The sequence below is a fragment of the Myotis nattereri genome (genome assembly GCF_964212035.1).
Source record: "Myotis nattereri genome assembly, chromosome: 2".
NCBI lineage: Eukaryota > Metazoa > Chordata > Mammalia > Chiroptera > Vespertilionidae > Myotis > Myotis nattereri.
In genome coordinates, this window is record NC_138076.1 from 137,960,382 (window position 1) to 138,104,560 (window position 144,179).

The 144,179-nt window shown below is 38.9% G+C and overlaps 2 protein-coding genes and 1 pseudogene across 4 annotated transcripts; 2 read left to right on the forward strand and 1 right to left on the reverse strand.

Moving 5' to 3' along the window:
- Positions 1-1,071: 1,071 nt before the first annotated feature.
- Positions 1,072-104,374, reverse strand: METTL25 (methyltransferase like 25; the record flags this gene model as incomplete). 2 transcript variants are annotated; one of them, XM_081084172.1, is made up of 13 exons in its annotated part: positions 104,020-104,295; positions 84,445-84,609; positions 83,836-83,942; positions 75,951-76,550; positions 71,075-71,222; positions 52,187-52,281; positions 47,502-47,531; positions 42,154-42,227; positions 19,323-19,416; positions 8,267-8,341; positions 7,624-7,695; positions 5,932-6,040; positions 1,072-2,242 (listed from the first exon to the last, which is right to left on the reverse strand). In XM_081084172.1, exons 1-12 carry the CDS (start codon positions 104,273-104,275, stop codon positions 5,948-5,950), a joined length of 1,809 nt encoding a protein of 602 aa, XP_080940298.1. In that variant the 5' UTR covers positions 104,276-104,295. The 2 variants fall into 2 exon arrangements, with proteins under 2 accessions (XP_080940298.1, XP_080940299.1); XM_081084173.1 differs by lacking the exons at positions 1,072-2,242; positions 5,932-6,040; positions 7,624-7,695 and having other exon boundaries at positions 7,979-8,341; positions 104,020-104,374.
- Positions 72,514-73,096, forward strand: LOC308513668 (leucine repeat adapter protein 25-like; annotated as a pseudogene). The gene has a single exon. The product of its transcript is annotated as a leucine repeat adapter protein 25-like (transcript).
- CCDC59 (coiled-coil domain containing 59) lies at positions 104,044-113,520 on the forward strand. Its single transcript, XM_081084174.1, has 4 exons — positions 104,044-104,616; positions 105,802-106,117; positions 110,176-110,275; positions 113,041-113,520. Exons 1-4 carry the CDS (start codon positions 104,463-104,465, stop codon positions 113,200-113,202), a joined length of 732 nt encoding a protein of 243 aa, XP_080940300.1. The 5' UTR covers positions 104,044-104,462; the 3' UTR covers positions 113,203-113,520.
- The last annotated feature ends 30,659 nt before the right edge of the window (positions 113,521-144,179 follow it).

Sequence of the window (144,179 nt, forward strand, 5' to 3'; positions counted from 1 at the left end):
GTAAGGCCCAGTGGTGCAGCCTCCCTGGTCACCTGAGCTGGGTGCTCCAGGTGCACCCCATGTGGGCTGTGTGCACTATTCTGTTGTAGTTGAGTCTTGATTGCTGTTGGCATGTCACTGGGAAAAATTGATCCCTAGGCGAATCAGTTGTAAGGACCATCCGTTAATACAGTAGAGTAGCTGTGCAGGGGCTGACCCCATGGAATAGGACTTGATTCAGTGGGGTTTTGGTGCCCCTTGAGTTTGTCCCTTGAGTGTGTCACTCATGGAGGTGGTAAGATTGTAATCTGGTGTGGTCTGAAGCTGTCCACTGAGTGCAATGCCTCTGAGGCCTTCTGGGAGGCACAAGGTCAGCTATTACCTGTGCCATGCCTGGGGCCACCCAGAATGAGCTACTGAGCAACCTTCAGAAGGCTACTATTTGTGCTGGGCTTGGAGATTCCCAGGAGAGGCCAACCTGCAAACTGAGGCTGGCTGCCACTAGTGCCAGGTAGGGGTTTCACAGATGCCAGATGCTGCTTTTTTTGAGGGATTTTAGGAAAAGTCTGCAACATGAGACAAGAGAGCCATTTATATGGAAAAGCCACTGGACGTGGCATGGGTGGGCACACAGTTGGGTGGGGTAGGGTCTCAAGGAATCAATAGGGCGGTGCAAATAATGTGAACCAGATTGACGCAGACTCCCTGTGTTGGGGGGAGGGGGCTCAGCAAGGAAATAATGACCTCTGCCAGCACTCCTGTCTTGAGATAAAGATACCACTCAAGCCCTCATCCTGAAGCCAGACAATTCAGTTCCTCCTCATCTGTACCTGGTGCCTTTGGAGCTGCTGCCACAGCACTGGAGCTCAGAGCAACTTCATCTGAGTAAATCCATGTGCTGGTCCTTCAAGAGGAATGTCTGGGACTCTAGGAGTCCATCATCTCACTCAGACACAATTTATGCTGATTCTTACAGCCTGGAGTTATGATGACTTCTCTTCCTGGCACTGGAGCCCTGGGGTGGGGGTTCCGATGTAGGGCCAGGACCAATCAGTCACTCCTTAGGGCGGGACCGCTGCAATTTTTTTTTTTAGTCTCACAAGAGGATATGTTTTTATTGATTTCAGAGAGAGAAGAAGGGGGAGAGAAAGAGAAACATTGATGTGAGAGTGAAACATCAATTGGTTGCCTCCCAATGCCTCCTGACTGGGAATTTAACTTGCAACTTTTTTTTTTTTTTTTTTTTTGGTGTAGGGGATGATGCTCCAACCAAGCTACCTGGTAGGGGCTATCCCTCCCAATTTTTAACTGCCACTTGTGGGTGTGGGACCAGCTGTTCTGCATCTCCTCCCCTACTATCAGTCTGGATGTGGCTTCTTCTTAATACCCTTATTTATAGGACTTATGTTCAGCTAGATTTCAGGTGTCCTGAATGATGGTTGTTTTGTAATCTAATTGTAATTCTGATGTTGTTGTAGGAGGTTCTGAGTACCATGCTTATCTATGACAGGGACTTGTTTTTCAGCTTCACTAAATGCCAGGTCATTTTTTTTTTCTAGTGTGCCAGACACTGTATTTGCAAAATTGTTTGTAGAAATAATGTGAGGCCAAGAATGAGGGAAGATTAATGTTTACTTCTGCCAATTTGCTAATCTATACAATGGGACAATGGAAATAATATACCTACTTCATGAGTTATTCTGGGTATTAAATGAGTTAACACAAGTAAAGTGCTTAGGATAGTACCTAAGCAAAAATCAATGCTTTATAGTATATAAAGATAGAAATGTATCACATACTATTCTAAAGGACATTTTGGTGAGTGATTTAAGGTAGAACTGATACATTCATTAAGAAATACTCACCACGAACATTTTAAGCTGTAGGCATGGTGTTGGGTGCTGGGTTTAGAAATGTGCCTGATAATTGTTGGGAGATGCAATCCACCATGGTTACAAATTCCTTCTGTGGAGTACACAGACATATTTCAGGAGCCTCATCTGTGTTTCTTGATAATTCCTATCAATTGTAGACCTCCTGGATATTAATTAAGTCAGGATCATCAATAGTAAAGATCAGAAGCTTGTCCAACTACACATATTTTTACAGTATGTCTCTGGATTATATACATTTATAAAGAATTAATGGTAACGGTGTTTTTAAATGACTTTACAACAATGAAGTAAAGTTGAGATTTAAACAAAATATTTAGATGTGTTTTGAAAAAAAAAAACTTTAAAGAACGTAGAAGAGCAGCAGAAACCTAGGGGAAAAACAAAACAAAACAAAAAATAATCAATTTAGCTCATAGCCATATAGGAAAGGATTGAACTTCATACCTCATGACAAAGACTCTAGAATAACTATGTATGTTGAAAGGGGGTAATAATAATAAATATGGATAATAATAATTATGTATAGTGGCTAAACCCACAAATCAAAGAATGCATGTAGAGTGGAAAAGCCTTTTGTACAAGTCTCTGCATTTATACTTATAGATGTGGAGTACATGCTAAGTTAGAAATTACCCTAGGAATAAACATCAATCTTAACAGATTATTTCAGCAAGTAATATTATATGTAAGTCAATGCTTTTCACCCAACAATCAAGTCCACAGTGTTTGATTTAGAACATATTTTTTTCCTACAGTGTCAATGTTATAAATATGGTTAATTTTCCATTTCTATCTCTCTAGGGCATTTAACATATACAGCTATTGCTTTTATATTATGCACAGTGTCTGAAATTAAGTGCTTTTACATTGAGAACTGTAAGTACCTGCATCAATAGAAGAGAGCAATGGGTCTAAGAACTGAGACCACATGTGTCAACATGATTCATTTGTTTGTTACAGGAAATCTTTGCCCAAAAAAGATAAAGCTGTAAACTACTAAATAACTTCATTATTTGTTTCAGGAAATTCCCATATATTCATTTATCTCAGACAAACAATCTGCTCACCTTGGCAAAGAGTTCACTTACTAAGCAACAGTTTGCTTATCAAGACTTGCTTCAGACTCTCGCCTTGCTATAGATACTAATCATAAAACTATTGTGTCATGAACTTTTCCAAATCCCAGTCTGTTCTCCACCTAAACCACTTGAGCCCAGACTCCCAAGTTCTATGAATACCCTCCTCAGACTTGCCCCTTCAGAAACTGTCAAAATTGTCACGGCAGCCCTAGCTGGTTTAGCACAGTGGATAGAGTGTCAGCCTGGGGACTGAAGGGTCCCAGGTTCGATTCTGGTCAAGGGCACATGCCTGGGTTGTGTCCCCAGTAGAGGACGTGCAGGAGGCAGCTGATCAGTGATTCTCTCTCATCACTGATGTTTCAATCTCTCTTTCCCTCTCCCTTCCTCTCTGAGTTTAATAAAAATATATTTAAAAAAAAGATTGTCAGGACAGTGTCCTCTATTATTGCAGAAAGTTCTAATAAACTATAGTTGTGCATTATTAACCAGTTATCTAACAATATTTTAAGGGAGTTTAATAACATATTTTTAATTCTTTTAATCCTCATAACACCCTTTTTAATATAGGTTCTATTATTATGTGCCTTTTAGAGATGAGAAAACTGAGGTACACTGAATAAAGTGACTGACCCAAGTCCACAAAACAATTTAATTCACATGAATCTAAACCATGGTACTAATATCACTGCACCGTTCTTCCCCTAAGTCAGCGGTTCTCAACCTGTGGGTCGCCAACTTGTGGGTCGCGACCCCTTTGGGGGTCGAACGACCCTTTCATAGGGGTCGCCTAAGACCATCGGAAAACACATATATAATTACATATTGTTTTTGTGATTAATCACTATGCTTTAATTATGTTCAATTTGTAACAATGAAAATAAAGCCTGCATATCAGATATTTACATTATGATTCATAACAGTAGCAAAATTACAGTTATGAAATAGCAACGAAAATAATTTTATGGTTGTGGGTCACCATAACATGAGGAACTGTATTAAAGGGTCACGGCATTAGGAAGGTTGAGAACCACTGCCCTAAGTCAATCAATTTGAAGGATCCCTGAAGAATTCTGTTCTCTGACTCCCCCCTAAACCTTTAACTACTGTAATTAGTAATATTATTGTCTTTCTTCCTCATGGCACTGGGGTCTCTTTGAGGACAGGGGCATACCATAATCTCTGATATATGGTAGGCATTCATAAAATAAATTTTATATGAAACTCCACTTTACAACAGAGGTTCTGAGATATTGGCTCACCCAGAAAGGAACTGTCAGAACTGATGCTCCCACCAATGCACCACATTCTCTAGCTCAACTGAAAATGAGTTCGCAAAGAGCAGTTTTAATGAGATGAAAATCTACACACATTACAATCCCACCAAAGTATTATATTCCTTTGCTTTTTGCTATGTTATTATCTCAGTGTGATCATATAGGCCATCTCATGTTGATTAGATGCCTGAATCATACATGTGCCTCTGATTAATAAAAATTAAAAAACATTAATTAAAAATTGCAAAAATATTTTAAATATATATTTTATTGATTTTTTACAGAGAGGAAGGGAGAGAGATAGTTAGAAACATCGATGGGAGAGAAAAATCGATCAGCCGCCTCCTGCACATCTCCTACTGGGGATGTGCCCGCAACCCAGGTACATGCCTTTGACCGGAATCGAACCTGGGACCTTTCAGTCTGCAGGCCGACGCTCTATCCACTGAGCCAAACCGGTTTCAGCAAAAATATTTTAAAATATAGGGAAGCTCTATGTAGTTCCACTGATATTGAAATTCAAAGCAAAACATTCTTCTCATCTGTGGATAGACTCCAACATTTAAGAAAGCAGTTATTTCTCTGGTTAGGAGGATTTTATACAGCCTCTAGCTAAGCGACAAGGAAGACTTTCTCTAGCTGTTCACCTCTTCCGAGTGTTTAGAAACCTCCAGTTTTCTGATAATAAAAAAAAAAACATGTACCACACTGGGCATAGTGCTGGCCTGCTCTCTCACTCTTGCTTTACTAAGTGGCTTTTTACAGAGCACAAAGTGATTTCATTAAGTGCCAACCCATCCCTTTATTTTAAGATAAACAACCTTAAGAATCCTTAAAAATAAATATCTCACTGTCAGATGCATATCCCTTTAAGGGCATAGAATATTCCATCATGTAACTTAGATTAAAATACAAATATATATATAATTTATATCAGGCACTTTCTATGTCCGGCCTGGTTTCTGGGCATTTCTTTCCTTTAAATGTGGATTTTTACCTTTTGATAACATGAAAAATCTTTCCAAAAGGTAAAGGAAAAAGGCAAATAATCTTCAGTACAACTAATTTTACTATACCTACACCTATACCTTTCCTCTTTTTAAAGATAAATTAAAGGCAAAATGTGATATACAGTAAATATCAAGGGTCTCAAATATTGAACAGAAAACAAGGCTCAGCCAGGTCACGTAACTTGGTTGGAGTGTCATCCCATACACCAAAATGCTTGTGGGTTTGATCCCAGGCCATGGCACACACCTAGATTGCGGGTTTGATCCCTAGTCAGGGTGAGTATGGGAGGCAACCAATTGATGTTTTTCTCTCACATCGGTGTTTCTCTCTCTCTCTCTCTCTCTCTCTCTCTCTCTCTCTCTCTCTCTCTCTCTCTCAATTCAATGAAAATGTCCTTGGGTGAGGATTAAAAAACAACAAAAAAGAAAATAAAGCTCAAAATACAATGTCCTATTGATATGCTAAATCAGGAATGTAGATCAATTCTTTTATAATATTTTCATGTGTTATTTTTATTAAATGTATGCTTTGACAATGAGAAAATGAATTATGGTGTTCTGTTGTTAGCTATTATTTTATTGTTAATTTCAAATACAAGGAAGGCAATATCTTAAAAAATATTTACATGACATGACATAAATGTTTAGAAAAGAAAAATTAGGAATAGGTTCCACAAACAGATACATCTAATACCTTGCTTCTATTGACATCATTGCTGCTGCTTCAGAGCAATAACAGCATAACATCTGGGAGATTTCACAGGATCAAACAACTTCACAAGTGCTGACCATGCAGTATCTTCCTGCAAATTGATAAGTGATTTAGAAATAAAACCATTTATTGAAGGTAAAAACGAGAGATCGGTTAGGCTATATAATGTAATATTAAAAACTATGTAAAAACAAACCATATAAAATAAAACGATTCTTTGTTCAATAAAGTTAACATTCACAATTTTACTTTCAGGAATTTACACTGAGAAAACAATTAAAGATGTACATAGAGAGTGAACTACAAGGTTACTCTTTGCTGTGATTGTGAAAAACTGAAACTTGCCAATAACAATTGGGTATTACTTAAATTATTATATGATGAAACATTATTCAGCTTCTGTAGTAAATTTAATGAGATGGAACATTTTTAAATTAAATAAATGAAACAAATTAGATATAAATAGAATTTATAATTTGATTTCAATTTTAAATAAAGTATAAACTATGTGCACATATATTCCAATATATATATATATATATATATATATATATATATATTAGAGAGAAGCACTAAAAAACAAACCAAAAATTTAATAGTTAGTGCTTAAAGGTTGCATTATTGTTACTTTTAATTTTCTTTTTTATATTGTTCATTTTAAATTTCCAAATAAATATGCATTAATTTTATAAGGTATTATTAAAAATATTAACAAATTAATATTTATATGATTTCTATTATCTCATTACCAGTCTATTAATCTTTGTGCATACCATTTTTATTGCCTATTATACTTAAGTCAATAAAAATTGTTTTGAAAAGGGAAATGATGAGTAAAGTAGGACTGATTCAAAGGTTTTAGTACTTTTTGAATTAGTAGCTTAGGAAAACACATCATTTTCTAAATACTCAAAAACTGCCTTTCTCCATATAAATACAAATTAGAACAAAAGCAAACATTTATTAAAATCCATTTGTCCTAAGTAGCCTGTTGAAAAGAAGAAAGCAAACCTCCCCATATGATAAAACAGAATTGTTAAAATAAAGGGTTTATATAGTGGAAACACAGCCTGAGTCCACAAATGGGTTTAATTTAAACAGTTCACAAAACTTTATTTTGATCAAAGCTGAGTAAAATCTGCAAAAAACATTTTCCCTAAGATAGCCAAAAGGACAATATTTTTAGTTATTCAACATAGATAAATAAGATTGGAAAAAACACCACAAAAAAACAGACACAGTCTTCATTGATCAGAAAGAAGTTTCTGACTGCAGAGTACATATGCCCCAAAATTCAAAAGGGAAATAAAAGGCAAATTCTTACAAAATGTAACATATATATGATATCTTATATGTCTGGTCTTTATTACTGTTAGCTGTACAATATGGCATATATGATAATTTGTGCTCACTGCCTACTGTATAGTAATTACCATACAATTAAAAGAATGTAAGCTTTATTATGGTAGCATTGCTGAAAACATCTGTTATGCACATGTTTATGTTTTAAAAAGATGGAGTGAATATTTAAACTTTGAAAATATGATGAGAAAGATTATCTTATGTTTTAATCTTAAGTTTTATGTGAAAGAAATTTATCCTACATATAAGTGGATCCAAATTACTGGATTTAATAAATATATTTATTATGCATTTAAAAATAACACAACTTACCTGCTCTTTCAGGTAGCAAAGTCGATCCAGAAGAATCAATGTCTCTATACAAGGAGCCAGAACAACTTTCAACTAAAAGAAAGAATAAGTTGGATGGTGTTACTTAAAAGGAAAAAAAAAAAATGATAGCCACTAACTTAATATTATGTTTAAAAAAAATGTATCTATAGAAGTTTGTATATGGCCAAATCTTCAATACCCATTGTACATGTACAGAAAATGAATACTGCAGAGATCAAAAGTTTTCTTTATTAATAGAAAAAGAATGTCCTTTAAGTAACTTCGAGGTAGAATCCAAAAGCCATCATACATATGTGATGGAAAGCTTTTAAATGGGCACTAAGAATGAAATTCACTAAAAGGAATGCTTGTGAAATAACAGAATTGAGAGCAATATGTGTTCAAAGAACTCGGAAACTTCTTTCTGTACATTTATAATACACTTTAAGAGAAATCTACCATGTGTTCTCTTTATTACATTACTGACACCTAATATAGTTCTCAAATAGGAAGTGATCCCAAACGGTTTTTCTATAATAAGAGAAAAACAACATAGATTTGTTGGCCCCATAATAAAATTTAATAGGATCCTATTCAAGTCTAGCAACAAACCCAATTTAATACATTTAATTCGGAGATTTACCATATTAAAAGCTTCCAGCTCATTCATTCTAGGCTTATACTTCTCATAGTAGTCCATTATCATTTTTTCTGGCAGCTTCAAGAAAAAACAACAACAATACATTTAACAATAATTAACATTTTTTTCTTATCAAACACACCCAAAAGTAAAAAAACAACAAATGTAAAGGTGTCTGAAGAGCTCTGAGGATATTCATGAAGCAAGTCAATATAAATCTAAATTCTTTTTACTTAACTCTGCTGTATCAATATAGGTTATTTAGCATATCACAAATAAAATTACCAATAACATCCTATTAATATTGTTTAATTTCAACCATTAGTGATGAAATATTTACTCTGACTTGTTTTTATGCTAGGGGCACATAGTAGGAGCTCAATAAATATTTTTTGAATAAAATTAATCTTTAAAACACTGTCTAAAACTACACATTCTAGAGAAAATAATGCAAAATAATAGAAACACAAAAATGACATAAATTCATATTTGTTATTTCCTCTAACATCAACTAAATTAATCTATGAAAAAGCATTATTTTTTGATTTTTCTTTCTCTGAAACATATGATACCCATAGTTCAGTGAACCCTTGTGGTTAGCAGGTCACTTTCTAGATCACCCACATGTTTCAGTTTTCACCAGGTGAGCTTTATGCTTACTGAGTCAACTATATTTGTTTCTACACTTATGCTAGTTATATTATTGTAATAAAATAATATAAATATTATGTAATCAATGAAATATGAATGCAAAAAGTTGTTTCTATGAGTTGATTGCCTCTGTGAAAGGCATGGTAAAAGAGACTCACCAGAGGAAACTGTTGTTGTCAAAACAAATGAAAGAATGGACAAAAAGAGTAAACAAATCTGTACTCATTTCTTTGCAAATGTACAAATAAATTTGTATTTTTGCAAAGCCTCTATTCCTTTTCTTATTGTACTAGATTTCTTTTGAATTTAAAAAATACAAAAGTATAACAGTGAAAAAAGTGAGGCTTTGTCTCATCCAACTTTTAGTGTAGCTTTCCAATAAAGATCCTTTTAAAACTTTGCCCATTTTGACTCAAATGCATACCCCTGAACCAAGTTTCTGCACTAGAGTATATTGGATTGGATCCGGGCCTGCACTTCAAGCCAGAAAAAATTCTCATCTCCCAAAATTGTGTGTGTAAGTTAGTCTCAGTGTTTACTTTGCTCTGGCCATCTGAGATCAGCAGTTATGAGACAACACACAATCTTTGTTTGCTCCTGCCTCACCAGCACACTGCTTCCTACAAAAATGGTGTTTCAGTGAGATTCTTGGGTTCTCCAATATTCTGTTTCTCAATTATGCCAGACTGGAAGCACCACCTAAACCAGGAATTGTTGATTTTGCTGCTCAGGACATGCTACTTCAGAGAACTGTATTATGTTGGTTTCGTTGTTGATCTGTAACCCTAGGCATGTTCTCTTGGAACCCTTATGCATCCCTCTTTACCTTCATTGCACTTCACAAAACCCAGGGTTTGAGATTTAACATGCTGTCTGATTTTGTCAAAGAAATTTGTGTTTCTGTTTCTCTATCTGTTGTTTTTGTGGATTCTGAAGAAAAAAAGTGAGAATCTCAGCTTACTCTCTAAAATATGGAAGTCTGTTGCTTCACTTAATGTGAAACAAAGCTGGACGTTATAGATTATACATTATAAATATGTTTGATGCAAAATTTTCAGGTAAAATTTCAAATAGTGAAACTATATGCAAACCTGTTTCACAAAGCAAAACAAATGGTTTTGTTCTTACACTAAATGTTTGGTGAGTAAAAGTATATTAATATGTCTTGAAGTAAAATATTCAATGTATAAGGTATGATTTCATGCTTTAATCAACTTTGTCAATCAAATGCTCAACTACCAGACTGATCAGATCACAGAGATTGTATGAAAATTTAAAAATAAAGATGCGCTATCTCATTTAATCCTAATATCAATCTGTAATATATCTACACTAATAAAAGAGAAACATGCAAATTGGTGTCACTCCGCTATGCCCACCAGCCAATCAGATGAATATGCAAATTAACCCAACAAAGATGGCGGTTACGCAGGCGCAGAGTGAAGAATGAAGGCTCCAGCCAGAGTGAAGACTGAAGACTGAAAACCAATGAAGACTGAAGAGGCTTGGCTTCTCCGCTGCAGCCTCAGGGGAGAAGCCAAGCCTCGCTGCGGCTGGGCCAAAGGCCTGGGTCCCGGGTGCTGGGGAAAAACTGGTGCTGGCAGCCAGGGGAAGGAAGGCCTATTGTGCGAATCTTCGCGTAACAGGCTTCTGATATATATATATATATATATATTCATGGTCTCATTTTATTTTATTTTTAATTTTAAAATATATTTGTATTGATTTCAGAAAGGAAGGGATAGGAGAGACAGAAACATCAATGATGAGAGAGAATCACTGATTAGCTGACTTCTGCACACCCCCACTGGTGTCTGAGCCCACAACTTAGGAATCGAACCATGACCTCCTGTTCATAGGTTGACACTCAACAACAGAGCCACAAAAGCCAGGCCATGGTCTAATTTTAAAGATAACATTACTGAGTGTTAAAGTCACTGAGAGCCTAGGTAGGCACAACATCCTAGAGATAAAGGAAGGTATCACAATTGAGGTACTGCTTGGTGTAGATTGTACTTAGGTAGACATATGTGGAAACTTAATTGAATGGTACTGGGAGTATTGGTCATGAAATCCATTGCTCTCTGCTGCCCATCCCCTAGACTCCAGAAAAAGGGAGTAATATAATTAAGCTTCCTAATAGGGCACTAACTCAGTGGGCTATAGTTTGGGTTCAGAGAAATATCTAGTCCTCAAGAAAAACTAGGGTGATGGAGTAAATGGGCAGTGATATTTAGGTGTTATAGATTTTCCCTCCACAGTTCTTATAATTTTTGGACAGTTATTATATCTTAAAGATAGTCTATGTGTTAAAAAGTATATGGTATTATTCAACACATTTCAAACGCTTGACCAATTTCATCCTGTCTGGATAAGTTTCAAGAGTCAAAGTTCTGGATATAAGCATTTCTTTTTCTTCAATGAGATTCAGGATTCCTTAAATTCTTCTGCTTTTATTTCATATCTAAATTGTTCAGTCTAGTTTAGATGTGCATTTATTTTGTCTGCTGGTAAGCACAAATTCCCTCTTTCTTCTTCCTCAAAGGCTTATTTGTCTGATGACCACTAGTTCTGGAAAACTATTAAACATTCTTCTTTTGCTCGATGTCTGTTAACAAGTTATATAAAAATGACAAAAAGGAACATGGGGTCTAGAGTTAGACAGTTTGAATTGGAATTCCTCCATCCCAAATTTCCTAGATTTTGGCCTTAGGAAATCCATTTAACCTATGTTTCAATTTCCTCACCTATAAAATGAGGGTAACTACTCCTTTCATAAGATCATCCTTAGTCTTCAGTGAACTAACATAAATCAAGCTTTATAGCACAATATCTGACACAAAGCAAAGGCTCAAAAAACTAGTTTTTCTCATATTGTTCTTTGTAAAATAAACTCTTTTTAAACTTGATATTTATAGAAATATCGAAGATAACAGTTTTTATATATCTACTTGCCCCTATTAAACATTACAATATGGTTATCTGTTATAATAAATGAACCAATATTGGTACATTATTATTAGCTAAAATCCATATTTTATTCAGATTTCCTTAATTTTTATTTAATGTCCTTTTTCTGTTCCAGGACCCCATCCAGGACACCACATTGCATTTAGTCCTACTGAATGTGAGAATTTTTCAGACTTGTCTTGATTTTGATGTCCTGGGCAGTTTTGAGTACTTGTCAGCCATTTTGCAGAATGTTCCTTTACTGGGATTTGTCAGATGTTTTGCTCATAATTAGGCTAGGGTTATGGGTTTTTGAGAGAAAGACCAAAGAAGTTCAATGTTCCTACATTATATCAAAGGCACATACTATCAATATGACCTATCACTGTTGCTGTTGACCTTGATTACCTGGCTGAGATAATGTTTGTCACATTTCTCCACTGTAAAGTTCCTCTTTACTCCCCTTTCTATACTGTATGCTTGGGAAAAAAATCACTGTGTGTAGCCCATACTTAAGGAATTATTTTCCATGGGAGACTTGTTTTTTCTCCATGTATTTATCAAAATTGTCTTTTTTATAGTTTTACATAAGGGGGGTCCAGATAAGCAAAGGTGGACCACATTTCAACTTAACATGAAATGGGTGAACAGATGAGATATACAGTTATTCACAGAACCCCCCATTTCCTATGTGATCAGAAGATGAATTAGCAAGTGACCTAGTTGTCAACATTAGATGGAGGGATTGAAGATGCTGATATACCCTTGGGAAGGTCATAATTAGCTCAAGAACTAAGGTAGGTGAATGTGGGTTTAAGGTCTATTAGCTGTCCAGTCTAGGGAGTGGCAAAGAGGCTGAAGTGGGCCTGACAGTCTTAGGTTGGTAGACAGAGGAAGTTATCCATGTGATCACTCAAAAAATTAGTGTCAGTGAGAATGTTCTGGAGCACACACACACAGAGGTGATGCTTATTTTTATTTTAAATTTATTTATTGGTTTTTAGAGAGAGAGTAAGGGAGGGAGGGAAGGACTGGGATAGAGACAGAGAGGTAGATGAGAGAGAGAGAAATATCGATTGATTCTTATATGTACCCTGGCAGTGATTGAACCCACAACTTTGTTGAATAGGGATGACACTCTGACCAACTGAGCTACTCAGCCAGGGTGGTTACTCTTATTTTAGAAATGATGTAATTATGTGTATAACTAATCTCCCTAAGCTTGAAGTTATGGACAATAAGATGCAGGTTTTCTTAAAAAGAAAGGAAAATGTAATGCATAAAGTACTCTCATATTTTCTAATGTATACCTGTTGAATTACTAGCTGATGAAAATAAAATTTGAATAGCACAATCTACATATAAAATTCAGCCAAATTAGTCAACTAGACCTTCTTTTTCTGTTTCAAAGTACCTCCCACAGATGATTTATTAATTATAAAAGTGAATAAGCTTGGTCAACATGAGGCAGGGTAAGGAGACTAAAAGTGATGTACAAAGTTTGTTAAAGGTGAGAAGCGTAATCATGAATAAATAACCCATTGGTAAGCAAAAATCTGTAGAGAAAAATGATCTAGGACAAAGAGTGAAATAGTTGGTAGTTCAGGAGTGAATCACTATAATGGTGAAGGATTAGAAAACATGAATTATTGCTAAAAAAAAATAGTAACAGTAATTCAGTCACTATGTTTTCAATCCTGCTCCCACTAACAAACTACATCCCAATGAGGCGAGGCTGTATCTTTCTGGGTTCTTATGAAGATGAGAGACTAGTTTTTTGTTTTTGTTTTTTTGTAAGTATACATATTCCTGGAATAACCACTCATCAATTATTGAAACAAAGCCGAGTAAATCTTTATTCCTTGCAATCAAATAACTGCCTTTCTTCTTAAGATCTTTATAAAAGCAAATTATTTAATAATTCTGATAATGCATCCCTACAGGGATGAACTACTGTAAGTAGTGATTTGAATTGATATAGAGATGGGGCTTGAATATATGATATAGAGATACATTGGGAGGGAACATGTCAATGTCATGAAAGACAAAAAAAGAGTTGAGGAACTGTTCCAGACTAAATGCGACCAGAGACATGACCAGCAAATGCAATGCCACATCTGGGATTGATGCTTTTAAGTACATGCTGTAAAAGACAGAGTCAGATGATGTCATTTTGTTCCATTAATGGTGATGCTAACTTTGATCACTTGGGATAGCATGTTGACCAGGCTTATTCACTTTTGTAATGAATAAATCATCTGTGAGAGGTACTTTGAGACTGTAAATATCCTATTCCTCCCAAATCTTTTACCCAATGGTTGTAACATCCATGAATGATTTTCCTGTGAGTCAATTATTACCTTGGTGGTTGCAAAAACCACCAGGAACTTATTTATAGGAATAATGCACATGTTTTTCTCATATTAGCAAAGATGACAGGTTTTCCATAAATTTAATCTGTATCAGGAATCCACTGTTTCCTTAGGGTTAGAGGGTTTCATTCGATCTAGATCATTACAGAATACATTACCACAAGAAATGAATTCTGTTGGCCAACTGTGGAACGACTCCTGCCCTCCCACCTGTATTTAAACTACTATGATTAGTCCTGATCAACCGCTGATTTAACTTCCAAAGATCAGTTTAGTTGGCCTCCACATGTGCCCTATCTTTAACCTTATCTCTCACCACTGCCTCCCTTACTTGCTTTATGCTCCAGCAATGCTGAGTCCAGAAGCATGTTTTTCACTTCTCTGTGGTTTTGCAGAGTCCTTCCACTCCCCCCACACCTGAAATTAATCTCTTACTCCCAACCTTCCCACCTTGTTTGCTAAGCCAACTCTTATGCATCCTTCAAGACCAAGCTAAGGCACCAAAGCCGTTTGTAAAATCTTCACAGGTAAAGTAAGTCACTCCTTTCCCCTATGCCTCCACTGTACTTTATTACAAGTTCGTGCTACAATTATTCATTTTCTTCTCTCAGGGGTTAGGTCTTAATTATCTTTGTAGTTCCAGTTTTCACTCTTCTTGGCATATGAGAGATTCTTCAAAATAAATGTTTGTTGATGAATAATTAAATGATTTAGGTCTGAAAAGTTTTGCTTTTGTTGACCTGCTTTGGAAAAATATCTGAAGATATTTATTTTTAATATATTTTATTGATTTTTTTTTTTTTTTTTTTTTTTTTTTTTTACAGAGAGGAAGGAAGAGGGATAGAGAGTTAGAAACATTGATTAGAGGGAAACATCGATCAGCTGCATCTTGCACTCCCCCTACTGGGGATGTGCCCACAACCAAGGTACATGCCCTGGACCGAAATCGAACCTGGGACCCTTCAGTCCGCAGGCCGATGCTCTATCCACTGAGGCAAACCGGTTAGGGCTGAAGATATTTTTTTGAATTATCCTCTATCTACTTCCACTAAAGTTCTAGCTTGGTGGGTTTCAACTTTGTCCATTCAACAGCATAACCCCCTTCCATCAATTCAATACTTGAAATTACTTCTTCATTTATTTGAGTATTTGTTACATGTGTATCTCTCTCTCTCTCTCACACACACACACATACACATATACACACACACACACACACACACACAAGCTCTAGAACAAAAGCACCTTTTATTCCCCTCTTCTTATGGACAATACTGTAGTTCATTTTTTTCTTTTTCTTTTTTAGCAAACAATACCTGTTCTGATGCTTTTAAAGTCGCGCATGTGTATGTGTGTGTGTGTGTGTGTGTGTGTGTGTGTGTGTGTGTGCGCGTGCGCATGGGGAAGGAGACAAAGACAGGAAAGTAATACAGAAGAAGATAAAGTGTTATGGATCATGAGGAAAACATAAATCCTTAAAGATGATTTTGGAGGCTTTCTGAAATTTGATGAGATAAAGTTTGGAACAGAAGATAGAGAGTAACTTTTTTTTTTTTTTTTAGGTCTAGATAAAGCCTGTCACTAGGATTTTAAACATTTTTAAAGTTCTATTAAAATGTTTTAAAATGATAATTGAACTTTACAAGAATTTTACTGTAACATTTCATTCTAAGAAATCCACCTAATAAACAGTATACCTGCTGATATAAGGAGTTGGTTTTCTGCCACAGTTTGTTTTCAGTGGCATAGAGTTGGGCTTACCTTTACTGTAAAATCTAAACTCTTTTCTTAAATAGACTTATATATATTATGTGGGGCTGAAACAATATCATCCTTAGGGCTATAAATAAAGATCCAGGAGGGTATCATTTTGAATAAGAAGTCTTCAAAATCACTGCTTCTTCCCCCCTTCGCCTCTCCAAGTTTCTTGGGGTAACATGGCATTTTTTTTTTAAAACATGGAGTTTATAATGGAGCTGTTAGGTGACTGCAAATGGAATTACCCAGATGACAAATGCTCAAACATGGATCTCAACCGAGCTGATTTTGCCCCTTAGGGGCATTTTTGGCAATGTCTGGAGGCTTTTTTTTTAAATTAATTTTTTTTTGGATTATTAGCACTAGGGTGCTACTGCTGACATCTAGTGGGTAAACATCCTACAATGCACAGGGCACCCCCCACAACAAAGGATTATCCAAATGTCAGTACTCCTGAGATTCAGAAATCCTGCTCTAAGAGAAAATATCCAAAGCTGTCTTTCACAACTGACTACAGAACTTAATCTTTTAAGCTATCGAGAGCCACTTTTGTACCCAGCACAGGCAGCTTGGTCTCTGGAATGATGATTTGTCTGTGAATGTTCTCTGTGTACTTCCACTTTTAACATGATTTCTTGAGACTAAAAATGTATTCAGACCATGTTAGGAGGTTTTCTAGGAACTTCGTTTGCTTACATAGTTTTAAATATGAAGAAATGTACTGTACCTTAAAAGTTCAGAAATACCACACTTTCAATTACACAGTTTGTTAACAAATGATTATAAATGTAGTCAAAGATCTTTTAAATATTTTGGCATATTTACTCTTTTAAAGTTAAGTGGTTTTGATACTTTTTAGTAGTCAGAATCCTAGGTGAAAATTAATTTTTTTTAGAAAATTAATTTTATTTAAAAAATAAAACTATACATATACATATGTGTCTTCTTTATTGTGCTTGTGGTAAAAACTTTCATTTTAACACTGATACTTCATGATGTGGAAGAAAAAAATAGGATTTTGTATTCGATTGGAAATATAAGTCTAGTTTTAATTACTTATTCTATTCCCATCCATGCTTGCCTGATGAACACAAGTTTCTTAATTCCTGTTGCTTAAAATTAAAACAGGCCAAAAAAACCCAAAACCCCCCAAATACCCAAAACAAACAAATCCCAAATTACATAAACTCAGCTATTTGCTTCCTCTCATCATCACATCCTTTTAAACATCTTATATTGTTCTGTACTTTCCTGTTCCTTTTCTTTTTCTAACCAATTTTATTCAACATATTTGTTTTCAATGAGTTTCAATAGTATAATGAGAAAATTAGTGAGGCACTATTTTTGTCCTTCTTAACTAATAAAGTTAATCATTTAAGACTAATTTTTACATGGTGACACTCATCTACATTAGTCTCTTTCACTTTTGTTTCCAATTTCACTTCTTAGTATGGTGATGGGTAATGTTGAAGTTTCCATGTTGAATCTGTGTTTAAGTTCCAGCTCTACCACTTGCTAGCTCTTTGACCCTAGGAAACCAATTTGCCTTTTTCTGAGCCTTTCTTTCTAGATCATTGCATTGGGAAATATAATAGTATTGATCATAATGGATGGAACTGGAGAGCATTATGCTAAGTGAAATAAGCCAGTCAGAGAAAGATAAATACCACATGATCTCACTCATTTGTGGAATATAGTGAACAACATAGGCTGATGAAAAGGGATAGATCCAGAGACAGAGAAGCAGAGATAAGACTGTCAAACCTCAAAGGGAAAGTAGGGGAGGGTGGGAGTAAGGGGGAGAGATCAACCAAAGGACTTGTATGCGTGTATATAAGCCCAACCAATGGACACAGACAACAGGGGGGCGAGGGCATGAGTGGGGGGGTGTTTATGGAGGGAATGAGGTCACATATGTAATACCTTAATCAATAAAGAAATTAAAGATTGAAAAAAAAGAATAAATGAGTTAAAGTTGAAATGTCCTTAACATAACTATCACATAGTAAGTACTTAGTAAACATGAACTATTATTAATATTCTTATCAGTAACAAAATAAGCATATTAAGGAACATTTACCAGGATTATTTTTAAAGATAAATCTGGGAAGAGAAAGCCATCTGAAAGGATAAGTAACATTCTTTCTGGATTTTTACTGTTTGGTTTTTGGCAAAGGATAATATATTTTTAGTTTAAATAAAAACTTAGCTCTTTATTTGTGAAAATAATGTGTAGGTTTGTGATCTTGATTTTAAATGCAAGACATGAAATTGAGACAGCAATAAAGATATGCACTAATTTATACTAATTGGAAGGAGGATCGATCTGCTTAAAAATATTTTACAAAACCTAGAAATAAAATAACTATGATAAAAGTGTCTATTCTTGTTAATTTATTCAAGACTAGAAGGATCTTCATTTTGGTGACTTAATAAAAATACTTACAGGAGTCATATTAATGGTGCCATGATAAGTAGTAAATATACAAAGATCAGAATAAAAACTAGTGCTCTTTAGTTAGCATTTACTATGAGCAAACATTGTGTTCACTCGGTCTTTTATGTACTTACCTCATTTAATCTTTCTTAAATCCTATGAGTTAGAAATACTTTTTTTAAATAGCAATTTTACAGGGGGAGGAAACTGTTTTGTACCAGTCTGCTTGCTTTAAGCAATAAAGCAACTGGAGAGTAAATGGATAATTGTTATAATAACTAAAAATAACCTTTTGCTTTGAAATAACCATATCTGCATAAATTTTCTCTTTCAAGAGACATAGTTCATTCCTTTAACCATATTTTATTCTTTATTTCAACTTATAATCAATCAAAATACCAGAGTGATCCTAAGCTAAACTTAATATAAGTTTAAATATAAACTTAATATTTTAGATAAATCATTTAAATCATGTTGAGAATTTTTTTCTCAGTGTTAGAATATTTATTAGTAGTAGTCAATTGGCTTAACTCTTTGTCTTCAACAATATGTTCTCAATTATTGGCTTAAAGGCTTTTTGAATTTAAGATTTTTAGTTGTAATTAGCTATATAATCAGCTATATATCAAATATAAGCAGTTCAAAATTAAAGCCATTGTCTCTTGTTTTACTTACAATTCCCATTTTGATTTGAGGATTGGCATGTTTTTCCTTGAATAAACCTAAAAGGTAAACTGAAATAAAGGTAATGGAGGTTTGGTTCCAATATAATTTAGAATGTTTTCACTAAATAAGAGAAAAATAGAAGGCAAATGATTTTATATTATCTCAATTCATTACCCCATAGAAATTCTCCTGTTTTTATGAAAACAATGGGTAATCATACACTGACCTTGGACTCATCTAATCCAAGCTTCTTTAGAGACTTTCTGACATAATCCAGAAAGGAAGAGGATTTGGAATAAATTTTACCGACATATTGATCACTGCAAAACAAAATTGAATCACAAAATATTTAAAAATATCTTCTGTGTAAATGGCACAAGATCCAGATGTGATAAAAATGCAATAATATTATTGTGAACATTTTAAACTTACATATTACACAGTATTTGATATTCCCTTTTGAGAATTCTTTCAACATACACCAGTGAAAGACAACATTATGAAGACAATACTATGAGAAAGATATAAATTTATAGTATTAAAAAGTCTCAATTTTAAAGGGAACTATAGGCCTTTCAAAAATTTCCACTGTGCTATAAAACACATTTTAATTTTATGGGCTCAACATTACAGTGCACCATCTGCTAACAGTGGTGATAATTCAATCGCTATGCAAGGAAATCTTCTTCAGTGCCAGCCATTGATCAAGCACCAAAACACTGAGTTGGGTCTGACTTGATCTCACTTATACCCTGCTGATTTTCATTAAGGTTTAAACAAAATATCATGAGATGGTTTAAAATTTAATAAATTTAATGCTAGCCTATTATATCTCACAAATTTGGTTGCAGTTTAGGAATAACGTAAAAATCAAGGGAATAAAAAATTCACCACATCCATATATCAACAACAATGAATAAAAGCTCATTTACATTTGACAGTATAAATATTAATCCCTATGATCAATTAAACATGAGGTTCTATCAATTCTTCTATTGAAATACACCTTAAATATATTACTTCAGCTCTGGTTCTAGACAGCCACCTCAATTCCACTTATTATTACTCAGTTCCTGGTCATTATAGTTACTTCCACAGTAAGACTGGAGCCTGTCCTCTTCATTCCTGCCTATATTGCTATACTATTTTTTTAGAAGACCATTTTTATTTACTTCCGTGATCAAAAGACTACTTTGAAATAATAGTCATTTAAATAGGTATATGTTTCAGAAAGAAGAAATTATATATTTTATAAGCTTTCATTAATTCTCAAATCCTACACATACTTACATTTTTTTTGGTGTATAACAGATATCATATAATAGATATGTATATCTTATGTATCACAGAATATTGAGTTGATTAACTGTGTGGCTAGAAAAAGATGTCATTTAATATAACATCTTAGAAAGACTTTTAAGATGTTTTACAGAACCAACAACATCTAGTTAGACTAAAATAGGACAATACATTACTACTGTAAGTAGATCTATTTATTAATCAAGTAGACAAAAGTATAGGCAAGCTTAACTATACAAATAAGAAAATATAATTTAAAATATACAAAGAACCTCTGATCAAATATATAAGAAAAAGTGCAATGTAAACAAAACAAATAACAGCGAATATTTATTTCATGTTTAGTATGTGTCAGGGTCTCTTTGCTGTATTTACTAATTTAATCCTTAAAACGACCCCGTGTGGTAGGTCAAAGTATTATCCCCATTTTAGAGATGGTGAAACTAAAGCACAGAGAAGTTAAGTAAACTATCCAAAGTTTGAATCCAGTTAATATAATTGTTTTCTGTCAGAAAATTTCTAAGGTCCCCTGGATGGCATCTTTTTCTGCCTCCTGTTTTGTATTTTCCACTTCTCTTTACTCACTGAGTCTTTACACTTATCATATGAATATGCTCAAGTTTCTGTCTGAAAAAAGCAAGCAAACAAACAAAACACTCCAAAACACAAGCTCTCTCTAATTTCATACCATAAAACTATCTAATATACATGGTGGATATCACATGACCAAAGGATAGAGAGTTGAGTCCTATACAAATTCAATAATATAATTAAAAACATTGTAAAAATTTTTATATATGTATCTCATACTGCATACAGGCAATCAATATACACTTGAACACTTTACATATTTCAGTCACTGCTCTGGGTTATATATTGAAAACCATGTAAGGAATTTTCAAAGGTAAATTTTACAATACATGATTCCTCTCTATGTTGCCACTGTATATTATGAATTTTCTATAAGAATTCTCTTACTCATTAGAGTCCCTTGATTACTAGGCCCAGAAAGCATGGGCCCCATGCCAAACAAAGGGAGCTTCTTGCTGTGATAAGACTGTTGGACTACGTCCAAGTACTGCTTACTATTCTCCTGAGAAAGAGCAATGGTACTATTTTGATTCTCCAGTGATGTCCAATAGTTACCTTTTTAATATGCATAACTCTTCTCTACTGTGAGTGAACTCCTTGATGACAGAATCCATGGATTATTTGAGAGATTATCTGCAAGGCCTGAGAGTGCCTAAGAGCATAGAGGGTGGTGCTTAACACAAAGTAGATTACCCAACGAATATGACAATGGCAGCAGGGTTAACAGAAAGATTCAGACTACAATCCAAAGTTTTGCCTTATCGACAGTAAGGACTCAAGAATACTCTCTGAATCAAGAATACTCTCTGAAATGGTGTTATAGCCCAGCTGGGTTGCTCAGTGGTTGAGTGTCGACCTATAAACCAGGAGGTCACAGTTCGATTACCAGTCAGGACACATGCCTGGGTTGTGAGCTTGATACCCAGTGTGGGGCAGGCAGGAGGCAGCCAGTTAATGGTTCTCTCTCATCATTGATGTTTCCATCTCTCTCCCACTCCCGTCCCCTCTGAAATCAATTTAAAAAAGAAAAAAAAAATGGTGTTGAAAAAAAAAATACACTAGGAGTGAAAAGATCTTAATTCCACCTTCTGTAAACAAGTCACTTCTCAGATCCTCAATTTCCTCACTGTGAAAACAGGTGGAATGGACGCAACATCTCCTTCATAGGATGATGGGAAGATGTAAATGAGATAACGCATGTGTAAGATAATTGTAAATGCAAAGTGGTACATGTTAAGTGCAGTAGTATTTATTTTGGTAATATCACTTTGTTGGCATTTTATTTTTTAAACTAGAGGCCCAGTGCACGAAATTCTGTGGGGTTCCCTCAGCCCAGCCTGCCCCTCTCACAGTCCAGGAGCCCTCAGTGGATATCCTACTGACTGCCAGTCTGGCAGCAGAGGTTCGGAGCAAGCGTCCTGTGTGTGTGTATGTGTGTCTGCTGGGGGCCTGCCCCCAGCCGCATTGGAGGCTCAGAGCAGGCGCTGTGTGTGTGTGTGTGTGTGTGTGTGTGTGTGTGTGTGTCTGCTGGGGGCCTGACCCCAGCCACACCTAGGAGGCGTGGAGCAGGTGCCCCTCTGTTTTGATCTCAGGCTCCTGGCCTCCAGTGCATGTTTTTCTCTCCCTTGAACTATGGCCAGGGTGGGGTGCTGCCTGCAGGCTGCACTTTCCTGTTCATGGATCACCGGATCACTTCAGAGACTGGGGGCAGGCCCTGCTGGGTGCTGCCTGTGGGGAACTTTCCTGCTCTGGGATCGCCATCGTGATCCCAGCAGAAGGCCCACCTTGGGGCCGCTTGCCCTCCACACTTGCCTGCTCTGGGATTGCCATGGCAATCCCAGCAGCAGGTCCACCTGGGGGCGGGCCACCCTACCTGGCCACTTTTCGCAGTGACCTGAGCACCTTCCAGCTGTTGGCCTACAGCAGCTACAAATATGTCGGGATGATCCTCAGTGTGCTCATGGGGCTGCTCTTTGGCAGCGATGGCTACTACGTGGCGCTGGCCTGGACGCAGGCCCACCTGGTGGCCGCCCGCCCTCTGCACTTGCCTGTTCTGGGATCACCATGGCATCCCAGAAGCAGGCCCACCTGGGGGCCGCCCTCTGCACTTGTCTGCTCTGGGATCACCATGGCATCCCAGCAGCAGGCCCACCTGGGGGCCGCCCTCTGCACTTGCCTGCTCTGGGATCGCTATGGCATCCCAGGAGCAGGCCCACCTGGGCACCTGCCACCCTCCCCTCTGCACTTGCCTGCTCTGGGATCGCGATGGGGTCCCAGCTGGCAGCAGGGCTTAGGCGGCACACGGGGGTCCCGGCTGGGGCGGGGCTTAGGCGCATGGGGCTTAGGCGGCACTTGGGGGTCCCAGCTGGGGCGGGGCTTAGGTGACAAGATCGCGCCGCCGAAGCCCAGAGCCCAGGGCCTCATCCGGCCCAGAGGGCGTGTGGCGCTGGCCAGCCCTGCCTGCAGTATGCAAATTAATTTGCATATGGCGCTGATTAGCCAATGGGAAGTGTAGCAAAGGTACGGTCAATTACCCTTTTTGTCTTTTTTAGATAGGATAAGTATTCTGACTTGTTAAAAGTTTTAGTTTTTGATTGTGGAGGATTCCAGTCAAGATGGCGAGATGCTCATCTCCTTCCAGGATCACATCAAAATGACAACTAAATTATCGAGAAATCTACCTGGAGAACCACCTGAAGACTAGCTGAACAGAACTCCTATAACTAAGGATATAAGTTTTGGTTTTACTTATTGTTTGTATAAGAGATTTCCCTTATTGCTAGTACAGATATGCAGTGACACTGTAAGGAATGTAACTGGTTAACTGTAGTGATTGATATACAACAGTGGGTCTTCACATGGCTGTGAGAGATCTGCAAAGACTTTCAAGAAGTATAGAGTTGGAAATAATTTTAAAGGAGTCAATTTCCAGATCCTCCACCTTCTTACATCTACACTCCTAAAACTGTTTGGGTGGGTACCTGTGTTCTAGACTCTGTTTCATACGTCCCCTTTCACAAAGAGCCCTTTGCCTGCATTAGCCTGACAAAGGAAAGGCATACCTGTCACCCATATTGCTCTCCTGCATTGTTATGAGGTAGGGCTCAGAAGATCCTCTGAAGCATCCATCTCAACAGGAGACTCAGTCCATTAAAATTTTACCCCTCATGATAGATAATTTAAAATAAAAACTTATAATTTATGTTGTCTACACGTATAAGTATTTACATAATAATAATTCAATTAAAATAATTTTTAAAAAACACTCAGAGCCCTGGCCGGTTTTCTCAGTGATTAGAACATCGGCCCAAGGATGGAAGGGTTGTGGGTTTGATTCCTGGTCAGGGGTAGGTATCTGGGTTGCAGGTTCCCCAGCCTCACGGGGGCAATCAATATGTCTTTCTCATGCCAATGTCTGTTTCTCTCTCTCTCTCTCTTTCTCACTCTCTCTCCCCTCCCCCCCTTCCACCTACTCCCTCCCTTTCACTTTCTCTAGAAATTAATGGAAATAAATGTCCTCATGTGAGGATTGAAAACAAACAAACACATACTCAGAGACTTACTGGTATAGAAAATTTTGTTGTCAACTGAACATGATATAAAAAAGTAAAAGGAGAGCAAAGACCCGTCACCAAAGGGAAAGGAAGTTACACCATGTTCCTGTTGTGGATTTAAAGAATGAATGGACCACACCTAACAGAAAAGATTAAATTATAGAAAGTATTCATATTTCAGAAGAATCTTTCATAGAATTTATTGGTTGGCTGTCAACAATATATGTGATAATAAAGAAAATACAAGAATTTAACTTTGTTATTGTCATTTCATTTGGAGTTGACAGAAATATTATTACATAAATCACAAATGAGATCTTAAAAGAAGTTAGAATAATATTTTCAAGATATTTCTGTGTTTCTTAGGGTGTTCCCCATAAAACACTTAGTGCTACAAATATTAATTGTGCACAGAGTTTTGGGAGAAGAAATATAGTATTAATAAATGTTGGTTTCAATAAAGTTTAATAGATTTCATAATAATAGCAATCACTATGTTCTAGGAATACTTTTAAATACTTTAAGGATATTAACTTATTTTTCACAACATCCCTTTGAGGTAAGTATTGATATTGTTCCCAATTTAAAGATGGTAAAACAGATAAAAATATGTTAAGTAATGTCCCCACAGTCACATGCTATAACCTAGTGAGGCCTGGGATTTAAAACCAGGCAGTAGAACTTGTATGTACGTTCTTTACTGTTAAACTATGCTGTCTCTCACCAAATTATTCAGTGTCTTTAAAATATAAATGGGCACTGGTAATTTTAAGGAAGGTAATAGTACATTAAAACATTTACTTGATTAAGAAATTCTTTTCTCTCAAACTATTTTTATAGAATCACTGATTTCAGGACAATAATCTAGAGAACACTATTACAGAATAATCAAAGTCTGATTTATCCTCTTTCAAAAGCATTTCTAAAACTAGAAAGCACATGAAAGATAACAAGTTCCATCCCTGCTTTTCAGAGATGAGGAACCTGCAGCCAAGAGACGCTGAGCCTTACCAAACTACCCTGCACGGCGTGGCAGAACTGGGACCAGAAAGGAAATTTGCTCTGGATACTGCCATCTCGTTCTCTTCACATCTGCCTTGGGCTTTGAATATTTATTTATATATTTTACTAGAGCAGTGGTTCTCAACCTGTGGGTCGCGACCCCTTTGGCGGTCAAATGACCCTTTCACAGGGGTCGCGTAAGACCATCCTGCATATCAGATATTTACATTATGATTCATAACAGTAGCAACATTACAGTTATGAAGTAGCAACAAAAATAATTTTATGGTTGGGTTACAACATGAGGAACTGTATTTAAAGGGCCAGAACGTTGAGAACCACTGTACTAGAGGCTCAGTGCACAAAAATTTCTGCATTCGGGGGGGCGGGGGGGTCCCTCAGCCCAGCCTGTGCCCTCTCACAGTCTGGGGCCCCTCGGGGGATGTCCACCTGCTGGCTTAGGCCCGCTCCCCGGGGGATGGGGCCTAAGCTGGCAGTCAGACATCCCTCTGGCAGCCCGGGAGCCCTCAGGGGATGTCCACTTGCCAGCAGTGAGCAGGCCTAAGCTGCAGTCGGACATCCTTAGTGCTGCTGAGGAGGCGGGAGAGGCTCCTGTCACCGCCGCTGTGGTGGCAGCCATCAGCCTGGCTAGTGGCTGAGCAGAGCTCCCCCTGTGGGAGCGCACTGACCACCAGGGGGTGGCCCCTTCACTGAGCATCTGCCCCCTGGTGGTCTGTGTGTATCATAGTGACCAGTCATTCCCAGTCGTTCTGCTATTAGGGTCAATTTACATATTACCCTTTTATTATATAGGATAGAGGCCTGGTGCATGAATGGGAGCCGGCCGGTTTGCCCTGAAGGGTGTCCTGGATCAGGGTGGGGGTCCCGCTGGGGTGCCTGGCCAGCCTGGGTGAGGGGCTAATGGCTGATTGCAGGCTGGCCATGCCTCCCGGCAACCCAAGCTCCCAGCCTCTCCTTTTTTTCCCTTTTTTTTTGGATTTATTTATCTTCTATAATTGAAACTTTGTAGCCTTGAGTGGAGCCCAGGTCTGGCTGGAAGCCTGGGTTGCTCATGGCAACCCAGGCTCCCAGCCCCTCCTTGAGTGGAGGCCATTGCCAACTGGAAGCAGGTATCTGGGATTTATTTATCTTCTATAATTAAAACTTTGTAGCCTTGAGTATAGCCCAGGGCCAGCCAAGGCAGGAGGAAAGCTTGGTTTCCTCCATCGCCGGGAGCAACCCAAGCCTCCTGCTCACTCCAGCTCTGTGGCTGCTGCCATCTTAGTTAGGTTAATTTGCATACTCGCTCCTGATTGGCTGGTGGGTGTGCTTGTGGGCGTGGCTTGAACGCAGCAGAGGGACGGTTAATTTGCATGTTTCTCCTTTATAAACGAGAGGCCCGGTGCACAAAAATTTGTGCACTGGCGGCGGGGGGTATCCCTCAGCCCCACTTGTGCCCTCTCAGAGTCTGGGACCCCTCGGGAGATAACGACCTGCTGGTTTAGGCCCGCTCCTGGGTGGAAGAGGGCAGGCCCAATCCCTAGGTGCCTGCCCCGCAGCCCCTGGTTGGGCTCAGAGCAGGGCCGATTGGGGAGTTGGGGCACCGCCCCCTGTCATGCACAGAGCAGGGCGGATCAGGAGGTTGCGATGCCACCCTCAGTCACGCTCAGGGTAGGGCCAATTGGGGGGTTGGGGCGCCTCCCCGTCACACTCAAGGCAGGGTCGATGGTGAGGTTGCGGCGCCACCCCCTGTCACGCACAGAGCAGGGCAGATCAGGGGGTTATGGCGTCACCCCTGTCACATACAGAGCCGGCCGATCAGGTGGTTGGGGTGCTGCCCCCTGTCACACACCGAGCAGGGCTGATCAAGGGGTTGGGGATTCCTCCCTGTCACACACAGAGCAGGGCAGATCAGGGGGTTGGGGAGATCCCCCCTGCCATGCACAGAACAGGGCAGATCAGGAAGTTGCGATGCCACCCTAAGTCACGCTCAGGGTAGGGCCTATTGGGGGGTTTGGGCGCCACCCTCTGTCACAGTCAAGGCAGGGCCGATGGGGAGGTTGCGGCTCCACCCTGTCACACACAGAGCAGGGCCCATGGGGGGGGAGGGGGTTGGGGCGCCGCACCCTGTCACACACAGAGCAGGGTCAATCAGGGGGTTAGGGAGCTCCCCCCTATCAGGCACAGAGCAGGGCCGATCAGGGGGTTGTGGCCCTGCCCCCTGTCACACACAGAACCGCAGGGCGATCAGGAGGTTTCGGCGCTGCCCCCTGTCACACTGCTCCAGGGTCCTGGAGGCCTTGAGGCTCCGCTGATCCAAGTGCTGGGAGGCCTCGCGGCTCCGCTTGACACCGGGGCAGTGAGGCCTCGCTGCTCAGCTGATCCCGGGTTCGGGAGGCCTCGTGGCTCCACTGATCCCAGGCTTGGAGGCCTCAAGGCTCTGCTGATCCCGGTGCTGGGAGGCCTTGCTGCTCCACTGATCCTGGTGCTGGGAGGCATATTATACTTTTACTATATAGGATAGAGGCCTGGTGCACGGGTAGGGGCCGGCTGGTTTGCCCTGAAGGGTGTCTTGGATCAGGGTGGGGGTCCCACTTAGGTGCCTGGACAGCCTGGATGACGGGATGATGGCTGTTTGCAGCTGGTCACAGTCCCTTCAGGGTGGGGGTCCCCACTGGGGTGCCTGGCCAGTCTGGGTGAGGGGCTGAGGGCTGTTTTCAGGCTGGCGGGTGACTGAAGCTCCCAACCTCTCCTTTTTTCCTTTTTTCTTTTTTATTCCGGGATTTATTTACCTTTTATCGCTGTCACTGGAGCTGAGAGCCGTCTTTAGCTCTAAGGCTCGGCTCAAGCTCTGAGACCTCGGCTGCTGAAAGCAGGTTTCTGGGCATTGTTTACTTTCTGTATTTGAAACTTTGTTGCGACTCCAGCTCTGAGATCCCGGCTGACTGAAAGCAGGTTTCTGGGGTTTTGTTTAGCTTCTATATTCGAAACAATGTTTCTTAGAGAGCAGCTGAGAGGCCCAGCACCGGCAGGCGGAGAACCTGGCTTCCTCCGTTACTGGAGCAAGCAAGCCTCTCTGTTCACGTCAGCTGCCTGGCTGCCAGCTGCCATCTTGGTTGGCAGTTAATTTGCATATCTCGCTGATTAGCCAATGGGAAGGGTAGCGAAGTTATGGCTAATTACCATGTTTCTCTTTTATTAGATAGGATAGGGGCCCGGTGCACGAAATTTGGGGGGGGGGGAGAAGTAGTCCCTCAGCCCAGCCTGCCCCCTTCTCACATACTGGGAGTCCTCAGGGGATGTCCTCCTGATGGCTTAGGCCCACTCACTGCTTCCCTTGGGGAGTGGGCCTAAGCTGCAGACTGGCTACCCTTTGTGGGAGGCGACTGGGCTGATCAAGGGAAGGCACCAGCCCCATCACCCCGCTGCTACAGCCACTGCCAGTCACCAAAGCCACCAAGGTGTTTTCATCAACACAGACTCCAGTCCATTCACCATGAAAAAATGACAACTTTCTTTAGGCATTTTCAAGATGTGTCTTTCATAAGATATGACATTTCTTTATTATTTTCTTTTATCCTCACCTGAGGATATGTTTCCATTGATTTTTAGAGAATGTGGAAGAGAAAGGGAAAGACAGAGAGATACATCAAAGTGAGAGGAACACTTTGATTGGACATGTCATATGCAAAGACTCAAGGTAGAAGTGCTTCTGGCATTTTTAAGGAATAGTGAGAAAATAAATATAGACATAAATACAGGAAAAACAATAGAAATGAAATTGGGGAGATGAGAAGCCATACCATGTAAGATTTTGTAGACTACAGTGAAAATATTAGCTTGACTTCCAAGTGAATAAGAAACCATGAGAATATTATGAGCAAAATTTAACTTTTAACAGGTTCATCATGGCTATTGTGGAGAGAATGGACTATAGGGAACAAACTAGAAGTAAGAAGACCAATTAGGAAGTTATTGACTTTGAGTGATGGGCACACAGTGCAATATACATATCTTGAAACATAGAAATCCACACCTGAAACCTATATGATCCTATAAACCAATAAATTTAATAAAAATGAAATAACAATAATCTAGATGAGAAACGATGGTGGCTTGAACCAGGTTGGTGGCCTTGAGGATGGTGAAAAGTGGTAGAATTTTAGATATATTCTGAGGGAGAGACTACAAAATGCTGAAGGACTTGATCTAGCAGTGTGAGAAAGAGTAGTCAAAGACTCCTCCAGGATTTTTGGCCTGAGCAACTGGAAGAATAAGATTGTAATTTACTAGACTAGAGACTTAGGATTTATCAGCATATATGGTATTTAAAGCCATGAGACATGATGAGATCACCTAGGTAGTAGATATATATAGAAAAAAAGCGCTCCAACAATTAGAAGTTTGAAAGAAGAAGAATCAGCAAAATAAACTGAAAAAAGAGAGAAAAAAAAGATGAGTATTTTGTGAGGGACTTGCCCTGGTATGAGAGAAGAAGGGCTGCAATAAAGAGTAGTAAATTGTGTGAAATCCTGACAACAGGCCAAATAAGATAAGGATTGGGAACAGACAATGCGATTCAGCAACACAGAAGTAAAATCTAATTCGAATACAAGAGAAAATGGGAGATTGGGCGCGTCATAACCAATGGACACAAGACACTGGGGGGAAGGGGGTTGGGCATGTGCCAGGGGGTAGGGGAGGCCGGGGGAAGGTGAATGGGGGTGGGGGAAAGGAGACATATGTACTACTATCTGCAATACTTTAAACAATAAAATTAAATTTAAAAAAATAAAAATAAATAATAAATAAATAAATAAATAAAAGAGAAAATGGTGTGGGGGGGAACTGGCAGTACTTTGAAGGAATTTTCTGGTAAAAGGGAACTGTTAGGTCGGAGAGAGCCCAGAATCGGATACATGCAGACATGTGACGAGATAATGGACTCCCCCTGGCATGTCTAACAGATCAGCATGCCAGACACAGATACTGGCTTCTCCCTGAATCAACACTGATCCCCACACAGATACTGACTCCTTCCTGAACACCTTGCTGACCCCCTGCAGCTGAAACTTCCTCAACTGAATACCTCAGCTCATGTCCCCGCCCCTCACCCAACCGCAGTATAAAAAAAGCGCCCCCCTCCCTGTTGGCGTGAATCCACGTGCCCTGTCTTTGGGGATACGTGGGTCTCCCGGGGACGCAGAAATAAACCTTTTCCTTTCCTTTCTTTTCTGATTCACTGGACTCTCTATTTCCTGCGCCACCTCCTGAGCCACCTAACCTAACAGGAACAACAGATATAGAATAGTGGTCGGATGGGGTAATGGCATCCAAAGAGCATTTTCAGAATGTGTGCTCTTAACCAGTAGGATATATCATTTCATTTAATAAGACTGAATACCAGGAGAGCTCACTAGGTGGTAAAAGAATAGATACAAATAAGTAATTGTCCTATTAAATTCAATAAGAGCCATGAATCATAGATTAAATACTATGAAAGAAGAGAAGAGGGCGAGAAAGAGAAAAGAAATATATCAGAGGTGTTTCCTAAACTGGGTTATAAAGAATGCCTAGTGCAGTGGTTCTCAACCTGTGGGTCACAACCCCGTTGGGGGTCGAACGACCCTTTCACAGGGATCGCCTAAGACCATCGGAAAAACACATATATAATTACATATTGTTTTTGTGATCAATCACTATGCTTTAATTATGCTCAATTTGTAACAATGAAAATACATCCTGCATATCAGATATTTACATTACGATTCATAACAGTAGCAAAATTACAGTTATGAAGAGCAACGAAAATAATTTTACGGTTGGGGGTCACCACAACTTGAGGAACTGTATTAAAGGGTCGCGGCATTAGGAAGGTTGAGAACCACTGGCCTAGTGTTTTACCCCCCAGAGATCATGGGAGGAAAGAGTGGCAGAAATGGGGAGAAGGATATTCCTGGTAGACAAAGGTGCTCCAAGGAAGCATACAAGGTGCAAAATTAACTGCATGGGCAATGAGGCATAATCTAGGCCAGTGTGCATGGATGGGTGCTTGAGGTGCAGAGGAGGAAGAATGCGGTGATGAATTAGGTTGGAAAGGACATTATTAGTGACAGATTAGAAATGACCTTGATGGGATAATAAGGATAGTTTAGTTTTTAAGTATAAAATAAAAGGAATTCTCAAACATCTGAAGGTAGAAAAGTGACATGACTAATTCTGAAAGACAAATGATAGGACTGGGAGAACAGATTAAAAGGGGCCCTCTGTCAGATTAAAGCACGGCCAGCATGCTAAAAAGGAATTACTATTCTTTCTTTTAATAAAAGTGAATGCACTAGATCTGATTAAAATTCTACTCCAGTGAATCCTACACCACCCACATTCTTTTCTAAAAATACAACTGTAAGAACATGGTTCACTTGTGCAACTTTCCAAAGAGGCGACATTAGTGCAGAACATTTTAGGAAGAGGTGAAGCTGATGTATACTAAATAACTGGAAACAAGCATGTGTAGGGCAGAAAGTACTAAAATTCATTTGCTCCAGCATCACAAAATCTTGATGGAACTATTTATTTTGTGTTTTTTATATGCTGGTAGATATTAAAAGACTTAAAATATCAAAATTTTGCTGAAAATGGAAATCATTTAAGGGAGCTCCAAAAATCTTTATAGACTACTATATCCTTCAATTTAAAGAATACAGACTTGCTAATTCCAATGTGAACACATATTATGGATTAAATTATTAGCTTTAATTTTGTGAGCCAGTTTTCATTATCTGGTTTTTCACTTTCTTATTTGAATATAGCAAAATAAAAATTAAACTAAGTTATTCATAAGTAAAGGCATCAAAATTATATATTCTTATATAACTATTTACAGTATTCATTATGAAAGAGAATAATAAAGTGAGTAAAGTATACATATTTTCCCTGTCCTCTTTCCAAGAGTTTTAAGTGACTTTTACCCCATGAAATTCCTTCTTTGGCATTTTAACCCACTTAGAAAGTTTCCAGATAAGAGCTATTTATATAAAAAAGAATTCTCTATAAATGACTGATTTTTAACATAAATATTAGATGCTAAATGACAATTACAATTAATAGAATAAAAATGCCTTTATATTTAAGTCCACAAAAAAAGTTTACTTCTAATCTTAGGCTACATAAACAATTACACTTAAAGAAACTTTTAGAAAAATAATTCAGGTATTCTAAAACAGTTTATCACCAGAGGACAATTTATTTGGTTAATAAAGAAAACAAAACAAAATGAAAAATAAGTTAAATAAGTGATCATATTTTCTTAGTACTCTTGCTGGCTAGAGATTCCAATCAAGTTAACCTTGATTTACAATGCTAATACAAGGAGCCATGTAACTCAACTCATATTTTAACACCCTTCCCCCGCAAATTTAAATTAAAAAAACATGGTATACTGAAAACACTTACAGACTAGGAATTCAGTTCTAACTCTGGTTCTTTCAGTCTGTATGAGACTTTGGGCAAGCCTTTGACCTCTTTTACCTTAATTTTTCTTAATACTCTCATGAGGTGACTATAATAACTACTCAGAGTATAATATATAGCTCAATAATGTATATTGTAGCCGATGAGAGATTGCTACTAAACACAAATAAGTATTTATAAGATATATATAAAATATAAAGACTGTCTATAAAATGAACCCTATAGTCAACATCAAACTTGAGAAATAGAATATTAACAGTGTATTAAAACCCCTCATCTTCCCCATCCTATTTCTCTGTTTACTCATTTCCCCATAGGAAATTAAGCACTGAAACTTGCTTGTGTTTACCATTATCATGTGTTTTTTTCTTGACTATTTTTGCCATATATTTATACTCCTAGATATACAATTGTGCTTGTTACTGAGTTATATAAATGGAACCATCCTGCAGGAATTTTTCTGTGACTTATATTCACAACATTGATCCACGGTGATACATGTAGTTGTAATTCATACATTTTTACTGTGGCATAGGATTCCTTATAATTTATCCATTCTCCTATTAATGAACTCTTTGTTCCTAGATTTCTGTTCTTATAAACATTGCTGCTATTGACTATTCTTGTATACATTTCTAAGAGCACATGTTTAAGAGTTTCTCTAGGATATATACGTAGGTGTGGAACTGCTGAGATAGTTATATATACACTAGAGGACCGGTGCATGAAATTCATGCATGGGTAGGGTCCCTGAGCCTGGCCAGTGATCAGGGCCAATTGGGGCCTTCCTTCCCCTGGCTGCCAGCTGCTGGCTGGGGCCTTCCTTCATTCCACGCCACCCTCTGGTGGTCAGCGCACATCATAACGAGCTGTTGAACTTCCGGTTGGTCGAACTCCCGAGGGAACAATTTGCATATTAGCCTTTTATTATATAGGATTGTCAACTTTACTAGATAATGTTAACTTGTTTTCCAAGGATTGATTTTTTTCTCCAACCAGCAATGTGGACAGTTCTAGTTGTTGTACATGCTTGCTGACATTTGATATTATAAAACTTGAAATATTTGCTAATGTAATGGTTATAAAAATAATATCCCATTGCTGTATCATTTGATGTTCCTCTGATTACTAATCAAGATTGAGCATCTTATCTTATGTTCATTGGCCATTTGAGAGTCCTCTATGTGAAGTAACTAATCAAGTCTTTAGACTATCTTTCTTTTACAAAGGTTATTTTTTTCTCTCACAGATTTTCAGGAATTCTTTACCTATTTTGGATATTAATCTTTTGTCAGTTATAGAACTTATAATTAGTTTCTGCCTCTGGTTCCTTTTCTTTTCACTCTTTTTATGGTATCTTCTAAAAACAGAAATTCTTATTTTTAATGTGGTTGAATTTTTAATCTTTTAAGATTTGCTGGTGTATATTTAAAGAAATCATTCCCCTATTTCAAGGTTACAAAGATATTCTTCAATATTCTAAAAGTACTATAGTATTGCCTTTCATAGTTAAGTTTTTAATCTACTATGAATTGATTTTTCAAATATATTTTTATTGACTTCAGAGAGGAAGGGAGAGGGAGAGATAGAAATATCAATAATGAGAGAGAATCATTGATCAACTGCCTCCTGCATACCCGCTGCTGAAGACTGAGCCTGAAACCTGGGCATGTTCCCTGACTGGGAATCAAACTGTGACCTCCTGGTTCACAGGTTAATGTTCAACCACTGAGCACACCGGCTGGGCTGAATTTGTTTCTGTGTTTGTTATAAAGTAGTAATAAAATTTACTTATTTTGTATGTGGTGGGGAGAATAGTACTCTACCCAAAGATATCCATATTCTAATCCTCAGAACCTAGGCATATATTATGTTACATGAAGAGGAGGAATTAAGGTTGCAGATGAAGTTTTTTCCAGTCTGTTGACCTTAAGATAAACAGAGCACCCTGGATTATCCAGATGACCGCAACATAATCTCAAGAATACTTTAAAGTGGAAAAGGGAGGAAGAAGAGCAGGTTAGAGTCAGATTTGAAGAGGCTACATTGCTACCTTTGATGATGAAGGAGCCAAGAGCCAAAATATCAAGTGGGGCAAAAGTAGGTTTACAGTTGTTCCTATGGAAAATGCTACAATACTTAATAAATAATAGTATGAGAATAAAGTCTGGTGTTTCATGTATTCACAACTGTAAATCTATTTGCCCGCCCTTGTATGTAGGCTGCTTTTAGAAGCTGTCAAAGGCAAGTAAATGGGTTATCCGTTAGAGCAGTGGTTCTCAACCTGTGGGTCACGACCCCTTTGGTGGTCGAACGACCCTTTCACAGGGGTCGCCTAAGACCATCCTGCATATCAGATATTTACATTACGATTCATAACAGTAGCAACATTACAGTTATGAAGTAGCAACGAAAATAATTTTATGGTTGGGTCACAACGTGAGGAACTGTATTTAAAGGGCCAGAAGGTTGAGAACCACTGTGTTAGAGCCTCCAGAAAAAATACAGTCCTGCTGACACCTGATTTTAGCCCAGTGAAACTGATTTTAGACCGCTAATCTCCAGAATGCTAGAAAAATCGATGTGAGAGAGAAGCATCAATCAGTTGCCTCCTGTGCACACTTGACTAGGGATCAAACCAGCAATCTACACTAATAATAGAGAAACGTGCAAATTAACCATCACTCTGCCACTCCGCTACAACCACCAGCCAATCAGGAGTATGCAAGATGGCGGCGGCCGAGCAGGAGGCTTGAGTTGCCCCCGGTGATGGAGGAAGCCAAGCTTCCTGCCTGCCCTGGCCGGCCCTGGGCTCTGCTCAAGGCTACAAAGTTTCAATTATAGAAGATAAATAAATCCCAGATACCTGTTTCCAGCCCACCCTGGCCTCCACTCAAGGAGGTGCTGAAAAAAAAAGAAAAAGAAAAAAAGGAGAGGCTGGAGCTTGGGTTGCCGGGTGGCGTGGCCAGCCTGAAAACAGCCATCAGCCCCTCACCCAGGCTGGCCAGGCACCCCAGCAGGACCCCCTTACCCTGAAGGGGCTGTGGGCAGCCTGAAAATGGCCCTCAGCCCCTCACCAAGGCTGGCCAGGCACCCCAGTAGGGACCCCCACGCTGAAGGGGGTGTTGCCAGCCTAAAAACAGCCATCAGTCCCTCACCCAGGCTGGCCACACCCCCATGGGGTGAGGGTCCACACTGGGGGGCTTCACCAGCCTGCAAACAGCCATCAGCCCCTCACCCAGGCTGGACAGGCACCCCAGTGGGGACCCCCACCCTGAAGGGGGTGTGGCCAGCCTGAAAACAGCTCTCAGTCCCTCACCCAGGCTGGTCACACCTCAAGGGAACCCCTATCCTGATCCGGGACACCTTTCAGGGCAAACCAGTCAGCCCCACCCGTGCACCAGGCCTCTATCTATACTAATAAAAGGGTAATATGCTAATTAGACTGGGAGACCTTCCAGGAGACCTTCCAGACGTTCTTCTGGACAAAGCCATGGTGGCAGGGCCGAGGAAGAGGTGGTTAGAAGTCAAGAGGGGAGGGCAGTTGTGGTGATCAGGCCAGATGGGACGGCAATTGTGGGTGATCAGGCTGATTGGGGGCAGGGCCAGTTGGGGGTGAGCAGGCCATCAGTGTGGGTCAGCTGGAGGTGATCAGGACAGCGGGGGGAGGGAGGAAATTTAGAGTGAGCAGGCCAGCAGGGGGGCAGTTGGGGGTGAGCAGGCCAGTGTGGAGGGAAGGTGGGGGCGAGCAGGCCAGCATGGGGGGCAGTTGGGGGCAAGCACACTGGCACGGTGGGCAGTTGGGGTGATCAGGCTGGCGGGGGGGCATTTGGGGGCAAGCAGGCTGGTGGCAGGGGGCAGTTGGGGGTGAGCAGGCCGGCAGGCAGAGTGGTTAGGGGCAATCAGGCAGGCAGGCAGGCAGGTGAGTGGTTAGGAGCCAGCAGTCCTGGATTATGAGAGGGATGTCCGACTGCAGGTTTAGGCCCAATCCCTGTAAACTGGCAGTAGGACATCCTTCGAGGGGTCCCAGATTGGAGAGGGTGCAAGCCGGGCTGAGGGACACCCTCCCACCCCCCCCACCCCCCGCACGAATTTTGTGCACCGGGCCACTAGTGTAGGTATGTGTCTTGACTAGGAATCGAACCTGCAACGTTTTGGTGCATGGGACAGCGCTCCAACCAACTGAGCCACCCAGCCAGGACAGTTTTTAATCCATTTTGAATTTATTCTTGTATACATCAAACTAAAAAGTTTTTGCACAGCAAAGGAAACCATCAACAAAACAAAACACAGCCTACCAATTGGGAGAAAATATTTGCCAATGATAGCTCTGATAAGAGTTTAATATCCAAAATTTATAAATAACTCATGTAACTTAACACTAAAAAAATAAGCAATTCAATTTAAAAATGGGCAGAGGACCTAAACAGACATTTCTTCAATGATAATATTCAAATGGCCAATAGACATATGAAAATATGTTCAGTATCACTAGTCACCAGAGAAATGTAAACTAAAATCACAATGAGATATCACCTCATACCAATCAGAATGGCTATAATCAATAAATCAACAAACAAGTGTTGGCAAGGATGTGGAGTAAAAGGAACCCTTGTGCACTATTGGTGGGAATGCAGACTGGTGCAGCCACTAAACAGTATGTAGGGTCCTTAAAATTTAAAAATAGAACTACCTATCACTCAGCAATTCCTTCTGGTTATTTATCCCAATAAATTCAAAACACTAATTTGAAAATATATATGTATCCCTCTGTTCATTACAGTGTTATTTACAATAGCCAAAATATGCAAGCAACCTAAGTGCCCATCAATAGACAAATGGATAATGAAGATGTGGTACATATATACAATGGTCTATTACTTGGTCATACAAACAATGAAATCTTACCATTTGCAACAACATGGATAGATCTAGAAGGTATTACACTAAGTGAAAAAAATCATACAGAGTAAGTCAAATGCCATATGATTTCACTTATATGTGGAATCTAAAAGAACAAAACAAGCAAGCAAACAAATAAAAACAGAAACAGACTCATAGATACAGAGAACAAGCTGATATTTCCAGATGGGAAAGGGACTTTGGGGGCTGGGTGAAAATGGTTAAGGAATTAAAAAGTACAAATTGATATTTACAAAATAGTCATGGGTATATAGTCAATAATACTGTAATAACTATGTATAGTTCCAGGTGGGTACTAGAGTTATTGGGGGGATCACTTTGTAAATTACATAATTATCCACTATGTTGTACACTTGAAATAAATGTAAAATAATATTGAATGTGAACTGGGATTGAAAAATAAAAAAAGAACTAAAATAAAATACTTTAATCACGGTTTAATTCCAAGTGGGGCTCTAGTCCATTTTAGGGCTATTTATGTCTAGTTCACCCTTACTCATACAGTGTGAACCTCCAGAGACCTAACTTAAATATGAGTGCTTTACCCGGCCTACATGGTCTTCACCCAAGGTAGGCCATGAACTCTTAACTTTTCTCTCACTGGACTGTTATTCTACTGAAAGCTGTAATGACCTTCTCTGCCCACTCTGTTGACTGGCAAACAGCTGCTTATTCAAGAATTCACAGATGCTTCTGGGAAAATGCAGCCCTAAAAGCTGAGCTCATTTCTCTTGGTTACCATCTTTTCCTAGATATTTGCCCTTAATTTAAACTTCCTTGATCAGTCTCTAATGTTCTCAAATCAATTCAAAACAAATTTAAATACACTAACACATGTACACACACACCATACACACAGGGGCATGCATGCATATATCCAGTGTTTTTAGTTTTTCTCACAAGGAGGTTTGGCCCTAATTATCTAGCCGACTGTTATTAGAAGTAGGTTTCTATAATTTTCTTTGCTTTTTGGACATGACATCCTAGAATATGAAGTACTGTTGTGTGGACACTATATCCTATGTATCCAGAACCTAATTGGCTGCCTGTCACACAATAAACAATTACTAGGCTAAAAAAAAATAACATGTGAAAGTCTCGACAAGTAATTAGAAGGTGTGATTTCATGGTGAGAAAAGAACAGAATCAGTTCGGCTGGCGTGGCTCAGTGGTTGAGCTTCAACCTATGAACTAGGAGGTCACGGTTTGAGTCCTGGTCAAGGTACATGCCTGGGTTGCAGGCTCGATCCCCAGTAGGGGGGATGCAGGAGGCAGCCAATCAATGGTTCTCATCATTGCTGTTTCTCTCTCTCTCTCTCTCTCTCTCTCTCTCTCTCTCTCTCTCTCTCTCTCTCCCTTCCTCTCTGATATCAATAAGAATATATATATATGTGTGTGTGTGTGTGTGTATATATATATATATATATATATATATATATATATATATATTTAAAAGAATAGAATCAGATATCATTTTAAGATTTCTAAATGTGGATAATGGTCATACTGTTCTCAGAAATGAAAAAAATCAAGACAGTGGAAAAGCTCGGCTGGTGTGGCTCAGTGGTTGAACACTGACCTAGAAACCAGGAGATCAGGGATGGATTCTGGGTCAGGGCACATGCCCGGGTTGGGGGCTCGATCCCCAGTGTGGGGCATGCAGGAGGCAGTCAATCAATGATTCTCTCTCATCATTGATGTCTCTCTCTCTCCCTTCCTCTCTGAAATCAATAAAAACATTAAAAAAAAAAGACAGTGGAAAAGAGGAATAGAATTGGTTGAAAGTTGACTTTGGTTTTTGGACATGGCTGACTCTGATGTATTCATGAGGTACTTAAGAGAAGCTGTTCAAATAAAATTGAGGAATGTAGATTTGAAGTTCTTGAAAGAGATGGAGCTGGATACAAGATTTGTTGTGAGGGTAATTACTGAGAGGAAATATAAAGAGATAAGAGATGGAAGCTTTGTACAAAACATTAGAGAATACCTAGATACACTTAGGGGATGATAAAGGAGAAATACCCTTAAAGAAAATAGATAAATGTTTAGAGTGGGCAAAGAAACTTAGAGGAATGCAGCTTAATGGAAGATAATGAGAAAGAGAGTTTGGAGAAAAGCAATTATCATGGCCAAATGTGGGTGAAATCAATGAAGCTCTGGGATGAAAGTCGTCCTAACAAATGCCACCCATCTTCTGAGTAGTAAAGGAAGGCAGGAATGTGGAAGGTTGAAGAGATTTAAATTTTTAAGTAAGAATAAAGGTTTAGAAAAGAATGTAGATGATTTTAACTGGTCATTTTTTTTAAAATATATTTTATAGATTTTCTACAGAGAGGAAGGGAGAGAGACAGAGAGCTAGAAACACTGATGAGAGAGAAACATTGATCAGCTGCCTCCTGCACACTCCCCACTGGAGATGTGCCCGCAACCAAGGTACATGCCCTTGACCGGAATCGAACCTGGGACCCTTCAGTCCGCAGGCCGACGCTCTATCCACTGAGCCAAACTGGTTACGGCATTAACTGGTCATTAATAAACAAATTAGTGAATAGATTTGAGGCCTTAAAAGAAGGCAGATAATCAATATTTGAGTGGACATGATTTGCAAAACTTTGTGACATTTTTCAACAAGGTTTGCATCATGGGGTGGGGTCAAGAGACAGAGCTAGTTCTCAGGAAAACAAGAAATTCGCTTATAGACGTTTTAAAGACTGGTAAATCCTATAAAATAAAGCCCTAATATGCAAATCAACCAAATGACAGAATGATGGGTCACTAAGATGCACACTGACCACCAGAGGGCAGGCACTCAATGCAGGAGATGCCCCCTGGTGGTCAGTGTGCTCCCACAGGGGGAGCGCCACTCAGTCAGAAGCTGGGTTCATAGCTGGTGAGAGTGCAGCTGCGGTGACGGGAGCCTCTCCCACCTCTGCTGAAGGCAGACAGTAAGGAATGAGGGGTCCTGGACTGCAAGAGTCCCAGACTGTGAGAGGGATTTCTGAGTGCCTTAAGGCGGCAGGTGGACATCCCTTGAGGGGTCCTGGACTGTGAGAGGGCACAGGTCGGGCTGAGGGACAGCCCCCACTAGTGCACGAATCTCGTGCACTGGGCCTCTAGTAGATGGAAAAGAGAATGGAGATTAGGATACAGATTTGGGAGTTATCTACATAGAAAAGACAGTTGAAACCAACAGTATATGCAGATATTTGTGTCATAAATTCTTTCAGTAAAAAATGATTTCCTCTTACAGAGAAATAACAGCTAATCTAAAGTAGCTTCTATCTTCATTAATATGTGTAGATTAGTTTTTGAGAAACTGAAAGTTTCCTTATTGTAATTTGAAGAATAATCCTATTAAAATTAGTTGGCTATAAAAATCCTAAAATTATAATTAAAAATAAGACATTCATAAAACTTGCTAGGATTACAAATGTATTCTTGAGTACAGCAGTTATTGCATGAATATTGTGGAAAAATTCTCCGACCCCTTGCTTTTGCATAAGCAAGGCATTATTTGGGGAAATCAGAAACAGTAACAAAAGCATACGTAGGGCTACTGTTCTACCAGTAGAGACACGAATGGCCAAAATGTTTATAATCAACATCTGTTCTAATTGGTTAAGTGGTTAATACAGTATTATTTGTGTAACATTTTATTTTTTTAAAATATATTTTATTGACTTTTTACAGAGAGGAAGGGAGAGGGATAGAGTTAGAAAATCAATGAGAGAGAAACATCAATCAGCTGCCTCCTGCACACCCCCTACTGGGGATGTGCCCGCAACCAAGGTACATGCCCTTGACCGGAATCAAGCCTGGGACCCTTCAGTCCACAGGCCAATGCTTCATCCACTGAGCCAAACCGGTTACGGCAGTTGTGTAACATTTTAAATATAACTCCTGCTCCAATGATATTATATTTACCAAATTATTTATATATAACATTTCAATACTACTAAAATTCTAAAGTACATTTTGCATATATTACTTTATCGTTATAACAATCTTTCACAACAAATAGGAATCATTTGAGCCTTCACCTTAATGATTAACCCAGATACAGTTATTGCATACTTCTTTGTTACTTACTGAAATTATGCTCAAATTAAAAGCTTTTCCTACCAATAAAGTGACCCTGAATAAATTTACCTGCAAACTAAAAGCCACTTCACATACAATACAGCAGTTATTCTTATTAAAATAAAATTATCATACCATTTGGTGATGCCATAACAATCTTTAATAATATCCTGAAGGACAGCACGATAGAAGAGTGATTCAGTAGGCAGCTGAAAAAAATGTAGACATATATAAAAACAAGAAACAAATAACAGAAATCAAATCAATACATGAGAGTTGGGACCATAAGTGAATGTTAAAAACCTGATGTGAAACCTAAGATACAATTTTTTATAATTTTTCCATTCTAAGTTAAAATGTTACCAAAGAAAAATGAGCTAACATTCCAAATGGAGTGCTTATCCTATCTAATAATAGACAAACATGGTAATTAACCATAACTTTGCTACCCTTCCCATTGGCTAATCAGGGAGATATGCAAATTAACTGCCAACAAAGATGGTGGCTAATTTGCATAGGTAGGTGCAATGATGGGAGGCGAAAGGGGAAGGATGGAAGAACGGTGATCGGAAGCCCAGGTGGCAGGAAAGAGCCGGGTGGCAGGGTAAAGGCACTTTGCTCTGCCCCCCACCCTGGATCCAAGAACCCGGGTAAAGGCCCGCCCCCCAGCTGGTGATCAGAGAAGCTGGGCGGGGCAGAGAAGAGGCCACCAGTGTCTGCCTCTTCCCTGCCCCCAACCCGGCAGTGATCGGTGACCCCTCGAGGCAGGGAGGGACCCAGAACACAGAAGCCGTCCTGTCTGGCCGTGGGGGACCCGATCGCATCCCCAGCAGCGAGGCAGGGAGGGACCCAGAACACAGGGAAGGTGTCCTGCCTGGCTGCCAGGGACCTGATCACATCCCCAGCAGCGAGGCAGGGAGAGACCCAGAACACGTGGAAGGTGTCTTGCCTGGCTGTGGGGGACCAATCATGTCCCTGGCGATGAGGCAGGGGAGGACCCAGAACACACGGAAGCCAGGTCTTTTTTTTTTTTTTTTTTTTTTTTTTTTAGATTGTGTAATTATTTATTACAAATAAACAGTGGTTTCACATCTGTCAAAAACGGGTCCTCTTTTTACATGTGTGTGCAGGTTTTGATGTACAAGAAAGGGTCATGTGCTTAGTTTGTCTATGCAAAGCTCACAGGTACATCACTAAATACTTTAAAGGCCTAAGCCTTTAGTTGGACATCTCCCGAGGGCTCCCTGGCTGCCAGAAGGATGTCTGACTGCAAGGTTAGGCCTGATCCCCTGGGGAGTGGGCCTAAGTCAACAGGTGGACATCCCCCAAGGGGGTCCTGGACTGTGACTGGGCCAGGCCAGGCTGAGGAGACCCCCCCCCCCCCAGTGCACAAATTTTTGTGCACCGAGCCTCTAGTCAGTTAAATATGTAGAAATAAACTTTCATAATAAGCCACATCTGTGTAAGACAGAATATACATGAAAGAGAATGTGGCTTTGTCCTAATGGTGGCGGACTAGAGATGATATTATCTAGGATCAACATCCAGAAAGAGATGGTACTACCCTAAGTAAGGTCACATTAAAAATATATCTGAGGCCTGAATGATCATAGCATTGGCTACTAGTAGGCTGGAAAAAAAGAACTTTGGAATCAACATAGTATCAGAGATTGAAGTCTTGACAAGGCTTCATTTCCTGGGGAGAAAGAGGTAGGAGGTGTCCATGAAGGTACAAAGGTTTCCCCAAAGGTAAAAAGGAATGGATGAAGACAAGGGCCCCAATGAAGCATGATAGTTTCACAGAAGCAGAAGGTAAAAACAATATTATATAGTTGACCCTTGAAAACATTATGGTTAGGGGCAATGACCTCCACACAGTCAAAAATCTGTGTATAACTTTTAAGTTTCCCAAAACTTAAGCTATCCCTCAGTAATATGATGGGGACTGGTTCCAGGACCCCTTGCAAATACCAGAATCTGTCGATGCTTAAGTCCCTTAAATAAAATGGCAGAGATCAATGCATACGGTTGGCCCTCCACATCCATGGACTCTCAACCATGGCTAGAAAACAGTATAGGAATTTATTGGAAAAAAAAATTCACATACAAGTGGATCCATAGAGTTCAAACCCATATTGTTCAAGTGTCAACACAGAGAAAGAGTACACAGAGAAAAGAGTATTTTACAGTAGCAATGCAATAGGTACTTTTAATCCAAGAAACTACAAAATTCATTAAACTCCATTCACATCCCCAAAGATCTGTTGATATTGAGTAGAGAAAAATCAAACTCAAAATAATATCAGCTTCCATGCAGTTATTATTAGAAAAAAAGAAAAAGAAGCAAGAATGGAGGGAAGTCAACAAGATTAACTGCTTTTGAGAACTCAAATAAGATAAAATCTAAAAACTGTCCAATGACTTGATACAGTTTTAAAGATAAGAGTTCAGTGAAATGTATATATTCACTGAGTTATCCTTTTGTAACTCCTATTTTTCATCAAAGACCAAACATTGTTATTTTCATCTGTTTCAACTGGAATGTTTGGATTCAGATGGAGTTTAGCACAAAATAAATTTCGCCTGTGTGCTCAGGAAGAAAACCTACTTGCTGTCCCTCTCCCCTATCTAATGTCAAGTTCCTACACAGGGGGCCTCAGATGCTGAGACTCAAAACACCACAAATTGAGAGTTGAAGGTCCACCATTATATCTTGGGTCTTCGCCTGATGGTACTACCTTCTTAAGTCACTGAAGAATGTCTTGTAGGATCCTAATAGAGCACTTTGAATGAACATATGTATTTTTTCTGGATGGTGAGAGTAGTGTGGAGGGTGATTATAGTAAGAATGGCATTGGGAATACCAGCCCCTGTCTCAATTCTTGCAATAACTCACTAAAAGCAGACATACACACATACTTGAGTGCCCACACAAAAATTTATAACCTTTAAAAGGCACATTTCTTATATAATTTTTTTCCCCAAATGCAACTCCTTGAGACTTCCACTTTCCTTTCCTGAAACATTTCATATTTCAAACATTCATACTTCAAAACATTTTATTCAAAATTTCCAATCTTTGGATATATTTTTAATTTTGAGTAATTTATTTCGGCAGTACCCAAAATTTCTACTTTATCATCTGTGCCTCACTTCTCCTCCCCCTAAATATCCTTCAGTTCTCTCACAAAAATGCTGAAATCACTTTTCATCTATTGACACCTACTCTTATATTGTTCTATTAAAATTCAAGGCATTTTGGGAAATATATATTACACAAAGTGAAATATTAGTATTACAAGTGGCTTACAAAGTTCTTAATTTGATTAGGTGTAAGAGATGGGGACTTTAATTTTATGTGACTTTTATATAAAACTCCTAAAATAGTTAAAGCTCTCCTTTGCCATGCTTTTGAAAATTACATAAAATTATATCAAGATAACTGAGAAATAAGTGTATATTTACATTGTTATTAAAAATCAATTGTAGAAAAACTATAAGTAAGACCAAGAAATGCATTTTAACAAGAGAACATAAAGAAATGGGGCACATAGAAAAATACAAACAGGATGGAATAAATCATCATTCCCAAGTTACTCTGAGTAAATAAGAACTTTACAGCTGTTTCCTAAGAGGAAGGGAAGAGAGTAATGAAGTGCCTTCAAATGTGCATTCCTGGAATAACTAAGACTATCTATCCTGGTAAATACAGAAGGGGGTAGGTGGGAAGGGAGTCAACATTGTCAACATTTAAGCAGCCTAGGCCTGACTATTCCAGGAATAAACTCGATGTGGCTCAGATTTTACTTTCTTTCCTTCACAAGTGATAAATCAACTTTACACTTTAATGCATGTTAAAATGGGAGGGAGCAGAAAGAGTGCACCATTAGAGTGTGTGTGTGTGTGTGTGTGTGTGTGTAGGACATGCATTTTACAGGTCTTGTGGAAAAGGTATTAAACTGGAAGTTGGGACTTTGCAATTAACTAAGGGAGCTGGAATACATTATTAAAGTTCTGCTGGATATCATGTTATGTAAGTTTGGTATAATACCCAACTCATAAGATTGATTGTAAACATGAGCAAGTATTTGGGAAATTGAAAAACATCATACAAATGCTTTGGGACATTATTATGATAAAGGCACTTTCGTCTTCCAGGCTCCTAGGAAACCACTAAGTTGATATGCAGTAGAGGAGTTAAGGGCTTTGGCTTCAAAGTCAGAGATTCAAATCTCAGGGTTCACTACTTAACAGTTTCTTCAAATGTATCACAGGATAATAATAGTACCTATCTCATAATACTATGCATATAGTATGCTTCAGTTGATGAAGAAAACTTTGAATAATGCTTTGTAACCTTTGTGTTAGATTTAAATATTATTTTCATAACCATAATTATTAATTATCCATAAGAGCAACAGCAGTTGACATTTATTGAGCATTTACCATGTGCTATACATTGTTTTAACATTTTTCATTCATTTAATTCTCACAACTCTATGAAGAATTTATTATTTCTATTCCCATTATTACTGTTATTATTCCTATTTTACACATAAAAAATTAAGCTACAGAGAAATTATGACATGTGTCCAAGGTCACTAAATAAGTAACTATTGAAGAGAAAATACAAACTAGTAGTTGAAGATTAAAGCACAAGACCAAACAATATGCTCTAATGCCTTCAAAAATTCAGTTTTTACAATTTTTAGATGGTGACATTTAAAACAAAGTTTTTAGTATTGTGCCTGGTCTAGGGTAAACACTTAGTAAATGATACTTGTTATTATTTTAAGCTTACTATTTAAAAAATTTAAATTGACATATGATTCTTGAAGAGAAGCAAAGAGAGGTTTCTAAAATTTAAATCCAATAAGAAAAATTTTGTGAAAAGTTTAAAAAGAACTCTTAAAAATAATTTTTAAAAGTTCCTAGCATGTTTCATGAATTTAAGGTGGAGGATTAGGAAGTTATATGGATATTTTGGTGATACATTTAACTTCTATTTTTGTGTGTAAACCTATTTGGCTATTGCAATTAATGAATAATCAAGACAATAAAGAAAAAAGTTAAAAACAACCAATTGTAATATGTATTTTGGATTACAGTCAGAAAATAAATTTAATACTATACCTTGGTTTTCTTGCTTAAACTGAGCCTATTAAAAGCCTGATAGTCAGTGATAGCATTCTTTAGAAATATTTAAAGACTGGTTAGTACATTATGAAGAAATAAGACAGTACAAGAGTACAATGTGGAAATCTTCCTAAAAGTTCAATTTACTTTTTCTGAAAGTTCACTTACCTTTTAATGTAAACTTATAAAAAGAAGTATAAATATAAATTTGAGGAGGTGACAAAAAAGAGGTGATATTTATGAAAATCCATCAGGTTTAAAGTTCATCAGCAGGTAAAGTATGAGGAGCACTTGAGAGAAAACTATCGTGTTCATCAGCTGAATCATATAAACACCAGATAACTTACCCCTTGGCCAACTGCAACCCGCTCCAGTGCCTTTAAGGAGAAAAAAAAAATAAGACTAAGACGGCTGATATATTTAGTCTTATCATATAAGACTTATAAACATACTGTATAAAGGCTTGTAAAAGTGACATTTAAAAAGATTAATTAAGTGATAACATGTATGTTTATACACTTAAAAGTGTTAACATCATTAAGGAATGTTAACTAGTTTACTTATATAATTTAGGGCTGATTTATAATATACGTGTGTCACATACACAAACACACACCCCTACTGTATATAATCCTTGAATTTTAGAAGGCATTAGAAAACAGGAAAGAAATGAAATGACATATTCTTGGCTCACTTTTAGGGTAGCTAAAACAATTGGATAAATCCAGAGCTATTCTTATGCATATACATAGACATTTATATACTACTTTTAAGCTGTTTTCTTCCAATTTTTGTAAACATAGAATACATCTCTCATTTTAAAAATGAACAGTTTATAAGTAAATGTTTAGTTTAGAAAAGTACATATATTTTTGGTCTGAAAATTCAACTCAAATTCATACATGATCAAGTGCCAAGTAGAAGAGAAAGTTAATACATATTTTTATAATTTTATATGTAGCTGATTTTAAATTTGTATCTTCTTAAGATCCAAAATATTTTTACAAAAATCTCCTAATATTTCTAAAAAATACTCTTATAACCCTATATATAAAAGATATATATGAAAGATTTATTAGAATTTAAATGTGGAATAGAGCCTACTGAAACTTTCATTTTTTAGAGACATACATTTCTACACTCACATAGTTTTATAAATAATTTAGATTAAAATATTTTAACTGACATTTTAATTAGAAAATATTTCAAACATAAAGAAAAGTATCAAAAACAAAATGGATCTGCATATACTTTCTATTCAAATTTAAAATACCCATATTTGCTTCAGGTTTCTGTTTTGGTAAATAATACTTTTTAGATATAGCTGAATTATCATCCTACCTAATAATAGAGAAACATGGTAATTAACCATAACTTCGCTACCCTTCCCATTGACTAATCAGGGAGATATGCAAATTAACTGCCAACCAAGATGGCGGCCAGCAGCCACGCAGCTGAAGTGAACATGAGGCTTGTTTGCTCCAGTGATGGAGGAAGCCAAGGTTCCCCGTCTGCTGCAGCCCAGCTCTGAGCTCCGGATGCAACAATGTTGCAATTATAGAAGCTAAACAAACCCAGAAACCTGCTTTCAGCCGCCAGCAGGCTCAGAGCTTAGAGCGCCAGTGATGGCAACAGAGTTTCAATTTTAGAAGCTAAAAAAAACCCAGATACCGGCTTTCAGCCAGCCACAGCCTCAGAGCTGGAGCCAGCTCTCAGCTCCAGTGACAGCTATAGAAGGTAAATAAATCCCAGAATAAAATAAAAGAAAAAAAGGAGAGGTTGGGAGCTTCAGTCACCCGCCAGCCTGAAAACGGCCCTCAGCCCCTCACTCAGGCTGGCCAGGCACCCCAGTGGAGACGCCCACCCTGAAGGGGGTGTGACCAGCTGCAAACAGCCATCATCCCCTCATCCAGGCTGGCCAGGCACACAAGCGGGACCCCACCCTGATCCAGGACACCCTTCAGGGCAAACCAGCAGGCCCCCTCCCGTGCACCAGGCCTCCACCCTATATAGTAAAAGGGTAATATGCAAACTGACCCTAACAGCAGAAAGACTGGGAATGACTGGTCACTATGACACACACTGACCACCAGGGGGCAGACGCTCAATGCAGGAGCTGCCCTCTGGTGGTCAGGGTGCTCTTACATGGGAGGAGCTCTGCTCAGCCACAAGCTAGGCTGATGGCTGCCAGTACAGCGGTGGTGGTGGGAGCCTCTCCTGCCTCCTCAGCAGCACTAAGGATGTCCAACTGCAGTTTAGGCCTGCTCCCCACTGGCAAGTGGACATCCCCCGAGGGCTGCCGGCTGCCAGAGGGATGTCTGATTGCCATCTTAGGTCCAATCCCCTGGGGAGCGGACCTAAGCCAGTAGGTGGTCAGCCCCTGAGGGGTCCCAGACTGCAAGAGGGCACAGGCCGGGCTAAGGGCCCTCCCTTCCCCGCGAGTGCACAAATTTTTGTGCACCGGGCCTCTAGTATAATTATAAAACTGGAGAATAATTTACAAAATATCTTGTTAAGTGCAATTTTCGCAGATGCACAAGGTCACTGACGAGGTAAAGTAACATAGCTAGTTAGCAGCTGAGCAGGGACATAAAACTTGCTCTGTGAACTCTAATTTACTTCTCATACTTCATACCACGTAGATTCAGTGGGAAGAAGAGTTCATTGTATGAAAATTTGTTTTACAGAAATTATTTTAGAAAATATGTAATTTTCCCATTGACTTGAAGGGTACCTTCACTGAATATCTAGTGCCAGAGTTTTATGAATACAGGAGATAATTATATAATTTTTCTATTAAAGAGAAATAGACCCAAAACAGGTTTATTATTGAAGAAAACAATGAGTTTTCATTTATAGTACTTATACCAATTTCAAATTAGATTTTTGTTATGGCTTTTGCTAAAAGGCTGAACTGAATACAAAATAGTTTTTAACAATAAGTTATTTGATGTCAATAAAATATCACATAACACAAGGCTACTTTCAGTATGTGTTGCTGATGAGTTTATTTTAGAAATACAAATTATAAACTTTGATTACATAATAAAAGATAATCACATAGGTAATAAGAAGTGTCTTACAAATATTAATATTTCCCTTGGCCAAGAAATAAAGATAATGGAGACAATATAGCAAGTATTCACTTCATACAAAAAATATTTTGCAGTTTTGTTAGGCTTAAAGTATGTTTACAAGATTGCACTAATCTAATTAAAAGTTTATTTCTGGTTAGTGCCCTTAACAATGTATCTGAAGGCATCACCAGAAAGGTATTTAAAAAACAACTACAACATAAAAAAAGCCCCTTAAAAAAAAAAAAAAAAAAAAAAAAAGCTTTGACTATTTGTGGAACCGATCAGTTTTAGAGCAAAAGGCAATAAAACAAGATGCACCACAATAAATATTCCTTATGCTTTCCAGGATGACTCTAGCATCAAAAAAAGAAGTCCAGGTGGGCAGGAACTGGAATGAAATTTAGAGAGAGGCCTCCCACGGTCTACAAATTCTATATTTTGGAATTTACTTTTCAAAAACACTTCTTTTTAGTTTTTTGAATGTTTATGCTTATAGTGTACATTCCTGTTTTGTGGATACATTCTTTTCTCTTTCTTTGGGATGTTAGTAACTATTTTCTTTTGGATAGTGTCCATTACCTCCAAGTTGCTTTTTTTTTCTATTTGTTTATTGGATCTTGATTCTTTCATAGATTTTTAGCCATCTACTGACAATTCAAATGGGGATATCACAGACCTGAGTTAGAAGCACTGTGCTTATGAGGGAGGACTATTAATTGTGGGCCTCACCATAAAGATGAGATCGGTCCTGTTTCACTGAGAAATACCCGATGCCAATATCTTTAGGCCTTTTCTGTTAGAATAGTCAGACTCCCTATATTGAAAGACTATTTCATTTCTTACCTGATGGCATGAGGTAGAATCCTGCCTGCCAGCATTCTTGGAACCAAGTCATTCTAAGAATGACCTGCCATTCTAACAATACCTTGAACATGTATCATTTACAGATATAGAGGACAAGATAAGGTTGCAAAAAAGAATATTAAGAGGACATATAAAAATAAATTATTATTTGAGCATAAGTAGATTTCTAAAATAATTCTATGATACATGATTTAGAACATTGGTACACATTTTTTTATATTGAAATGTTATTAGCATAGATATAATGGTCTTATAATATTAATTTATCTTGGTGTTGAACATTAAACACATTATTTAATCAACCATATTTTAAATTTCTGATGACAAAAATAACGCACTGTTTGACCTGCAGCTGTTCCTTTGTAAACCATTATAGCACCAAAACCAGAGAAGACCATGGGATAAAGTGTTCTAGGTCTAAGGACATTAGACAAATCAAGCACAATAAAGGTTTTATTTAACTAGATAGTTATTTCATATTCCAGGTAGCTTAATAATATTTTTCCTATTCTATGAAAATTAGGAGACCAAATTATCTTCTATAAACACAAACACACCACAGAGGTGTGGATAGAGCACTGAACTAATTCTCTGTTTAAGACCTGGTTGCCCTGGCTGATGTGGCTCAATTGGTTGGGTGTTGTCTGTGCATTGAAAGGTTGTTTGTTCAATTCCCAGTAAAGGCACAAGCCCAGGTTGCAGGCTCGATCTTCAGTAGGTGTATGCAGGAGGTAGCCAATCAATGTTGCTCTCATCTCCAAGTTTCTCTCTCTCCCTCTCACCTTCCTCTCTCTCTAAAAATCAATAAAAAATCTTACACACAAAAAAAGACTTGGTAGCTGGTACATTTTATATAACAACTGAAGTAATTATATTTAAAAATTAAGTAGATTATAGTATAACTATAAACTGTTACCATACTGCATGCAGAGTGATAATGTTGGGAGAGAAAGTGCTTTTTCCCATACTTTGAAATGCATCAATGATGATGCTCTGCAAAATGTGGCATTTAATGCATGGTATTAGCCAAAAACAATACATTCTGCAACATCTGGATAAAGTTCTTAGTCCAGAAAAAAATGCAATCATACCAAACATGCTGACATTCTGGCATTGCGACCACACGACCATCTCTCTTCCTTTAAATAGTGGCACATTGGAAATCCCCACTTTTCTTGGGTACATTCTGCAGATGGGGGAAAATATGGATTATTTCAATAAAATTCTTCCTCTTTCAGTTAAAGTAAATAATCTATTGAGAAAGCAAATCAATCACTGAGAGAGTCAAACAGTAGTTCAACATGAAAGTGGTAATGTTTAACAGTTCATTCCAGATTCTTAATTGAAAGCATATTAATGTAATGAAAATGGTATTTTCTCAACAACAGCTGTTGGTGTTTAAGCGCCAACAATTTAAAACCAACCAAAATTATTTCTGTAAGATTTAGCAAAAGCAGTTTAAAATAGAAATACTTTTCATGTTCAGTGTATAGTAGATGATTAATGAGATACTGGACATTTATTGCTGACCTGACTTTCTAGAAAAATGATCTATCAAATATGACATTTGGCAGTTTATTACAGAACAATATTTATTCACTCCTAACAATGTTGAAGTATCATTTTTTTCAGCCACTGTTCACTTTTCAAAAAAAAAGAACAGCTGTAAAGGCTTTTCTTTTTTCATCATATTAAGAGGCTGAAATATTTTCAACTGTGATTCAATCTGGCTCAATTGCATTTATGGTTCAAGTAACAATAACAAAAATCAACATTCATTGCTTGTCCAACTGATGTAGTTACATATTCAACTTGCTGATGCTTAAAAACCTTATGTAGAACTATTACAAAGTTTTTGAAAAAGAAAACCAATTTCTATTTTAAATTAAAGCCTGAAAAATAAGAGCTTAAATTTTATCAAAACTGTAACAAAAGAAAATTGTGATAAGTGAAATTATTCTATTAGATTATGAAGTAAAACCGAACTAAAAACCTGAAAACAAGAAAACTCTAAAAGAAAATATGGAGGTAAATTCCATTAAATAAACTTTTGTGCTATGTAGGATCAGATGATTTTAGATTAAAATAGAGAAAGTTTAAATTTCATAGCGATCATAAGCCTGTGAAAATGTTTTCTTTCAGGTAATAAGATTTATAATAGACCCTACTAATAATCAGATGGAAGATATGGACCTCCCGGGAATGGAAATAATAATGCTACTATTTACATAGCATTTAATATTTTTTAGCACTATTATAAGTGTTTTAAATGTATTAACTGGTCCCCACAGCAATTCTATGAAGTAGGTATACTCTTATTCTCATGTTTCAGATAGGGAAACTGAGCACAGAAAGGTTAAGTGAATTGCTTGCCTAAACTGCAAATCTAGCACATGGCACAGCTTGAATTTAATTCCAGGAAGTCTGATTTCAGAGGCCATGCTCTTAACCTCCAAGATATATAAACAGCTTCACTTACAGTTACATAGGACTCATGGAGCCCTTGAAACTTATCCAGGTCCCAGGGACCCTGGACCACTTCCTCTGTTTCCAAGATGACTTGAAACAGAGGCTTGAGAAGGCTTTATGATTTAACTCAGACAATTATTTCTAAATGAAAGGGCTACTATAAGTAGTTTAATTTTCTTCTTACAAATAGACAGAAACACCTAGATCTTACTGTAAAGGGTAAAGCGTTACAAAGATGGAGTTCTTCCTCCTCTCCATCCATTCTCTCTTTGTCCCTTGTATTAAGATAGCACTCAATTTTTAGCTGTTCAGATTAGAGACTGCAATTCCCAGACTCAAGTACAGCCATTAGGATAGCTACAAGACTAAGTTTTGCAGAACTGAATGTGGGCAGAAATGATGTGTGCAAATTCTAGGTCAGATGCTCAAAGGGAGGGGCAAGCCACCTAGGACCATGTAAACAAGAGCAGCACAGGATGGCGCGACAAAATAAAAGGATTCTGGGTTCTTGGAAGACTTTCCGTTACAGACCTCCGCTCCAATCACCTACTTCTGGATTGAAAAGTAAATTTTCCCTCTGTCACTGTTACTTTGAGTCTGAACAGCTTCACATCTAAATCTTTATCTTAATGCAATGCTTTCCAAACTTTTTATAGCTCAGCACTCTCGGAATATGGCAAAATTTGTATGTCAAACTGGAATAATCAGAATATGATGATTGTGTTGAAGCAAAACCCAGGGGATGCAGGAAGCCGTGTCTCAGGAACACTCACAAAGTATCCACAGTTGGATAGTTCTGTCCTAATTATGCAGAAGTCTTCTTTGAGGGTGTGATATTTGAGCAGAGACTTAACTGAGGAAGCATACCATGAGATTAAGGGAAGATCTAATGAATGAAAAAAACCAAAAAACCCAAAGAAACAAACTAGGTTTTAAAAGAATTAGTTAATACCAAAAAACATAAAACTAGCTTATCGTATAATTTAAAATGATAATACTAGCAATTTCCTAACTTGTAATATCTCAATCAAGTGCCTAAAAAATGAACTTGTTACACTGGGAAAGAGGAGACTAAAGTCAACTTATTGCACAAAAGTGAAGAGAATCCCACTTAAAAAATATACAGTGAATTTGTAATGAAAGATATAATTAGTGTACATCACTGCTCTGCAATTCACCTTATACTGCTAGGAAAAAAGCATGTCTACTTGTCTGAAAAAGGTAGAACAATCCTACCTCAGTAATAATCTAAAGAAAACTTTGAAAAAGATTACTACTTAATATTAGATTGCAAGTACAACAGTATTTCTGGAAAATTCATTCCATTGAAAGGGGTATATTGTTTCTAGGAAAAAGAATAGAATATAAGAAACTCACACCCAAGTTACTCCCAAATTCTTGATCCACAGAAACTGTGAGAAATAATAAAAATTATGTGGCTTTAAGCCATTTAATTTTGGGCTGATTTCTCAAATAGCATTAGATGATACACAGTGTAGAAGTAGCATTAAGGAAGCTAATTATCTCACACAAGGTATGTGAAACAGAAAAATCCACTGCTTGAGGTGTATGGGAAGTGTGTTTCTTTAGGAAAAAATTAGGTTTTTTTATTAGAAAGAGAATAAAGAAAATTTCAGAGAAGAGGTTACAGAACATATGCAATTTTGATAATGACAGACTGAATTCTGAAATTTGAAATTTTGAAATTTGAGGAAAGGTGGAAGACAAGTCACAACAGATGATATAGATACATTTGATTAGAGGTACCCCTCTGGATACTGACTCATGGACTTTGTCAATTGGTTCCTATACCATCTAGCTGTTGACTGTGTTTGGCCAATGGTAAGTCTAGGCAGAAGATTGGAGACAGAAAAGACTAAGGTCAGAATATTCATGAATATTCTGAATGAAGGTCACCTCTAAAGGCAGCCATTCTTAAATCATACTCCTTTAAGGTTTCAGTTACTTCTTTCTCCCCTTACACAGGCATGGTAAGCCCCCAATTTCTACACCATTTCCCTTCCTCTTCACCTGTATCTTTGTAAATAATCCATTTGTAAACAAAATTCAAATTATTCTAATTGATGTGTACCATCTGCTTGTTTAACTCCCTGATTCCCATTTCTCTTAGAGTAAAAGACTTGTAGTGTCCTACACAGCTCTATACAACCCTCCACTCAAAGCTCTGACCTCTCTCATCTCCTCTCCTCTCCTACTGTTCCCTAATCTCCTACTGTTCTTGTTATTCCTCAAACACACCAGATTGTCTTCTTGTATGGAATGATTTTCCCCCAGCTATCTACTTTGTAACTCACTTACCTTTTTCAACTCTTTGCTGAAATCTCACCATTTAATGAGGCTACCTCTGTCTCCCTATTTAATTTATTTACTTAAGTTATTTATTGTTTATTGTGTCTACCCTCCTCCCAACCCACACAATTGCCCTGGTCTCCATTAGAATATAATGTAAGCTCTCTGTACACAGGAATTTTTGTTTCTTTTGTTCACTGGTGCTATCTCAAATTCAATATATATTTTTGAATGAATGAACTACTATTGTAGAAAAAAGTAAGATACATGCTAAAATAGGTGATAATGAATATAGATGTTTATAAAACAAGTAACTTAACCTCAAGAATTACTTGTCATAGCAAACTAGCAAAACTTATATCCAATATTCTCATGGAAGTATCACAATTAATTTTTTAACTTTGCCTCCCCACTACCCAAGCTTTTCTTCATTAGCATTGCTATGTTATGTTTTTAGCCTACCCATTAGCACTGCTTCATAGCAGCTTTGATCAATGTGTGTTTTTATTATTTTAACTGGCTACCGTACTTACCAGCTTTGTGTCATCTTGGGAAAGTTACTCTCTTTATAACTCAGTTTCCCTATCTGCAGAGAGGAAAACTACTGCAACAGTTTTGATATTAAATAAAAATGTAGGTAAGGGTTTAAAACAGTGCTAAGTACATAATAACTGCTTGAATAATGTTATAATGACTGTGATTCTAAAAAATTAATATTTACTTCTACTTCTGCACTATGAAGTTATTTTTCTACGAGTTTTACATTACCTGGTACTTAGTAGGATAAAAGAAACTGTTTATTTAATGAATAGATTATGACTAAACTAATACAATCTGTTCTGGCTTTCCACTCTTTAGAATGCCATCTCTGAAGGGAACAAAATAATCAATCTTGTCCATCATTTTATTTGACCAGTCCATAAATTTCATAGTATTAAAATTCTCTGTTAAAACTTGCTTCTCTTTTGGTTTTGATAACAGGTTCTTCTTTTCAAAGGCCCTTTCTTCTGCCCACTCTTCAAACATAGTGTGTACTCAATATTACATTATGGCAAGTTTTCTGTTTCCACTCTTTAAATTCTTTTCTTGAGCAATTAACATCTACTCCTTTAAATTTAATCTCTCCATATCTCCAGTATCTTCTTTCTGAATTTCTAAATAAAAATTTTAAACTGTTTGCTTAACATTTCTAAAATTAAATATATGCAAAACCAAACTAATTTCCTGAGCCCACAAATCTGATCTTTCCCCAATAACATGCCATTATATAATTAACCAAGCTAAAACCTTGCCATTATCTTTACCCCTCATTGCCCCTCCCCCCACCCATTTCCCCACCATCTGTCACCAAGTCAGTTGGTTTACCTTTGAAAAGTCCTGGCAGTTATTGACTTCTATGATTCTTATCTAATGCATCCTTGCTTTGACATTCACAGCTGCTTCCTAACTAGTCTCCCTGTCTCTGATCTAGCTCCATGCTAAAAAATGTAGATGAATTTATGCAACTCTTTTGCATTAAACAAATACATAAAAGATATTTTTATGGAACAAAGTATACTTTGTCTCTTACTGAATAATATTCAAAGGTCTCAGCATACCATTCAGAGCTCTCACAATCTGGCCCTAATTTGTTTTTCTTTCATGCTATATTTTATTTTTAAAGAAAATTTATTGTTGTTATTTATTTTTCATATTTTCATAACTTCACCTTCACTCCCACCTTGCTCTCTGCCATATATCCATATGGACTTGCCTTTCTCAGAACATACAACATAGTTTCTGCCTCTATGCCTTTCTCCACAACGTTTTCTCAAAACCTCTTTCACTATCTCATCCATCTTTCTAAATGAAGACCAAATGTCACCTTTTTAAGAAAGCTTTCCTTTATGAAAAATTACTCCCTCTTCTAGTTTTAATAGCACTTGGTTTAGATGCTCATCATTCATTACTTCTTTCATTCATTTTTCTCAATAGTTAATGTTCCTAGCTGATTAAGATCCATAAGGGCATGAATATATCACTCTCAAACATATATGAAAGTTCTATGTAATTCCTTCTGAATTCCTCACTATATCATAAGCTCCCTAAGGAGCTAGAGTGTGTCTCATTTTTCTCACACTTCTAGTATTATATCACTAGATATAACTTCTGTATTATATCATCAATACATTGGTACTTCACTTATCCTTTGGTTAAAAATATAGCTATGTAATCTCAAGGGAATATGTAAAGTATCTTATACACACACAAAAAAAACCCTAAACACTCAGTTAAAAATATATATATTACTTTAACAGAGTCATGTCTATAATAAAACATGGTTTCTTTTTTAAAATATATTTTTATTAATTTCAGAGAGGAAGGAAGAGGGACAGAGAGATAGAAGCATCAGCGATGAAAGAGTCACTGACTGGTTGCCTCCTGCACACCCCACACTGGGGATGAAGCTCACAACCGAGGCATATGCCCTGACCGGGAATAGAAAGGTGACCTCCTGGTTCATAGGTCAATGCTCAACCACTGAGCCATGCCAGCTGGGCATAAAACACTATTTCTTAATGCAATCCATCTAGATACTACTGTCTTGGTATTTTCATGCATGGCTATAATAATGGCAAAGTTTGGTGCTGAGAGAAAACACTGTTGGCCTGACAAACACTATGATAGCAGCTTCCCAATGGCACTTCTCACTCTGCAAGACAAGTTTCCTCTGATTGTTCTTATAGATTCTGTATAATCTTTTATCAAGACTCTATCCTTGAAATGGAACATCTGAAATATTAAGTCAATGAGACAGTGTTGACATTAATATTATAAATCACATTGTTTCCCATGAAAAATTTATTCACTGTGCCAGACTGATGAAAGAGAAAAAATTGGACAACTTGCTTAAAATTTGTTTATCATGGGGGAAAAATGTGAGAATACATATTTATAACAAAATATTTTTCAAGATCATTTGCTCCAAAGTATACAAATCCAAATTTGTTTATAAAACTAGTAAAATGTAAGTTAGTTCTTTTTAATCCTGTTTTGAAAAAATGGCCAGAGGACATTTCTCCTAAAGAAGACATGCAGATGGCCAACAGACATATGAAAAGATGCTCAACATCACTAAGCACCAGGGAAATGCAAATCAAAACCACATTGAAATACCACCTCATACTCCTAAGAATGGCTATTATCAAAAGTCAACAAGTAGCATGTGTTGGTGAGGATGGGGGAAAAAGGGAATCCTTATGCACTGTTGGTGGAACTGCAAACTTATGCAGGCACTATGGAGAACAGTATAGAAATTGCTCAAAAAACTAAAATAATATATGATCAGCAATTACACTTCTGAGTATTTATCTAAAAAAAATGAAAGCACTAATTTGAAAACATTTATGCACCTTATGTTTGTTGCAGCATTATTTACAATTGCCAACATATGGAAGCAACTTAGGGGTCCATCAAAAGAGGAATGGATAAAGAAGATACAGTATACATATACAATGAAATATTCCTCAGCAATAAAAAATAATGAAATCTTGCCATTTGTGACAACATGGATGGACCTTGAAGGTATTAGGCTAAATTAAATAAGTCAGAGAAAGACAAACACTGTATGTTTTCACTTGCATGTGGAATCTAAAGAAGCAAAACAAATGAACAAAACAAAACCAGACTTATATAAACAGAAATCAAACAATGGTTGCCAGAGGGGAGGGGAATGGGGTGAAAATGGTGAATAGTATAGTCAATAATATTGTGATAAGTTAGCATGGTGACAGATTATTACTATACTTAGTGTGGTGACTGCATTTCCAGGTACATAAATGTCAAATCAAGTATTATACACCCCAAACTAATATAATATTGCATACCAACTATAATTAAAAAAATAAGTAAATTAATTAAGTTTTTGAAAAGTCTGTTTTATATTCATTTGATAGTCAACTTTCCAGTAAGAATTTCTATCAGCTTTGATTTTATCTCTGAAGCATACACTATTTCTCTTTACTACTTCTTTTAAGTGGATATATTAATTTTCTATTTTAGATCTAATTACATTCTTGACTTCTTTTATTATAAACACAGAGAACTTTTTATAATGCTGAATATATATATATATATATATATATATATATATATATATATATATACAATCTGCATGAGCTTTAAGAACCACTTTATATTAGTCACAAAAAATAATGAGGTGCAAAAGAAACGGGAAAACATATTAAAACTCTATATCTAACTACTTCTAGGAAGCAAAAGATGCCCTATAAGTAAAATCAGTGCCAACACTCTAGAAAACACACAACTGACTGAAGATGAGATACAGCTGTTTGTGTGAGGTAATTGTGCAGACTGCCAAGTACATCTAGAAATCTCTGTGTTCATCCCATATTAATTGGCAAGAATTTTTCTGAGACATAATCTCAGTTAAATGGTGAGAAGTAAAGTGACATGTAACAAAAGTTTATAAACAGTTAAATATACAAGGCTAACAGTATTGTCTACTTATCTGCTCTAAGATTACAAGACCAATACCTTAGTCAAGCTGAGATAGCTCCCGAGAGCCTGTGGCTGAATTACTGAACAAACTAATAAACTGTTAATAGTTAAGTAAATGAAAACTTAAATATGCATTTACTGTGAATCATTATTACATAATTTTACTTCTTAAAAAGTAAACTGCCGGGGTCCAACCCCAGCGGGTCCAGGGGTCCCCAAAGGTGTGGACGGAGTCGGCGAAGAAGGAGTGACACGGAGACAGCGTTCAGTTGATCAGCAGCCTAGCCAGGATCTCCAGGCAAGTTCTGGTCTGGATCTCCAGCAAAGTTCTGTTTAGGATCTCCAGCCAGGTTCTGTGTCCATGGTCTCTTGCTAGGTTCTCCAGCCAGGTTCTCCAGGTTCTCCAGCCAGGTTCTGTAGCCATGTTCCCTTGCTAGGTTCTCCAGCCAGGTTCTGTCCAGGTTCTCCAGCCAGGTTCAGTCACCAGGTTCTAGTCAGGTTCTCTTGCCAATTTCTGTAGTCAGGTTCAGTCCAGGATCTTTTGCCATGTTCTCTCCAGCGAAGTTCTTCTGTCCCTAGAGAACGTTCTGTGTAGGTTCTGTGCCTAGGTTCTGTCTTCTAAGTTCTGTCTTCTTACATCTGTATTTATACCAGTTGATTCCAATCCTATCAATCTCTATTTCAAAGGTTAGGGCATTTCTTATCCCCATTCCAGGGAGTAAGGATTATGTAGCTTAAGCATGATTGTTCGTAGTTAAAGTGATTAATTACCCACCTGGCACTTAGTTAAGAGGTTTTATTCCCTCCCTAACTTCAGGGGAAAATCCCTACCTGGGGAAACAACCTTTCTCAGAGACCTTGGTTAAAACACATAGTGCCTAGAAGGTGAGCAAACATATTAAGAACAGTATGCCATATATGCCAGGTCCCTTGAAACAGCAAGCATGGACCAGCTCCCGGCAGTAAACTTATAAAACTTTGGGAAAAATAAAATTTATGGCCATTATTACACTGGCATAGATTTAAAAAAATGATTTTCAAAAACTTCACATTATCATTCAAGTACAGAATCACAGCAGAAAACCAGAGTATTTGTTTATGCAAACCCAATATAATTTTTAAAAAAGATTAAAACTGAAACTAAACATCATGATAAATAGAGGAGAGGTTCAGCTGAAATGAATGGCATGTTTCAAAAAGTTACATTCAAGTCACAGGATCATATGATTAGTCATCAGAGACCTCTAAGATCATCTAATTTAACCCCTCTCTTTTCACTAATTTACAGGTGATCCACAAAGATTAACTAATTTATCCAAGGCTACAGCACTACAGAGACAGAAGTAAAATTTTAGTCAAAGGGTTTCTTCTTCTATGTGGTGTTCTTAGACTCCACTCCCTTGAGCATTTAGGTATCACTATCTCTATGCTTCCAAAGAAACTTATTTAATACTAGAGGCCCAATGCATGAAAATTTGTGCAAGAGTAGGCCTTCCTTCCCCTGGCTGACGGCAATGGATTCCCTCCAGCACCCGGGACCCAGCACCTGGGTTTCCCTCCTCCAGCTGCCGGCAGGCACCTGGGACCTGGGCTGGCTTCTCCCAGGCCAACCACAGGCACCCAGGACCCCAGATGGCTTCCCCCAGGCCGCCCTGGGACCCCAGCTGACCTCCCTCCAGCCCCCACTTCGTCAGGAAGGACATCCGGAATGAAGTCCAGAAGACATCTGGTCTAATTAGCATAGTACCCTTTTATTATTATAGATAGTACCTATCACACAGCATTATAACTGACCTGTTATATGTCTTCTCATTGGGTTGTAAATTGCTTTAAATCATTTTATCTAGAAATCCCTGGTATCTAGCAAAGTGGGCAGTTGATGGGTACGCAGTTTCTTGAGTGTTTCCCAAATTTAGTGGATTGTGACCAACATTTTATAAAATTTAATAGAAAGAAATGGAATAAAAACATTGGCATGCATTGTGTTGTAAGAGCCAGTACTTTTCAAAGAACAAATATTAACAACAAAAAAAGAGTAAGTATTTTTTGTAAAATTTCAGTACCAGTTTTATTTATTATTTATTTATTTATATAATTTACATACCAGACAATGTGTAAAATGTATTTCTTAGTATAGATCTGAGTTTTTAAAAATGTGAAACTACTACTATATTCAAGAGAATATAATTTCTCCCACAAACATTTTACAATCTTCTGGCAATTATATGTGTTGTGGTTAAACATTACCTGCTTGGGAGAGAAATAAGAACTTCATAGTTAACAGGTGAATATTTGGAAACTTTTTGTTTCTTTCAAGGAATACCAAAGAGGAATTATAATTTATGATCACAAAGAAATGTGAGTTTGTGTCGATTTAAAATTAAATAAGACCTCTGTCTTGCCAGGATAGCGTGCTTTCATCATCTTGCTCCCGTAGTCTCTGAATGTAAACCTTCCTCTCTAAGCTTCTGCTGCTTCTCTTTGCTAAGAAGGGCAAAGCCAGCCCAGTACCCCGAGAATTCCCAAATTCCTTTGTCAACATAATTATTTCATCTCAAGATGTCTTATCAAGTGCCTTATTTCTTTAGGTTTAAACAGTGCTGGATCCGTTTTTTTCATAATCTATACTTTTGTGTTATTTCTTTGTTGAGCATTTGTTATATATATTTGTTATATGAGACCCCCTTCTGCATGTGTAAGTATAGGCTTTATCATCTGTACCCTACCCTTTGTAGGGCTATAAAAACAAAGTTCAAATTTGCCATGATACACAGATACCCGTTGTAGCTTCAGTGTTTCCATCTTCTTTGTGGGCCCCTGCATTCTCCTATATACTGTTTTGATAAATACTATGGATCTTTCCAGTATGTCAGTGCTTTCAGGAAAGAAAATTTAACAATAATCAATATTTTTAGTTGAATGGGGAGGAGGGGTAAAAGATAGGATACATATACAGTATACATTATAGGTAATGTATACAAGGTGGGGCAAAAATAGGTTTATAATTATATGTGAAACAGAGTTTATTCTTATAGTATTTATTAATTATTGTATTACTAGGGGCCTGGTGCACAAAATTCGTGCACTGGGTGGGGGGGCGGGGGGAGGAGAGTGTCCCTCAGCCCAGCCTGCCCCCTCTCACATACTGGGAGCCCTCAGGCGTTGACCCCCATCACCCTCCGATCGCCTGATCGGCCCCTTGCCCAGGCCTGACACCTCCGCCAGAGGTGTCAGGCTTGGACATGGGACCCCCATCTCCCCCCGATCACTGGCTCTGGCCCCCGCCCAGGCCTGAGACCTCTGGCCCAGGAATCATGCCTGGGCAGGGGACCCCCATCTCCCTCTGATCGCTTGTTCCACCCCCTGCCCAAGCCTGACACCTCTGACCCAGGCTTCAGGCCTGGGCAAGGGGACCATCATATCCCCCCAATCCCCGGCTCCGCCCCCCGCCCAGGCCTGATGCCTTGGCCAGAGGAGTTGACCCTCATCACCCTCCGATCACCAATCACCGGATCGGCCCCTTGACCAGGCCTGAGGCCTCCGGCAGAGATGTCAGGCCTGGGCAGGGGACCCCCAGCTCCCCATGGTTGCAGGCTCCGCCCCTGCCCAGGCCTAACGCCTCTGGCCTAGGCGTCCGGCCCGGGCAGCGGGGACCTGCAGTGGCAGCGGGGGGCGCCACGATCGTGGGCTTCGCTTTAGACCCAGGCAAGGGACCCCTAGCTCCTGGGACTGCCAGCTTCGACCGTGCCCAGCTCCCATCGCTGGCTCCACCCCTACTTCCTGCTATCACTGGCCAGGGCGGCAAAGGCGCCTGATTCTCCGATCATGGCTGGGGGGCAGGGCAAAGGCGGCCCCAGGGCCGCCTTTGCCCTGCCCCCCAGCTCTTAGCTCCCCCCTGGGTTTCCGATCACTGTCAGTGGCAGGGGGCTTCTTCCTGCTTTCCCTTTCGCCTCCCTGCATTGTGCCTACATATGCAAATTAGCCGCCATCTTGTTGGCAGTTAACTGCCAATCTTACTTGGCAGTTAATTTGCATATAGCCCTGATTAGCCAATGAAAACGGTATCGCCGTACGCCAATTACCATTTTTCTCTTTTATTAGTGTAGATTTTCCATTACTACAACTGTAAACCTACTTTTGCCACACTTTTTATATTTAGTTTTGAACTTATACTTGGTAGATTTTCATCTGTAGAAATTCCAAGGGCCTGAATTTGGGAGTATTCCCCCACAAGGATTTGAATTTGCTTCTACATGGAGCTGAATGAAGACTGCTTTATCTCATTCAATGCCATAGCTTAGTATAGACTTTTCAGGCTAAGCTCCCCCACCATGCAGAAGCCCAATATTAGTGTCTAGATTCCAGTGTGATAAGCGTTTGCCTCAGGACACTTGTCTGCACCTTTATGGCTCACAGTTCCCTGATCTGGTTTCAACTCCTCTCCTTCCTTCTCTCCTTTTAACTCTTATTGTGATTTTTCTTGATCCACAAAGAATCCTCCCCCCCCCCCTTTTTGTGTACATTCAGCAATGCTTAAAAAATACATGTTTTAATTTAGCTGAGATCTAGCTGAACTGTAATAAGAGGGTTCCTTAGAAAAAAGTCACATCTCCCACCACACTAAAGATGGAAGTGAAATAGATGCTTTTTTGAAAAGAGAAATCATGCTTTATTCTTCTACACCTGTGGGTCTCGACCCCTTTGGTGGTCGAATGACCCTTTCACAGGGCTCGCCTAAGACCATCGGAAAACACATATATAATTACATATTGTTTTTGTGATTAATCACTATGCTTTAATTATGTTCAATCTGTAACAATGAAATTGGGGGTCACCACAACATGAGGAACTGTATTAAAGGGTCACGGCATTAGGAAGGTTGAGAACCACTGCTCTACATCCTCTAAACTTCTAGCATTAAACACCCATAGCAAACAGAAAGATTTAATAAAATACATATTATATGATATAGAAAGTATTGTTAAATCTTTACTGAAAAGATAGCAACTAAATTTTTGCAATGGGATTAATTCACTCCTACTAACTTGATTAAGAAATGAGTCACACCTTTCTGGATGATACAATACCTGCTTTAATGATGATATTAACTAGCTAGTACTGTCTTATGATTTGTTAATACTATATACTGAAAGATCTCAAAATTAAAAGAAGCTTATTTTTAAATAACTAGAGGCCTGATGCACGAAATTTATGCACAGGTAGGGTCCCTAGGCCTGGCCAGCAATCAGGACCAATCTGTGGGGTGACTGGCGGGACAATCGGGAGGCCCCCGCTGTCACCTGCCTTGGCTGGTCTGGCAATGCCCACTCGCCGGCCCCACTCCCCAATTGCCTTGCCGCTGCTGCTGGTCGCCTCCCTCTGCAGGAGGCAACTGGCGGAGTGATCAGGGGGCAGTGCCAGCCTGCTCACCAGCCAGCCCCACCCCCTGCTGCCACTGCTGGCTGCCTCCCTCGGTGGGGCAATCAGGGGGTGCGGGGGGGAAGAGCCTGCTGGCACCGCCTTGGCTGGCCTGGGGCCTGTGGGCTGGGAGCAGCTCCTCCATTGAGCATCTGCCCCCTGGTGGTCAGTGTGCATCATACCAACCGGTCATTCCACTGGTCATTCCACCATTCAGTCAATTTGCATATTAGGTTTTTATTATATAGGATATTTTAAATTTTCAAATAATATCTATAATGATAAAAGCATAATATGCTAATTAGACTGAACGTCCTTCCTTTGGGACAAAGCCGCAGTGGGTAAGGGCCAAGGCAGAGACGGCAGAGGCCCCCTGGCCATGGCAGCAGCGGTGGTGGGCAGGGGCTGGGGCCAAGGCCCTTGCATGAATTTCGTGCATCGGGCCTCTAGTGCTCAACATATTTTTATTCAACCTCCAGACACATTTCCAGATGAAGTGCCTCTACATTTACAGTGATGAAACCAACTGTTAATTCACAAAGACAGCGACTATATACATATCTAGTCTCCTCCAGTAAATTCCTACTGGTAACATAAATTGAGGTACAATCTACAATAGAATAGATATCATATGTCCTTGACAAATGTGTTTGATATAAAAATGGCAGGACCAGATTGAAAGGTGCCATTAAAAGATGATCTGCAGCCCTCCCCTGATTTAAAAAAAAAAGTAAATGGAGGGATCTCTGGGAGAATCACATTCATGTCCTGTAACTCATTAAAGCTGGGAACAAACATGAAAGTAGACTAAAGGCTTTCAGAGGTTACACCATTTATATTTGACTCTAATGTTCTGCAGTTTTCTGGAGGGCACTAATAATACTAGAAGACTTCCTGGGGAAAGACAAAGCACAAATCTATTCCATGACAACGTCTGCTCCTAGAAGGGGCTCCTATAAAGGCCAAGGAAGAAGCTCAGTGATACCAGCTGGTGTGACTATATGGGGTCCGAGCTCTTTCTTTCCTTTCCTGCATTCCTAAGCCTCTGAAATGATCAGGTAAACTCCCAGGAAAAGTAAAATTATCTTTCATCCCTCAGACTGGGCTTGCAGGACTCAGAGCACTAATACCAATTTCCGACAGAATACACAGTAGGCTGAACAAACACATATGGATGACCAAGTCCAGAGGCGGAAAAGGAAAGTGATGTTCTTGTCTTCTGTTCAGTTTTAAGAACAACAAACAAACATTCCAAGAAACCTCCTAGAAGACATGCTCCTCACACCTCACTGTTGAGAACTGTGTCTCTTATCCATTACTCTACACATGGAATTACAGTAATAATTTAGATTCAGATTCACCAGCTTGTGAGGCTACAGAAGGGCTCAGTTTTCCCCATAACCTCCGCCTGAACAAAATCAGTTAGTGAGGAGGAAGAGGTATGTGGATCTGGACAGGTAACCAGTAGTGTTTCCTACAGCATGTTTCTACCTTCCTGGGAAAAACCACCAAAAGAAATTCTCTCTCCGACTTCTAGGGGAAGAAATAAGTATTGAAGAATTAATTATGATAATCAATATTAAGACAAAATAATGAAACATGTCAAGCTTAAACAAATATATATATATTCTATAAAGCACTGCAATAAAACTGTTTCTGGTATTTCTTGTTCTCCTAGGAACTACTGGCCCATAATATATAAATATTTAAAGGCAGTTTTTAAAACATATGGTCTAACTTTGGTATTCATAGTGGCTCAGAGAGCTTTGAGGTACTTTTGAAAATTGACATTCATGAAAGACCACCTCTATGGTCTACCACAGTGTATTGGGTAAACATATTCATGTAAAACGCATAATGTTTACATAGTACATATCATCATAAAAAGTTGCAGTATACATACCAGACTTTTCTAGTATACTATGTTGGACTATTAATAACTCAAATTTACATCCCAAAGGGCAACACTGCCCCAATTCAAACTCAAAAACAGCTGTGCAAACAAAGTGAGGGTGAGGGTTAGGTGTGTAAGATGTGAAGGGAGAGACACATGACATACTTGATCACTCAGAGATATAACTCCATGGCACCTAGTACTGGATATATGACAGGAAATATGCTAATGTGTGCATACAAACATCTGGCCTTGTAAGTTAGTTAAAATATAATGATCAAACTGTATAGTGGTGGATTTCTATTTTAGTAAGGAATATTAGTACTATATAGTATAGAGGGGTGGGCAAAAATGGGTTTACAGTTGTGAGTATGTAAAACACAGTTTATTCTTGTATTATTATTTGTTATTACATTAGAGGCTTGGTGCCGGAGTCCATTTATTGTCTTCTCTAACTGAGTATAGACAGAGACCCCCAAAAGTTAGTAACCTTTGAAGTCCTAGCAAAGGTCAGGGCTGTGCACCACCCAGTTAATATAGATAATGGTAGCTGAAGCATCATCCCCACCTTAGTTCACTTAATTCCTTAGATACTTATGTAAATCTTTGTTGATTATTGTTGATTAGATATTCTGCCTATTTCTGGAAATTGTCTGCTGATGAGCTAATCTGTGTGTCATTGAAACCTCCTTACCCTAAGGGCTACTCTAGATCAATAAAAGATTGGAGTGGACTGAGCATCGGTGGAAGTCCTTCTGGACTTGCCCGCCTGGTCCCCCAATATTTCAAAATTATCTCGTGTCTTTTCTCTCTCATTTGTGTGCGGCTCCTCTTTTCAGATCCCAAACCCTGATCCACGCAGACGTGGAAAGAAACACACACGACAGCTCGGTGCATGGATTCATATGGGGGGTCCCTCGGCTTGGCCTGCAGCTCTCCGACATCCCCTAAGGGGTCCCGGATTGCTAGAGGGCACAGGCCAGGTGGTCAGTGCACATCATAGCAGCTGGTCGGACACTTAGCATATTAGCCTTTATATATATATATATATATATATATATATATATATATATATATATATATATTAAAGTGCCAAGCACAGTGCTTATTATCTTCTACTAGTATAAAATGCAGCTGCCAGTGTAGCAACAGTGATTTTTTTCCCTATTCCTAGTCACTTGTTCAAAATGGTGAGAAATACTGAAAGTGGATCTGTGACCTGAAGATGCAGTGCAATGGCCTCAAGGGTCCAACAGGATCAGAGATGATAGTCTTAAGAAGGTACTGTGTAAAGAAGAGAGGAGGCCTTTGGAAGGGGAAGGCATCTTTGGGAGCATGATGATAAAGAGGAAAGAAGGAAGCAGGCAGCTGAAGTTAGTATACTGAAGGACAATACCTCTGAATTGAAAGACACACCAACTGATACCCACTCCCAATAGAGCTTATTATTAAAGAAACCCCTAGCAGTGTCATTTACTATAGCTAAGATGTAGAAACAGGCCACATGCCCATCAGTAGATGAATGGATAAAAAAAAAAAAACCTGTGGTACATATACACAACGGAATACTACGCAGCTATAAAAAAGAAGAACCTCTTACCCTTTGAGACAGCACGGTGTGACCTGGAGAATATTATGCTAAGTGAAATAAGCCAGACAGAGAAAGACAAATTTCACATGATCCCACTTATATGTGGAATCTAATAAACAAAATAAACCAATGAACAAAATAGAACCAGAAACATTGAAGCATGGAACAGACTGATATATTTCAGAGGGAAGGCAGGGGGTGCGAAGAGATTAACCAGAGAATTGATATGCATATATGCATAACCCATGGACACAGACAATGGTGCAGTGAAGACCTGGGGAGGGGCTGGGGGAGTGGAGAGGGTCAACGGGGTGAGGGGGTATGAGGGGGGGGGATGGTACATCTGTAATACTTTCAACAAAAATAAATTTTTAAAAACTCATTTCATTGCACCTACAGAAGAGGAAATTTTTGAACCAAGAACCATACCTCCCTTTCATAGAATCTTATGCTATTGTTGGTCCAGGAAAACACTATACACTTAATATTTTAAAAGCTGTAAAATTCTGATTGTATTAGAGAGTTTTTTTCTTTCTTTTAGAAAAGATGCACAAAAAGATTGTAATATAGTATAGATATTTGGGTAAATATTTTATTATAACTATATATTTTTTCTTTTTTTAGGTTCACTATTTTCTCCAAATTTTTATCTTGAAGATTTTTGTACTCTGAATAAAATTAGAAGAATGGCAAGAAAAACATATATACTCCATCTAAATTAAACTATTGTTAACTTTTTGCCAATTTTTTCTCTCTCAATTGATATATCTCTATATATTCAAAATTTTTCTTCTATACACCTTTCATAAGAGATACTTTTAAAAACTCTGACATAAAACAATCAAATTCTATGAACTCTTTTTTATAAAATCCTTTGCCAGGTCTAAATGGATGACCTCTGTCTCACCCAGTCAAATTTCAGTAGAATTATATAATAATTTTTACCTCTTATACACAACTAAATAAAAAGTAGAAATTTCCTATTCATTTGGATTTTAAAACTGAGAAAAGAACAAACAATACCATCCATATGCACACAACTTCCTAGCTTAAGAATTCTTAGCAAGGGACACTGGATGTTGATAAAGACTTCATTAAACTAATAGAAAAGAAAACTGCTAATATTAATAAACTAAATAAACATCTGATCTGAACCAGCAGTTTTGAAACCATATCTTATTAAGAGATATAACATATAAAAAGAGCTGCTATGGATGAAGGTATATGTGGTGCTTTAAATCCTGCTATGTACTTTGCTCATCAGGCAGCATCTCAGCCCAGGGAGCACAGTTTGAATACCATTATTTTAATGCCATTGCACAGTTTTGCAGCTTTTAAAATCATAATATGTTAATTCTTAAAAATACAGTAAGAAAAAAATTTTGAGAAATAATCCATATTCCTCACAAAACTGAAAAGGTTTTGAAAATGAAAGCAAACCTTGCATCTCTATATTCATGACAAAATAATTTAGTTTTACTATTTTAGTAAATGTATATCTTACAAGTAGTTGTAAATAGAAGTTCTGTAAAATATATACCACATTAAAATTTCAAATATTTGCAGTTTTCAGCACACACTAAGACCATTTAATGAGCAAAGGAAGTATAACAAAATGCATAAGGTGATAGTGCATCAAGTTTCAATTGATATAATGATATTAAAATTGCAAGAATATCAGATATTATTTTAAGTGTTAATTCAAAATGACAACAATGTCAACAAAAAAGATAGAGAGTAAGAGAGCAGCAATTATGCTGAAATAAATGAAAGTATAAGATATGGAGAACTTTGTACCTTTATGTGGGTTTTCAAATTCTTCAGATAAAAGGTGATAGCAACAACCCACACTGCAAACTCCCTTGATTTCAGAATTGGAAGTAAATATTCGTAGAGTATTTGGAGCAAGATCACCACAAGTATGTAGACCTACCATCAAGCAATCCTTTAAAAATGAGAAGAAAAACAAATTTTGGCAGTTAAAAGGAGGGCTAAAAAGACATTTCAGGTGAAGATTTTAAATGTTCATTAGAATATATGGAGCTTTTAAAAATGACCAAATTCTACCTAGAATATACAGTGGTTTTAATTTATTTTTATAACAAATAATGATTCCCTTTGTGGACAAAATGACTGTGATCATTTATCACAACTAAATACTTTTGAATTGATTTTTCTACTCTTTTTGGTTACTTACCCATTAGAATTTTCTCTTTTCTGTTTCACAACTAGCCAAAGTAAAGATTGGACTAATCAAATGGAGCATGCATGACTATGACAAACTTGTGATTTGAGACACATTTATACCTTACTAATATATTTTTTTAATTCACTTCTTCACAAAGTAACCATTAAAACTTATAAAAAACTGTAATAAAAAAACAAATAAAAGGCGCCAAATTAACATTTCTACTTCAACACCAAAAAAGTTTACTTAGTTCATTCCTTGCATCAAATATAGTACCTTTAAATTCAATATAACAAATTTTGTTCTAAATTTTATAACATCAGTTTTATGTAAATATTCTCCTATAAACTGTTTCAAAGCCTAATTTTAATGTATACACATACTGAATTGGTACAGCTGCATGTACTCACGGAATCTTGATCAATATACCAATTTTATTTTAATTCTTCAGTGCCTTAATTTCCTCATCTGTAAAATGAGGATAATAATGGTACAAGCACTTTGGAAAACATTGGCAGCTTACCATAAAGTTAAAACATACACTTACTAACAATATGACCTACAAATCCAACTCTGGGCTAATTATCCAAGAGAAATAAAAACATGTTCATACAGTTAAAAAAATAGACAGGGGACTTGAACAGACACATCTCTTAAGCAGGCATACAAATGCAAATCAAAACTACAATGAGATACCACTTGACACCTGTTATAATTGCTATTATCAATAAGACAAGTAACAACAAGTGTCAGAGAAGTTGTGGAGAAAAAGGAGCCCTCGTTCGCTGCTGCTGGAAAGGCACACTGGTACAGCCACTATGAAAAACAGCACAGAAGCTCCCTTAAAAATTAAAAAAAATAGAGTTACCATATGATCGTGTAGGCGCTCTTTTGGGTTTCTACCCAAAAAACTTGAAAACATGTATTCATAAAGATATATGCAGAAGAGGCTCGCCGGTGGGGCCCCGGGAGGCGGGCCCCGAGGGCGGCAGCCCCAGCGGAGCATTGGAGGGAAGGAGTCCGCATCGTCGTCCGCGCAGGCCCGGCCATGAACGGGCTGCCTTCGGCCGAGGCACCCGGCGGGACGGCACGGGCTGCGCCCTGGCCGGACTCCCGCCGCTGCCGCGCGGCCTCAGCTGTCTCCTGAACGCGAGCGGGGGCTCGTGGCGGGAGCTGGAGCGCGTCTACAGCCAGCGCAGCCGCATCCACGACGAGCTGAGCCGTGCGTCCCCCTCCCTGAAGGGCCCCGCGGCGCCATGGGCGCTGCCCACGCCGGACCTGCCGCTGGTCCCCCTGGCCCCCGGCGCCCTGTCAGCCTCGACTGGGCATTAGCGTCGCTGCGCAAAGAGATGGTGGGGTTGCGGCAGTTGGACATGTCCCTGCTGTGCCAGCTGTGGGGCCTGTATGAGTCAATCCAGGACTACAAGCACCTGTGCCAAGACTTGAGCCTGTGCCAGGACCTGTCATCTTCCCTGCATTCAGACAGCTCCTACCCACCTGATGGTGGCCAATCTGATGACGAAGAACCTCCTGATGCCAGCCTGCCTCCAGACCCACCTCCCCTCACTGTGCCCCAGATGCACAATGCCCGTGACCAGTGGCTGCAAGATGCCTTCCATATCAACCTTTGAAGAGCTGGGGGGTGAGGGGGGATGTACCCATGCAAAAGGCTCAGAAACTTACCCCTCAGCAAGTACTCAGACTATAGTGCCTGCTTTCCCCCATACCACCTCCCTCCACAGGAGGGCAAGGCCTGGGTCCCTCAGAGGCACAACTGCCAACCTCCTCTCCTGTCTCGGGCTAGCTGGCACTGGGGCAGGCACCTGGGCTACAGCCTCTGCCCCTGGCACTGGACCTCCACTTCTTCCACATGTGTGCACCTCAGCCTAGCCACCCTTCAGTCTGTCAGTGGGCCCAAAGCATCTTCTCTCCCTTGGTATCTCTGGGACTGGGATGCGTGTCTGACTCCCATCTCCTTTTCACCTTTTGCTGCTGTTAGCAGCTGCTGGCTCAGGGGCATCCCACCTCTGGTCCCTGGGTTCCACTGCCCTCGACAAGGGCTCCAGGACCCAGTCTTGCACCGGCCCACAGCTGGGAGGGCCAAGACTCTGTGCAGGATATTTAAATTGAGAGGCCAGCCTCTTGGGCGCGTAGAAATTTAAAAGGAAAAAAAAAAAAGATATATGCAGAAGATACATGTTAACTGCAGCATTATTCACGGTGCCCAAGACATGGAAAACAACTGAAGTGTCCTCTGGTAGATGATTGGATAAAGATGTGGTACATATGAACAATGGAACACTACTCAGATGAAATGCTGCCATTTGTGCCATGGGTGGATCTTGAGAATATCAGGCGAAGCGAAGTAAGTCAGAAAAAGTCACTCATGATTTTACTCATATGTGGGATGTAAAACTGAAAGCCACAAATGAATAAACAAACAAAAACTCAGAGACCTAGACAACAGTATGGTAGTTACCAGAGGGAAGGGGGGTGGGAGGTTAGTAAAGTATAAGGGGGTCAAATATACGGTGACAAAAGAAGATTTGACTTTGTGTGGTGGACATATAATACAATATATAGATAATGTATCATAGAATGTACACATGAAACCTATATAATCTTATTAATCACCCCAATAAAATTAATTTTAAAAACTGAAAAATTTAATAAGTAGAATATTATAGCTTCAAAGGCTACCTTTTTGTTTTTTTTTTAAACAATGAGTTAGGCTGAATGATTTCTAGAAGCTCCTCTACAAAATTGTCTTAACATGCAATGGTGCCTTTGTTTAAGAAGTATTCTCTTTGAATTACATTTGACATAATTATAATTTAGAAAAAAGTTGAAATTCTTTAAGAATACTCAGAAGCTAACATTTGCTCAAAAAACTGCATATTTGGTTACCAAGGCTAACAGTAAATACTAGGGGCCCAGTGCAGCTGCTGCCGTTCCCATGCACTGACGGCACCGGCCCTGCTTGCACCCGCTGTGGCACAGAATAATCGATGCCAGCACCAGCTGTGGGTGCAAGCAGGACCGGCACCGGCAGTGGGTGCGAGCGCCCAGCAGGACCACGGCGTGCAAGAAGGAGCAAAGAATTTTTAGTAACCACCAGCGGCTCTCCCTGATGACAGCAACCAGGGCCCCACCTTGGTCTGGTGCCCCCGCTCACCTGCTCCACCATCCTGCCACAGCCAATGCCCGCCATGTTCTGCACTCTGCCACCTGCTGCCAACACCCACCACTGTCCGCACATGCCCCCTGGTGGTCAGCAGCACGTCATAGCGATCGGTTGTTCCGCTGTTCAGTCTATTTGCATATTAGGGTTTTATATATATACGAGAGGCCCAGCGCACAAAATTTGTGCATGGGAGGGGGGCCTGAGACCAGTCTTCACCCTCTCCAATCTGGGACATCCCTCTCACAATCTGGGACCGCTGGCTCCTAACTACTCACCTGCCTGCCTGCCTAATTGCCCCTACTGGCCTGCCTGCCAGTCTGATCACCCCTAACTGCCTATGCCTGCCAGCCTGCTGGTCCCCAACTGTCCCCCCTGCCAACCTGGTCGCCCCCAACTGCCTCCCACTGCTGGCTTGGTCGCCCCTGATGGCACCCCCTGCCAGCCTGGTAACCCCTAACTGCCCCCACTGCTGGCCTTGTTGCCCCTACTGCCCCCCTCTGCCTACCTGGTTGCCCCTCACTGCACCCCCTGCCAGCCTGGTCGCCCCACACACCCTGCTGTTTGGTCATTTGGTAGCCCCTCACTGCCCTCCGATGGCCTGGTTGCCTCACACACCCTGCTTGTTCAGTCGTTTGGTCGTCCCTCACTAACCCCCCTGCCAGCCTGGTTGCCTCACACAGCCTGCTGTTTGGTCATTTGGTCACCCCTCACTGCCCCCCCTGCTGGCCTGGTTGCCCCACACACCCTGCTGTTTGGTCATTTGGTAGCCCCTCACTGCCCTCCGACGTCCTGGTTGCCCCACACAGCCTGGTGTTCAGTCATTTGGTCATCCCTCACTAAACCCCCTGCTGGCCTGGTCGCCCCATGCAGCCTGTTCAGTTGTCCGTTCGGTTGCAATGGCCCCTGGCTCTTTATATATATAAATAGATAACATTGCTGTAGATATCTCTTTACTTCAAATATTAATTAAATTGTACAAGTTTTCTTGAATTGGAATTTTAATCCCTAAATTACATAATGAGAACTTAGCTTACTAGCTTTTGTGCTAGTACTTCTGTTTGATTTAGGAGGCTTGAAATGAGTGAAAGGCACTCTATTTTGGCAAACTGTAAATGTCATATTTTGTACTCTTATCAGATTTTGATAGCTGTGAGAATCATAAAAGTCTATACATAATTTTAGTTCTTTAGACTAATGTAACCAAATAAGATATGTAGGTTAAGTAAGCTACTATTAAAATTTAATTCTATGTCCTAGAGCAGTTTTATAAATCAAATTAAGGAATTCAAATGTGAAATTACCTCCAGATCTTTAATAATATCATGTAGTTCTGAATCAGCAGTAATAAAAGATGTTAAAGGTGAGTATATATTTGATTCATTTGACTTGGATGTTGTTTTTCTTCTCTCTCTATTTGCTTCAGACATTTTTCTCTTGAGTATTTGGGAGGAAGAAGTAGGTTCAATGGCATTAATAGGCAAAAAGTCTGTAAGAGAAAAGGCATTCTCAAAACACAAATTTTCTTCTCGATGTAAATGAACATGTAGGTTTTCCATTTGTTTTCTGATGTTAGAAATAACAGAGCTCGAAAAGTCTGGCAAAAAATCTGATGTAGACATCATTTCTTGATTTGCAGGACTGTTGTTACATACTCCCTCAATATCTGCTTTATTTTTAACTTGATCTTGCATTTTCTTTTCTTTTGCCATTTTTAATGCCAGGTCATTGACATCTAAGTTTGACCGAGTATGATAGACTTTCCAGTGTTTCTTCAGCTTCCTGTTTCTCTCCTGAGCTCCGTGAGTATTGGTATTTGAGGAATCGATTCCGTAAACTTTTAAGCCATACTTCAGGGACAAATAGGAACTTAGGTAGCCTTTTCCAGAACCCAGGTCAATTACCTAAAGAAAAACAGAATGAATTAAACAAATGGTTGTATACTTTATATAACCTGTTACGTTTTTTATTTTCATCACTTCTATTTAACTTTTTAAAAGAAATTCTAGACAGTGTAATATCAAGAAAAAGATGCAAAAGTCATAAATATTGGAAATAAAACTCTTCTTCATAGATAATATGACTATGTCTCAGAAAATACTGAATAATATACCAAAAAAGCTAACACAGAAAGTGAATTTAGCAATGTGTCAGAATACAGGATCATTAGAAATTAATACTAAACCACTAGAATATATACAATACAGTAGCAATTATAAAATATTTGAATTAAAATAGCATAATATAATACCTAGTAATAAATGTAACGAAGGTTGTGCAAGATCCCTATATATTGAAAACTACAAAACACTGCAGAGAAAAAATTTAAAAGATTAAATAATGATATACCATATTGACAAAACATGAGACTCAATTTTAAGATGGCAATTTCCCAAACTGACATAGATTCAATGCAATCCTAAATTCCAGCAGATTTTTAAAAAGAAATTGACAAACAGATATCACAATTTATATGAAAGGCACAGTTCCTAGAATAACCACAACACTTTTGAAAAAGAATAAGGTTGGAGGATTTACACAGTTTTGGAATCAATATAAAACTAGAGTAATCAAAACAGTATAATGCTAGTATAAAAATAGACATATAAACCAATGAAAAAAATAGAGTTCAGAAACATACTAATACTAATATAGACAACTGATTTTTCAAAAAAACTGCTAAGGTAATTTGATGAAGACAAGAGTCTTTTCAACAAATGGTGCTGGTATAACTGGATGTCTGTATGAAAAAATGAACTTTGCTTATGTCATTCCAAAAACAAAATTAATTAAAAGTGGATCACACATCTAAATGTAATAGTAAAAACTAATAGCTTCTTAAAGAAAACATAAAAAAATCTTTGTGACATTAGGAGAGGCAAAGATTTCTTATGTAGAACATTAAAAGCATGAACTACAAATAATTGAAAAAATAAACCTCATTAAAAATGAAAACTTTTGCTATTTAAAATAGTTAAAAAGGAAAAGAACTACTGAATAGTGTATTTGCAAATCATTTATTTGACATATGGTTCATGTCCAGAATATATAAAGAACTCTTATAACTCAATAAGACAAGCAACCAATTAAAAATGGGCAAATAATTTGAACACACATTTCACAATATCCTATCTAATAAAGAGATAATATGCTAATTGACCCTCACACCGTCACAAATATGGCGGCACCCACAGCCAATAAGGAGGAAATATGCTAATTGACTGCCATGCCCTCAATGATGGCGGCACCCAGTACCCTTAGCACCATCAGGATGTGCCTGCCTCTGGAGTCCTCCAGTCCCCTCAGCCCCCCAGCCACCCAGGGCCTGCCCAAGGCACAGGCAAACCTCAGATGGCAGCTGCCCAGCTGACGCCCGAGGTGCAGGCGAGCCTCGTATTTCGGCTGCCCAGCCGCCCAGGTCCAGCCTGAGGCGCAGGCAAGCCTTGGATGGCAGCTGCCCAGGCTGCCCGAGGCTCAGGTAACCAGGGCCGGCCGAGGCTTGCGCTGCTGGCAGTGGCAACAGCAGAGGTGTGATGGGGGCATCACTTTCCCCTGATCGCTGGGTCACCTCCCACCCCTGAGGGCTCCCGGACTATGAGAGGGGGCAGGCCGGGCTGAGGGACCCCCCTCCAGTGCATGAATTTTCATGCACTGGGCTTCTAGTGTCATATAAACAGCCAATATTAAAAGAAGCACAATATCACTAGTCATCAGGGAAATGCAAACTAAAATAATAATGAGAAATGCACAAATGTAAAATGGTACAGGCACTTTGGAAAACAGGGGTAGTTTAACATAAAGTTAAAACATACACTTATGCCAAAGCCGGTTTGGCTCAGTGGATAGAGCATCGGCCTGTAGACTGAAAGGTCCCAGGTTCGATTCCGGTCAAGGGCATGTACCTGGGTTGCGGGCACATCCCCAGTGGGAGATGTGCAGGAGGCAGGTGATCGATGTTTCTCTCTCATCGATGTTTCTAACTTTCTATCTCTCTCCCTTCCTCTCTGTTAAAAATCAATAAAATATATTTTAAAAAAAACACAAAAAAAACCCCAAAAAATACACTTACTATATAATCTACAAATCCCACTCTGGACTAATTATTCAAGAGAAATAAAAACATGTCCACACAAAGTCTTGTAAGTGAATAGTAATAGCAGCCAAATAAAGGTAACAACTCAAATGGTCATGAACTGGTAAATGAAAATACATTTATAAACATACTATGGTCTACTACCCAGCAAAAAAGAGAAACAAAGAGTAAATATAACAACACTGAGAATGTTCAAAAGCTATGTCATAAAGATGTCAAACACAAAACATCATTTGTACAATGTTCTAGAACAGTCAAAACTATAAGCAAATCAGTACAGTGGGGCCTTGACTTACGAGTGTCCCAACTAACGAGTTTTTTGAGATACCAGCTGTCTCTCAGTCGATTTTTTGCATTGAGTTGGCAGAGTAATTTGAGTTAACGAGCTCCTTAATGAGCTCCTTAACGAGCTCGGTCTCGGAACGAATTAAACTCATAAGTGAAGGCCCCACTGTAGTTCCCTGAGAATAGAGGAAAAAATAACTTGCAAAAGGGCATGGAGGAAACTTTTTATCATGACAGAAATATTTTTTATTATGGTGATGGTTACACAACTGCATACAATTACCAAATTTATCAAACTGAACACCTAGAATTGGAGAATATATTAAACTAAAAATGATAAAATAAGTAAAAAGTTACCAAGAATACTTTTATATTGCCATGCCTCTTCATAAGAAATAAATGGACAATTACAGAAATACTATCATAAGAAATTATCTAAGATTATTACAACGATCTTTAATTCCTAACAAAAATCAATTAAACTCTGTCGTAAGTATGAACCACTCAAGGAAACATGCCTATATTTGTAGTAATGCATATCACTAATTAAATCCTCAAAAATTTCAGGGGTCTTGTAATCCAAGTATTTCGTAGGTAAGACTCCAATAAATAATGTCCCCTAAATAAGTAACTAGCTTACAAATACTTCCCTATGCCAGTTTTTAATGTTAATCTCTGGGAAACACAGAAGCATAATATATCTTGACTTTAAGGAAGTCTAATCTAATTGAAGTTACCATACCTATACTCATGAATATAAGAACTGTACAGTAGAAACTCTATTAATCAATTCCCTTATATCTGAATCTTCAGAGAAAGCAAAACTTTCCTTTGATTCTATAAAACACACTCACTGATATCAATGACAAATTTAATGCTAGCAACCAGTGGTTGATGTAAACATCAGCATATTTGTTCCCACCAATTTAGATATTTTCTTACCAAGAGATAATTGAGTTTGTTTTCAAATATATATATAATAAATATATATATATATATATATATATATATATATATATATATTATATATATGCAACCGTCCGACCGGTAGCTATGATGCGCAATGACCAACAGAGGGCAGACACTCTGACCAGTAGCTATGACATGCACTGACCACCAGGGGGCAAACACAAACAGGAGCTGCTGAGCTGTGGTGACTTGGCACCTACGGTTCTCAGGTGATGCACCAGGAACCAGAGAGGAGGGAGCCCAATTCCAGGGTGCATCACCCGAGAACTGCCCTCTTGCAATCCAGGACCCCTTGGGGGATGTTGGAGAGCTGGTTTCGGCCTGATCCCCACAGGCCAGGTCACGGAACCCCACTGGTGCACGGATGCACCGGGCCTCTAGTATGTTTATAATAATTTCACTAGTAAATGAGGAAAATTCTGGCTACAAGTAACAGAACATCAAGTTTTGAACAATGAAGAAAATTCACTTCATTTTAGGAAATCTTTCAGTAGAAGAACTGAACCATTCAGAGATTCAACGACATTCAACTTTAGAAAATATGTACCCCTACGTTCATGGCAGTGTTGTTTACAATAGCCAAGATATGGAAGTAACCCAAGTGCCCATCAACAAACAAGTGGATAAAAAAGCTATGATACATATATACAATGGAATGTTAAGTCAGTCATAAAAAAGAATGAAATCTTATTATTTGTGACAGCATGAATGGAACTAAAGTGTATTATACTAAGAGGAATAAATCAGATAAAGACAAATACCATTATTTCACTTGCATGTAGAATTTAAAGAGCAAAATAAACTTTTGCTAGCTTATTTTTAATTCCTCTTGATGGCTGTAGAAACTCTTAGAATCATGTCTTCACAATATAATACCTAAAAACCTTTTCAGTAATGAGTAACTTTTCCTAGAAAATTTGTCAGCCTACATTTACATCTTATTGACCCAAGCTGACTTCTATCCCTTTCCAAACTGACTTAGTAACATATGCAGTGTTAGCAATAGAATGGAAAACTCTGTGCAATTAAAAGTTGTATAAGCCAGAAAACGTTTTGCCTTCACACTATCTGGTCTCAATTGCAAAATTTCCACCATCCTGATTTCCTACTCTTTACTCACAATAGTATTTTCCACCCTGGATCACCTTACAGGTTAGAAGAAAGAGGAGACTCTAGTCCAATGCCTGCTGTGGCTGACCTTCTAGTCTCCTAAATCTGTTTAGGATACTTCCTCACAAAAACATTGTTACACACAGTGGTCATTATACTTCAGATAGAAGAGTTATATTTTGTTGACTAACTTGAAGATCTAATTACCATTCTAAGCTAAAGGCTTTCAAATTTCAAATTTTGAATAAATTTATAACACCAATATGGAATTCTCCGATGAACTTCATAGTCATATATCCATCAGTTTACCTAATTTTTCCACTTGAGTGTCTAATAAGCATCTCAAACTTAACATGTTCCAAACTAAGTGCTTGATATTTTCTGTAAAACCTGCCTCTCCCCACATCTTCTCCATCACAGTTAATGAGAGCTCTCTAGGGCCACTAGTAAACACAAGTGTTTCTGATTCTGAATTTCCATCGACCATCTTCAAATCTGCATTTTAAAAGTAAAGTAGTACATATATAAAATGTTTTAAACTGAACTATTGTGAGAACCAAATATTGCTATTAAATGATTTAACACAAAGACCTTTTAAAAGTCTTGCCGAAACCGGTTTGGCTCAGTGGATAGAGCGTCGGCCTGCGGACTGAGGGGTCCCGGGTTCGAATCCGGTCAAGGGCATGTACCTGGGTTGCGGGCATGTCCCCAGTGGGGGATGTGCAGGAGGCAGCTGATCGATGTTTCTCTCTCATCGATGTTTCTGACTCTCTATCTCTCTCTCCCTTCCTCTCTGTAAAAAATCAATAAAATATATTAAAAAAAAAAAAAAAAAAGTCTTTAGGAGATTTCATCCACTAGGAACAATCTCCTTTGCTTTGAAAAAATTCCCTTAAAGCAGGTCTAACATGATATATTAAGCTATTTCAAAATTTTTTCCTGCTATTTAGAAATAAAATAAATCTGCTTTGTTACAGTTATTTATTAGTATGCAATATTTCACATAAATAAAAGAATAAATAGTCAAAATGTAAAGTTATGAAGCACAATAAATACCCTTCTTCTTAGTTTTTGTGTAACAGTAGAGCAGATTCGACACCAGAGATTTATTTGGGAGGTGAAAGAAGGGTAGGGAAGTAGAGAAGAGAAAAAGAGAAAGGAAGGCAGCCCAATAAAAGGTGCATTATTAATCAAGATACTTTTAGGGCAACTTGGGTTTAATTGCACTGGGAAATTCTGAGAGCTAGTGTAGAAGGCAGACTCAAAATCATCCACCCGAAATGTCAGGGAGTTGATGTATTTGATATCAACTTGTACCGATCAGGGGTTCAAGGCTTGCCACAGAGAGGAATTAATTCCCAGAACCTGTATGCAAGCAGCGCCTTGTTTCAGCAGCCAGAGAAAACCCACAGGGAAAGAAATGCAGACATTGCCAGGTAGGGAGTAGGCTGGCACACCATGCAATGGGAAGGCCCAAGAGTATTAGGTTAGGTGTCCAACAGCATCGGCTATACCCACGAACCTATCAGCCATCCTAAAAACTACAACATTAGTATTTCTGCTGCCTTAATTGTGGATGGTTTTCCATCTATAACCCATTTCCCTGCTTCCCTACCAGAGGTAATTAACTACTCTCAAATTATTATGATTCCATTGCTTTTTTTCTTATAATTTTTTGCCTTAGAAATATACCATTATTTTTCTTTAGAGCTTCTAAAAATGGTACCATAAAATATGTGGCCTTCTGTAAATTGCTTATTTTTTCCCATTCAATTTTATGTTTCTAATATTCACCCATGTGATTCGTATGGCAACAGTTTAAGTTTCACTGTGTACTTGCACCTTCTGGTCCAGATGAGCATCACTGCCATGGTGAGCCTGTTACTAATCCTGAAAGGTGTGGCTTAGGTATGATACACTTAAGAAAAGATTAAAAATTATTGCTTAGCTCTTGTCTTGCTTCCCTCTACCCTTCAGAGCTACATTGTCACAAGTGGCTGTGCACACCTAGCCCACACGGTGATAACTTTCTAACCATCCTCAGGCTCTCCTCAAGTCTGGAAGAATCCATGGAAAAGATTCTAACACCTAATAAAAATTGAAGGAGGGAAAATTGTCCATTACCCCCATAGATGTTCTCATAGGGATAAGAAAAATAACTTACTATTTTTATAAGCCAGGGGGAAAAATAACTCACTATTTTTATAGGTCCAGGCAATCTTTGATTTTATTTTAACATCTGTTTTCAAAGATCTGTTACACAAAAGCGATTTCTCACAACAGGAATGCATTGTAATTCTGACAGTGTAAAAGAATCCAAGTTCTAAAATATAGTTTCTTTGTGTTACTATAATGAGGTAGGTGCCCCATATCACAGCTTGGCCAGGTCCTGAGAACAATTTTGCAAAATGTCATCATCATAATGCTGCCTAAAGTTGTAGTTATAACATGTCAAAGGGAATCATCTTTAACTTCTATCCACTCTGAAAAGAGTGAAATTTGTGGCAAAACATGCATAGTGATACCTTATTTTTAGTATAGATTTGTTATAATTGGAGTGTATTTGGGAAATGAAAACACATTTTTAAAGGCTCTGACATATCTCATGTCAGCTATTATTTAATGGCATTTTAAGGACTAGATAGTAATAGTAGAAAAAAGAACTTGAATGATACAAAAAAAAGAGAGAGGCAATAATCTTAACACCTGAAAATAAAGGGAAATACTCTTACCTGTTTTATCCCACAGTAATCAGCAATACTGCTGATCAGCTCTGACATTGCCTGAACTTCGTGAGATTTTTTCAAATTCATAAACTCATCTGGCTTCACATTGTCACCTGAGTAAAAATACAAAATTAAAACACTGCTATCAAAGAAACAAAAGTTAATAAGGACCATCAGTTGACATTCATGTTTTCTGTAAGTAACTATGAAAATAATATAAATCTTATTGTGGTATCTACTAGTATATAACAGATCTCTATAGGTTCAGCTCCTATGATTCAAATTTGAATTAATAAAATAAATAAGACCGACAGAACATTATTAAAATGTTCCTTGATACATAAAACAATTAACTATAAAGAAAAAGACTGATAACTGAATTATCATATAGAAAAAAATGTGGAGATCCATAATGAAGTTGTTTAATATGCTGCATGAGAAGACCCACTTGGCATAAGCCTATGTGGGTTCATGATATAAGGTTGAACACTAAATTAAGACCATATTGAAAAGACATACATATATGAACAATATACTGCTTCTAAATGCCTAAAATCATACATACACATACATGTACACACACACACACACACACACACACACACACACACCTACCAGTTTTCTCTTCTTTATTTCCTCGAAGGGCTACAAGCAATTGCTCAAAAGGAGTACATATTCCCAAGTTTTGTATAGAATAATATTTCGCAGCCAGAGCAAAGGCTTCCACACTAACTAGCTTCTGGGAAGTTTCACAAAATATTTTGGAAAAACCAGTAATACCTAAAAAAAAAAAAAAAGCCAGGAAATGTTAGCAATACTTAAATAAAAGCTAATTGTGTGAGATTAAAAAAAATAAATGAAAAAAACAGTGGATCTTTACAACAAATTACAATACTTTCAATTTAGTGTGAATTTTGCAATAACTTTAATGGTTCAATTATATTTGTTATTTAAACTGTTAGCTATTGTAGCACTCAGTTTTCTCCTAACACAGTACACAATTAATATATTTAAACTCCAAATTAAAATGTGGCCTTTTTTTGTTCCATGAGACAGAAAAAAAGAAAAAGAAGTTTAAATCCTGCTAAACTATAATATAGTCATGAAATTTATGAATGGTCCTGACCGACCTACAAATGTGAATTTAAAGGTTAGTCCCCACAACACTATCATTCCCTGTCCACACTGCATGTGGAATAATTCCAATATCCTCTGTGGTATAAATATTTCTGTAAAACAGTTCCTAAATAATTTAAACCATGTAGAATTGTATGTGTGTGTATGGTGGGGGGGGGGGGCGAGGAGGAGGTATGTGTTCAGTGCACTGAACCCAATATGAGTTCTAAAACTAATGAGATGATGATCAGGTGAATACATTCCATTTTCTTCCCATGCGCAGTTGAAACCAGACACTCTGAGGTTATCGACAGTTTCCAAATGCTCACTCATTTAGAAGAGTCTGGTGAACTGCTGTACTGCCTGCAACATCCAGTGGCCCATTCTGTGTGAGGATCACGCAGCTTGTTGAACTCAGGTGTGGCCACACCTCGCCCAGGGGAACTGTGTCATTTATAGACAGAAGTTTTGAGAGTATTAGAAGATTCACTGCACATCCTTTCCCCAGAACTGTAATAGCTGAAGGAAGTGTCAAGGTGGAACCTGCCTCAGCCTGAGTCCCCACGTAACTACAACAAAGACATCACTGCTTCAAACTACAACGGACATGCAGAATGAGAAAAGGAAACTTGGTTGTTTTTAGTCACTGAGATTCTAGGCTTCTTACTGCAGCACAATATTACCTATTCTGATGAATATGCATAAACACACTGGTAGATTTACTTTGTATTTACTCAATCCCACTTTCCTATGGTCATTTTTAATACATGTTAATTTATTAACGAAAGGTTAAAAAAGGCATTCAAATGTGTCTATAGTGGTTCAAAGAAACTCTTTGAATGAAAAAGTCCAATGAAGTCCATTTACTGAAAATTATTTTTAATAATTCAAAAAAGCCACACATCCAGTGGTTAAATGAAGTATTTAAAAACTTCTTGTTATAAAAGCATGTGCAATCCAGGGAACAACTTTGGTCCTAGCAGAAAAACCATACTACATATTATGAAGGCTATTCTATGATAGCTGATCCTCCATAGTTCCTTATAAAATTATATAAATCCACGTACACACAAAGACTGATGCTCCTTAGCAAAAATTAAAAGCAAGAAAATTGATGAAGGTTTGCAGAATTCAAAACAAAAACTGTATGCTTAAGATAGTATCTTTTTTTTGTTACTTATTTTTTTAAAGAGTTTTTAAAATATATATTTTGATTGATTTCAGAGAGGAAGGAAGAGGGAAAGAGAGATAGAAACATCAATGACGAGAGAGAATCACTGACCAGCTGCCTCCTGCACACCCCCGATTGGGGATCAAGCCCGCAACCTAGGCATGCGCCCTGACTGGGAATCGAACTGTGACCTCCTGGTTCATAGGTCAACGCTCAACCCCTGAGTCATGCCGGCAGGATAAGATAGTATCTTTTTAAAGTTATTATCTACTAAGTTGTTTGTGGTAACATTTACCAATTTAATTAATAAAAATAAAATTGGCAGAGATATATAACTTCCATTTCTGAATCAATTAAGTGGGAATTTAAACTGTAAAATTACTATAGTGATTTATTTAACATATATTTTGTATATGATATAAAGTTCTTTGGACATTTTACAAACTGAAATTACTAATGCAGCCAAAAGTAATAAAATCCACATCAAAATATTTAGGCATGATACAGAGGGGAAAACTCAGTCAACTATTAAGTGAGACTCTCAGGTTTAAGGGCCGTCTCAACATCCCCAAGTTCCAGGGCAGCAATTTCTTAGAGTGTGATAGAATAAGAGTATTAAATCTCAAAGTGCAGAGGGACTATTATAGTAGTCAGTTATTGGACAATGTTGCCAACAGAAAGAAATGTGATGTTTCTGTTGGAAGAGTAAAGGTTCAAATCAACTTAACTATCCTACTCAGAATACTTGAAAAAAATTCCAATTCAAGCTTAATTAAATGTTGTTAATTTGCTTTTAATTATAGGCCTCCCAGTAATTCAGAATTTTGGAGACCTAAATTACAAAGATATTATCTTTTCAATAATGTTTACTTTATAAAAAGAATAGTGTTTTTATTCAATCCATCAGTTTAGGTTACTAAGAGTGACACCAGTTTATTCAGAAAAATCTAGAACTCAATGAAAAAATATTTTTGAATTAGAGAAATATATATAGATTCTGTACTTTCTTTGTTTTCAAGTAATCAGCCTGTAACTTCTACGGAGAGAGGAGAGGGGAGAGGGGAGAGGGGAGAGGGGAGAGGGGAGAGGGGAGAGGGGAGAGGGGAGAGGGGAGAGGGGAGAAGGGAGAGGGGAGAGGGGAGAGGGGAGAGGGGAGAGGGGAGAGGGGAGAGGGGAGAGGGGAGAGGGGAGAGAGGTGTGTCAATATTCTTGTCATTACTTCCATCTCTGAAACAGTATGTGAGCAAAACTATATGGAGTGGTAACAGTGTACATATTCCTCATATGCTTCTCTAGGTAATTGTATAATGAGTTTGGGTTTGACAGCTAGCAACACAGAATCCACAGCGCTACTGAATTTATATTTAGTTAATTCTTAATTAGTTAATGTTTTTACACAGGGAAAGCTTTGTTTTCAAATTTGGTGCCCACTGCACCTGCATATTATGTGGCTTGATTATTTTGCCAACATCTCCCTCTACTGGACGTACGTGTTTTGCTTTATTACATGCATTGGCTTTATTAGTTTTTATACACCCTGTATCACTGTTCCACAGAGGTTTCTTATAAGATAGGTTAATAGGGCATGAGGAAGCAAGGGGAGCAAACAGGCAGGGAAGTTACTGTCTACAATATGAGATCAGGAAATCTCTAAGTATTGTTTTTTTAACAGCAGAGATCAATGTAGTATAAGGAAAGACAGAGAAGTTATATATACACGTTGGATTATAAAAATGTTAAGGTAAAGCCCTAGCCAATTTAGCTCAGTGGACAGAGCATCGGCCTGCGGACTGAAGGGTCCTAGGTTCGATTCTGGTCAAGGGCATATGCCCAGGTTGCAGACTCAATCACCAGTGGAGGGTGTGCAGGAGGCAGTCGATCAATGATTCTCTCTCATCATTGGTGTATCTCTCTCTCCCTTTCCCTTCCTCTTTGAAATCAATAAAAATATATTTTTTAAAAAGTTAAGGTAAAGAAATGAATAATAATGTTTCAAAATTAAAAATAAAATAGAATCAATGAATATATAATATTTATATATAATAAATAAAAAATGTCAAAACTAAATGTGTTCTTTTACTTGAATACTACCTAGCACTTTAAGGAAGTCAGAGTGCTATTAGGATACACAAAAACTCATCACTATTATTGCTTTATTGGTAACATTTATTACACATATACTATATGTCAGGCACCATGCTAAACAGCTTACATTACATGGAATAGTCTGATAAGCTAGCTACATAGTGCTATTATTCCCATTTATAGAGGAAGAAATTGAGACTTAGAGAGGCTGCAATGTATCCAGGTTCACAGAAACATGAAGTGGCAAGGGGTGAACTAAGGCAGTGTTCAGCCTTGCTTTTAATTCCCACATTTAATCAGCATGCCATAACAGTAAGTCCACTGGACAACAAATGAAATCAGGCAAAAGAGCAGTTAAGAAAAGTGCTAGACAGACTGGAATGTCAGAATCAGGTCTAGCAAGAATTGCCTCTGGCACAGATCAATACATGTAATATCTTAAGCTAGTTCATACTCACTTTGTTTATTTTCTTAATTCTTTCACTTTCTTTACTCCCCTCAACACCTCCCTCTTTACCAGAAGCGGTCTTAAGGCTTCAAGAAATTAAAAAAGTAATTTCTACATTTAAAACAACTGATAAGTCTCTGAAAAGGAAATAAAAGTTTTTATGATAAGGTTTTGTTGTGGTATCTATTTCTAGAAACAAGACAATGGTACTGCTTCGTGTCCAGTTGAAAAGCAACATACCTTGCATGTACAGGTACTCAGTTAATAGGAAATAAATGGATGGATGAATGAAAACAATTCCTCAGTACATTTATTACTGTAGCATCACCAGGTACCCTGGGCAGAATGAATTCTCAGATTCTGTGGTGGCAGTGATTACTGAGGCCACTAGGAGGACTTCACTAGCTGAGCCTGTCAGCGCAGCATGAAACCTCACCTCAGCCCTAACGTTTATAATTGCAAAGTGAAGAAAAGAGTGATTTAGGAAATTTAGAATGTGATGAAATATAAAATGCAACTGTGTATTAATTCTGGGCTTTAACTGTGTTACAAGGAATTAGGGCAAAGGTTACTACTGCTATTATAACACAGACTAGAACAGTCCCATGCCCAGAATTTCAAGAAGAAATCAGTAGTGCCCTCTTAATAATCTTCACAAGGACATGAAAATGTTCTGAATTCATCCTATATAATAAAAGCCTAATATGCAAACAGACCGAACGGCGGAAAGAACAGTCACTATGACTCATACTGACCACCAGAAGGCAGACGTCAATCCTGGTGAGTGCAGCAGTGGTGGCGTGAGCCTCTCTTGCCTCCACGGCAGTGCTAAGGATGTTCGACTGACAGCATAGGCCCGCTCCCCCTAAGCTGTCAGTCAGACATCCCCGAGGGCTCCCAGACTTCGAGAAGGCTGGGCTGGGCTGAGGGACTCCACCCACCACGCCCCGAGTGCACGAATTCATGCACCGGGCCTCTAGTTTCTACATAAACACCCTACAGATATCTGCAATTCAAAAAGTTCAAAACTGAACAAACATTCTCATATTGGCCAAACCTTTCCTTTCTCCTGTTTCCTATCTAATTAACAGTGTTATGCCTCACCCAGTGCTGAAGCTGAAAATCTGGGGACCCCCCTGCTGACACTATCACATTGTGGTTTAAACTCCATTAACTCTCACCAGTGCCACAGCAAAGCTTCATAGGTGATATTTTTCCTTACTGATAAAACTACGATAGAACAATGCTCAGTAAGTGTTGGCTGAGTTGAATTATGTTTTGTAGAATGGAAACTTACTTACTAGTATATTCAATGCAAATTTAATAACATAGTTTAAGGCTTTGGCTTCTGTTGACTTGAGGCTTCAGTCCTATATACTTGCTTAGGAGACTTCAATGCAAAGTTAAAGTTCTGACTTGTTAAACTATGAAAATGTAGATGGGATGTATTAAATTTTATGAGTGCTTTAATATACCTATAATTCTATCATTTATGTAAGAAAGAAAACAGAATATATACTGTTGCTTTTTAAGATAAATCAATTTATATCATCCAATTATGTGCTAAAAAACTTTGCCAATGCTACTTGAGTGTAATTTATGGTTGCATACAAAACGAAAAAATATGCTATTTCCACATGAAAACCTCTTAGAAAGAATAAGATATTACTAACAAAGAATTGACATGCATGTCCTATTGTGCCAATATTAACATGAGAATGGATGTATAAAGCACGTGTAAGCATTCAGAAGCATTATTCACATTTAGCTGTTACTTACAAAAATAAAATTAAATATAAAAATAGGAAAAACCTAACCACAGTATTTTAACTTTAACAGATCCTTTCTATAGTTTAATTTGAAGGAAAAGAAAAAAAAAACATACAAAACTCCCAGCAATTTATAAGTTGATTTGGTAAATGAAAAATAAACTTTATTAAAATAAACAAGTGAGCCCTGGTCGGGTAGCTCGGTTGGTTAGAGCGTCATCCTGATACATCAAGGCTTGATCCCCACTCAGGGCACATACAAGAATCAACCAATCTTATCTAATAAAAGAGAAACATGGTAATTAGCGTACAACTGCTACCCTTCCCATTGGCTAATCAGGGTGATATGCAAATTAACTGCCAGCCAAGATGGCGGCCAGCAGCCAGGCAGCTGGAAGCGAAAATGAGGCTTGCTTGCTTCAGTGACGGGGGACTCCAACGTTCCTGCCTGCCTTGCCGGCCTCTGAGCTTGCAGTCTGAAACATTGTAACAAATATAGAAGCTAAACAAAACCCCAGAAACCTGCTTTCAGCTGGCCAGGATCTCAGAGCTGGAGTTATACATTGTTTCGATTATAGAACCCAAACAAACCAGATACCTGCTTTCAGCAGCAGAGGCCTCAGAGCTGGAGCCAGAGCTAAAGCTGGCCCAGAATTGAAAAAAAGAAAAAGAAAAAGAGGAGCGGTTGGGAGCTTCAGTCACCCGCCAGCCTGAAAACAGCCCTCAGCCCCTCGCCCAGACTGGCCAGGCACCCCAGTGGGGACCCCTACCCTGAAGGGTGTGTGACCAGCTGCAAACAGCCATCATCTCCTCATCCAGGCTGGCCAGGCACCCCAGTGGGGACCCCCACCATGATCCAGGACACCCTTCAGGGCAAACCAGCAGCCACACCCATGCCCCAGGCCTCTATCCTATATAGTAAAAGGGTAATATGCCTCCCAGCACTGGGATCAGCGGAGCCGCGAGGCCTCCCAGCACCGGGATCAGCGGAACTGAGAGGCCTCCCGGCACCCGGATCAGCGTGACAGGGGGCAGCGCCCAAACCCCCTGATCGCCCTGCAGCTCTGTGTGTGACAGGGGGCGGTGCCCCAACCCCCCAATCGGCCCTACCCTGAGCGTGACTAAGGGTGGCATCGCAACCTCCCAATCCGCCCTGCTCTGTGCATGACAGGGGGCGGTGCCCCAACACCCCAATAGGCCCTGCTCTGAGCCTGACCAGGGGCTGCATCTAGAGTTTGGGCCTGCCCTCTGCCACCCGGGAGCAGGCCTAATTCAGCATGGCGTTATCTCCCGAGGGGTCCCAGACTGCGAGAGGGCACAGGCCAGTCTGAGGTACCCCCCCTTCCTCCCGAGTGCACAAATTTTTGTGCACTGGGCCTCTAGTGAATGTATAAATAAGTGGAACAACAATTTGATGTCTCTGTCTCTCTCTCTCTAAAAATCCAATTTTTAAAAAGGAAACAATTCAGAGGCGCCCACTATGTACAACATAATAACTGAACCTTAATAAAGTTAATTTGTTACAATTTGTGATTCATCTATGGGACATTGTGTCTTATCATTTACAAAGTATTTCGACAACAAGTGTTCAAAGTGTGGATCCTAATTCCAAGGGGATCAGCACTACCCAGTTGTAATTTTATTGAGATGCCACATGGGATGTGCTTACTCAGGTCTTTGTACTTGTTTTTAACTCTGTCTGAGACCATCTTCTATCAGATATTTTTTATGGCTGACTTTCTCACTTCCTTCAGGTCTTTGCTCAAATGTTACCATTTCAGTGAAAACTTCTCTAACAATCCTATTTTTAAAACTGCACCCCACTCAACTCTTATTACTCTCTGACTCTTTATTAACTTTTATAGCACTTACATCATCTGACATTGCAAGTAAAATCCAAGAGAACACAGATTTTTATTTACTGCCATATTTCTAGAACCTACAATAATGCCTGGCGCTTGGTTAAGTTCTCAATGAATGAACAAAGGAATGAGCAAAAACTAGTTTTGAGCCTGGCCAGTGTGGCTCAATGGCTGAATGTCCCACTGTGAACCAGGAGGTCACAGTTAGATTCCCAGTCAGGGCACACGCCTGGGTTGCTGGCTAGATCCCAAATAGGAAACATTGCAGGAGGCAGCCAATCAATGATTCTCTCTCATCGTTGATATTTCTATCCCTCTCTTCCTTCCTCTCTCGGAAATCAATACAAAAACAAAAACAAGAAACAAACATGTTTAAAAAAAAAAAAAAGAACTAGGTCTGAATTCTGGTTCTCAGACTATCTCTGTGTGGCCGTGAACTATTTATTTGTTCTAACACTTGATTTATCTATAAAACTAGAGGCCCGGTGCACGAATTCATGCACCAGTGGGGTCCCTCAGCCTGGCCTGCAGGAACGGGCCGAAACCAGCTCTGATATCCCCCGAGGGGTCCCAGATTGCGAGAGGGCGCAGGCCAGGCCGAGGGACCCCACTGGTGCACGATCTGGGCTAGGGAGGGATGCGGGAGGTTGGCCAGCCAGGGGGCACCATGGGAGGGCTCCAGGGAATGTCCGGCCCGTCTTGCTCAGTCCTGATCAGCTGAACCCCAGCAGCAAGCTAACATACCAGTCAGAGCGTCTGCCCCCTGGTGTTCAGTGCACATCATAGCAAGTGGTTGAGCAGCCTTAGCATAACATTAGCATATTACGCTTCAATTGGTTGAACAGATGACTGGATGACCGGACACTTAGCATATTAGGCTTTTATTATATAAGAAGATATAGGATAATCAAAAATTTCTATTTTCAGAAGATAATCAAAACCAAGTAATAGATTTCTAGAAATTCAACAACGTCAAAACTCAATTTAAAATAGAAGTATTTAATAAATGAAATAAAAAGTTAATTGAAATTTAATAAATCAATGTGATTGTTAGCAAATAAATAAATTCCAGATTGCAAAACTTCAAAAATTGATGTTATAATTGTAAAGGCTATTTTTAAAAATGAATGCATTTCAGTGCATTAAGTGCTCTAAAATCAATCTCTTGTTCTTCTCTTGTTCCTACCACAGACATTTCCTTTCTTACTTCAACTGTCAACCCCACTGTAGGCTCTACTCCCCACGGTGCCTCAACAAATGCCAGTATTTTAGGAACTAACTCTGCCATTGATCTCTTACTGAGAAGACCAGTATTTCCAGACCTACACTTCCAGGCTTTCAAGAATAAAAGAGATTTTTCAGATTTTTATTATTGAGGCAAGACACATAAAAGACTTTTTGTCCCAGGTAAACTGTAATTGTAATTAAATTACTAAAGAGGGATTTTGAGAGAGTGAAATTGTCACAACTTTCCCTTAAAATTGTACTTTTTGTGCATTTTATTAACTTGAGTTTAATTTCTACTGTTAGTCTTATTCTAAACTCCATTATTTACATTTCAACATTAATATAAGATACATGCATGTCTAGTCTACTGTCTCATAAATTCAGTTATAACATTTGCCAAGTAAAGAAACATGCAAAAGGAATTTGCGTTAAATATATATTTTTCTCTATCTAGTTCCTACTGTATCTCCAGCAGATCTTGTTCTCTACTTGCTTAATATTAGTAATGTACATAATTCATAAAAATCAAATCAATTTTATTCTTTGGTGGCTGCTGTACAGAGAATAAATATAAAATGTTAGCCTAAAGTTTAAGTTTTGCCATTTTATTTAAATAATCAAATAAGAGGGAAGAATTAAGCTTCAGTAATTGACAATTGGTGCTGATTCCCCTCACAGAGGACCGATTTCAGCACTTGATTAAGATGAGTTAAATAAATGTTTAGAAATATGTAAATATACCATAATAAGGAACAAAAAGTTACAAGAAGAAAATGCAGAATGAGCAAAGGTGTTGGTCTAAATCAAGATAAATTCAAAGAGCTCTGTGACCAATAATGCTTTCAACCTCTTGTCCTGAGGTGTAAAAGCTAGAGGCCTATGAATCACCTATAGCTGTATATAGTTTCATGTCCATTTGTGAGCATAGATGCACTACTTGGGTTATCTCAAATTCAATATATCTAAAACAGAATGCATTATTTCCCCAAACAGTTCCTCTACTGATTTTCCTAATTTTGCTAATAGTATTATTCGTTATGATTCTTTAAGACCTTCCCAGAGTGAAAATCTTGGAATTATCTCTGATAATTATTCCTCCATTTCTATGAACTCTATATAATTATCATTCACCAAGACTTACCAATTTTCTTTGTACAGTATCTTTTTAAACTATCACTTCCTTTTATTTACTTACTAGGGGCCCGGTGCATGAAATTCGTGCACTGTGTGTGTGTGTGTGTGTGTGGGGCGGGGAGTGTCCCTCAGCCCAGCCTGCCCCCTCTCACATACTGGGAGCCCTCAGGCGTTGACCCCCATCACCCTCCGATCGCCTGATCGGCCCCTTGCCCAGGCCTGACGCCTCCGCCAGAGGTGTCAGGCTTGGACAGGGGACCCCCATCTCCCCCCGATCACTGGCTCTGGCCCCCGCCCAGGCCTGAGGACTCTGGCCCAGGAATCATGCCTGGGCAGGGGACCCCCATCTCCCTCTGATCGCTTGCTCCACCCCCCGCCCAAGCCTGACGCCTCTGACCCAGGCTTCAGGCCTGGGCAAGGGGACCATCATATCCCCCCAATTTGCGGCTCCGCCCCCCACCCAGGCCTGATGCCTCGGCCAGAGGAGTTGACCCTCATCACCCTCCGATCACCAATCACCGGATCGGCCCCTTGACCAGGCCTGAGGCCTCCGGCAGAGGTGTCAGGCCTGGGCAGGGCACCCCCAGCTCCCCGCGGTTGCAGGCTCCGCCCCTGCCCAGGCCTAACACCTCTGGCCGAGGCGTCCGGCCCAGGCAGCGGGGACCCACAGCTGCAGCGGGGGGCGCCGCGATCGTGGGCTTCGCTTTAGGCCCAGGCAAGGGACCCCTAGCTCCTGGGACTGCCAGCTTCGACCGTGCCCAGCTCCCATCGCTGGCTCCACCCCTACTTCCTGCTATCACTGGCCAGGGCGGCAAAGGCGCCTGATTCTCTGATCATGGCTGGGGGGCAGGGCAAAGGCGGCCCCAGGGCCGCCTTTGCCCTGCCCCCCAGCTCTTAGCTCCCCTCTGGGTTTCAGATCACTGTCAGTGGCAGGGGGCTTCTTCCTGCTTTCCCTTTCGCCTCCCTGCATTGTGCCTACATATGCAAATTAGCCGCCATCTTAGTTGGCAGTTAATTTGCATATAGCCCTGATTAGCCAATGAAAAAGGTATCGCCGTACGCCAATTACCATTTTTCTCTTTTATTAGTGTAGATTTTTAATTGAATTGATTGGGTGACATTGGTTATTAAAATGATATAGGTTTCAGGTATACAATTCTATAATACATCATCTTTATATTGTATTGTGTGTTCACCACCCCAAATTAAGTCTCCTTCTGTTACCGGAAGGAGAATTCCTCTGTTGCTCCTGTGAGCGAGGTTCTTGCAATAACTTCAGAAAATGAATTTTCTAAGATTCGCACAGGAGGATGGTATGTGAAAAAGATTTTATTTGTGTGAAGTTATATTTCTCAGGTTCCAGAGTCCCCTGCCCTTTAAGTCAGACTGGCAAATCTGTATAAAATGGCATGCCTTTATTATTTGGTCTCCTCTTTCCTCCTTTCCTGTTAAATAATAACCAGGTTAGTATAACAGCATCACTTCCATCACCATTTATTCCCCCTTTACCCTTTTCTACTTCCTCCCACACTCCTTTCCATCTGGTAATCACCATCACTTCCTTTCCATTTCCATCTTGCCCCAGAAACAGTGTTCATCTCTAGACAAGCACAAAAGGATCTTAACCCATGTCCCCAAGGAAGGATGATTCCAAACAATTTACCAGACCCATCTCCAGATATTGACTATAATATTTTTTCTAACCTTATTTTTAGCTATTTATAAATGTACTAGAGGCGCGATGGACAAAATTCATGCAAGAGTAGACCTTCTTTCCCTCCAGCCGCTAGCAAGCACCCGGAACCCGGGCTTCCCTCGCAGCCCCAGCTTCGACCAGGAGGTCATCCAGTCTAATTAGCATATTACGCTTTTATTATTATAGATAAATACTTTGCTCTGTGTTCCTTACTATCCCCAAATCTCTTCACTCTTTTGCTTATTCTGTTCTACTTTCCTGGAAGGCCCATACACTCTCTACTTAGCCATAATAAATTCAACAAACATTTAATGAGCACCCACTATGTGGCACTTATTATATACTAGGTACCAGAACTCAGATGAGGAGAGTCAAAGCTAACCAATCATTATAACAAAATGTGCTAAGTGCTCTAATAAAGGTAGGAGTAAAAGAATATATAGATGACTAGTTTGGTTATTAATTTAGTGTAATTTGACCTGGGCTTTGAAAGAAGATGAGAAATAAATGAATGTGTATTAAATAGATGGGGTGGGAGAGTTCAGGCAAAGAGCACAGCATATACCCAATAATAGAGGGAAAAAATACATGGTATATCAGGAAACAAGGCAGCTGAAGTATAAGGTATATGGGTAGAAAGAGAATGGTTAAAAAAAAAAATTGATAATGCTATACTACTCCCTCATATTCCCTCTCTTCAATTCTAATTGGAGACACATTTTAAAAATTGAGAACTGACATCAAATTATTCCAGCCACCTACCTCCCTGATTAAAGTTTATCTAGAGTTCAATCATCTAAGAAGTTCAATCCTTTAACTTGGCTGACCCAATAACAACCTGTCATAGGCTTTTCATCCCAAGATCCCAGTTGATCCAGGCCCTCAACATGATTTCGACTTCAACAGTAGGGATTATTAAGGTATGGAGATTGAAAACTTTAAATCATTATATTTCCATAGGATTTGAGCACCAGAAGCAACCCTAGATATCTTTTCGTCAAATGACCCATAACTATTTTCATTCTTATTGAAAATGTGAAGCAAACCCCCGAATTCATTTTCAAGGGGTACAAGGAAACTGACTGAAGACCACAAATCAAGAGCCACAGTCTTTGTGGGGCAGGGAGATTATTTCAGTTTGTGAAGTTAGGGAGGGGAAGAGGATACACCCAGTAAAGGGAGCTATACAACTAATAGTCAGATTTTTAATTTTTTTTCCAAGAGTAGCTGTAAACCCAGATTTGTGTATATGAATTTTGAAATGCTTCCTAAAATATTAAAAAGTGTAAACACTTACTGGTCATGCAAGATATGTTTATAAACCATGTGAGACTGGGGTTGGCTATTTTTCTGCGTCAGCTATTGATGAACACCCTAGGCCAGTGGTTCTCAGCCTTCTGGCCCTTTAAATACAGTTCCTCATGTTGTGACCCAACCATAAAACTATTTTCGTTGCTACTTCATAACTGTAATGTTGCTACTGTTATGAATCGTAATGTAAATATCTGATATGCAGGATGGTCTTAGGCGACCCCTATGAAAGGGTCGTTCGACCGCCAAAGGGGTCGCGACCCACAGGTTGAGAACCGCTGCCCTAGGCAGTTACTTCTTAAATGAGAAAATTGAGGCCTACAGCTAAATGTCCTGTGCAAGATACGCAGCTGATCAGAGTTAGAGATGGGAAGAAGCAGGTCTCTGACTCTGGGCTCCTGCCTCTACCTGAGGAGAGCAGAATATAAAGAAGGTGACTAACATTTATTATGCTGACTCACTTATATGAGTAGGTTTTAACATCTATCTCATTTACTTTTATACAACCTAATCAGGCCAGAATTGATTCCTATTTTTTTAAAAAAAAAACAACAACTGAGGCTCAAAAGCTTAACTAATTTACACAAGATTACATAGCACTAAAGCATCTGAAGAAGGATTCAAATCTATACATGATAACCACAAGACGTATATCACTTATATGTTGCCTCCTATTTGCTTTCATTAATAGTGGGAGGTTCCAGGTAGAGAGGTGATAGTAAATAAGGGCAGAAGGTAAAGAACTTTAATTTGTACAAAATGGAGACCTATATGATGGTTTTTGAGCAGAGGAATGACAAGATCAGAGCTATGATTTTGAAAGACAACTGGAGATCAGTTTGAATGAAAAAGCAATTGAAAAATAGGGTCTGGAGGCAAGAATAAGAGCTCTGAGTTATTGCTAAAATTCTGTTGCAAAATTAAGAAAGGAGGGGCCAAACTATTTGTTGTGGAAATAAGAAGCAGCAGATCCAAGAGAAATGGAGGAAGAAATAAGCCTGAGTAACAGGAAGGATGTTAACACCATTTATAGAGGAGTCACTGAGGTAATGAGATGAGAAAAATAAAAGAAACATAAACACTAGTAGTCATGAAGCCATGTAGGCAAGTTTTTTTTCTTTCTTTATAAATCAGGGAAGAAATCTAAATTATGAGAAATCATGAAGCTAGATTACTATAACTGCAAGCTTCCAGTGAAATGTTAATGATGTGACATAATTTAAACAAACAACAATATAAATGGATATCTAAACAAGTAGTAGGTATTCAAATTTATTCTGATTGGCTAAACAAAAGTATCATTTAAGTAGAATGGGGGAGAGGGGGGGGAATGCCATAGATTAGAGTACTCTCCATGAATTTTGTTTTACTGAACTTTTTAATGATTCTTGTTGTGGTGTGATCTTATTTCCTGAAAAGACCCAAAAAACTGAAAAAGGAAAAAATAGAGTTCAGGATAAATTACACGAGGAAAGTGAATGAATAAAGGTTAAATACAACAGAGCAAAACAGATGTCACTAATTCTTTCTCTATTCTCCCTTTCTATTTCCAACATGCTTTCTGGCTCCATGTGTTCCAAATTACAGGTGAGCGCCATTTCAATACACCACAGTCACCACCATCACCACAACCAACAAAAACTACCAAGGATGGCCAAAAAGAAATTTAATCTATTAAATGAAAGAAAAACAATGTAAGAGAAAGCTCCACAAAGTAATAATCTATCATGGGCATATACTTTCTGTATTGTTCAGTTAAAATATAGTAAATTAATTATACAGATGCTCACCTAAAGGAACCTGGCCACAGTTTATCATTGTTATCTAGTAGAGAAATCGCCTGACCTCTTCGAGCTGCCATTGCCCGAAGTCTCCTTGGACTATTTTAATCGCCTCTATCTATCTTGTTTTCTTGCTTCCTGCCTTACCTTCAATAGCCTTTGCTCCACACAGAAGTCAAAGTCATCCCTTTGAAACATAAATCACATATCACACCACCACACAAAATCCTTAAAGAGCTTTCCATGCTACTCAGAGTAAAAGCCAAGCCCTCAGTATGGCCCACACTTCCTACATGAAGTTGCCCCAGCTCACCTCTCAAACCTCATCTCTTACCAGTCTAACCTGACAGCTCAGCTGTGTTTCCAGCATACCCAGCATGCCCCAGCTTGGGCACCTGCTCTTCACTAGGGCCAAAACTCTTCCTTCAGACAACTGCATGACTGTCTCTCTCACTTTCTTCAAGTCTCTGTTCAAATTCTGTCTTGATAGATTAGACTTCCTGATCATGATCACTGTACCTAAAGTAGCATTTCTCTCCACCTCACCATCATCTTTCACTTCCCCATGCCTGTCGTGCCTTTCTTCACTATATTTACTGCTACCTGATATTACGTACAGAGTTTACTACGCATCTACCCTCACTAAACATCAGCTCCAAGTGGACAGGGACTTTGTTGTGTTCAACACCATAATTGTAGGGCCTAGAAAAGGACCTGGCAGGTAGATGGTGCTCATTAAACATTAGTCAAATACATGAATGGATTAAGTGCTGCTATCTGTTAGGCATATTCTCAACCCTTTCTATGTATTAACTCATTTAACTTTCATAGTACTCCATCAAGTACCTATTATCCCCATTTTACAGATGAGGAACTGAGGCACAGAGAATTAAAGTCCAAGTTAACAAAGCTAATAAGTTTGGGATCCAGGACTTGAATCCAGGTAGTGTCTGCAAAGCCTATTGAACTGTTGCTCAGGCTGTCACAGACTAGGTGGCTTAAACAACCGATATATTTTCTTCCTCACAGTTCTGGAACCTGAAAGTCCAAGATCAAAACGCTGCCAGAGTAGATTTCTGGTGAAGCCTCTCTTCTTTGCTTTTAGATGGCTGCCTTCTCCCTATATCCTCACATAGTTTTTGCCAGTGTATGCCCTCCTGGTGTCTCGTCCTCTTCCTATTGGATTCACCCACATGACCTCATTAAACATTAATTACCTCCTTAAGGGCCCATCTCCAAGTACAGTCACACTGGTGATTAGAGCTTCAACATACAAATTTTGAAAGGACACAATTCAATCTATAACACCCATAATTTATGTCTTTGAAATATAGCTATTTTAAACATCTTCCTTTTTTATTTTGAAGAATCCAGTTGGGTTTTTTTGGGTTTTTTTGCTAGGTCTTTTTAGTTGAACAGAAGAGAAGAAACTTTCAGGACTCTGCCTGGGCCCAAAGATCACCTGGCAAGATCTACTGAAATGGCTACACTAAGGATTTTCAGAAACAACTTGTTCTCATAAAACACCAAATGATTGTGCCAAACATCTGTTAGTGTACTTCCATACACGGTGCATTAACGCGTTGCAGCTCCGGGAATTGTGTTTATTTGTAACTCCTCATACAAAACCAGCAGAAAACCATACTTCTTGTGAGTCCCTGATGGAAATCTGTTCCAGCCTCCTTGCTGCTCCTCAAACAACCACTCAGGCTCCCACCCCAGGGCCTTTGTGCCCCCTGCTCTCATTATCTGGAGTGCTTTCCCTCCAGGTAGCTTCATGACTCATTGTTTCCCTTATTTAGATTTTTTCCCAGTGTCATCTCCATGAGGTCTTGCTGAAACAATCTATTTAAAATTGCAAACATACTTTCCTCCTGCACTTACCCTTACCTACTCTCTCTACTTAATTTTTCTCTGTGGCACTTTTTTTGAGGATTCCGGGGGAGGGGTCTAACTCTTCCCTCTAGAATGCAGGCAAGATGAAGGTGAGGATTTTTGTTTGTTTTGTTTACTGCTATTTCCCTAGCTCCCAGATAGTGCTGGCCCACAGTAGACACTCATTGCTGAATGAATGAACTTCTCCAAGGTCACACAGCTGGTAAGAGGTAGAACTGGAGTTTGAACCCTATCAGACACAAAAGTCTAAAATTTTAACTGTTAAGTTATACTGTCCATAGGAGCTAACAATTCTTAAGTATAAATCTGGTCAAAGGATTCCACTGCTCTTCTCTGACACAAACAAACAACAGACTGCAAATAGGAATGGAGAAAATGCCCATCTTCAAACAATCTCCACAGAAACAGAAATTAATATTCTTTGCAAGCATAAATTGTAAAAATTCATTCTTTTTAACACTATAGGCAACTGACCATCTGTAAAAATTAAATATTTTGTTTCCAGGGCCAAAGACGTTTCAAAGGCGAACAACTGAGTCCAAATTCCATTTTTTGTTGTATAGATACAAAATTGATTGTAAGTTTTTCCCAAAAGATGTTAGAATTTTATCCCTAGCCTAAATAAGTGGTGTCATTTATTCATTCATTTACTTACTTGCCAAATAGTTACTAACCACCTAATCTGACCAGGCATTGTTCCAGGCAATAAGTATACAGCAGTGAACAAAATAATTCTCCCATCTTTGAAAGGGGAAACAATAAAAACATAGCTAAAATTAAGAAAAGTATTAATGTCCCAAAAAGTATTAGTTTTAATAATAATGGCCTTTGGAATTCATCCCTAAATAATTCAGAGTATAATTTTATCATGGTGGCAAAGAGCTCAGACTCTGGAGTCAGAAGTTTGAACCCCATGAAGAGCTGTGCCCTTGACAAATTAACTCCTCAAGTCGCAATTTCATAACTTGGGAGAAACAGAACCCATCCCGCAAGGCTGACGTGAGGATTAAAAGAGAAAACGTGCAAGAAAACACTTAGTAGACTGCAGACTAAATGATACATATTAATTGATCCTACTGTCATGATTGGAATATGTAAGATAACCTAATTCTTTCATCGCATGAAGACAAAGTTAAAGCCACAGGAAAGTCTTGGGCTTTACATTTAAAGGTAGTTTCTTTTCTCTTGGGGGGAAGCTAAGCTGCCATGAGTCATTCATTAATTCGTTCATTGAGCAATGCATGCCAGGTATCTGACTAGTGACTGGGAACACATGTTTATAGGGAAGACAGGGTCTCTGCCCGTTTGAAGTGTAAGTTGCCACATTATCATAAGTAGTGGATATGAGGAGAGCAAGCTGAGGACAGGCCTAACTTTCTCAACAATAACCTGTGACTGGAAAGAAGCCAATGTTTACCACGTCCTATTATAGGAGGCTCCTCTAGCGGAGCACTGCATTCAGAGGATGCCCAGCGCATAAGGTTCACTCGCAAGGGCAAGGTTGGGAACAGCTGGAAGCAAAGTAGGAGAGAACCCAGGAGCCTGTTCGGGTCCTCTGGTCATGCTACTTCCAAAATATACTAGCCTTGGTTGGATCTAAGTTTCTTGAGGGTAAAAAAAAAACAAATAAGCCCCACAGCCTACCAAAGTTCATGGCACGTCCTAGCTACTTTATAAACAATTTTCAAATGAACTAGTAAATATTTCAAATCTTCGCTGTTACCACCCTAGGCCCCGACATAATCATCTCTTTCTCGTACTAACGGGCCTCTCGGCTTCTGCCCCTCTAGTCTGTTCTGCAAATAACCATCAGTAATCTTTTCAAAGGGAAGTCAGGCCACTATATTGACTGAACGGCTCCAACGTTTCCCATCAGCTTCAGACCCAATATGCTCCCCCGGCAGTCCGGCTCCTGCCTGCCTCCCACACCGTCGCCGCTCGGCACCGGGGTCCAGCCTCCGCCCGAACCTGGGAACCCCTCCCCGGCTCCCCGCGCGCCGGCGCCCCCTGCCGCTCCCGGCCACCTAGAGCAGCCTCTTCCACCACTGCTGCCAAGGTGCCTGTTTCCATTTTCTTTTTTTTTCTTTTTATTTTATTTTCTTGTTTAAAGTATTACAAATAGTAGTGCATATGTCTCCTTTTTCCCCCCATTGACCTCCCCCCGGCCTCCCCTACCCCCCGGCACAGGCCCTCACCCCACCCCCCAGTGTCTGTGTCCATTGGTTATGCTTACATGCATGCATACAAGTCCTTGGGTTGATCGCTTATCCCCCCTCCCCCAACTGTTTTCATTGTCTTCTCGCCCGTCATCACCACGTGAGCTTATCTTGATGTATTACTACTAAGTGCTGCTGTCCTGCCGCGTTTCCACAAGGAACCGACAGGCACGGTGAGCACCCCGTTCCCCGCTCGCTCCCGCCCAGCAGCGCTTGCTGTGACTGCATGAATGGACCCCTGCCGGGCTCTAGTCCCTTTAAGTGGTGGAACTACACAGGCACCCCGGGACGAAAGTGAGACCCCGGGACCGCGTCCCCGCCCCACCCCTGCGCTAACCCGACCCCCACCCACCTCGGCGGCCCCCGCCCCGGCCCGCCCCCGGTCCCCGCGATTCCGCCCGGCTGCCGCCGGAGGGCACGCTTCGGGGGGCGGAGCCTCCCTTCCACCTCCCTGCCCGCCCCTCCCGCCGCCGTTCACCTGCTCCTCCCTCGGCCTCCGCCGGGGGGCGCGCCTCCGAGGTCCGGTCCTCCGCCGTCGCCGTGGCCCTCAGTACCTCCAGCACAGTCTCCGGAGGCATGTCGACTAGTTGCGCCCACACGGACTCCGTGTAGAAGTCCACTGTGTGTGCGTTGGCAATGGACAGGGCTTGCCTCAGGAACCGCAGCAGCCCCTGCAACTTGGCACGCAACGTGGGCAAGTCCTGGGCCGCCGGGAGCGGGCTGGAAGCCGCCATGGCGCTCCCCCGCCCGGGCTGTAGGTGGCGCCCACCGGGTCGCGAGGCGCGGGCTCCGCGGAGAGCCGCTCAGGCCGGATCAGTAGAGCTCCGATCGACACTGCAGGTGGGCGATGGATTGCTTCCGCCTGGTGACGTACTTTGACTGCGTCCGTTGTGAGTTTCCCGGCGACGCGCTTGGTAAGCCATGGCGCCCTCGAGGCCGGCACCCGGGCGGCGGACCGGGGGTTTTGGGGCGCCTGGCGAAGGGTTTTCTCCGGTCGGATTCAAGAATAAGAATGTGAAACAGAGGACGTGGCGACCTAACCACCTGCAGGCCTTCGTGGGGAGCGTTCGCGAGGGTAAGAAGGCAGCCTTCCTGATCCCCGGGCTTTTGAACTCCTAGAGTGCGCGCCCGCCGATGCGTGGAGCAGGGTAGGCGCTGGGTCGGCCCTCCCGGGGCGGAGGGAGTCATTCCGGAGCCGGCCGAGGCCGTGGGCGTCTCAGCGCCGGTGGGAAGACGGAGCGGTGTTGGTGACCGTCCGTGATCATCTCCCCCCACTTGTCTCCATTCTTGTTCCGAACTCTCCCTCTATTTACCCACGAAAGCGTAAGCAGAGAGCATCTACGGTTCCATTTGTGGATGTATCATGTGTACACCTTGGTGCATGTATTACGGGGAAGGACAGACAGAAGGATAGGGCCAGAAATCTGCCCCACGCCCTTGCTGATTGCAAGTAACCCAGAGCCCTCCAGTCGTCTTTTACTGATCTTCCTTTGCTGTGCTTTGGTTTGCGTTTGTCATTGTGTCTTGTCTGTAAGTTCCCGCAGATCTCGTTTGGAATGCATACATCTTAAGTTCTGGTAGCTGTTCAGAAAGTCATGCTCCATCTTCTCTCTCTTGTGTTGAGTTACTTTTAAAAGTAAGTCGTACAGCTCTAACCGGCTTGGCTCAGTGGATAGAGCGTCGGCCTGCGGACTGAAGGGTCCCGGGTTCGATTCCCGTCAAGGGCATGTACCTTGGTTGCGGGCACATCCCCAGTGGGGGGTGTGCAGGAGGCAGCTGTTGGTGTTTCTCCCACATCGATGTTTCTACCTCTCTATCCCTCTTCCTTCCTCTCTGTAAAAAAAATCAATAATATGTATATATATATTTTTTAAAAAGTAAGTCATACAGTAGTTTCTCTAAGGTAAAATAATAGCTGTGAGCTGTATGTTTTAAGTATGTATTAAAGACCTAGATGAAGTCTTTTAGATGGATTAAGGACTTTGTTTTGATTTGTGAGCGCAATAAACTGGAGTCGTGCACCGCTCTAGCCATTTTACCATATTTGAGAGTCTTACTTGAAGGGTCTGCATGACTAAGTTTGCCTGGTCTTTTGCAAAGAATCAACATGCTGTTCACGCCATTGGTTTAAAACTTGTTTTCTTGAAATGACCTTTCAAAGCAAAACAAAGTAATTCTAGCATCTGAATGTCACAGCTACATTTTTTCATGCCACTTATTTTCTGAGAAAGTAATTAACGATTTATGTTCTTCAATGTAGGACAAGGCTTTGCATTTCGAAGAAAATTGAAGATTCAGCAAAATTACAAGAAATTGCTATGGCGGAAAAACAAGGCTCAAACCTCACAGGAATCCCAGTTCAGAGATCGATATCCCGATCATCTGAAACATCTTTACTTAGCTGAAGAGGAAAGACTCAGGAAGCAGACTAGAAAAGTTGAGAAGAACAAGTCAGAAGAACAAGTTAATGAGGCTTTGCCAGCAGAACAATGTAACACTGACCAGGCTTTGTCTGAAGAACATTGTAGCATTGACCAGCCTCAGACAGAAGAGCCATCTAAAGAAGAAAGGGTAAAGTATGTATTTTCTTATTTTGAAATCCTTTGTTTTAAGTTTAAGTAGTGTTTTATGAAATTAGACAATTTATATAGAAATTGGAATTGTTATTTGAGGCATTTTAGAAGTCACAGTGTAATTAGGCGATAATTTTTCATGGAGGCTTTTTTTTTTTATCTTAAATGACTGAATTAGGTTAGGTTAGCTTAATTGGAGAAGTAATGGAATGAGTATTAAAATATCTGGGTTTTCGATTTCAGCCTTTCAAGTACATTTAACTTACTTGGACTGTGATTAATGCCTGTTATTAATATACTAGAGGCCCGGTGCACAAAAATTTGTGCACTGCGGGGGGGGGGGGGGTGTCCCTCAGCCCGGCCTTTGCCCTCTCGCAGTCTGGGACCCCTCGGGGGATGACCACCTGCTGGCTTAGGCCTGCTCCCCAGGGGGATTGGGCCTAAGCTGGTAATCAGACATCCCTCTGGCAGCCCGGCAGCCCTCGGGGGATGTCCACTTGCCAGCGGGGAGCAGACCTAAGCTGCAGTCGGACATCCTTAGCGCTGCTGAGGAGGCAGGAGAGGCTCCTACCACCACTGCTGTACTGGCAGCCATCAGCCTGGCTTGTGGCTGAGCAGAGCTCCCCTATGTGGGAGGGCAGCTCCTGCATTGAGCATCTGCCCCCTGGTGGTCAGTGTGTGTCATAGTGACCAGTCATTCCCAGTCTTTCTGCTGTTAGGGTCAGTTTGCATATTACCCTTTTGCTATATAGGATAGAGGCCTGGTGCACAGGTAGGGGCCGGCTGGTTTGCCCTAAAGGGTGTCCCGGATCAGGGTAGGGGTCCCACTTGGGTGCCTGGCCAGCCTGGGTGAGGGGATGATGGCTGTTTGCAGCTGGTCACATGCCCTTTAGGGTGGCCGGCGACTGAAGCTCCCAGCCTCTCCTTTTTTTCTTTCTTTTTTTTTAATTCTGGGATTTATTTACCTTCTATAATTGAAACTTTGTTGCTGTCACTGGAGCTGAGAGCCGGCTCCAGCTCTGTGGCCACCGCCGGCTGAAAGCAGGTATCTGGGGTTTGTTTAGCTTCTATAATTGAAACTTTGTTGCTTTTGGAGCTCAGAGCCGCCACGGCAGGGGAGGGAACCTTGGCTTCCTCCATCACTGGAGCAGGCAAGCCTCCTGCTTGCTTCAGCTGCGTGGCTGCTGGACGCCACCTTGGTTGGGTTAATTTGCATATCTTGCTGATTAGCCAGTGGGAGGTGTAGCGAAGGTATGGTCAATTACCATGTTTGTCTATTATTAGATAGGATGTGTTTTTTTTTTAAACTAATTTTTTTTGAGAGGTATAGCTTGGTGGTTAACAGCATGAAGGGACTTGAGCTGGACTTCTCTAAAATGGAAATTATGATAAGTATTTAATTCAGAGTTGCTATGTTGTACCTCTCCAGAATGAATTATTCTCAGACTCTGTGGTCTCCCTGACCTATCGTGACATTATAAATACTAAATGAGTTCATTTGTTATAAAGTACTTTAAATAGTGTATGGTACATGAGAAGTACCACCTAAGAGTGTTAGCTACTACTGCTGCTACTACTATTATTAATCCAGATTCTTCCCCCCAGAGGATGTGGATTTAGAATCAATTAAAAAAGAAACAGAGAGCAAGAATAGATCCAGAGACAAGTGGGGGGTTAGAGAGCAGCCAAAGGACTTATATGCATGCATTTTAGCATAACCAATGGACATAGACACTGGGGAGGTGGGGGCTTGCCTGGGGCGGGAATGGCTGGGGGCGGGGGGTGTCAGTCAGGGAAAAAGGAGACATGTAAAACTTCAGACAATAAAAAAAAAAAAAATAGAATAAAAAAGAAAAGAAACAGCATAGCACCATACACTTTGGTTTTATAAATGCTAACTTATAAAGCTTTCTCTGCACATATCTCAAGTTAAAAAAACATGCCAAAATCTAAACTTGCAGTGAAACTAGGTATTACTTGGGACCATAACCTTTAACTTCACTAAAATTCTGTCCTTTAAAATTGGAGCTATTTGTGCTAAACATAATAGGAACTTGGATCCCAGGAAAGAGTGTAGTTGGGGATGAAGACAGAGACACTAAAAATTCAGATTTTTAGTAGGTTTGTTCATCTATGGGTGTAAAGCTTGGCAAAAAATAGCTCTAGAAATGGAGGAATGAATCATTTCCAGTGATAATTGAAGTGAGGAGGGTTTAATCATGATACAAAATTCCTTGGCTAAAATAATATTTTTAGAGGTTTCTTATTTTGAAGTGGAAACAGGGAAAAGTTGTCACTGAAGAAGTTCAATAGAACTGCCTTAATTGGAGAAAGAGGGGAATACAGTGACAGCTATGTCAATATAGGAAATTTGTGCAGAGTAGGGATTGATCAAGTCAAATACTGTAACATCCAAGAAAACAAGACTGAGAGCAGGTCTTTTGAGTGTGTGCTCTAGGCAATTATTAGTGACCTTGTAAAGAAGATTTTCAATAGATAACCCTGGTGAAATTTTTACCCTTGCATGTAGCATCCAAAGCCATGGTCATGGATACGACTATCAAAGAAGAACATGGAGACCAAAGAGAGAAACACTTGGCGGGAAACCTGGGGTTAGAAAGAGAGAGAGGCTCTAGCACAGCACAGTGAGAAGGAGCAGTTAGAAAGGGTCCGGGCGAAAGGATGTCACCAAAACTGACGGAATGGAATTTTCAACAGTAGTGAATGGTCAGTTAAATGAAACTGAAAAGTGCCCATTGACTTGATCATCATATTTGGCTAGAAGGTCATGACTGTTTTGGCATGGGTAGTTTGATTACAATGTGAGAGCAGAAATCAGATTACAGAGTTAAGTGAATATGAAGTGCCTATCTTAGTCTATTCACTATTTCTAGATACGTGACCATGAAGGGATGAGGAATAAGAGATTGGTAGTTAGAAGAGGATCTAGAGTTTGGCGATGGATAATTAGTGCATTTGTTTACTTTAAGAAGGTAGCTACTGAAATTTTTATACTGTGTTTATGAAGTTGGTATAGTGAAAAGTTGAGAAACAGGAAAAAGGAAGATTATTAATTAATCAGATAGCCTGAGGAAATGGATGGAGTCTGGATCTAAGTGGTTGAATTATCTGTGACAGTGTGGGACACCTTCAGAGACATGAGAAGTACTTCAAGATAGAATAGTTCACCCTGGCCAGTGTGGTCCAGTGGTTGGAGTGTCGGCCCACACACATAAGGGTCATAAGTTCCATTCCCAGTCAAGGGCACTTTGTGGTTCACTGCCCGACCCAGGGGTGCCTACGGGAGATAGCTGATCTCTCTCTCACATTGATCTCTCTCTCTCTTTCTTTCTCTCTTTTTCTCTTTCTCTTTCTCTCCCCCCCTCCTTCCCTCCCTCCCTCCCTACCCTTTCCCTGCCTCCCCCCTCCCTCTCTCTTCCCTCCCTCTCTCCCTTCTTCCTCCCCTCCTTCCCTCCCTCTGTCTCTGAAAAGCAGTGGGAAAAATTTCCTCAAGTGAGGAAAAAAACAAAAGATAGAATAGTTGTTAAGTGGAGTTGTGGTCATTTATGAACAAGTAGGTGAAGTGGAATGGAGATGAAGTGGTCAAAGAACTCTGGGATTCAAGTTCATATCCACCTACAACTTCCATTATGTCCTTCAATTTAATGACTTCTTCAGTCTGTCATTCCTACCATTCATATGTTGGTTTCCTGTTTTGGTTTTGGTTTTGTTTTTTAATGTGTGTGGGGGGTTTTTTTGTTTGTTTGTTTGTTTACATTCTAGGATCTTTCAAATCATTCTGTATTTTCCCTGGTTGAAATATTTCTCCAAGATTCTCCAGTTACCCCCTGTAATCTATCTTGAAAGTTATAACTATATTTTTAATGTTATTTGTATATTTTATTAATAAGATTAATGTCCTCTTTCCTCTTATCTCTTCCCCTTCTATTAATTTGCATTAGTGAGATTTTAATATACAAGTACTGTATTAGACATACTTGTCATAATTTCAGTTATATTGTTTTTAATCTTTACAACTTATTTTTCTTTACCTTATAAAGCTTCATTACTATTCCAAAGAAAAATAAAAAGAAAACATCAAATCAAAAAGCACAAGAAGAATATGAACGGGTACAAGCTAAGCGTGCTGCTAAGAAACAAGTAAGATCTTTAAAAATATTCGGATTCCTATTTATGCTAAATGTATATATAATCTGTGTTTCTTAGTGTGGGGTACATAGTATGCCCTCTGTAAACATTTGTTGAATAAATGAATGGTATGATCACAGTTGAAGAATTTTAACATATTCAGATTCCTTGATTTTATTATCCTTGAGAGGTGGTCAGAAATAGAATTTTAAAGATATTGCTTACAGGTTAATGATATGAACTTCTGGGATAATGTTTACTAAGAGTTTGGTCTAGGAACTGGCACTTTTAACCAGTACTTCAAGAGATTCTTATGAATAATAAAATTTGAGAACCACTGACCTAAGGAAAATATAGATTACTTGCATAATTTTACATTGAAGCAAGTAAAAGCCAGAGGGGAGGTGAATACAATATTTCTTTACTATAAAGAGTTAGTCTTGCTAATTAAAAAGCCTCTAGAGCCCTGGCCAGGTAGTTCAGTTGGTTGGAGCATCTTCCCGATACACTAAGGTTGCAGGTTCGATCCCCAGTCAGCACATACAACAAACAACCACTGAATGCATGAATAAGTGGAACAACATATCAGTGTCCTTCCCTCCCACCCTCTCTCAAAAATAAAATAAAAAGTCTATTACATTAACTTAGCAAAATGGTACTATTCTCTGTAATCATTCAGAAACCCAAGATTAGAAGAGACTTTTTCTAATGAGGAAAACAAAATTATCTACAACTTTAACAATCGTTATTTTGTTTAATCTGTAATTAACTCGGAGTTTTTGTATTGAAGCTTTATTTTTAGCACTTTAAAAAGGATAGCATATCAGTGATTGCACTGATTTAGAATTTTTTGTGTGTTTTACCTTTAGAATTTGGGAATTTCTGGAAGTTTCACATCTAAAATTGTATGATTATTCATAAACTGGCAGCAGACTAGGATGAAGCAGAAATATTTCACCATGGAAATAGTGGACCTTTGTTTCATAGCTTGTTACTTTCTGCTTTTTCCTAACCAAGCATCTGATACCTGCCACCTTTGGAAATAGTATACCAATAAGGACCATTGTACTGTAAAACATGTAATGTCCTAAAATTTTCTTTTTTTTTTTTTTTTTTTTTTTTTTTTTTTTTTAATATATTTTATTGATTTTTTTACAGAGAGGAAGGGAGAGAGATAGAGAGTTAGAAACATCGATGAGAGAGAAACATCGATCAGCTGCCTCCTGCGCATCTCCTACTGGGGATGTGCCCGCAACCCAGGTATATGCCCTTGACCGGAATCGAACCTGGGACCTTTCAGTCCGCAGGCCGACGCTCTATCCACTGAGCCAAACCGGTTTCGGCAAAAATTTTCTTTATATAGATAAATGCTAGGACTTTATGATTATGAAAATTGACAGTCTCTTAGATTTCGAATGTTAATACCCAGCATTATTACTTAGGAGAAATCAAAATTAAGAACATTAATTAAATAAGAACCTATAATTGATAGTAAGACTACTTTCTTTTTACTTTGTTTAGTGAAACTCCACATACCTAAATTCCCACAAATACATTCCAGATCTTTATGTGCTTTTTAAAATAAATGAGGTACCATATAAGAACAAGTTTAAGTGACAGTGGCGTAGCATAATGGAGAATTGCTCAGACTTTGAATTCACAAGATCTGGATATGAGACTTGACTGTATCAGTTATTTGGGATTTGGGGCAAATCACTTTCCATATCACTGAGCATCAGCTCCTTGTCTGTAAGATGAAGATAAAAAACCTAGATAACACTTTGAAAGAATGAAGTGTACTATGATGTATGTGAAAGTACTTGGTTAAATATAAGTGACCATACAAATATAAGTCTGTGTCATTTGGGAGCTATATGTGTTACAGGGGAAATTGAAAAACAATCCATATATTGTAGTGATGGCGAACCTTTTGAGCTCGGCGTGTCAGCATTTTGAAAAATCCTAACTTAACTCTGGTGCCATGTCACATATAGAAATATTTTGATATTTGCAACCATAGTAAAACAAAGACTTATATTTTTGATATTTATTTTATATATTTAAATGCCATTTAACAAAGAAAAATCAACCAAAAAATGAATTCGCGTGTCACCTCTTACATGCGTGTCATAGGTTCGCCACCACTGATATGTTGCATTATTGAAGAACTTTTTAAGTTTTATATTTGATTTAGTAAATGTTATAGTGCATTTCAAGTAGTGCTTTTGGATCTATACACTATATAACGGAATTATTTTCCTTAGACTCAAATGAACTTGAGTCTTTCTCTTAGCAGATGAAATGAGCATGATCATTCTTAAATGGTTAAATATCATAATGCCTAGCACAGTGTTTTACACATATATGGTATGTAGCCAAACATTCTCCTGGAATTAAATCTGTCAGGTGCAAATTAAAAAGAATATGAGATATTCTGGAAATGAAGGTTTTAGTGTTACATGACTAGATAAAGTCACTTTTAATTCTTCATTGGGTCTAGTTAAATGATGAAATCATTTCATAAATATGCCTTCTGTGCTCCGACTTTATTTGCATACAGATAATTAAAATTGTTTAATAACTTTTTGTAATAGCATGTGTTATAGTGCATACTCTTTGCCTTAACATTTAACATTTGAAAATAAAAGAGACACTTAATATTTTGAAAATAAAAGAGACAGACCTAAAAGTTTTAGCATGGTGATACCTGTTTCAACACAACTTCGGAACTGTATTTACTGTTTTTTACTAATGAAAATTACATATGTTAATTTCAGGAATTTGAGAGGAGAAAGCAAGAGAGAGAAGAAGCTCAAAGACTCTACAAAAAGAAGAAAATGGAAATGTTTAAAATATTGAGCAAAAAGACTAAAAAGGGCCAACCAAACTTAAATTTACAGATGGAGTATCTTCTAAAAAAAATACAAGAAAACAATTAAATCAGACACTTTATATTAAATCAAGGCTTAAAATATCTGCTGCCTCTTGAGTTCTTTTGTATATGTAATGCACCTCCTAACAATTCACTAGGTTTGTCAATATAAACTGGATTGCTAAGTGATATAAAATGTCCAAAAATTTTTGTTTATTTATGTAAAGGAAAATTTTCTACATATACTCTGCATAATATCATTTGCTTCCTATTTATTTGCCCCTGAAGAAAGGGTGCCTTGAATGACTGAAAGAACCTGCTATTTGGGTGACAGTACTTTTGTACCACATAAATTCAGATGAAATAAAAATGTTTTTAAAATGGAGCAGAGCTTTCAATGGAGCATTTCAATGAAAATTTTCAATTTAGTAAACAACTGTTATGGTTTTAAAATTCATTTTAATAATGGAGGCAGTGATTCTCCTTGGACGTTTTTATTTATTTATCTTTAAACTAAGCACATGTTATAGGGGAGTGGGTTTTCTAGAAACCTGAGAGCACGCTGCACAATATCTTCTGTCCCCACCATTCAACTATGGGGTCTTCATAAAGCAGAGTTCGGTGTAAAAATGCAGAAAGCCTGATATTTATAAACATTCCCAAAGTGGGAGTACATAGCTTATTAGTGTAAGATCTTGGGAACTCGGCAGTGTCACACCAGTAATTAAGCTTTCCAGATCATGTTATTGTGTAAGACATTGTCACTGGAACATGACTGTGTTATCTCTGTGTATACTTGTGAACCGAGACACAGTGCCGAAATACTGCTCCGCCTGCCGCCTTGCAATCTCTACAAAATGAGAAAGCCTTCACTGTCAGCATTGTAAATGATATTTGTAAAACATTGCATAATAAAGCCTATAAAATAATGAAAAAGACAGCCTGAAATTGCAATAAGGTTTGAGGAGTCCTTGCATTCTACTGATCACTGCATTTAAAAGTGTAATAGATGCTGAGGAAGCAACTTACTAAAGAAAGACAATCTTTATTGCAGTGAGAAACAATGCTTAGAAATTTTCAGTGCATAATATTGCATTTAAAATAACTCAGGCCGAAACCGGTTTGGCTCAGTGGATGGAGCGTCGGCCTGCGGACTGAAGGGTTCCGGGTTCGATTCCGGTCAAGGGCATGTACCTGGGTTGCGGGCATATCCCCAGTGGGAGATGTGCAGGAGGCAGCTGATCGATGTTTCTCGCTCATCGATGTTTCTAACTATCTCTCTCCCTTCCTCTCTGTAGAAAATCAATAAAATATATTTAAAAAAAAATAAAAAAAAAATAAAATAACTCAGAAAACCTACATTTGGCTACATTGGTGAAGACAGTATATTGTGAAGCAGAGTAAAATATTTTAATTCCTTTATAATGATTTGCTTGTGTTTTACTTTTAGACACTTTATCAGGGTAGGACAAGAGATCTAGTCCTTTTGAGAGTAAAAACTAAGTTCATTTTAACAATTTTGTTGTTGAGCAGTTGTTATATATGCAAGGTCCAGGTTAAGGAGTTACTCTTTAAAAAAAAAAAAGATTCCTTCCTCCAAGGATCTGCAGTGGTTCTCAACCTTCCTAATGCCACGACCCTTTAATACAGTTCCTCATGTTGTGGTGACCCCCAACCATAAAATAATTTTCGTTGTTACTTCATAACTGTAGTTTTGCTACTGTTGTGAATTGTAATGTAAATATCTGATATGCAGGATGTATTTAGGCAACCCCTGTGAAAGGGTCGTTCGACCCCCAAAAGGGTCGCAACCCACAGGTTGAGAACCGCTGTATAGAGCAAATGCCAAGTAAGGTTATAGGACAAAAATCAGAAATGATCAGGTGCAAAACGAAGACGCAGACTTGAGTGCACCAGAGAATCACCTAGAGAGCTCACAGTGCACATTCGAGGGCCCTCCCCCAAGATTCGGATAGCACTGAAGCGCTCAGTAATGTGTGTTTTAACAGCTATTAACACATTCTGTTGTGGTTGGTCTTTAGACCATACTTTGCAAAGCATTGCACCCAGGCCTCAGAAGAGAGGTTTCATCTCATTGAAGACATCAGGGAAAGTTTCATGGATGAGATGGCATGTGAGAAAAGCCTTCCAGAATGAGAAGAGAATTAGAGGTGACAGCATGAAGGGAACACAACTTTCAGTGAATTTAAAAGTCTAAAGAGTAGTTAGGTTACATGTATATTATTACTGATTGGGGAATCACACTCAACTTCCCATTTCTGTTTCCTTTCTGATGGTGGGGCACCCTCAGCCTAACATGGTGTCTACTCTCCTTACTTTTCTGCCCAAGGAGGTAGTGACGAGTTTGGGAGGAGGACCTGGCCGGTGTACAGTGCATGTACTCTTGATTACTAATTTTCTACAGAAAATTGTAAAGAACAGGCTGTATTGATGGGTAGGAGGGTATGGAGATGGAAGCAGAGCAGGGCAGAGACCCTGTTTTGTAGAAGGAAACATCTAACCCTCCCAATTGGTGCTATATACTCGAGTTCAGCGAGAAGTAAAGCAGGAATGACATTTGAGGGAACACAATATACAAGTGGAGAAACATTGGGTGGCCAAGAGCTTGTTTCAGACTTTAATGTGTATTCAGGAAGTTTTGATCTTGGCAGTTTGTGGAGGCTTATACTGGGCCATTAATTTTATTTTTATTACTGCAGTAGGCTTTTAGTTGCTGTGGTTTTGGCAAGAGGCTTTCAGCCTTAGGGCACATGGGATTTTAACACGAAATGTAAGGTAGCTTTGTCCACAGAAAATTGGTTATTTCTGGAGACGGTGAAATACTGGGCCTTAACAGAGAAGTGCACAGACCTCAACAAAGAAGCAGGGTTGGGGCGTGGGAGTGTAGAGACACAAGCTTCAGCAAACTCAGAACATGTCACTGGCGCACACATATGCTGGCTTCCTGGATGGCTGCAGCCAGTGCCAGCTAAGATGACAGTTGGTGAGCTACCCTGGCTTTACTGGCATCAGGCATTGGCATGGATAGGCAGCTTCCAGGGTGTAGGCTTGACTTTGACCCACATTTTAATTCATTAGAGGCTGCAGAGACATGAGAAAGCAACTCATTTGAGGAAAGGATTTAATGTCAGAAGAAAATATACTGTAGATATGCTAAACATTAATGACTATCAATATTTGCTGCTTTAAATTTCAAGGCAGAAGACTTGTATGCCATACGGACTTCTAGAGAAGTTCAGGTTTAAATTGCTCATGCCAGTCATTAAAATGCAATGTAAAACAGAAAATTTTGACTATAAAGAGATTTTGAATATACTAAAGAGAATGTGATTGGTACTACATCACTGCATATCTATCCTTTGCAAGATAGCATTAGTGTCTCTAATGACACTGAGAAGATAGTTTGCCAGGCTAAATGCATGGTGATAATTTAACTTCTTTTAACATATTTGTATTGATTTCAGAGAGAGAGAGAAACATCAATGATGAGAGAGAATCATTGTTCGGCTGCCTCCTGCATGCCCCCCTACTGGGGATTGAGCCCGCAACCCGGGCATGTGCCCTTGACCGGAATCGAACCTGGGACCCTTCAGTCTGCAGGCCAGTGCACTATCCACTGAGCCAACCCGGCCAGGGCAAATTTAACTTCTTGATAAGAAATTTTTTCCAGTTTAGTTTTAGTGTGCAGGTCATGGATTCTGGCATATACTGATTGTCATTCGGAGGAGGAGAAAGCCCTTGACAGCTATCCTTCCTACAGATTCATGAGTTTCTACGATAGGGTTTCTGCTATGTATTGCCTTTGGCAATTTTCTGGGAACATAATTTTGTTCAGGATTACTGCTTGTTAAATTTTGTGGAGGTTAGGCAAGTGTTATGGTGAATTTGGGTGTTCTATTAATTCTCTGGACCTTTTAAAAATTGAGACACACCGTAGACTTAATGTGGAGTTCATTTAACTTTTAAGGAGCTGAATGATTCACATCTATTCCCAAGAAAGACACACAGGCTGCAGCTGCTATAAAAATCCATCTAGGCCATTAAGAACATTTCTGGTTGTGAGTGAACAAAATAAACTGGGAAGGACTTTAATTGCATTGGACTTTTACCTAATGAGGGCAAGAGAATTTGATTCTGGGTTTTGTTTTTTTGGCCTTTGAATACTAACTTGAAAGGTATTTAAAATATAGATTTAATTTTCCCCATAGGAGTTTGATAAGGGGAAGTATTTATACTAAAGTATGGAGCATCAGTATTTTGGTATCTTTCTGTATTTGGACAATTCCTGTGGAGAACACCTGATTGAATCACCCATGGAACCGATAGAGAGTCCTGCATCAGACATGCACATCTCATGCAGTGACCCAGGTTTTTACAGATGGATTTCTTGAGGTATAATAGGTTGACCATATTTAAAGAGTATAATTTGGTGAGTTTGGGTACATGTACACATTGATGAAACCACCTCTATAAATCACAAATTCATTACCATCATCTCCAAAAGTTTCCTCTAGGCCCTTAATAATTAAACATCTTAGTGGCTCTCAAACTGGTCCCAGGCACCCACTGATCTGCTTTCTGTTACTATAGATAGTTTATATTTTCAAAAATTTTATAAAATTGGAATAATATACCATGTACTCATTTTTTACGTTTTTGGCCTGGCTTCTTTCAGTTAGCGTAATTATTTTGAGATCCATCCATGTTGTTGCATTTATGAATAGTTTGTTCCTGTTTGTTGCTGCGTATTCCATTATGCGGATATACCAGCAGTTGTTTATCTATTCACCTATTGATTGGGGTTGTTTCCAGTTGAGGGCTCTTACAAATAAAGCTACTATAAACATCTGTATATAGGTCTTAATTCTCTTGGGTAAATACTTAGGAATGGAATGGTTCCATCATATGGTAGGTATATATTTAACGGTTTAGGAAATGTGACATCTGTAAAGAGATTGGGTACTGAAAAAATGGCTAGCTGCTAAAACTGAGAAAGGAACCTATGAAATCAAATTATATCTATTTATAGGGCATGTCTTCCAATTTCTAATGGATGCAGATGCTACTTCATATCTATTTGTAGGGCAGGCTTTCCAATTTCTAGTGTGTGCAGATGCTACATTTTTCACCTGAAATCTCACCACTTTATCTCCACCTGTTCCCTAGCGTACTAATAAAATACTTGGGGAATATATGTCCAAAAGACATATGATCTCACTGGTCTTGTAACTTTTATCAATTTCACTTGTGTATCTTTGTTCCAGCTAAGTTAGTTGAGACTTGCTCTGTAACAGCATTGTGAAGTTTAATATTTTCCAGAAGGCACCACATCAGAGCAACCCAAATTATAGCAGTTCTTTTGAAAGTACTGTCCTCTCCTGATGCAATGTGAGATCAGATTCCTCCTACTCACTGGGCTGCAGATTCTACTGACCTGAGTAGAATGTTTGGAACTGATCTACTAAGGTTCAAATAAATCCTTATTACCTCATCCTCCCCGCCCCCCCCCCACCCCCCCGACCGAGGTTATCCCAATATGTACTCAAACCTGAACAAATCTCAGGAATAAAACCATTATTGAGTCTTTATTAGAATAGACTGTATATTCCTTGTGATACTTCCACATAAGAAGCTTATCAGTAAAGGGTACCCCTATTCGTTCCAGATCTCAAGCTGAGCAATAGAATTGTGATCCCTAGATTCCTGGTAGTTTTGAACACAGATTTGCCCTGTGCTTTATCCCCTAAAAAAAAGTGAATTTCACAGTGAGCAATTCATATGTAGTATTTCTTAGTAGACATATAGATAAAGGTAGTTAATATTTGCTATTTTTGTGGAACTAACAGCATATATGGATAGTTATACTTCAGGGATTTATAGAATCCCCCTCATATTACAACCTCAACAAATCAATCTGAACAAAAGGACTTGATTTTTCCTTGGAGTACATCCTCATACAATATGTAGATGATTTGTTGCTGTGCCCCCAATGATACTATATTGCATAAGTAGTTCACAGGGAGACTTCATGTACAGTAGTCTCCCCTTATCTGCAGTTTTGCTTTCTATAGCTTTAGTTACCTGTGGCCAACCGCAGTCCAAAATAACATTAAATGGAAAATTCCAGAAATAATACATTTTAACGTGCACGCTCTTCTGAGTAGCATGATGAAATCTGCTGAGTCCTGCTCAGTCCCCCCGTGAGGGCCTGGATCACCCCATTGCCCAGTGTCTCCACACTGAGTATCCTCCAGCCCACTTGTCACATAGTAGCCACCTACGTTATCAAATCGACTGTCGTGATATGGCAGTGCTGGTGTTCAAGTAACTTTACTTAATAATGGCCCTAAAGTGCAAGAGTAGTGATGATGGCTATCCCATATGTCCAGAAGCTGTAAAGTATATCCTTTAAGTGGGAGGTAAAAGTTTTCAGCTTAGTAAGTAAAGGGGAAAAACAGTACGCTGATGTTGCTAAAATCTACAGTAAGAGTGAGTCCTCTATCCGTGAATTTGTGAAGAAGGAAGAATAAGTTTGTGCTAGTTTTGCTGTTGCACCTCAAACTGCAACAGTTATGGCCACGGTGCATGAGAAGTGCTTAGTTGAGATGGAAAAGGCATTAAATTTGTGGGTGGAAGACGTGACCAGAAAAAGATTTTCAATTCACTGCAACATGTCCCCTCCCCCACCCCCACCCCCACCCCCCCCAACCCTCCATAAGCATTGAGCCTATGCGAAGACTTTAGTAAGGGATCTCCTCAAACGAGTGACACCAAGCTATTTATTGCAATTAGGTATGGTTGCAGAGATTCAGGAATAGGTTTGGCATTTGATCATTTCACATCACATAAAGAAGGGTGAGTATGGTACAATAAGATATTTTGAGAGAGACCACATTTCACTTTTATTAAAATACTAGAGGCTCGGTGCATGAATTCCTGCACCAGTGGGGTCCCTCGGCCTGGCCTGTGCCCTCTCGCAACCTGGGACCCCTGAACTACTGTTCTATTTTGTTATTATTATTAATTTCTCACTGTGCCTAATTTATAAATAAAACTTTGCAATTGGTATGTATGTACAGAAAAAACATATATAGGATTCAGTACTATCTACCTTCTCAGGCATCCACTGCGGGGGTCTTGGCACATGCCCACCCAGATAAAGCTGGGGCATGGGAGGATGGGGGGGGGAGCTATTGTATCTTTTTTCAAGATGAGCTGAAAGGGTTACAAGCCATCTAGAGAAAAGCTATTATTTTGTTAAGAAACTACAAATAACTTGCGTCACAATCTGTCGGCACACGGAGGTTTGCTGACCTCACCAGAGCAGAGATGATTTCATTTTGCCAAGGCCCTAAACTAAAAGACAATGAAAATATTTTTAGGATTGACTGGCTATTGTTTGCAATAAATACCTAATTTTTAAAAAGCTAAATATTCTCATGAGTTTATTAAGGCAACCATACGTTCATAAATGAAACTTTATCATAGGTATGTATGTATAGGAAAAAATGTATATATTAATTGTCACCCCAAGAATATTTTTTCCATTCATTTTTTTTTTGAGAGAGAGTGGAAAGAAGAGAAATGAGAGGGAGAGAGAGAGAGAAGGAGAGAGAGAGAGAGAGAGAGAGAGAGAGAGAGAGAGAGAGAGAGAGAGATTGGTTGCCTCTCTCCCAGGGCTGTGAATCAAACCTTCGGTGCATGGTCCAACACTCTAACCATAGAACCATGCTGACCAGGGCAGTATATATATTTTTTAAAAGTACGGTATTTAGAGAGCCTCTTCCATGGGATGCAACATGAAAGAAGCTTTTGCCTCTTTGAATGCTTCTCTTCAACAATCTCCCACTTTGTCAACCCTTCTCTCTTTTGTTCAAGAAAGACAAAAATGATACATTAGGAGTATTAACTCACTGGAACCTGTTGATTGCCTCTGTTTGCGTAACTCCCGGTTTGGTAACAAGAATATTTTATATGTTTGCAAGATGTGGCAGTGGTTGCCAAACTGGTTGAAGCTTCTGTCAATACTGTGTTTGCTTCTCGCTATGATTTGTATCTACTGTGCAATCCTTGTGTGCTTTCAGGCAATGCTCAAGATTTCTCTATCAGCAACTTTTACATTTATGAAATCCTTTTATTATCTCTTTTACTTATCATTATTTAACATAGGTCAAACCTTACTGTTGCAACTTGATTCCCTCTTCCGGATGAATTGGAAACATGTGACTACAGCAGTAACTCAGGAAAGTGTGCCCCGGTCTGATAGGCATCCTTTTAGTTAATTTTGATTTACTATGGTTTATAGATGGTTTTTATTTTGAAAATTACAAAGGCATTCTCTTTTGTTGTCATACTGGAAATTTAGCCATTAAAGCAGACCCATTATACAATATTTTTCTTCCCAGTGTTGAATCATAAATCAGCGAGTGAGATACAAGATGCCTTAATGAGCCAATTAGTTAGGAGTCGTTTATTGTGTGTGGCCCAGAGGGAGGTATTTTTTCCAAATCTCTGAGTGAAGTCACACAGGAAGTTTTCTGTATTTATACCTTTTGAGCTTCTTTTTCTGCACATTTTACAAAGGGCTCTCTGTGAGCTATTGTTACAGTTTGTAATCTTCGATACATAAAGTATGAACATTTGGCATAAGAATATGGGAATTATTATCAGTATTAGTCCATTATGTTAGATAGATAGCTTGCAAGGTCAGACAGTTAAGTTTTATCTTTTTCTATTATTCAAACTAAAACAGTTATTCTACAGAATAAGAAACTGTCTAAAAATGACAGAGTTTACAGAACAAGGGACTATCTAACAATAGGAGAGAATTTCAAACAGCAGTTTTTATACAAGAGGGAAGTTATGATGCTTTACCAGGTAGCAGAATTAATAGTACTGATGGAATGAAACCTGTACCGTGGCAAAAAGACAAGAGATAAAAAGATGGTAGATATGCTTTCAGAATTGTTCGTGACTTAAAGTGTTATGGAAGCTAAGGAATTTGTAACTTCAGATATTTTGACTAATAGTGGGAAAGACACCAGGGACTTAGTGAAAGCTATTTCAAACTTGCAAGGCAACCATGGTTATTAAGGTAGGAGCACATAGGCAGACCAAAAGCCAACAGCCATGCCTTGCATGCTACATGCTAAATGAGCAGCTCTTACCATCCCAGTTATAGGTGATGCTTCTAAGTTGACATTTCTCCCCACCAAACCTTCAGATGGATAATTGTCTCAATGTAAACTGGCTATGGTTGAACCAGCAATCTGATCAACCTTCTGAAACACACAATTGGCTATCACAGGGGTAGAGGCTGGAAGTTTATAATCAAGGAAGGGCAATGCTTCCTCTGAAGGCACAAGAGAAAGGTCTGTTCCATGTCTACCTTCTAGGTCTGGTAGTTCTTGGCTTGTGGTAGCATATCCCTTATCTTTATATGGTGGTCGCCCTGGCTGAGTGTCTCCATGTCCAAATTTCCCTTTTTATAATACTACAGTTATATTGTACTAGGGGCCTGGCGCACAAAATTTGTGCACTGAGGGGGGGGTGTCCCTCAGGCCAGCCTGCCCCCTCTTACATACTGGGAGCCCTCAGGGGATGTCCCAGTGACGGCTTAGGCCCACTCCCAGCTCCCCTTGGGGATAGGGCCTAAGCCACAGTCTGGCCTCCCTTTGTGGGAGGTGACCGGGCTGACCAGGGGAAATCACCAGCCCCATCACCCCGCTGCTGTAGCCACTGCCAGTCACCGCAGCCAGCAAGGTGTTTTCATCAACACGGATTCCAGTCCCTTCACCATGAAAAAATGACAGCTTTCTTTAGGCTTTTTCAAGATGTGTCTTTCATATAATAATAATTTCTTTATTATTTTTTTTTATCCTCACCTGAGGATATGTTTCCATCGATTTTTAGAGACTGTGGAAGAGAAAGGGAAAGACAGAGAGAAACATCAAAGTGAGAGGAACACTTTGATTGGCTGCCTCCTGCAAGAGCCCTGACCTGGGCCCCGGCCAGGGAAGAGCCTGCAACCTAGGTACATGCCCTTGGTCAGAATTGAACCCAAACCCTGCGGTCCGCAGGCTGAGGCATTATCCACTGAGCCAAACCGGCTAGGGCAAGATATGACATTTCTTAGCCCTCCAGCAGCGGACCTTCATTTTTTTCGCCAGGAGTGTGGTGAAAAACCTTAGATCACCTTTTTGGATTCTTATTACCCAAGTTACTAAGAATATTACCAGTGGCATACAGGGAGCTTAACCAATGAGGGGTCAGAAAAGGTGTTTCCTCTGTAGTTCACACCAATTGCCAGCTTGCCCACCTCCCCCAGGGCTTGATGCCTCTGGCCCAGGCTTCAAGCCTGGGCAGGGGACCCCCTTCTCCCCCTGATCACTGGCTCTGCCCTCGCCCAGGCCTGATGCCTCGGCCAGAGGCGTCAACCCCCATCACCCTTCGATCACCGGATCAGCCCCTCGCCCAGGCCTGACACCTCTGGCCCGGGCTTCAGGCCTGGGCAGGGGACCCCTCATCTCCCCCCCATCACCAGCTCTGCCCCTGCCCAGGCCTGATGCCTCTGGCGTCTCCCCCCGATCACAGGCTTCTGGGTGGCTTCTGGGGCTCCTGGGGCCAGCCTGCAGCCCGGGATGGTGGCTTGCACTGGTGGCTGCTCTGTCCCACCCTGCCTGCAGTATGCAAATTATCCGCCATCTTTGTTGGTGGTTAATTTGCATATCGTGCTGATTAGCCAATTGGGGTGTAGTGAAGGTACAGTAAATTACCATGTTTGTCTATTATTAGATAGGATTAGTAATCACCCTAATTATCTCATTTTAACTTGATCACTGCTGTAAAGACCCTATCTCCAAATAAAGTCACATTCTGAGGTCCTGGGGATTAGTATATATACATTAGCATATATACATATATCAACATGGAATTACTTTACAACATTACTGGGACACCATTTATATTTCTTTTATGGGCTATGTGTCAGTGCAAGCAAACTACCAACCCAAATCAGAGGTTTTCCTCTCAAGACCTTAAACTGAGGCTTAGTCAGAAAGGTCTTCAGAAGCTGACAATTTCAAGAAGCAGTCACTTTGCCCCAAAACTCCTAACCAAGGAGATTACAGTAGATATACAACCCTTGCCTAAGATTGGTAAAATAAGATAGAGAAGAATTTCTTTAAAAAGCACTTTTTGTAATTATTGTTCTAATATCCTTTGGTGATTTAACCCAGCTTCATGAGATTATTGTTTCCTGGCAGCATAGTTTAATTTAATCATACTCAGTTCATGGTATATTCAAAAAAACCTTGTGACAGCCTGTGCATTTCCAATAGCATTAAATGCAAAAATGATTGAGTATATGGAAACCACTCTTTGATACAGTAAATATCTCCATGCTGCCAATTCTTTGTAATTCCTGTTACTGTGCACAGGCATCTGTGATTGCTCTGGTCCTCAATGTAGCAATGCAGTATAGTAATATAGGTTTACGAAAACTATTATCTCAGCGAGCTAGCTCTATCACTGAACCTCTGATATACAATGACACTCAAATGATGATTCTATGCCAGAGTAGACCAAATTCCCTATGTCAACCTCCTCTGGGATAGAGGCATAACCACAGGAAGGGACTAACTGGCCGCTCAGGCACATCACCTACAAAGCAGAGGCAGCCAAATGCCCAAATCCTAAATTGATGAAATCACACAAAAAGCAGAGGTGCTTAGAGATGGTATAATCATAATATGAGCACTAAAGGACACTTTAACCAGTCCGTCCTAAGCCCAACGTCCGAACAGCAGAACGACCGTCCAGACAACATTCCGGACAACCTTCCGGATGACCTTCTGGATGAAGTCAGGGCTGGGAGGGCTGAGGCAGCTGGGGCTGAGAAGGCCTACTCTTGCACGAATTTCATGCATAGGGCCTCTAATATATAACATTAATATAACAGAAATAGGGTAACTAGTAGAAGGAGATGACTTGGGTTGAAAAATGTTGTTTCTTGGATTTACACCTAAGTAGCCCTCAAATGATCTGTTCACATCAGTGAAGAAAGTAAAGTGGATCTGCAATATCATCCACCCACTCCTGCCATCCTTGGGAGAAAGTCTTCCAAAAATTCTGCTTGAGCTGATTACCATGGCAGTAGATTTTGATGTAGATTAAAATCTGAATTCATTTAAAACATTAGCACAGTATTTATATGACTTGCATTTTATGCTTGCATAATGAGAAGAGTGGTCCAGGTTTCTTTTGTTCTAATCAATATGCAATTTGGTGTAGTATCAATGTCTCATCTTCAATTGTAAATATTCACAAAAGCTGTTTCCTTTAGTAAAAAGTGACAAACTGCAGCTAAAATGGTTTATTAAATTCTTACCTCCATTTCCAAGCAACTTTATTTTTGGAATACTTTAATTAAAAAGTTAATAAAAAATCAGAGATGAGGGCTTACAACATGCCCATTCTAGCCCTTTAACATTTTTTTGAGATGTAATCTGCAATATGAATTATCAGAATTTATAACTCTGGAAAATTATATATTCTTTACAGGGTATATACTCCATCATCATCTCTAAAGTCTTATCCACATTCTTTGATTTGATAGAAATGTTTCCACATTAGTGGTCTAATAACTAAGACGTCCCGTAAGTCAGAACAACAACTCTTTGGTGTTCCTAGAGGTTTTACCAATTGTGGAATATGTACTGTTCTAGAAATCAGAAGCCACTGATCCAGTGGGAAAGGAGAGAATTGTTCTTTGCTCTTAATTAAACTAGTTTAAGAGCTTGTTTGTTTATTGTCTTCATTTTTATTGTTGACTCTATTATAGATGGTCCCTATCCCAGCTTTGCCTGCCTCCACCCTACTTCCCTCCAGCCATCACCACATTCTTGTCTGTGTCTATGGGTTATGCAAATATGTTTTTTTGGCTGATCTCTTCACCTTCTTTCATCCAGTTTGCAGTATGCTGCTGTCCAAATAATTACTAAAATTGAGAAACATTAATAATTTATGTAGAGTGTAATAGGAAAAAATATGCTTGGATTATTAACTTACACATTCACAATTTGACTAAGGATGGAATCTATGTTTAGAGTAATGATTACAAAATTATTATTGTTTTGTCATTTTGAAAGAAGTTATTAAAGAATTTGAAAACTAGCTTAAAGGTCCTATCTTGGGACACAGTGCAGCTGACATTTTTGAGTTTGGCTTCTGATACTGTGAAAATGGGACAAAATGCTTCCAGATTAGACATTGAAATAGTAGTAATACACTTTTAGGCCTTCCTGTGCTCACAAACATTTACTTCATACAGATTTCATGAAAACAGAATTGTAAATGTAATTTAGAAATAGGAACATATGAAATTAAATACTGCTTAATTATTTATTTAAGGTCACACAACCATTTGGTTTCTTTGCTAGAAACAGAAACTCAATTTCCTAACATTCACCCCAAGCTGCTATATGAATAACTCTAGAAATTCCATCTGTAAAATTTCAATCAAGACAGATGTATTTAAGCTCTTTGAAAACTTTGCTTGCTCTGTAATTCCAGATTTCAGACTGCTTATTATATCGTAATTTACACTTTTTTTGACAGTACATGCTGGCACTGCACTTGGAACTCTTTTGGAGTAACCATGACATACATACATTCAAATAAATAATGTTCCAGTCAGTCTCAACTGACTCATCTGGGTCAACCAATATGGCCTTCCTAAAAAACAAATGAGCCCTAGCTGGTTTGGCTCAGTAGTTAGAGCGTTGGCCTGTGGACTGAAAGGTCCTGGGTTCGATTGGGTTCAATTCTAGTCAGGGACACATGCCTGGGTTGCAGGCTAGATCCCCAGTGGAGGATGTGCAGGAGGCAGCCAATCGATGATTCTCTCTCATCATTGATGATTCTATCTTTCCCCTCTCCCTTCCTCTCTGAAATCAATAAAATATATATATATATATATTTTTAAATACAAATGATTTTTTAGCTAGCAGTATTAGGAACAGTAAGCGTTTCTAGTTTTCTTTTTTTAATGACACTCATATCTCTAGATATTCATATAACATTCTACGTTTGAGATTTGGAGTCAGCAGAAAAGAAAGAAGGACTGGGAAAAACATTTAAAATCATATTAAATGCTTGCATGGAAATTACTCACATTTCTACTACTTATAAGCTGTGTGACTTTGCAAAATGACTTTCTGTCTCTGTGCCTCAGTACCTATCAGTAAAATAAGCATAATAGATTCCACAATGAGCAAAACAAACTGATGAACAAAATATATTCAGAGACATAGAAGCATGGAACAGACTGTTGAATCTCAGAGGGAAGGTGGAGGTGGGTGGGCAAGGATCAACCACAGAACTTGTACGCATATACTAGATGCATAACCCACGGACACAGACAATAGGGTAGTGAAGTCCTGGAATGGGAGGCGGGGGCAGGCTAGAAGCGATCAATGGGGGGGGGGGGGGGGGGAGGGGAGGGAAGGAGACATATGTAATCTTTCAACAATAAAGATTTTTTTAAAAATAATATGAGCATGGTAATATAGGCTTACAACTTATTTTCTAAAACCTTTGGGTCCAAGGCTATTTCAAATTCAGAATGTCTTGAATTTTAAATAGGTAATTTAGTGCAAAAATTATATCTATACTAATAAAAGGGTAATATGCAAATTAGACCGGGAGACCTTATGGACATTCTTCCAGACAAAGCCATGGTAGTGAGGCTGAGGCAGAGGCAGTTAGGAGCGATCAGGCAGGCAGGCAGAGGCAGTTAGGGGCGATCAGGCAGGCAGGCAGAGGCAGTTAGGGGCGATCAGGCAGGCAGGCAGAGGCAGTTAGGGGCTATTGAGCAGGCAGGCAAGTGAGTGGTTAGGAGCCAGCGGTCCCAGATTGCAAGAGGGATGTCCCCCGAGTGGTCCCAGCTTGGAGACGGTGTAGGCTGGGCTGAGGGACACCCCCCCCCCCCGTGCATGAATTTAATGCACCGGACCACTAGTATTTATATAACAGTCACAGCAGAGTCTCAAGAAGCATATTAAGATATGAAAATTGCTGCAGCAAAATTAATTATTCAAACTAATGGGTAATTTAATAATATAAATACCTTCATCTCAATTCTGATCAGATTTCTGCTTGTGTGAGAAAAACACACACAAAGTTTTCAGAAACATTTGCTTTCAAATTGTAGGCAAAAGGTCATAAGCCTGAAATAATATATACATCATAGAGTAATTTAAGTTGATAAATAAGTTTTTTCATACAAAACACTTAGAATGGTAACTCGCACATGGTAAGTAGCTGTTATTATTTTGCTATTATGTATCTCATTTTTTCCTTCAGTTGTTACACATTTAATCATTTTGTTTGCAATGAAATATGGCCAGTTAATCAAAGTTTCACAGTAAATTAATCTTGAATCAATTTAGTTGAGTCGTTGACAAAATTCGTGCTGTAAGAAAAAAATTAAAACTAAAAAATAATAAAGGCATAAAATAGCATATGTGTTTTTAATAGGAAGCACTTGCAATTGCCTGTCTGGAATTATTTGCTTGTAATATTTTAGATATTAATAACTTTATGTTCTGTATCAGTAATATTTAATAATATTTTTACACTGCCAAAGTAAAATTATACAGGATTATATTTTTCACTGACTATAATAATGTCACAGGCTCATTATACTGATAGGAATACTGGAGCAGAGATGGTAAGTCATTTTGCACAGTCACACAGCTTATATGTAGTATAAATGTGATTAATTTCCATGTAAACATTTAATATGGTTTTAAATGTTTTTCCCATTTCTTCTTCCTTTTCCACTGACTACAAAATAACAAATATGGAATGTTATATGGGTACATGGAGATATGAGTGTCATTTTAAACAGGGAATTATTATTTTTTTAAAAAATATATTTCATTGATTTTTTTACAGAGAGGAAGGGAGAGAGAGAGTTAGAAACATCAATGAGAGAGAAACATCGATCAGCTGCCTCCTGCACACCCTCTACTGGGGATGTGCCCGCAACCAAGGTACATGCCCTTGGCTGGAATCGAACCTGGGACCCCTCAGTCCACAGGCCCACGCTCTATCCACTGGGCCAAACTGGTTAGGGCTAAACAGGGAATTATTAATTTCAATTAATAATGACAATTATAAATGTTAAGGGACTAGAAAAAATTTCTCAAATGACAAGAGTGCTAGATGTCTTACAAATAAAACCTATCAATATTTAAATTACCCATTCTTCTTTATTTTTCCCTGAAAACATTTAACACTTTTGTTACTTAAAAATATATGATTTTAGTCATATGATATGAATTAAATTTTATCATCATTCAAATTTAATTGCACAGGCTTCTTTAAATAGGCTAATGTTAATACCACTTGAAAAGTAAAAATATAATTTCACTTAAAGTCCACTTTCAAATGTAGATTTTAAAATGTATTTTTATACCCATATAAGGTAAGCGCACAGATATGTTGGACTTTTGGAACTACTTTGCTAAAAGTTAAATACATTTTTTTTCCTCTTGTAATTACCAGATATTTCCACCTGAAGTAGAAATGTTATTCTGAGGTCAATTACTAGCAAACCATTAATTTGAGGTCATTAAATAGACACATGTTAGAGAAACCAGTAGATATTAATATGATGCTGAACATATATCAGAAATTAATTACTACTTTTATTATTATTATTATAATGTGACACTGTGCTAAGATTTATTAGTATTATTTAATCCTCAATGAACTCTATGATTATACTCAACCCTATGAATGGTTGAATAATAATATGATGATTATAATGAATATAGTAATATTAATATTGTCCAATACTGTACTAGACCTTTACATACATTACTTCATTTAATCTCCTAACAATCCTTTGATAAATACTATTATTGCTGCCATTCACACTTGAGAAAATTATCATTCTTAGTAATATAATCCCTTACCTATATTTGGTAAATGAATTGATTTGCAAGACAGGAGTCATACATTTCATACATAGAATAGTATTCACACAAATTAAACTTCTCAAAATTTGTTTTTTTATAAAATTTTTTAAAGTTAGTACCCCAGTTGATTCAAACACCTTATTTCCCAAATAGAAATGATATTCTTTATTTATTTGATGAAACTTTTTGTAAGCCAGTAAATCATTTTATAATTATGAAAATGAGCAAAAAAGATACTTGAAAGTTATAAAACTAACATGTAATATGTTTCCAAAGAAATGCTAACTAAAGAATTGTTAAACTTCTTTTTTCTTATTTTCTAGTATCAAACGAATACATAAAATAGTTCTCTCAGCTACCTGGTGGCCAATACATTTCTATACAGTATTAATTCTGCTAAAGGATAGGCTGAGTAACAGTACATTTAAAAGTGTATATGTATATGAGTATTATATTTTCCCTAGATACTAGTATTAGAGTCAGATGAAAATGCAGATTTTTTAATTTTTTTTTTACTGCAAAAATTTTATTATTTTCATTTGGTCCAATGCATGAGAGAGGGCTCCAGGTTGGTGAAAAGGATGGCTCGTGGTTTTGGGGAGAAGCTCAGGCAAAGCCAACATCAGGGGAATGCAGCGGTGCCCCTCAAAGGCCTCTGGGCCACAGAGGCTCCTAGTCAGGCCTGAGGGCGATCCTTTTGAAAGATACTCGCCCAGCCTGGCCTGGGGCCAGCCACCCTGTGGAAGTTAGTCAGGTGTTGCCCATCTTCTTGATGAGGTTCACCTCCTCATCCAGGAAGTGCTTCTCCCGGAAGTCCCAGAGCCTGAGGGTCCGCGCAGGTAGAACCCAGGGCAGGTGGATCCTGGTTCAGGTTGCTCTCCAAGGCCATGGTGGCTTCCATGGCAACCTGAGTTTTATCCCACTCATCTTGGCAAGGCTTCAGCACATCCTGGAAGAGAATGCGGCCACGGTGCTGCCGTTGTATCTTCAAGAGATGCCCCGTGCCCTCCCGCCTCTTCACCGCCAGCTCCAGGAAGCAGTGGCCCGCGTCCTGCACTGCCACATCGTCTTGGTTGAAATGGAAGCCCAGAGAGAGGTAAGTGCAGGAGGCGGCAGGCTCAGGTTGGCCAGGCGACTGATGGCAGCCTCCACCTTGGTGGAGTAGTTCTGACAAGTCTGGGGGCTCAGGGATGTTCAACAATAAGGAATTAAGGTCAAAAAACGATGTTGGCTGGTCTCAGAGGCTGAGGATGGATGGCTAAGGTGGTTCCGAAGGTGGTGACTGGAAAAGGGGTTGGAGGGTGGTTAGAAGCTGGAAGAAGGGGCATCCCGGGTCTGTTTCATCCAAACACCATGGAAGCAAAGAGAGATCTGGGGACAGAGCACTACCGTAAACGTCGAATTTTAAGAAAGAAAAGTTATGTACAATTATGAACTATCAATGCAGTGGTATTCATCTTCCCAGTATAGTGTTTTATATTCCACTTACTATATTGCAGGCATCATTAGTCTGATAAGCCAGTGTTTTAATAATTTATAATTGAATAATATTTTATTATAATGTTGAGCCATCATGTTTTAATTAACAGAAAATTACTGACTTTTAGATTATAACTATCCTAAAAGAAAAAACACACACAATATAATAAAACTTGTGTACACAAATCTTTAAACATTTTCAATTAAATTTTCTTTACAAATTTCTGTTTTATGTAAAATATCTAAACAGAAATTCACATCACATTTTATGTTAAAGTAAATATTTGGGAAGCTTTATCCCAGTGGTTCTCAACCTTGGCTGCACATTAGAATCACCTGGGAATCTTTTTAAAATCCTGATTTCTGGGCCTCATCCTCCGGAAATTCTGTTTCTTTGTTATGGGGTGGGGCCACAATATTAGTAACAAAGAAACAGAATTTCTGGAGGATGGGGCCTAGAGATCAGGATTTTAAAAAGATTCATTACTAATGTTGTGGCCCCACCCCATAACAAAGAAACAATTTCCGGACGATGAGGCCCAGAAATCGGGATTTTAAAAAGATTCCCAGGTGATTCTAATGTGCACCAAGGTTGAGAACCACTGCTTTAGCCTATTAGCTATCACCATAAATATATATCAGATGGATGTAGCAACATATTTCTTTTTGGCTCAGAAAAACCTCTCAAATATCACACAGTTTCCATAGAAAGAAAATGTAGAAAAATAGTATTGTTTATTTTCTAGTTCGGAGAGTGAAAAAATATGATTATTTTTCTAACCAAATCATACATAGGTTTATTGAAAGGTGAAGTTTCTATTATAGTATCATAAGACTATAATAATTCCCACTATTTTTAAAGGAAAAGATATTTTATTTTCCTAGTTAATTTGAAATGGTAGTTCATGCAATGAGAGACAGAAAAAATATAATTTCATGGAATTGGCTTTAGGTTCCAAAAAACATGAAGCATAATAATTACCAGTTTGCTTTTCAATAATATCCTGAGATATTGTAGTCTATTTAGAGAACCTTTCAGTTCTCTAGAATGGTTCCATTTTTTTCTAGATCTTCCAGAAAAGAAATATGTTTTCAGAAAATAATTTTTTAAAGCAATTAACGTGAGGTCTTGAAATGACATTTTGGAATTTTAACTGCCCTGTGCCTTCAAAAAAAGAAACAAACAACAAAAAAATGGAAACCCAAATTGAAAAACTAAAAATGTATTTGATGGACAGAGGTTACAGGGAGACTGGTGACCTGGACGATGCATATTTCTTGTCTGATTTTTTTTCTCATATGCACAGTAGGGACTATTAACAATGTGTTGATTAATTTTAGAATAACAGAAAAATGCAGCTATTGTCCTATCTTTTAATTAATTCTTTTCTTGGAATACATCTTATTTGATCTTTCTTTCTAATGGATATGTCCTCTTTGAACCAAAGACTGTCTGGCCTGAACAATGCCTTATGGAGTTTAGAAAAGAAAGGAAATGTGATGTTTCTATCTAGCCTCGTTTTGTTTCATGAATGCTCTATTCTATAATGCTTTATTAAGGCTCAAAATTCCAAGATCTGTTTTTTTTCTAGTAATTAAAAGATGTTTAACGTGGTGAGATATATATTGAATATCCTGAAAGAGTTGTCTGTTTTATCCTGTAATACAGATTCTCCTTCAAAGAATATGTCTTCCATTTTTGGGATAAAGTAAATGAGCCAGAGAGATGCTATTCAATGAAGAAAAATTGGATAAATAAATTGAGGCATGGGGAATCATATGCATAATTTATTTAGATATTACTTTTTGTCATAGAGGTCTCATCAAAGGTGATTATTATATTTTATTCTTAAAAATAAATTATTATAAAATGATATCTTAAAATGACAAACAGAATCCATGAATTTGGCCTACATTTATTTTGCAAGTAACACAACAATCAACACTTTATATTAACATGTTACTAGAATAAAGCTAGGAAACTAATGGGTATGCTTTACCCTCAGATTTTATAGTTAATCTAAACTTTTATATTATTATATTATATTATATTATATTATATTATATTATATTATATTATTATACTGTATTTATTATATTATATTATATTTATTATATTATATTATATTATATTATATTATATTATATTATATTATATTATACTAGAGGCCCGGTGCACAAGAATTTGTGCACTCGGGGGAAGAGGGTCCCTTAGCCCGGCCTGTGCCCTCTCACAGTCTGGGACAACTTGGGAGATAACGACCGGCTGTCTTAGGCCTGTTCCCGGGTGGCAGAGGGCAGGCCGAATCCCTAGGTGCAGCCCCTGGTTGGGCTCAGAGCAGGGCTGATTGGGGAGTTGGGGCGCCGCCCCCTGTCATGCAAAGAGCAGGGCGGATAGGGAGGTTGTGGCCCTGCCCCCGCCACACACAGAGCCGCAGGGCAATTAGGGGGTTTGGGCGCTGCCCCCTGTCACGCTGATCCTGGTGCCGGGAGGCCTCTCAGCTCCGCTGATCCCGGTGCTGGGAGGCCTCGCGGCTCCGCTGAACCCGGTGCTGGGAGGCATATTACCCTTTTACTCTATAGGATAGAGGCCTGGTGCATGGGTGGGGGCCGGCTGGTTTGCCCTGAAGGGTGTCCTGGATCAGGGTGGGGATCCCCACTGGATCCCCAGCCTGGATGAGGGGCTGAGGCCTGTTTTCAGGCTGGCGGGTGAATGAAGCTCCCAACTGCTCCTTTTTTTCTTTCTTTTTTTTTTTTATTCTGGGCCAGCTTTAGCTCTGGCTCCAGCTCTGAGGCCTCTGCTGCTGAAAGCAGGTATCTGGTTTGTTAGGGTTCTATAATCGAAACACTGTATCAACTCCAGCTCTGAGATCCGGGCTGGCTGAAAGCAGGTTTCTGGGGTTTTGTTTAGCTTCTGTATTTGTAACAATGTTTCAAACTGCAAGCTCAGAGGCCGGCAGCGGCAGGCGCGGAACATTGGAGTCCTCCGTCACTGAAGCAAGCAAGCCTCATGTTTGCTTCAAGCTGCCTGGCTGCTGGCTGCCATCTTGGCTGGCAGTTAATTTGTATATCGCCCTGACTAGCCAATGGGAAGGGTAGCAGACGTACGACTAATTACCATGTTTCTCTTTTATTAGATAGGATTATATTAATTTAATATGAAATACATAGGCAATACACAAGAGGTGGGGGGAATCATAGATATGTTTCATTCTATACTTCATATTTAGTAAATGGTACCATAGTTGAGATAGGGAGACCTTTAGATATGTTGGCCTTATCCATTTTATTCCATGTAACATTTCTTTAGTAATACTGATAAAAATAAAGAACTATGTCTATATGTCCCCTGAATTGTGTTAAAGTTTTGTAATTTCCAGGTCATAATATAGCTTGAGCTTTAATAAAATACAAGATGAAACAAGAACATATACTTTGCCTTTTTTCTAAAGTCACAGCATGAGACAGCTTAAACTCTGCAGCTGGATATTTATAGCTGCTTTTCTCTAAATTCTTTATAGTGCTGTAATTGGATGTGCTACATATTAAAATTCACATCTTTTGTGCTGATGTTGTATTAATATATTTTCTCAAGTTGAGCATTCAATTGCAATAACAAATAATGTGGAAATATAAAGAGCTCTGTTATCCCAATTTATTTTATTTTTTGCTATCAGTTAAAGGAGAATGAACTTCTCTTTATGAAATAGTCCTCCATGACCTACTAATTCCATATTTCTCCAGTGTCCTCTCTTACTACTCTTGTATATGAAATCACATTACACTAAAATTCTTATGATTCAATAAGAATTGAATATGATGACACATTGGATGGGGCAATGTTGTAGAAAGAGTAGATATTTTAGATGGATATTTAGAAGGACTGGTATTTAAATAATTGAAAGTAGTATGTAATAGAAAAAAAATATTGAAGGATTCCCAGATTTGTATTTCGTTTGACATAGTGAAATAAAGTTCTAGGGGAGTGGAAGTAAAAACTTGGAAATGTTATAGTATCCAGGATCCTACATGATCCCTTGTGGTTTTCCTACACCTTACCTGCACCTGTGTAAATAGTTTCTTTATGATCCCCTTCTCCAGTTTGCTTCATCTGTTTCTTGCCAGGACCTTGACTGGTGCAATAATTGGTACCAAAAAGAGGCCCGGGAAGCAGAACTTCAAATTTAGGAAATGAATTGCTCACATATTTAAGGTGTCCTGGGAGAAATGGGTCATGGGTAATCCATGATGTGTCATTCTGATGACTCAAATGATCACTGACAGTGGCATGGGATAAAGTACATGGACAGGTTATGGCACTGGGATATCAAGTGGTTGTAAAAATGACAAAAACACAGATTATAAAATTTTTGCTATGACAAAAATACAGATCATAAGATTTGTGGTGTTATCTGGCTCCATCTAAAGGCCCTAGAGCAGCGGTTCTCAACCTGTGGGTCACGACCCCTTTGGGGGTTGAATGACCCTTTCACAAGGGTCGCCTAAGACCATCGGAAAACACATATATAATTACATATTGTTTTTGTGATTAATCACTATGCTTTAATTATGTTCAATTTGTAACAATGAAATTGGGGGTCACCACATGAGGAACTGTGTTAAAGGGTCACGGCATTAGGAAGGTTGAGAACCACTGCCCTAGAGAGTATAAATGTAGAAAATGGACAATTGGAAACTGAAAATATCTGGCATGGATGATCAGGAAGATTAAAGAGAAGTCTTAAAGAAGTCCCTTATTTCCTGTGGCCAGAAGGAAGGTATGGGTGACATCCATGTCCAAGGACCAGTTGTGAAGCTTCCAGAGTTCTAACTCAACTAATTTATCAAACCCTGTAGGTCTCTTACAATGTTAGGAAAGTATTGATGGGAAGGGGTAGAGTTTTATATCATGAGAAAAGAACATTTGAAAAGAATGGATGAAACTGAGAATGTTGATGTTCTTCCCATGTCTACCACCAATTACCTAAATATAAGACTAGAAAAAGAAGAACAAACCTTTTCTGTATAAAATAATTTCAATGACTACATTGCCTCACAAACTGATTCTCTCTGTTACCTCCTTATTGTTGCTTGGTTAGAGGTAGATGGTTAATAAAGGAAAAAATTCCTCATAAATCCACCAGAAAGCAGATTTCTAGAAATAATACTAACAGTACACCAAAAGAAATGACCACAATTGAATATGCCTCATTACTAGTAGTTTATTTTATTCTATGCAAGTAATTTCTTTTATTTTGGATCTAATTTCTTTAAATCTTCTGCTTCTGGATAAAATCATTCCTGGAAGTCATAATTCAATCCTCTGGACTGTCTAAAATTGTCTGCACAAGGTCTACTTAAACTCCAAAACCTGTAACCATGGGTATCTCTATATATAAAAGCCTAAGTGACTGGCCGACCATCCGATCAGTTAGCTATGATGCTCACTGACCACCAGGGGGCAGATGCTCAATACAGGAGCTGCTGAGTTGTGGTGATTTGGCAGCTGCGGTTCTTGGGTGACGTACCCAGAACCAGAGAGGAGGGAGCCCAATTCTGGGGTGCATCACCTGAGAACCGCCCTCTGGCAATCTGGGACCCCTCAGGGGATGTTGGAGGGCCGGTTTTGGCCTGATCCCTGCAGGCCAGGCCAAGCGACCCCACCGGTGCACGAATCCATGCACCAGGCCTCTAGTATTTCTAAAAAGATTACCTGGTATAGTCCTTTCAATGAATCTCTGAGACTGGCTCTTTTATTTTTTATTTTTTTGCTTGTAGTGTATAGTAGTAAAGCCTTCAAGAAAACATAAGAGAGCCCTAGCCGGTTTGGCTCAGTGAATAGAATGTTGGCCTGTGGACTGAGGGCTTGCAGGTTTGATTCTGATCAAGGGCACATGCCCAGGTTGCAGGCTCAATCCCCAGTAGGGGGCATGCAGAAGGCAGCCGATCAATGATTCTCTCTCATCATTAATGTTTTTTTTTCTCTCTCTCTCTTCCTCTCTGAAATCAATAAAAATATATTTAAAAAAACATAAAAAGAAAGAAATTAGAAGTTGATGATAAAAATGAAAATAGTCAATTTATTAGAACAACCAAAAATATTAGACTGAGGAAAGATCACAATAGTCAGCCCATAAAGTTAGGTTCCATTTACTGATGCTGCAAACAGCATAAGAATACACACAAAGATGAATGGAAAGTGTAGACTTCAGAAATAAACCAGAAAATGATCAATATTTTTTTGTATAGGTGACAAGATAATTCAATGGTGAATGCATTATCTTTTAAATAAATAGTGCTAGACCAATAGAATCACGTATTTTTAGAGTATGAGGTGGAGGTGTGTCTTTATTCTCTTCCAGAATCATGACTAATTATATCAGTATGCATTGTTGTCAAACTCCTTATTCCACACTTGAGTAAATTGTCACGTTTGTCATTTATTAAATTCCTAATAAAATCTTTTGGATGTTCTACTCTCTACATTGATCTTTTTGTCTTTTCTTATGTTTACCTCAAAACTGTTTTGATTAACGTTCTGTGATTTTATATTAATATTTTTTCAATATTCACTTCTTACAACATAGAAATATAATTTTAAATTCCAAATGAAGATAAACATGCTTGTTTTGTTAAATTATTAATAGGGTGAATCAATTATGTAAGATTAAAGCATTTCTAAGTGTTTCTGTTTTCTATATTAAATTATAATATAAATACAGTTATATGAATCTTTTAAAAGTTAAACTACTCTTTAAAGCCAGCAGAGGGGGTACAAGGCACTGTTTTACTAGTGAGGAATTAAAAATCATTTTAAAATGTACTTTTACCCATTTTTGGAATAAATTTAAGAATTCAAAAAAATTTATTCCTTCAAATATATTTATTGATCAATAGGTATATAATAAAAATTGCCTAGATATTTCTAGGTCCTCCATAAGTCACATAATTTAAAGAACCTAAATTTCTTTTTTAATGAGGAAATTTTTTGGCATAAATTTATGTATAGGTTGCAGATAACAAAATTGAAATAATGAGTAGAGTATAGTAAATGTAATTCTGACTTATTTTTGAAAATCAAATTTGGGAAAAATTCAGAAAAAATAACTGTAGAATACTTGATAAATGTTTTTTATTTTGTCACATCTTTTTGATTACATGAATACAGTTTTCTAATGCTAGTATGCACATATAAACAGATGAAAATTTTTAATGAATAAGACTTTTAAGTGTTTTTTTGAAGTACCTATTTTTTTAAGTATAAGAAATTATGAAAAACTAAAAGGTGGCTGACCATTTAGTAGAAACTTATAAATGGGCTAATTTATATTGGACACTTTAAAAAAGCTGTGTTATTCCAGTGAAAGTTTTTCTCTGCAGCCTGCTGCTGTTTGATATTTACAAATATCAGAATGATGGAGACTGCTATGAGGTAGAAAATGCTTCACTGAACCTCTCAGAAGCAGTAATTCAATCAAACAAAGGTTACAAAAGCCCTGTGGGCTACTTGTTATGTGATAGCAGAGGGTAGACCTGACTTTGTTGTATCAAATATTTTTTTAAGCCAGGAAGCTTGTGTTAAATTTAATGCTCTATCAAGGTAATTCAGTTACTCTGAGTTTGATATATCCATTTCATTTTTGTTCCACATTTTGTTCTGTTTGTTGTAAGTATATATTATCTACTTGGATACACACACAGACACACACACACACACACACACGTACACACATTTTTATATGTATTTTACACAAGACAATAAATTCTAAATAAAATTAAATATTATAAAGTACAATGTATAAGAATAATTCTAAGTTTTATTTTAAAACTAGTATTTCTCAAACATAAGCACTTTGTAGTATAGCCAGAATTAAATTTTGGAATAAATATCCAGAGTAATATATTTTAACTATCATTGCTGAATTTTCCATGCTTTCATTGTCAAAATATTTTGCCTAAGATAAGCTTTTGAGTTTTGAATTTTGCAAGAAATGTAAATTTAATTATTTTTGAGTTTCTAGTCATCTTTCATGAAAAGTTGTAAGTATTCTTATAAAATATACTCAATTGAAAATAGATTTATAAATCAGCAAAAAAATATTCTTGCTTATCCTTTTTTCCTGGAGATAAGAAATAATTGAGCATTACCTGAAAGTGAATTTTATAGAAAAAGATAGATATTTCACTACATGAACTTAAAAATATTCGTGCTTGTTAAAATAAACACAATCAAATGTAAAAGGCAAGCTCCAAAAGGGGGAAAACATTTGTATTATATATTAAAGGTTTCAGATTGCAGAATAAATATTCTCAATTTAGTATATTTTAAAAAGCATACATTTTTAAAGTATAGACATTTCTTAAGAGAAAAATATACAAATGATTACTAGATACATAAAAAAATACATTTGCACCAGAAAATGAAAATTTGAACAATGAAGGTTTTTTTTCTTTGTTTTGTTTTTGCCTTTCAACTTGGCAATTAAACACAATAATATACAGTGTAAAAATTTAGGGAATTCATTACTGATATGTATTTCCAGTGGTGGCTAATAAGATGCAACCTTTCAGGTAGATATTTATCAGTAGGTTTAAAAATGTCCATCCATTTTGACTTGGTAATTCTATCTCAAGAAATTTATCCTAAAGACGTATTCAGAAATTGGCACTTTACATTGACTTTTCCCTTTTGCTTGGAAGGCCTTTTTTGGGTTAAATACATAGGTCACTCCCTTATTACATCCATCTTCAATCAAGTGTCAACCACTCAATAAGGCCTTTCCTAACTGACTGATTTAAATTGCAAATCCCACCATTTCAACCTAAAATCCCTTATATTGCCCCCTTTTTTTTACTCCTTAGCACATGACACCTTTCAAAATACTCCATTACTTATGTGTTCATCATGTATATTGTTCATTGAAAGCTCAATACGGACTGAAATCGTTGTCTTGTTTCCTGATCCCTTGTTCCTTCAGTTAAATAGAAGAATATCTAGCACGTAGTAGGTGTGTCATTTTTGTTGAATGAATGAGTGAATGTCAAGGATGTTTATTCTAGCATTATTTATGAAAACAAAATTTAAAAATGGGAAAATTCTTTTGTCTGGGGATTGTTAAATAAATCAGAGTCTTTTTACGTGCGTATTAATTACCCAGGGTTGTTAAAACAAATTACCCCCAAGTGAGTAGTTTAAAACAATAGAAATTATTTATTTTCTCATAGTTCTGGAGGCCAGGAGTCTGAAATCAAGGTGTTGGCAAAATTGGTTCCTTCTGGAGACGCCGAGGCAGAATCCATTCCATGCTTCCTAACGGTGGTGACCCCTGGCAGTCCTTGGTGCGTCACTATTCCTCCATCTTCACATTACCTCTCTGTCTCCTTTCCATCTATTCTCTCATAAACATACTTGTCATTGGACTTAGGGCCCTTCTTGATCCAGGATAATCTCATCTCAAAATCCCTCGTTTGGTCTGCAAAGAAACCTTTTCCCCAAATAGGGTCTCATTCACAGGTTCAAAAACATATCTTTGGGGAGAGGGGTTACCATTCAATACACTGTAATAGGTTACATTGTAACAGTGCTATTAAGAATTTTAGTTTGGTTATTGTTTAAAGCCTAGAGAAATTTTCATGATGTAATGTTCAATTAAGAAAGGATAATGCAAGACACAGAGTAAATAACTTAATTTTACTTAAATTTGTGAATTCAAAGTGTCCAAAGGGAAGGAAAATATACCACATTTTTTAAAAAATGGTAATGCTGGTATGCTGGTTGGTAGGAATACAGGTGCTTTTTCTTTTCATAATTTCCAGAGTTTTAAAAAATTTCTACGAAGAAAATATATTTTAATTTTTATATTTACAATCATCATATTATGAGAAAAATGAATACAGATTAAATAGAAACAGTCTTTATAAATGACTTATTGGAAAGTAAGAAAAATTTAAGTTTCAGAATGGCACAGTGATTCATCATCTCTTTTAGATCTACACCATTAGGTTCACCCTCATGAAATTGTTGGGTCAATATGTTCAAGAGAATGTGAAATCATTTGTCCCTAGAGATTTTCTAGAAAAGATAAGAGAATCATTCCATTGGAAAGTTTAGAAATCCACCTTTCTGAGAACAACAGAGTGGAACTAATTACCCTTAAGCTCCCTTGCAGTCTTATGAGTCTGTCAGTTTTTGCATATTGAACATTTTGATTTATCAAAGGCAAATTAAACAAAGTTCTCATCATCTTTTCTTGACTCTGTTGTGCTAGCTTTTAAAATTTGACACTCTTATGCTCACTTTTGGGGATCCTGCCATTTTTTCTTATCATCAAGCAATTAATTAAATTAGACAGGTATTCAACGAGTGCTCCTCATGTGCCAAGCACTGTAACCTGTGAGTCAGATTTGGGAGAATATCAGCCCTGAGTTTAGGAGCAGATGTTTCTCACAGGGGTCTTGTGCTTGGGTTTTCTGAAGAACCAATATCCCTTGGGTGCGGTATATCAGCTTCATTGCACATACCTGGCCACTTCCTCAGAGCAAGGCTCTACACCAGGGACCAGACTGTGGCAGGTTTGGATGGGAGCCTGGGAGGGAATTGTTGTGAAATTAACTGTCATTGAGATTCTGGGGTCTTGTCCTCATTTACTCGCACCTTGATTGACTGGTATTGGTTAGGGTTTGGGACCTCAGGAATTTCCCAGGTGAAACTGAAACTGGCCCCCATACAGAGTGCTAGGAGAGAAAGAGGCAGGCAACTCCGTATTGGTAGGTGGCAGGTTTAATAAGCAAGGAACTCACATAGCAGCCTTTTCTTGGGTGGCCACAAGATGAGGTGATCTCCACACCCACTTGCCAGAATCTAAAAAGTTTACGTAGAAGCCTTAACTGGGTTCAGAAACAAATACCATCCAGATGGTCTCAACAACACACTGTTCTCTACAGGCTATATTCTTGAATGTGGCTTTTATTGTGGAAACGGTGTGCAGAAGGTACATTTTAATGACAGAGGAGGGGCAAGGAGCCTTGAATGCCTGGGTCCAACTGGAGAGTCGACTGGTGGTTACATCCTTTCGATGATCTCCTCCAGCACTGGAGGGCCTATGTGGAAAAAACTGTGTAGAAGCTTAATCCCCAAGGAAATTGGGCCATAACCATGAGAAAATTCTGGGAGGAAAGTAAAGATAAGAGAGTTAAAATGAATGGTTAGTGAATTATTCCCCTTTTAATATTTTAATTCTCATAGTTAAATCCTATTTTATGCAGTTTATAGTGTTTTGACCAGTGGCATTTAAGAGATTTTCCTAAGACATAAAGTACAATAAAGTCAAAATAACTTCTAAAAAGATACTTTTGAACTTATTAATAAACATGAATTCATTGAAGCAAGGAAGAACTTGATTTGCAAAACTTACCTATATCATCGAAGGCATAGATGAAAGCAGTTTTGTAAATTTGCTTAATTGTTCTGTCCCGCTGTGGACATTAGCCAGTATTAGGCCTTTTAGCACCAACATGAACTCTTCCATTTGAATCTAATTAAAAAGAAGATACCTCTAGGAATTTAACAATCCTTTTCGTTACCTTGAAAATCTACCTACGTAGCTCTAGGGGGAATCTATTGGTTGCCTCTCAAAAAGTCCATTTCTCCAAAAGCCTTTAACACATCAATGATCCAGAGAAGTTACTTGTATCAAATGACATTAAACTGGGAAAAAAGAGCCACTTCCTCTTCCCATCGCTGTGGGTGACCACTGGGGCCCCGGAAGCCACACCTCAGCCTGTCAGTGTCAGTCAGTCATGCCTGGGAAAACAGGGACGTTTCTGCGAATGTTCTCTTTTGCCCTCATTCTGTGTTTTTGTCACTCACCTCAGATAAGGTTTGTAAATGATAACAGGGAAAGCTACATTTTAAGTTAGATAGACTGAGTTGTTGGCGTGCAGCCTCCGATAGCTTCTGGAAGCGAGACAGGCGTTTACCAGAGGAAGCAGGACTGAGGACTAAGCCTCTTACTTCCAGGCTCATGTGTTCTCTAAGGGTTAGGGTGCTTTACTAGGTTAATTTTAGAAGAAGCATGATTGCTTCTACCCAGGGATTAAAAACAGGGAACTGTATTTGTTTTTATAATATTGATCACATGTCTGACTCATCAAAGAATTTCAATAACATTTTCTTCAGTGGACCTAGGTTCAAATCCCAGCAGTGTCAACTAGACCTGGGCCAGCCATGAAAGGTCCCTGAGGTTCATTTTCTCTATTTTGTAAAATGGATAGAAAAACATTGCCAGTGCTCCCTTTTGAGGAAAAAAAACAGGCTAAAGTTAAGAAATATATTTTTAAGCTGTGGCCTTGTGTGAAAAAACAGTTATTACTGTGTATACATGCTAAATGTGTTTATGGGTAACTGTATATATAATGTTGAGGTTATGAGGAGAGGTTAAAAGAGGTTGTTGGAATGCCCAATTTGAGTCCCATTAGGGATATTGGTGCTTTATATGTCTGTCATTTTACCAGAGTTAAATTTCTTCATAGCACTTATATCCTATATTTTTGTTTGTTT

Bases quoted from the DNA above. Each gene is read 5' to 3' on its own strand.
- CCDC59 (XM_081084174.1), top strand. From the start codon at position 104,463: ATGGCGCCCTCGAGGCCGGCACCCGGGCGGCGGACCGGGGGTTTTGGG. The intron at 104,617-105,801 runs GTAAGAAGGCAG...TCTTCAATGTAG, and splicing joins CGTGGGGAGCGTTCGCGAGG to GACAAGGCTTTGCATTTCGA. The intron at 110,276-113,040 runs GTAAGATCTTTA...TGTTAATTTCAG, and splicing joins AGCGTGCTGCTAAGAAACAA to GAATTTGAGAGGAGAAAGCA.